A 142,544-nucleotide genomic window follows, 5' to 3' on the forward strand; every position below is an offset into this window, starting at 1 on the left:
TTTTCTATGAAATTGTGACAACGGGACTTAGGGATTTTTTCAAAAAAAAAACATTTTTCTGCCGGTTAAGTTGTCGAGGGCTGATTTCTTTTTCTGTGATAAAAAGCCATCTCTTTCCACCGAAAAACCTCTCAGGGGAGCATTTGCAACCGTTTGGCACCATTTCTGAGTGAATTGCCGAAAGTCAGATTTTCTATGAAATTGTGACAACGGGACAGGGATTTTTTCAAAAAAATCATTTTCTGCCGGTTAAGTTGTTGAGGGCTGATTCCTTTTCCTGTGATAAAAAGACTCCTGCTTCCACCGAAAAACCTTTCAGGGGAGCATTTGCAACCGTTTGGCACCATTCTTGAGTGAATTGCCGAAAGTCAGATTTTTGATGAAATTGTGACCCCGGGGCTTAGGGATTTTTTCCAAAAAATCATTTTCTGCGGGTTTAGTTGTTGAGGGCTGATTCCTTTTCCTGGGATAAAAAGACTTCTGCTTCCACCGAAAAACGATTCAGGAGAGCATTTGCAACCGTTTGGCACCATTTTTGAGTGAATTGCCGAAAGTCAGATTTTTGATGAAATTGTGACCCCGGGGCTTAGGGATTTTTTCAAAAAAACACATTTTTCTGCCGGTTCAGTTTTGGAGGGCTGATTCCTTTTCCTGTGATAAAAAGCCTTCTGTTTCGAACGCCAAAACTCTCAGGGGAGCATTTGCAACCGTTTGGAACCATTTCTGAGTGAATTGCCGAAAGTCAGATTTTCTATGAAATTGTGACCCCGGGATTTAGGGATTTTTTTAAAAAAAAACCTTTTTCTGCCGGTTAAGTTGTCGAGGGCTGATTTCTTTTTCTGTGATAAAAAGCCATCTCTTTCCACCGAAAAACCTCTCAGGGGAGCATTTGCAACCGTTTGGCACCATTTTTGAGTGAATTGCTGAAAGTCAGATTTTCTATGAAATTGTGACAACGGGACTTAGGGATTTTTTCAAAAAAATCATTTTCTGCCGGTTAAGTTGTTGAGGGTTGATTCCTTTTCCTGTGATAAAAAAACTCCTGCTTCCACCGAAAAACCTTTCAGGGGAGCATTTGCAACCGTTTGGCACCATTCTTGAGTCAATTGCCGAAAGTCAGATTTTTGATGAAATTGTGACCCCGGGGCTTAGGGATTTTTTCCAAAAAATCATTTTCTGCCGGTTTAGTTGTTGAGGGCTGATTCCTTTTCTTGGGATAAAAAGACTTCTGTTTCCACCGAAAAACCTCTCAGGGGAGCATTTGCAACCGTTTGGCAACATTTTTCAGTGAATTGCCGAAAGTCAGATTTTCGATGAAATTGTGACCCCGGGGTTTAGGGATTTTTTCAAAAAACCATTTTCTGCCGGTGAAGTTGTCGAGGGCTGATTTCTTTTCCTGTGATAAAAAGCCTTCTGTTTCGACCGGCAAACCTCTCAGGGGAGCATTTGCAACCGTTTAGCACCATTTTTTATTGAATTGCCGAAAGTCAGATTTTTGATGAAATTGTGACCCCGGGGCTTAGGGATTTTTTCAAAAAAATCATTTTCTGCCGGTTAAGTTGTTGAGGGCTGATTCCTTTTCCTGTAATAAAAAGACTTCTGCTTCCACCGAAAAACGATTCAGGAGAACATTTGCAACCGTTTGGCACCATTTTTGAGTGAATTGCCGAAAGTCTGATTTTTGATGAAATTGTGACCCCGGGGCTTAGGTATTTTTTCAAAAAAATATTTTTCTGCCGGTTCAGTTTTGGAGGGCTGATTCCTTTTCCTGTGATAAAAAGCCTTCTGTTTCGACCGCCAAAACTCTCAGGGGAGCATTTGCAACCGTTTGGCACCATTTCTGAGTGAATTGCCGAAAGTCAGATTTTCTATGAAATTGTGACAACGGGACATAGGGATTTTTTCAAAAAAAACATTTTTCTGCCGGTTAAGTTGTCGAGGGCTGATTTCTTTTTCTGTGATAAAAAGCCATCTCTTTCCACCGAAAAACCTCTCAGGGGAGCATTTGCAACCGTTTGGCACCATTTCTGAGTGAATTGCCGAAAGTCAGATTTTCTATGAAATTGTGACAACGGGACTTAGGGATTTTTTCAAAAAAATCATTTTCTGCCGGTTAAGTTGTTGAGGGCTGATTCCTTTTCCTGTGATAAAAAGACTCCTGCTTCCACCGAAAAACCTTTCAGGGGAGCATTTGCAACCGTTTGGCACCATTCTTGAGTGAATTGCCGAAAGTCAGATTTTTGATGAAATTGTGACCCCGGGGCTTAGGGATTTTTTCCAAAAAATCATTTTCTGCCGGTTTAGTTGTTGAGGGCTGATTCCTTTTCCTGGGATAAAAAGACTTCTGCTTCCACCGAAAAACGATTCAGGACAGCATTTGCAACCGTTTGGCACCATTTTTGAGTGAATTGCCGAAAGTCAGATTTTTGATGAAATTGTGACCCCGGGGCTTAGGGATTTTTTCAAAAAAAAAGACATTTTTCTGCCGGTTCAGTTTTGGAGGGCTGATTCCTTTTCCTGTGATAAAAAGCCTTCTGTTTCGAACGCCAAAACTCTCAGGGGAGCATTTGCAACCGTTTGGAACCATTTCTGAGTGAATTGCCGAAAGTCAGATTTTCTATGAAATTGTGACCCCGGGATTTAGGGATTTTTTTAAAAAAAAACCTTTTTCTGCCGGTTAAGTTGTCGAGGGCTGATTTCTTTTTCTGTGATAAAAAGCCATCTCTTTCCACCGAAAAACCTCTCAGGGGAGCATTTGCAACCGTTTGGCACCATTTTTGAGTGAATTGCCGAAAGTCAGATTTTCTATGAAATTGTGACAACGGGACTTAGGGATTTTTTCAAAAAAAACATTTTCTGCCGGTTAAGTTGTTGAGGGCTGATTCCTTTTCCTGTAATAAAAAAACTCCTGCTTCCACCGAAAAACCTTTCAGGGGAGCATTTGCAACCGTTTGGCACCATTCTTGAGTGAATTGCCGAAAGTCAGATTTTTGATGAAATTGTGACCCCGGGGCTTAGGGATTTTTTCCAAAAAATCATTTTCTGCCGGTTTAGTTGTTGAGGGCTGATTCCTTTTCCTGGGATAAAAAGACTTCTGCTTCCACCGAAAAACGATTCAGGAGAGCATTTGCAACCGTTTGGGGAGCATTTGGAGGGCTGATTCCTTTTCCTGTGATAAAAAGCCTTCTGTTTCGAACGCCAAAACTCTCAGGGGAGCATTTGCAACCGTTTGGCACCATTTCTGAGTGAATTGCCGAAAGTCAGATTTTCTATGAAATTGTGACCCCGGGATTTAGGGATTTTTTTTAAAAAAAACCTTTTTCTGCCGGTTAAGTTGTCGAGGGCTGATTTCTTTTTCTGTGATAAAAAGCCATCTCTTTCCACCGAAAAACCTCTCAGGGGAGCATTTGCAACCGTTTGGCACCATTTTTGATTGAATTGCCGAAAGTCAGATTTTCGATGAAATTGTGACCCCGGGGTTTAGGGATTTTTTCAAAAAAATCATTTTCTGCCGGTTAAATTGTCGAGGGCTGATTCCTTTTCCTGTGATAAAAAGCCTTCTGTTTCGACCGCCAAAACTCTCAGGGGAGCATTTTCAACCGTTTGTCACCATTTCTGAGTGAATTGCCGAAAGTCAGATTTTTGATGAAATTGTGACCCCGGGGCTTAGGGATTTTTTCAAAAGAATATTTTTCTGCCGGTTAAGTTGTCGAGGGCTGATTTCTTTTCCTATAATAAAAAGCCTTCTCTTTTGACCGCCAAAACTCTCAGGGGAGCATTTGCAACGGTTTGGCACCATTTCTGAGTGAATTGCCGAAAGTCAGATTTTCTATGAAATTGTGACCCCGGGCCTTAGGGATTTTTGCAAAAAAACATTTTTCTGCCGGTTAAGTTGTTGAGGGCTGATTTCCTTTCCTGTAATAAAAAGCCTTCACTTTCGACAGCCAAAACTCTCAGGGGAGCATTTGCAACCATTTGGCACCATATTTGAGTGAATTGCCGAAAGTCAGATTTTTGATGAAATTGTGACCCCGGGGCTTAGGGATTTTTTTCAAAAAATCATTTTCTGCCAGTAAAGTTGATGAGGGCTGATTCCTTTTCCTGTAATAAAAAAACTTCTGCTTCCACCGAAAAACCTTTCAGGGGAGCATTTGCAACCGTCTAGCACCATTTTTGATTAAATTGCCGAAAGTCAGATTTTTGATGAAATTGTGACCCCGGGGCTTAGGGATTTTTTCAAAAAAATCATTTTCTGCCGGTTAAGTTGTTGAGGGCTGATTCCTTTTCCTGTAATAAAAAGACTTCTGCTTCCACCGAAAAACGATTCAGGAGAACATTTGCAACCGTTTGGCACCATTTTTGAGTGAATTGCCGAAAGTCAGATTTTTGATGAAATTGTGACCCCGGGGCTTAGGTATTTTTTCAAAAAAATATTTTTCTGCCGGTTCAGTTTTGGAGGGCTGATTCCTTTTCCTGTGATAAAAAGCCTTCTGTTTCGACCGCCAAAACTCTCAGGGGAGCATTTGCAACCGTTTGGCACCATTTCTGAGTGAATTGCCGAAAGTCAGATTTTCTATGAAATTGTGACAACGGGACATAGGGATTTTTTCAAAAAAAAACATTTTTCTGCCGGTTAAGTTGTCGAGGGCTGATTTCTTTTTCTGTGATAAAAAGCCATCTCTTTCCACCGAAAAACCTCTCAGGGGAGCATTTGCAACCGTTTGGCACCATTTCTGAGTGAATTGCCGAAAGTCAGATTTTCTATGAAATTGTGACAACGGGACTTAGGGATTTTTTCAAAAAAATCATTTTCTGCCGGTTAAGTTGTTGAGGGCTGATTCCTTTTCCTGTGATAAAAAGACTCCTGCTTCCACCGAAAAACCTTTCAGGGGAGCATTTGCAACCGTTTGGCACCATTCTTGAGTGAATTGCCGAAAGTCAGATTTTTGATGAAATTGTGACCCCGGGGCTTAGGGATTTTTTCCAAAAAATCATTTTCTGCCGGTTTAGTTGTTGAGGGCTGATTCCTTTTCCTGGGATAAAAAGACTTTTGCTTCCACCGAAAAACGATTCAGGACAGCATTTGCAACCGTTTGGCACCATTTTTGAGTGAATTGCCGAAAGTCAAATTTTTGATGAAATTGTGACCCCGGGGCTTAGGGATTTTTTCAAAAAAACACATTTTTCAGCCGGTTCAGTTTTGGAGGGCTGATTCCTTTTCCTGTGATAAAAAGCCTTCTGTTTCGAACGCCAAAACTCTCAGGGGAGCATTTGCAACCGTTTGGAACCATTTCTGAGTGAATTGCCGAAAGTCAGATTTTCTATGAAATTGTGACCCCGGGATTTAGGGATTTTTTTTTAAAAAAAATCATTTTCTGCCGGTTTAGTTGTTGAGGGCTGATTCCTTTTCATGGGATAAAAAGACTTCTGTTTCCACCGAAAAACCTCTCAGGGGAGCATTTGCAACCGTTTGGCAACATTTTTGAGTGAATTGCCGAAAGTCAGATTTTCGATGAAATTGTGACCCCGGGGTTTAGGGATTTTTTCAAAAAACCATTTTCTGCCGGTGAAGTTGTCGAGGGCTGATTTCTTTTCCTGTGATAAAAAGCCTTCTGTTTCGACCGGCAAACCTCTCAGGGGAGCATTTGCAACCGTTTAGCACCATTTTTGATTGAATTGCCGAAAGTCAGATTTTTGATGAAATTGTGAACCCGGGGCTTAGGGATTTTTTCAAAAAAATCATTTTCTGCCGGTTAAGTTGTTGAGGGCTGATTCCTTTTCCTGTAATAAAAAGACTTCTGCTTCCACCGAAAAACGATTCAGGAGAACATTTGCAATGGTTTGGCACCATTTCTGAGTGAATTGCCGAAAGTCAGATTTTCTATGAAATTGTGACCCCGGGGCTTAGGTATTTTTTCAAAAAAATATTTTTCTGCCGGTTAAATTGTCGAGGGCTGATTCCTTTTCCTGTGATAAAAAGCCTTCTGTTTCGACCGCCAAAACTCTCAGGGGAGCATTTGCAACCGTTTGGCACCATTTCTGAGTGAATTGCCGAAAGTCAGATTTTCTATGAAATTGTGACAACGGGACTTAGGGATTTTTTCAAAAAAAACATTTTTCTGCCGGTTAAGTTGTCGAGGGCTGATTTCTTTTTCTGTTATAAAAAGCCATCTCTTTCCACCGAAAAACCTCTCAGGGGAGCATTTGCAACCGTTTGGCACCATTTCTGAGTGAATTGCCGAAAGTCAGATTTTCTATGAAATTGTGACAACGGGACTTAGGGATTTTTTCAAAAAAATCATTTTCTGCCGGTTAAGTTGTTGAGGGCTGATTCCTTTTCCTGTGATAAAAAGACTCCTGCTTCCACCGAAAAACCTTTCAGGGGAGCATTTGCAACCGTTTGGCACCATTCTTGAGTGAATTGCCGAAAGTCAGATTTTTGATGAAATTGTGACCCCGGGGCTTAGGGATTTTTTTCCAAAAAATCATTTTCTGCCGGTTTAGTTGTTGAGGGCTGATTCCTTTTCCTGGGATAAAAAGACTTCTGCTTCCACCGAAAAACGATTCAGGACAGCATTTGCAACCGTTTGGCACCATTTTTGAGTGAATTGCCGAAAGTCAGATTTTTGATGAAATTGTGACCCCGGGGCTTAGGGATTTTTTCAAAAAAACACATTTTTCTGCCGGTTCAGTTTTGGAGGGCTGATTCCTTTTCCTGTGATAAAAAGCCTTCTGTTTCGAACGCCAAAACTCTCAGTGGAGCATTTGCAACCGTTTGGAACCATTTCTGAGTGAATTGCCGAAAGTCAGATTTTCTATGAAATTGTGACCCCGGGATTTAGGGATTTTTTTTAAAAAAAACCTTTTTCTGCCGGTTAAGTTGTCGAGGGCTGATTTCTTTTTCTGTGATAAAAAGCCATCTCTTTCCACCGAAAAACCTCTCAGGGGAGCATTTGCAACCGTTTGGCACCATTTTTGAGTGAATTGCCGAAAGTCAGATTTTCTATGAAATTGTGACAACGGGACTTAGGGATTTTTTCAAAAAAAACATTTTCTGCCGGTTAAGTTGTTCAGGGCTGATTCCTTTTCCTGTAATAAAAAAACTCCTGCTTCCACCGAAAAACCTTTCAGGGGAGCATTTGCAACCGTTTGGCACCATTCTTGAGTGAATTGCCGAAAGTCAGATTTTTGATGAAATTGTGACCCCGGGGCTTAGGGATTTTTTCCAAAAAATCATTTTCTGCCGGTTTAGTTGTTGAGGGCTGATTCCTTTTCCTGGGATAAAAAGACTTCTGCTTCCACCGAAAAACGATTCAGGAGAGCATTTGCAACCGTTTGGCACCATTTTTGAGTGAATTGCCGAAAGTCAGATTTTTGATGAAATTGTGACCCCGGGGCTTAGGGATTTTTTCAAAAAAACACATTTTTCTGCCGGTTCAGTTTTGGAGGGCTGATTCCTTTTCCTGTGATAAAAAGCCTCCTGTTTCGAACGCCAAAACTCTCAGGGGAGCATTTGCAACCGTTTGGCACCATTTCTGAGTGAATTGCCGAAAGTCAGATTTTCTATGAAATTGTGACCCCGGGATTTAGGGATTTTTTTAAAAAAAAACCTTTTTCTGCCGGTTAAGTTGTCGAGGGCTGATTTCTTTTTCTGTGATAAAAAGCCATCTCTTTCCACCGAAAAACCTCTCAGGGGAGCATTTGCAACCGTTTGGCACCATTTTTGAGTGAATTGCCGAAAGTCAGATTTTCGATGAAATTGTGACCCCGGGGTTTAGGGATTTTTTCAAAAAAATCATTTTCTGCCGGTTAAATTGTCGAGGGCTGATTCCTTTTCCTGTGATAAAAAGCCATCTGTTTCGACCGCCAAAACTCTCAGGGGAGCATTTTCAACCGTTTGGCACCATTTCTGAGTGAATTGCCGAAAGTCAGATTTTTGATGAAATTGTGACCCCGGGGCTTAGGGATTTTTTCAAAAGAATATTTTTCTGCCGGTTAAGTTGTCGAGGGCTGATTTCTTTTCCTATAATAAAAAGCCTTCTCTTTTGACCGCCAAAAATCTCAGGGGAGCATTTGCAACGGTTTGGCACCATTTCTGAGTGAATTGCCGAAAGTCCGATATTCGATGAAATTGTGACCCCGGGCCTTAGGGATTTTTGCAAAAAAACATTTTTCTGCCGGTTAAGTTGTTGAGGGCTGATTTCCTTTCCTGTAATAAAAAGCCTTCACTTTCGACAGCCAAAACTCTCAGGGGAGCATTTGCAACCATTTGGCACCATATTTGAGTGAATTGCCGAAAGTCAGATTTTTGATGAAATTGTGACCCCGGGGCTTAGGGATTTTTTTCAAAAAAATCATTTTCTGCCAGTAAAGTTGATGAGGGCTGATTCCTTTTCCTGTAATAAAAAAACTTCTGCTTCCACCGAGAAACCTTTCAGGGGAGCATTTGCAACCGTCTAGCACCATTTTTGATTAAATTGCCGAAAGTCAGATTTTCTATGAAATTATGACCCCGGGGCTTAGGGATTGATTCAAAAAAATCATTTTCTGCCGGTTAAATTGTCGAGGGCTGATTCCTTTTCCTGTGATAAAAAGCCTTCTGTTTCGACCGCCAAAACTCTCAGGGGAGCATTTGCAACCGTTTGGCACCATTTCTGAGTGAATTGCCGAAAGTCCGATTTTCGATGAAATTGTGACCCCGGGGCTTAGGGATTTTTTCAAAAAAATCATTTTCTGCCGGTTAAGTTGTTGAGGGCTGAGTCCTTTCCTTGTAATAAAAAGACTTCTGCTTCCACCGAAAAACCTTTCAGGGGAGCATTTGCAACCGTTTGGCACCATTTTTGAGTGAATTGCCGAAAGTCAGATTTTTGATGAAATTGTGACCCCGGGGCTTAGGGATTTTTTCAAAAAAATCATTTTCTGCCGGTGAAGTTGTCGAGGGCTGATTTCTTTTCCTGTGACAAAAGCCGTCTGTTTCGACCCCCAAAACTCTCAGGGGAGCATTTGCAACAGTTTGGCACCATTTCTGAGTGAATTGCCGAAAGTCAGATTTTTGATGAAATTGTGACCCCGGGGCTTAGGGATTTTTTCAAAAAAATCATTTTCTGCCGGTTAAGTTGTTGAGGGCTGATTCCTTTTCCTGTGATAAAAAGACTTCTGCTTCCACCGAAAAACGATTCAGGAGAGCATATGCAACCGTTTGGCACCATTTTTGAGTGAATTGCCGAAAGTCCGATTTTCGATGAAATTGTGACCCCGGGGCTTAGGTATTTTTTCAAAAAATTATTTTTCTGCCGGTTCAGTTTTGGAGGGTTGATTCCTTTTCCTGTGATAAAAAGCCTTCTGTTTCGACCGCCAAAACTCTCAGGGGAGCATTTGCAACCGTTTGGCACCATTTTTGAGTGAATTGCCGAAAGTCAGAATTTCTATGAAATTGTGACCCCGGGGCTTAGGGATTTTTTCAAAAAAATCATTTTCTACCGGTTAAGTTGTTGAGGGCTGAGTCCTTTTCTTGTAATAAAAAGACTTCTGCTTCCACCGAAAAACCTTTCAGGGGAGCATTTGCAACCGTTTGGCACCATTTTTGAGTGAATTGCCGAAAGTCAGATTTTTGATGAAATTGTGACCCCGGGGCTTAGGGATTTTTTCAAAAAAATCATTTTCTGCCGGTGAAGTTGTCGAGGGCTGATTTCTTTTCCTGTGATAAAAAGCCGTCTGTTTCGACCGCCAAAACTCTCAGGGGAGCATTTGCAACTGCTTCGCACCATTTCTGAGTGAATTGCCGAAAGTCAGATTTGTGATGAAATTGTGACCCCGGGGCTTAGGGATTTTTTCAAAAAAAACATTTTCTGCCGGTGAAGTTGTCGAGGGCTGATTCCTTTTCCTGTGATAAAAAGACTTCTGTTTCCACCGAAAAACCTCTCAGGGGAGCATTTGCAACCGTTTGGCAACATTTTTGAGTGAATTGCCGAAAGTCAGATTTTCGATGAAATTGTGACCCCGGGGTTTAGGGATTTTTTTCAAAAAAATCATTTTCTGCCGGTTAAGTTGTTGAGGGCTGATTCCTTTTCCTGTGATAAAAAGACTTCTGCTTCCACCGAAAAACGATTCAGGAGAACATTTGCAACCGTTTGGTACCATTTTTGAGTGAATTGCCGAAAGTCAGATTTTTGATGAAATTGTGACCCCGGGGCTTAGGTATTTTTTCAAAAAAATATTTTTCTGCCGGTTCAGTTTTGGAGGGCTGATTCCTTTTCCTGTGATAAAAAGCCTTCTGTTTCGACCGCCAAAACTCTCAGGGGAGCATTTGCAACCGTTTGGCACCATTTCTGAGTGAATTGCCGAAAGTCAGATTTTCTATGAAATTGTGACAACGGGACTTAGGGATTTTTTCAAAAAAAACATTTTTCTGCCGGTTAAGTTGTCGAGGGCTGATTTCTTTTTCTGTGATAAAAAGCCATCTCTTTCCACCGAAAAACCTCTCAGGGGAGCATTTGCAACCGTTTGGCACCATTTCTGAGTGAATTGCCGAAAGTCAGATTTTCTATGAAATTGTGACAACGGGCCTTAGGGATTTTTGCAAAAAAACATTTTTCTGCCGGTTAAGTTGTTGAGGGCTGATTTCCTTTCCTGTAATAAAAAGACTTCACTTTCGACAGCCAAAACTCTCAGGGGAGCATTTGCAACCATTTGGCACCATATTTGAGTGAATTGCCGAAAGTCAGATTTTTGATGAAATTGTGACCCCGGGGCTTAGGGATTTTTTTTCAAAAAAATCATTTTCTGCCAGTAAAGTTGATGAGGGCTGATTCCTTTTCCTGTAATAAAAAAACTTCTGCTTCCACCGAAAAACCTTTCAGGGGAGCATTTGCAACCGTCTAGCACCATTTCTGAGTGAATTGCCGAAAGTCCGATTTTCGATGAAATTGTGAACCCGGGGCTTAGGGATTTTTTCAAAAAAATCATTTTCTGCCGGTTAAGTTGTTGAAGGCTGAGTCCTTTCCTTGTAATAAAAAGACTTCTGCTTCCACCGAAAAACCTTTCAGGGGAGCATTTGCAACCGTTTGGCACCATTTTTGAGTGAATTGCCGAAAGTCAGATTTTCTATGAAATTGTGACCCCGGGCCTTAGGGATTTTTTCAAAAAAACATTTTTCTGCCGGTTAAGTTGTTGAGGGCTGATTTCCTTTCCTGTAATAAAAAGCCTTCACTTTCGACCGCCAAAACTCTCAGGGGAGCATATGCAACCATTTGGCACCATATTTGAGTGAATTGCCGAAAGTCAGATTTTTGATGAAATTGTGACCCCGGGGCTTAGGGATTTTTTCAAAAAAATCATTTTCTGCCGGTGAAGTTGTCGAGGGCTGATTTCTTTTCCTGTGACAAAAAGCCGTCTGTTTCGACCGCCCAAACTCTCAGAGGAGCATTTGCAACTGTTTGGCACCATTTCTGAGTGAATTGCCGAAAGTCAGATTTTTGATGAAATTGTGATCCCGGGGCTTAGGGATTTTTTCAAAAAAATCATTTTCTGCCGGTTAAGTTGTTGAGGGCTGATTCCTTTTCCTGTGATAAAAAGACTTCTGCTTCCACCGAAAAACGATTCAGGAGAGCATTTGCAACCGTTTGGCACCATTTTTGAGTGAATTGCCGAAAGTCAGATTTTTGATGAAATTGTGACCCCGGGGCTTAGGTATTTTTTCAAAAAATTATTTTTCTGCCGGTTCAGTTTTGGAGGGTTGATTCCTTTTCCTGTGATAAAAAGCCTTCTGTTTCGACCGCCAAAACTCTCAGGGGAGCATTTGCAACCGTTTGGCACCATTTCTGAGTGAATTGCCGAAAGTCCGATTTTCGATGAAATTGTGAACCCGGGGCTTAGGGATTTTTTAAAAAAAATCATTTTCTGCCGGTTAAGTTGTTGAGGGCTGAGTCCTTTCCTTGTAATAAAAAGACTTCTGCTTCCACCGAAAAACCTTTCAGGGGAGCATTTTCAACCGTTTGGCACCATTTTTGAGTGAATTGCCGAAAGTCAGATTTTCTATGAAATTGTGACCCCGGGGCTTAGGGATTTTTTCAAAAAAATCATTTTCTACCGGTTAAGTTGTTGAGGGCTGAGTCCTTTTCTTGTAATAAAAAGACTTCTGCTTCCACCGAAAAACCTTTCAGGGGAGCATTTGCAACCGGTTGGCACCATTTTTGAGTGAATTGCCGAAAGTCAGAATTTCTATGAAATTGTGACCCCGGGGCTTAGGGATTTTTTCAAAAAAATCATTTTCTACCAGTTAAGTTGTTGAGGGCTGAGTCCTTTTCTTGTAATAAAAAGACTTCTGCTTCCACCGAAAAACCTTTCAGGGGAGCATTTGCAACCGTTTGGCACCATTTTTGAGTGAATTGCCGAAAGTCAGATTTTTGATGAAATTGTGACCCCGGGGCTTAGGGATTTTTTCAAAAAAATCATTTTCTGCCGGTGAAGTTGTCGAGGGCTGATTTCTTTTCCTGTGATAAAAAGCCGTCTGTTTCGACCGCCAAAACTCTCAGGGGAGCATTTGCAACTGCTTCGCACCATTTCTGAGTGAATTGCCGAAAGTCAGATTTGTGATGAAATTGTGACCCCGGGGCTTAGGGATTTTTTCAAAAAAAACATTTTCTGCCGGTGAAGTTGTCGAGGGCTGATTCCTTTTCCTGTGATAAAAAGACTTCTGTTTCCACCGAAAAACCTCTCAGGGGAGCATTTGCAACCGTTTGGCAACATTTTTGAGTGAATTGCCGAAAGTCAGATTTTCGATGAAATTGTGACCCCGGGGTTTAGGGATTTTTTCAAAAAAACCATTTTCTGCCGGTGAAGTTGTCGAGGGCTGATTTCTTTTCCTGTGATAAAAAGCCTTCTGTTTCGACCGGCAAACCTCTCAGGGGAGCATTTGCAACCGTTTAGCACCATTTTTGATTGAATTGCCGAAAGTCAGATTTTTGATGAAATTGTGACCCCGGGGCTTAGGGATTTTTTCAAAAAAATCATTTTCTGCCGGTTAAGTTGTTCAGGGCTGATTCCTTTTCCTGTGATAAAAAGACTTCTGCTTCCACCGAAAAATGATTCAGGAGAACATTTGCAACCGTTTGGTACCATTTTTGAGTGAATTGCCGAAAGTCAGATTTTTGATGAAATTGTGACCCCGGGGCTTAGGTATTTTTTCAAAAAAATATTTTTCTGCCGGTTCAGTTTTGGAGGGCTGATTCCTTTTCCTGTGATAAAAAGCCTTCTGTTTCGACCGCCAAAACTCTCAGGGGAGCATTTGCAACCGTTTGGCACCATTTCTGAGTGAATTGCCGAAAGTCAGATTTTCTATGACATTGTGACAACGGGACTTAGGGATTTTTTCAAAAAAAAACATTTTTCTGCCGGTTAAGTTGTCGAGGGCTGATTTCTTTTTCTGTGATAAAAAGCCATCTCTTTCCACCGAAAAACCTCTCAGGGGAGCATTTGCAACCGTTTGGCACCATTTCTGAGTGAATTGCCGAAAGTCAGATTTTCTATGAAATTGTGACAACGGGCCTTAGGGATTTTTGCAAAAAAACATTTTTCTGCCGGTTAAGTTGTTGAGGGCTGATTTCCTTTCCTGTAATAAAAAGCCTTCACTTTCGACAGCCAAAACTCTCAGGGGAGCATTTGCAACCATTTGGCACCATATTTGAGTGAATTGCCGAAAGTCAGATTTTTGATGAAATTGTGACCCCGGGGCTTAGGGATTTTTTTTCAAAAAAATCATTTTCTGCCAGTAAAGTTGATGAGGGCTGATTCCTTTTCCTGTAATAAAAAAACTACTGCTTCCACCGAAAAACCTTTCAGGGGAGCATTTGCAACCGTCTCGCACCATTTTTGATTAAATTGCCGAAAGTCAGATTTTCTATGAAATTGTGACCCCGGGGCTTAGGGATTGATTCAAAAAAATCATTTTCTGCCGGTGAAGTTGTCGAGGGCTGATTTCTTTTCCTGTGATAAAAAGCCTTCTGTTTCGACCACCAAAACTCTCAGGGGAGCATTTGCAACCGTTTGGCACCATTTCTGAGTGAATTGCCGAAAGTCCGATTTTCGATGAAATTGTGAACCCGGGGCTTAGGGATTTTTTCAAAAAAATCATTTTCTGCCGGTTAAGTTGTTGAAGGCTGAGTCCTTTCCTTGTAATAAAAAGACTTCTGCTTCCACCGAAAAACCTTTCAGGGGAGCATTTGCAACCGTTTGGCACCATTTTTGAGTGAATTGCCGAAAGTCAGATTTTCTATGAAATTGTGACCCCGGGCCTTAGGGATTTTTTCAAAAAAACATTTTTCTGCCGGTTAAGTTGTTGAGGGCTGATTTCCTTTCCTGTAATAAAAAGCCTTCACTTTCGACCGCCAAAACTCTCAGGGGAGCATATGCAACCATTTGGCACCATATTTGAGTGAATTGCCGAAAGTCACATTTTTGATGAAATTGTGACCCCGGGGCTTAGGGATTTTTTCAAAAAAATCATTTTCTGCCGGTGAAGTTGTCGAGGGCTGATTTCTTTTCCTGTGACAAAAAGCCGTCTGTTTCGACCGCCCAAACTCTCAGAGGAGCATTTGCAACTGTTTGGCACCATTTCTGAGTGAATTGCCGAAAGTCAGATTTTTGATGAAATTGTGATCCCGGGGCTTAGGGATTTTTTTCAAAAAAATCATTTTCTGCCGGTTAAGTTGTTGAGGGCTGATTCCTTTTCCTGTGATAAAAAGACTTCTGCTTCCACCGAAAAACGATTCAGGAGAGCATTTGCAACCGTTTGGCACCATTTTTGAGTGAATTGCCGAAAGTCAGATTTTTGATGAAATTGTGACCCCGGGGCTTAGGTATTTTTTCAAAAAATTATTTTTCTGCCGGTTCAGTTTTGGAGGGTTGATTCCTTTTCCTGTGATAAAAAGCCTTCTGTTTCGACCGCCAAAACTCTCAGGGGAGCATTTGAAACCGTTTGGCACCATTTCTGAGTGAATTGCCGAAAGTCCGATTTTCGATGAAATTGTGAACCCGGGGCTTAGGGATTTTTTCAAAAAAATCATTTTCTGCCGGTTAAGTTGTTGAGGGCTGAGTCCTTTCCTTGTAATAAAAAGACTTCTGCTTCCACCGAAAAACCTTTCAGGGGAGCATTTGCAACCGTTTGGCACCATTTTTGAGTGAATTGCCGAAAGTCAGATTTTCTATGAAATTGTGACCCCGGGGCTTAGGGATTTTTTCAAAAAAATCATTTTCTACCGGTTAAGTTGTTGAGGGCTGAGTCCTTTTCTTGTAATAAAAAGACTTCTGCTTCCACCGAAAAACCTTTCAGGGGAGCATTTGCAACCGTTTGGCACCATTTTTGAGTGAATTGCCGAAAGTCAGAATTTCTATGAAATTGTGACCCCGGGGCTTAGGGATTTTTTCAAAAAAATCATTTTCTACCGGTTAAGTTGTTGAGGGCTGAGTCCTTTTCTTGTAATAAAAAGACTTCTGCTTCCACCGAAAAACCTTTCAGGGGAGCATTTGCAACCGTTTGGCACCATTTTTGAGTGAATTGCCGAAAGTCAGATTTTTGATGAAATTGTGACCCCGGGGCTTAGGGATTTTTTCAAAAAAATCATTTTCTGCCGGTGAAGTTGTCGAGGGCTGATTTCTTTTCCTGTGATAAAAAGCCGTCTGTTTCGACCGCCAAAACTCTCAGGGGAGCATTTGCAACTGCTTCGCACCATTTCTGAGTGAATTGCCGAAAGTCAGATTTGTGATGAAATTGTGAACCCGGGGCTTAGGGATTTTTTCAAAAAAAACATTTTCTGCCGCTGAGGTTGTCGAGGGCTGAGTCCTTTTCCTGTGATAAAAAGACTTCTGTTTCCACCGAAAAACCTCTCAGGGGAGCATTTGCAACCGTTTGGCAACATTTTTGAGTGAATTGCCGAAAGTCAGATTTTCGATGAAATTGTGACCCCGGGGTTTAGGGATTTTTTCAAAAAAAACATTTTCTGCCGGTGAAGTTGTTGAGGGCTGATTCCTTTTCCTGTGATAAAAAGACTTCTGCTTCCACCGAAAAACGATTCAGGAGAACATTTGCAACCGTTTGGTACCATTTTTGAGTGAATTTCCGAAAGTCAGATTTTTGATGAAATTGTGACCCCGGGGCTTAGGTATTTTTTCAAAAAAATATTTTTCTGCCGGTTCAGTTTTGGAGGGCTGATTCCTTTTCCTGTGATAAAAAGCCTTCTGTTTCGACCGCCAAAACTCTCAGGGGAGCATTTGCAACCGTTTGGCACCATTTCTGAGTGAATTGCCGAAAGTCAGATTTTCTATGAAATTGTGACAACGGGACTTAGGGATTTTTTCAAAAAAAACATTTTTCTGCCGGTTAAGTTGTCGAGGGCTGATTTCTTTTTCTGTGATAAAAAGCCATCTCTTTCCACCGAAAAACCTCTCAGGGGAGCATTTGCAACCGTTTGGCACCATTTCTGAGTGAATTGCCGAAAGTCAGATTTTCTATGAAATTGTGACAACGGGCCTTAGGGATTTTTGCAAAAAAACATTTTTCTGCCGGTTAAGTTGTTGAGGGCTGATTTCCTTTCCTGTAATAAAAAGCCTTCACTTTCGACAGCCAAAACTCTCAGGGGAGCATTTGCAACCATTTGGCACCATATTTGAGTGAATTGCCGAAAGTCAGATTTTTGATGAAATTGTGACCCCGGGGCTTAGGGATTTTTTTTCAAAAAAATCATTTTCTGCCAGTAAAGTTGATGAGGGCTGATTCCTTTTCCTGTAATAAAAAAACTTCTGCTTCCACCGAAAAACCTTTCAGGGGAGCATTTGCAACCGTCTAGCACCATTTTTGATTAAATTGCCGAAAGTCAGATTTTCTATGAAATTGTGACCCCGGGGCTTAGGGATTGATTCAAAAAAATCATTTTCTGCCGGTGAAGTTGTCGAGGGCTGATTTCCTTTCCTGTAATAAAAAGCCTTCACTTTCGACCGCCAAAACTCTCAGGGGAGCATATGCAACCATTTGGCACCATATTTGAGTGAATTGCCGAAAGTCAGATTTTTGATGAAATTGTGACCCCGGGGCTTAGGGATTTTTTCAAAAAAATCATTTTCTGCCGGTGAAGTTGTCGAGGGCTGATTTCTTTTCCTGTGATAAAAAGCCGTCTGTTTCGACCGCCAAAACTCTCAGGGGAGCATTTGCAACTGCTTCGCACCATTTCTGAGTGAATTGCCGAAAGTCAGATTTGTGATGAAATTGTGAACCCGGGGCTTAGGGATTTTTTCAAAAAAAACATTTTCTGCCGCTGAGGTTGTCGAGGGCTGAGTCCTTTTCCTGTGATAAAAAGACTTCTGTTTCCACCGAAAAACCTCTCAGGGGAGCATTTGCAACCGTTTGGCAACATTTTTGAGTGAATTGCCGAAAGTCAGATTTTCGATGAAATTGTGACCCCGGGGTTTAGGGATTTTTTCAAAAAAAACATTTTCTGCCGGTGAAGTTGTTGAGGGCTGATTCCTTTTCCTGTGATAAAAAGACTTCTGCTTCCACCGAAAAACGATTCAGGAGAACATTTGCAACCGTTTGGTACCATTTTTGAGTGAATTTCCGAAAGTCAGATTTTTGATGAAATTGTGACCCCGGGGCTTAGGTATTTTTTCAAAAAAATATTTTTCTGCCGGTTCAGTTTTGGAGGGCTGATTCCTTTTCCTGTGATAAAAAGCCTTCTGTTTCGACCGCCAAAACTCTCAGGGGAGCATTTGCAACCGTTTGGCACCATTTCTGAGTGAATTGCCGAAAGTCAGATTTTCTATGAAATTGTGACAACGGGACTTAGGGATTTTTTCAAAAAAAACATTTTTCTGCCGGTTAAGTTGTCGAGGGCTGATTTCTTTTTCTGTGATAAAAAGCCATCTCTTTCCACCGAAAAACCTCTCAGGGGAGCATTTGCAACCGTTTGGCACCATTTCTGAGTGAATTGCCGAAAGTCAGATTTTCTATGAAATTGTGACAACGGGCCTTAGGGATTTTTGCAAAAAAACATTTTTCTGCCGGTTAAGTTGTTGAGGGCTGATTTCCTTTCCTGTAATAAAAAGCCTTCACTTTCGACAGCCAAAACTCTCAGGGGAGCATTTGCAACCATTTGGCACCATATTTGAGTGAATTGCCGAAAGTCAGATTTTTGATGAAATTGTGACCCCGGGGCTTAGGGATTTTTTTTCAAAAAAATCATTTTCTGCCAGTAAAGTTGATGAGGGCTGATTCCTTTTCCTGTAATAAAAAAACTTCTGCTTCCACCGAAAAACCTTTCAGGGGAGCATTTGCAACCGTCTAGCACCATTTTTGATTAAATTGCCGAAAGTCAGATTTTCTATGAAATTGTGACCCCGGGGCTTAGGGATTGATTCAAAAAAATCATTTTCTGCCGGTGAAGTTGTCGAGGGCTGATTTCCTTTCCTGTAATAAAAAGCCTTCACTTTCGACCGCCAAAACTCTCAGGGGAGCATATGCAACCATTTGGCACCATATTTGAGTGAATTGCCGAAAGTCAGATTTTTGATGAAATTGTGACCCCGGGGCTTAGGGATTTTTTCAAAAAAATCATTTTCTGCCGGTGAAGTTGTCGAGGGCTGATTTCTTTTCCTGTGACAAAAAGCCGTCTGTTTCGACCGCCCAAACTCTCAGAGGAGCATTTGCAACTGTTTGGCACCATTTCTGAGTGAATTGCCGAAAGTCAGATTTTTGATGAAATTGTGATCCCGGGGCTTAGGGATTTTTTCAAAAAAATCATTTTCTGCCGGTTAAGTTGTTGAGGGCTGATTCCTTTTCCTGTGATAAAAAGACTTCTGCTTCCACCGAAAAACGATTCAGGAGAGCATTTGCAACCGTTTGGCACCATTTTTGAGTGAATTGCTGAAAGTCAGATTTTTGATGAAATTGTGACCCCGGGGCTTAGGTATTTTTTCAAAAAATTATTTTTCTGCCGGTTCAGTTTTGGAGGGTTGATTCCTTTTCCTGTGATAAAAAGCCTTCTGTTTCGACCGCCAAAACTCTCAGAGGAGCATTTGCAACCGTTTGGCACCATTTCTGAGTGAATTGCCGAAAGTCCGATTTTCGATGAAATTGTGAACCCGGGGCTTAGGGATTTTTTCAAAAAAATCATTTTCTGCCGGTTAAGTTGTTGAGGGCTGAGTCCTTTCCTTGTAATAAAAAGACTTCTGCTTCCACCGAAAAACCTTTCAGGGGAGCATTTGCAACCGTTTGGCACCATTTTTGAGTGAATTGCCGAAAGTCAGATTTTCTATGAAATTGTGACCCCGGGGCTTAGGGATTTTTTCAAAAAAATCATTTTCTACCGGTTAAGTTGTTGAGGGCTGAGTCCTTTTCTTGTAATAAAAAGACTTCTGCTTCCACCGAAAAACCTTTCAGGGGAGCATTTGCAACCGTTTGGCACCATTTTTGAGTGAATTGCCGAAAGTCAGAATTTCTATGAAATTGTGACCCCGGGGCTTAGGGATTTTTTCAAAAAAATCATTTTCTACCGGTTAAGTTGTTGAGGGCTGAGTCCTTTTCTTGTAATAAAAAGACTTCTGCTTCCACCGAAAAACCTTTCAGGGGAGCATTTGCAACCGTTTGGCACCATTTTTGAGTGAATTGCCGAAAGTCAGATTTTTGATGAAATTGTGACCCCGGGGCTTAGGGATTTTTTCAAAAAAATCATTTTCTGCCGGTGAAGTTGTCGAGGGCTGATTTCTTTTCCTGTGATAAAAAGCCGTCTGTTTCGACCGCCAAAACTCTCAGGGGAGCATTTGCAACTGCTTCGCACCATTTCTGAGTGAATTGCCGAAAGTCAGATTTGTGATGAAATTGTGAACCCGGGGCTTAGGGATTTTTTCAAAAAAAACATTTTCTGCCGCTGAGGTTGTCGAGGGCTGAGTCCTTTTCCTGTGATAAAAAGACTTCTGTTTCCACCGAAAAACCTCTCAGGGGAGCATTTGCAACCGTTTGGCAACATTTTTGAGTGAATTGCCGAAAGTCAGATTTTCGATGAAATTGTGACCCCGGGGTTTAGGGATTTTTTCAAAAAAAACATTTTCTGCCGGTGAAGTTGTTGAGGGCTGATTCCTTTTCCTGTGATAAAAAGACTTCTGCTTCCACCGAAAAACGATTCAGGAGAACATTTGCAACCGTTTGGTACCATTTTTGAGTGAATTTCCGAAAGTCAGATTTTTGATGAAATTGTGACCCCGGGGCTTAGGTATTTTTTCAAAAAAATATTTTTCTGCCGGTTCAGTTTTGGAGGGCTGATTCCTTTTCCTGTGATAAAAAGCCTTCTGTTTCGACCGCCAAAACTCTCAGGGGAGCATTTGCAACCGTTTGGCACCATTTCTGAGTGAATTGCCGAAAGTCAGATTTTCTATGAAATTGTGACAACGGGACTTAGGGATTTTTTCAAAAAAAACATTTTTCTGCCGGTTAAGTTGTCGAGGGCTGATTTCTTTTTCTGTGATAAAAAGCCATCTCTTTCCACCGAAAAACCTCTCAGGGGAGCATTTGCAACCGTTTGGCACCATTTCTGAGTGAATTGCCGAAAGTCAGATTTTCTATGAAATTGTGACAACGGGCCTTAGGGATTTTTGCAAAAAAACATTTTTCTGCCGGTTAAGTTGTTGAGGGCTGATTTCCTTTCCTGTAATAAAAAGCCTTCACTTTCGACAGCCAAAACTCTCAGGGGAGCATTTGCAACCATTTGGCACCATATTTGAGTGAATTGCCGAAAGTCAGATTTTTGATGAAATTGTGACCCCGGGGCTTAGGGATTTTTTTTCAAAAAAATCATTTTCTGCCAGTAAAGTTGATGAGGGCTGATTCCTTTTCCTGTAATAAAAAAACTTCTGCTTCCACCGAAAAACCTTTCAGGGGAGCATTTGCAACCGTCTAGCACCATTTTTGATTAAATTGCCGAAAGTCAGATTTTCTATGAAATTGTGACCCCGGGGCTTAGGGATTGATTCAAAAAAATCATTTTCTGCCGGTGAAGTTGTCGAGGGCTGATTTCCTTTCCTGTAATAAAAAGCCTTCACTTTCGACCGCCAAAACTCTCAGGGGAGCATATGCAACCATTTGGCACCATATTTGAGTGAATTGCCGAAAGTCAGATTTTTGATGAAATTGTGACCCCGGGGCTTAGGGATTTTTTCAAAAAAATCATTTTCTGCCGGTGAAGTTGTCGAGGGCTGATTTCTTTTCCTGTGATAAAAAGCCTTCTGTTTCGACCACCAAAACTCTCAGGGGAGCATTTGCAACCGTTTGGCACCATTTCTGAGTGAATTGCCGAAAGTCCGATTTTCGATGAAATTGTGAACCCGGGGCTTAGGGATTTTTTCAAAAAAATCATTTTCTGCCGGTTAAGTTGTTGAAGGCTGAGTCCTTTCCTTGTAATAAAAAGACTTCTGCTTCCACCGAAAAACCTTTCAGGGGAGCATTTGCAACCGTTTGGCACCATTTTTGAGTGAATTGCCGAAAGTCAGATTTTCTATGAAATTGTGACCCCGGGCCTTAGGGATTTTTTCAAAAAAACATTTTTCTGCCGGTTAAGTTGTTGAGGGCTGATTTCCTTTCCTGTAATAAAAAGCCTTCACTTTCGACCGCCAAAACTCTCAGGGGAGCATATGCAACCATTTGGCACCATATTTGAGTGAATTGCCGAAAGTCAGATTTTTGATGAAATTGTGACCCCGGGGCTTAGGGATTTTTTCAAAAAAATCATTTTCTGCCGGTGAAGTTGTCGAGGGCTGATTTCTTTTCCTGTGACAAAAAGCCGTCTGTTTCGACCGCCCAAACTCTCAGAGGAGCATTTGCAACTGTTTGGCACCATTTCTGAGTGAATTGCCGAAAGTCAGATTTTTGATGAAATTGTGATCCCGGGGCTTAGGGATTTTTTCAAAAAAATCATTTTCTGCCGGTTAAGTTGTTGAGGGCTGATTCCTTTTCCTGTGATAAAAAGACTTCTGCTTCCACCGAAAAACGATTCAGGAGAGCATTTGCAACCGTTTGGCACCATTTTTGAGTGAATTGCTGAAAGTCAGATTTTTGATGAAATTGTGACCCCGGGGCTTAGGTATTTTTTCAAAAAATTATTTTTCTGCCGGTTCAGTTTTGGAGGGTTGATTCCTTTTCCTGTGATAAAAAGCCTTCTGTTTCGACCGCCAAAACTCTCAGAGGAGCATTTGCAACCGTTTGGCACCATTTCTGAGTGAATTGCCGAAAGTCCGATTTTCGATGAAATTGTGAACCCGGGGCTTAGGGATTTTTTCAAAAAAATCATTTTCTGCCGGTTAAGTTGTTGAGGGCTGAGTCCTTTCCTTGTAATAAAAAGACTTCTGCTTCCACCGAAAAACCTTTCAGGGGAGCATTTGCAACCGTTTGGCACCATTTTTGAGTGAATTGCCGAAAGTCAGATTTTCTATGAAATTGTGACCCCGGGGCTTAGGGATTTTTTCAAAAAAATCATTTTCTACCGGTTAAGTTGTTGAGGGCTGAGTCCTTTTCTTGTAATAAAAAGACTTCTGCTTCCACCGAAAAACCTTTCAGGGGAGCATTTGCAACCGTTTGGCACCATTTTTGAGTGAATTGCCGAAAGTCAGAATTTCTATGAAATTGTGACCCCGGGGCTTAGGGATTTTTTCAAAAAAATCATTTTCTACCGGTTAAGTTGTTGAGGGCTGAGTCCTTTTCTTGTAATAAAAAGACTTCTGCTTCCACCGAAAAACCTTTCAGGGGAGCATTTGCAACCGTTTGGCACCATTTTTGAGTGAATTGCCGAAAGTCAGATTTTTGATGAAATTGTGACCCCGGGGCTTAGGGATTTTTTCAAAAAAATCATTTTCTGCCGGTGAAGTTGTCGAGGGCTGATTTCTTTTCCTGTGATAAAAAGCCGTCTGTTTCGACCGCCAAAACTCTCAGGGGAGCATTTGCAACTGCTTCGCACCATTTCTGAGTGAATTGCCGAAAGTCAGATTTGTGATGAAATTGTGACCCCGGGGCTTAGGGATTTTTTCAAAAAAAACATTTTCTGCCGCTGAGGTTGTCGAGGGCTGATTCCTTTTCCTGTGATAAAAAGACTTCTGTTTCCACCGAAAAACCTCTCAGGGGAGCATTTGCAACCGTTTGGCAACATTTTTGAGTGAATTGCCGAAAGTCAGATTTTCGATGAAATTGTGACCCCGGGGTTTAGGGATTTTTTCAAAAAAACCATTTTCTGCCGGTGAAGTTGTCGAGGGCTGATTTCTTTTCCTGTGATAAAAAGCCTTCTGTTTCGACCGGCAAACCTCTCAGGGGAGCATTTGCAACCGTTTAGCACCATTTTTGATTGAATTGCCGAAAATCAGATTTTTGATGAAATTGTGACCCCGGGGCTTAGGGATTTTTTCAAAAAAATCATTTTCTGCCGGTTAAGTTGTTGAGGGCTGATTCCTTTTCCTGTGATAAAAAGACTTCTGCTTCCACCGAAAAACGATTCAGGAGAACATTTGCAACCGTTTGGTACCATTTTTGAGTGAATTTCCGAAAGTCAGATTTTTGATGAAATTGTGACCCCGGGGCTTAGGTATTTTTTCAAAAAAATATTTTTCTGCCGGTTCAGTTTTGGAGGGCTGATTCCTTTTCCTGTGATAAAAAGCCTTCCGTTTCGACCGCCAAAACTCTCAGGGGAGCATTTGCAACCGTTTGGCACCATTTCTGAGTGAATTGCCGAAAGTCAGATTTTCTATGAAATTGTGACAACGGGACTTAGGGATTTTTTCAAAAAAAACATTTTTCTGCCGGTTAAGTTGTCGAGGGCTGATTTCTTTTTCTGTGATAAAAAGCCATCTCTTTCCACCGAAAAACCTCTCAGGGGAGCATTTGCAACCGTTTGGCACCATTTCTGAGTGAATTGCCGAAAGTCAGATTTTCTATGAAATTGTGACAACGGGCCTTAGGGATTTTTGCAAAAAAACATTTTTCTGCCGGTTAAGTTGTTGAGGGCTGATTTCCTTTCCTGTAATAAAAAGCCTTCACTTTCGACAGCCAAAACTCTCAGGGGAGCATTTGCAACCATTTGGCACCATATTTGAGTGAATTGCCGAAAGTCAGATTTTTGATGAAATTGTGACCCCGGGGCTTAGGGATTTTTTTTCAAAAAAATCATTTTCTGCCAGTAAAGTTGATGAGGGCTGATTCCTTTTCCTGTAATAAAAAAACTTCTGCTTCCACCGAAAAACCTTTCAGGGGAGCATTTGCAACCGTTTGGCACCATTTTTGAGTGAATTGCCGAAAGTCAGATTTTCTATGAAATTGTGACCCCGGGCCTTAGGGATTTTTTCAAAAAAACATTTTTCTGCCGGTTAAGTTGTTGAGGGCTGATTTCCTTTCCTGTAATAAAAAGCCTTCACTTTCGACCGCCAAAACTCTCAGGGGAGCATATGCAACCATTTGGCACCATATTTGAGTGAATTGCCGAAAGTCAGATTTTTGATGAAATTGTGACCCCGGGGCTTAGGGATTTTTTCAAAAAAATCATTTTCTGCCGGTGAAGTTGTCGAGGGCTGATTTCTTTTCCTGTGACAAAAAGCCGTCTGTTTCGACCGCCCAAACTCTCAGAGGAGCATTTGCAACTGTTTGGCACCATTTCTGAGTGAATTGCCGAAAGTCAGATTTTTGATGAAATTGTGATCCCGGGGCTTAGGGATTTTTTCAAAAAAATCATTTTCTGCCGGTTAAGTTGTTGAGGGCTGATTCCTTTTCCTGTGATAAAAAGACTTCTGCTTCCACCGAAAAACGATTCAGGAGAGCATTTGCAACCGTTTGGCACCATTTTTGAGTGAATTGCTGAAAGTCAGATTTTTGATGAAATTGTGACCCCGGGGCTTAGGTATTTTTTCAAAAAATTATTTTTCTGCCGGTTCAGTTTTGGAGGGTTGATTCCTTTTCCTGTGATAAAAAGCCTTCTGTTTCGACCGCCAAAACTCTCAGAGGAGCATTTGCAACCGTTTGGCACCATTTCTGAGTGAATTGCCGAAAGTCCGATTTTCGATGAAATTGTGAACCCGGGGCTTAGGGATTTTTTCAAAAAAATCATTTTCTGCCGGTTAAGTTGTTGAGGGGTGAGTCCTTTCCTTGTAATAAAAAGACTTCTGCTTCCACCGAAAAACCTTTCAGGGGAGCATTTGCAACCGTTTGGCACCATTTTTGAGTGAATTGCCGAAAGTCAGATTTTCTATGAAATTGTGACCCCGGGGCTTAGGGATTTTTTCAAAAAAATCATTTTCTTTTTTTTTTTTATAATAATTTTTATTACATTTTTTCCAAATTACAGAGAAAACAAAAAGAAAGACAGAGCTAAAGAAAAAAAGAAAGAAAAAACAGAAAATCTCAACCATTTCGACAACTTATTTCAAATTTCCATTGGACTTCCCCACATCTCCCATATGAGTGCATTCTTGATAATAAAATTTGCCAGCAAATTATACCCTTATTTCATATGTTTCTTTACATTTTCAGTTGCAATTTAAGTTTAAATCTCTTATTCTCCAATTACTCTAAAAATGTAACATAATATCCTTTTTACCCGTTTAAACTTTGATTCTTTCATGAATATTGTCAGTTTCATAGATAATTAAATTTCATTGCTGGGGCTAACGTTCCCAATCATACGACGTCTTATGTTTCATACAACTTATAATACTTCTGCAAATAGTCTTTAAATTTTTTCCAGTCCTCCTCCATTGCCTCTTCTCCCAGGTCTCGGATCCTTGCAGTCATCTCGGCCAGTTCCATGTAGTTCATCAATTGCGTCTGCCAGTCCTCCAGTGTGGGCAAATCTTGGGTCTTCCAATGCTTAGCAATAAGGATTCTTGCTGCTGTTGTAGCATACATAAATAAAGTTCTATCCTTTTTTAACACCTTCTGGCCGACAATGCCCAGAAGGAAGGCCTCTGGTTTCTTGGGGAAGGTGTACTTAAACACCTTTTTTAACTCGTTATAAATCATTTCCCAAAAGGCCTTCAATCTTGGACAAGTCCACCAGAGGTGAAAGAATGTCCCTTCAGCCTCCTTACATTTCCAACATTTATTGTCAGACAAATGGTATATCTTAGCAAGTTTGACTGGGGTCATGTACCACCGGTATACCATTTTCATAATGTTTTCTTTCAAGGCATTACATGCCGTAAATTTCATACCGGTGGTCCATAACCTTTCCCAGTCTTCGGACATAATATTGTAACCAATGTCTTGAGCCCATTTTATCATGGCTGACTTAACTGTCTCATCCTGAGTGTTCCATTTAAGCAGCAAGTTGTACATTCTCGATAATACCTTGGTCTTTGGTTCTAGCAACTCTGTCTCAAGTTTCGATCTTTCCACCTGGAATCCTACCTTTTTATCTAGCTTAAAAACCTCATTAATTTGGGCATAGTGTAGCCAATTTTGCACCTTATCCTTTAGTTTTTCAAAGCTCTGCAACCTCCAATTACCTCCGATGTTTTCTATTATTTCCCAATATTTCGGCCAATGTGCCTCCATATTGGCTGTTTTCCGAGCTTTGGCCTCTATTGGTGAGATCCACCTCGGAGTTTTAGTTTCCAATAAGTCTTTGTATTTTTTCCAGACCATATATATTGCTTTCCTGACAATATGGTTTTTGAACATTCCATATGTTTTCCCCTTGTCATACCACAAATACGCATGCCAACCTAACGAATTGTTAAAGCCTTCCAGATCTAGGACATCAGTGTTTTCCAATAAGATCCAATCCTTCATCCAGCAGAAGGCCGCAGCTTCATAGTATAACCTTAAGTCCGGCAGGGCAAACCCCCCTCTCTCCTTTGCATCAGTTAGTATTTTAAACTTTATTCGGGGCTTTTTGCCCTGCCAGACGAACCTAGAAATATCCCTCTGCCACTTTCCAAAACATTCCACTCTGTCCACGACCTGCAAGGCTTGAAACAGAAACAACATTTTTGGCAAAACGTTCATTTTTATAACTGCAATTCGGCCTAACAAGGATAATTTCAGTCTTGACCAGATTTCCAAATCTTTTTTAACCTCTGACCAGCATTTTTCATAATTATCTTTGAATAGATTCAAATTCTTAGAAGACAGATTAACCCCCAGGTATTTCACTTTTTTAACAATGTTTAGTTCTGTTTCCCTCTGGAACCCCTCTGTTTCAATAGCCGTCAAATTTTTCCCTAACACCTTAGTTTTTTGTTTGTTCAACTTAAAACCCGCCACCCGACCAAATTTCTGAATCAATTCCAAAACTCTTTTTGTACTAGGTTCTGGCTCCTGTAATGTTAAAACCAAGTCATCTGCAAATGCTTTCAGTTTATATTGTTTCGCTCCGACCCGTATTCCTTGTACCTGCCGGTCCTCCCTTATCATATTCAGCAAAACCTCCAGAACCGAGATAAACAACAGAGGGGATAGGGGGCACCCCTGGCGTGTTCCTTTTTCAATATGAAGTTCTTCTGTCACCACATTGTTCACTATCAACTTAGCTTTTTGTTCCGAATAGATTGCCTCTATTCCATTCTCAAACCCCCTTCCCACTCCCATCCCTTCCAAGTTTTTCTTCATAAATTTCCAAGAAATGTTGTCAAAGGCCTTCTCCGCATCAATAAAAATTAACACTGCTTTGGTGTTAATGTTTGTTTGTAAAAGTTCCAGAATATCGATAATGTTCCTGGTGTTGTCAAACAAATGTCTGCCTGGGAGAAAGCCTGCTTGGTCCTTATGAATTACTTCATTTAATACTTTTTTAAATCTATTAGCTAGAACATCCGCAAATATTTTGTAATCCACATTTAGGAGTGAGATGGGTCGGTAGTTCTTAAGTTGAGTCTTTTCAGTTTCCACTTTAGGTATCAGTGTGATGAATGCTTCTTTCCACGTATCTGGTGCCCTCCCTCCCCCCATAATCTGGTTACAAACCTCCATTAATGGTTGTATCAAGTAGTCTTTTAAAGCCTTATAGTATTTGGAGGTGAGTCCATCAGGGCCTGGAGATTTGCCTAGCTGCGTATTCTGAATGGCATCCTCAATTTCCTGTTGTGTTATTTTACAGTTCAAGATTGATCTCTTTTCTTGTGATAATTCTGGAAGGCCGTTTTCTTTCAAAAATTGTTCTATCTCAGTCGCATCCTCGGATCCTTGTGTATACAATTTTTTAAAATATTTCTGGAAACACTTTCTAATTTCTCCCGGTTTCTGAATGTTCTTTCCTTCAACTTCTAGATTGGTAACATAATTTAATTTTTGTCTCTTTTTCAACTGCCAAGCTAGCAGTTTCCCACATTTATTCGCCGACTCAAAAGATCTTTGTTTCATTTGTTTAATCTTCCATTCCACTTCTTGATTAATCAGTTTCGCATATTGTGACTGGTGGAATTTAATTTCTCTTAAAGTCTCCTTTGATTTTGGGTTTAATCTTAATTTTTTCTCACCATCTCTTATCTTCTCCAATATCTTATCCTTTTTACCATTCCAGAACTTTTTCTTGATCGTATTCTGTTGTATCAGAAACCCTCTCATAACAGCTTTACTCGCGTCCCAGATTATTCTTTTTTCCACCGAGGTATTCAAGTTAATTTCAAAATAGTCCTTTAAAGCTTTTTGGGCCTTCTTTACAATCTCTTGATCTCTTAGCAGGTTGTCATTCATTTTCCATCTGAAGGAATCGGCAGTAGTTAGTCTCATTTCCATTTTCAAAGCGTTATGGTCGGAGCATGTCTTTGGGCAGATTTCTATTTTTATAGTCTTAGGTGCCAGCCCTCTAGTTGTCCAAATTTGGTCGATTCTTGTCCATGACAGATGGGCCTCAGAAAAGAAAGTTCCTTCTTTACCAAGGGGGTTTCTCGTCCTCCATAAATCAATTAAATCCATATTGTCAGTTAATTCAAAAAAGGTTTTTGGTAGTCTTCCATCTTTGGTCAAATTCTGGTTCTGTGACTTATCCATAAAAGTAGAGACAACCCCATTCATATCTCCCATCATAATGATGTTAGAGTAGTCCAGATAGTCCAGTAATGTCTCATGCAGCTTCTTGTAAAATTCTGATTTCCCCTCATTTGGTGCGTAGATTCCTAATATCAATATTTTCTCTCCTTGGGTCGATATTTCAATAGCCAGGATTCTTCCTTGTTCATCTTTGAACAAGAATTTTGGTGAAAGGTTCTCCTTGGCGTAGATCACCACGCCTCTCTTTTTAACTCTGTCTGATGAAATAAATTCTTGGCCTAATCTTTTATTTATTAACACCTTCTTGTGTAACCTGGTCACATGAGTTTCTTGCAAACAAATTATATCCAAATTTTCTTTCTTTAGAATATGGAAGATCCTTTTGCGTTTTTCTGGGGAATTCGCGCCATTAATGTTCCAACTATACAGCTGCAGAGACATCCTGTATCGATCTGTTGTTACTCTTTATTGGGTGTCTTCTTTTTTGTCCGGGTCCGAAGGTGGTGGCTCTTTCCCGAACTCTGGTGGTGGCCAAATAGCTGCTGCTCCTTTCTGCAGGTCTTCTCCGTTGTCGTGTAGGAACTTCTGACTATCCTCTTTCGTTTTGATTTTTATCTTCTTTCCTTTGTATTTGAATGAAAGGCCTTGTGGAAACTCCCACCTGTATGGTATTCCGTTACCTCTCAAAAGTCCAGCTAGGTCAGTATAGTTAGATCTGAGATCCAGTAATTGCTTAGGGATGTCCTTGTAGATTTGTGCTCTTCTGTCCTGTATCACAAGTGCTTTGTTAAAATGTAGGTCAAGTAGCTTGTCTCTCTCCTGTTTAGTCCTTAAGATGATCAAACAGTCTCTAGGCCTGTCTTTTCCAACGACTCTTCCCAATCTAAATGCGGTTGTTATTTTAAAGTCTGTGTCTTCATTAATACCCCAGAATTTAGAGAATTCTGCTGTTAGAAAACCTATCAAGTCCTCTTTCTCAATCTCTGGGATAGAGCGTAATCTCAGATTATTTTCCTTATTTCGCAGTTCCACCAAAGACAGGTAGGCCTGCTGGTCTGTAATATGTTTGTGGAGAGGTCTTACCTCTCCTTTCAGTTCCTCCACTCCTTTTGCTGCGGCCTCTGCTTTTTGGTTCGCAGCCTCCGCCAATTTTCGATTTTCAGATGTTGCGTCGTTTAGATTTCCAATGTCTTGTGAGTGCTTAGCCACCTGTTCTGAAAGTTTGGTAATTGAGGATGTGGCTAAATCAATTTTTGCAGTTTGGTCATCCACTTTTTTGTTCAAAATTGCAAATTGTTGTAACATTTCCTCTAACAAAGTGTTAGACCCTCCAGATGCCATATCCTCACCTGTTAATTGTTCAGCTTCTTCAGCTAGAGTTGTTGGCGAGGGTGCAGTCTGCAAAACGGCAGGGACTGAAGATCTGCGTCCCTGAGAAAATAGGGTTGTTTGTGTCAGTTTGCCTTTCCCTGCCTTCGACGCAGCTCTTGTTTTTACTCTGTCGCTCATTCCCCACCTGTCTTTGGATTCAAGGTCAGGCTGTCAAAATTTTCCTGGGAAAAGCAGGCCTTGGAGTAATCAACCAAACCACAGAGAGACAAAGCAAAATTGGTTCCCAGGAAATTGTAAATCCCAAACTCCACTAGAGGGAGTACTGTTGCAGTTCAGGAAGGAAGAGACAAAGTTTCAGTCGCCATTAAAGTTCCTGCAATTGAGTAAATTAACAATAGTCTTTGGAGAAGACCTTTTCCCTCAAGCAGAGCTCTCACAATGTTGCCACAAGTCTCTTAAAAGGTGCAAAGTGCAGTTGTTAAATTGTATCCAACAGTGATGCCTCTAAATATCCATTTCAAATTTGTAAGTGTATCTGCAAAACAGCCTTTTGTCCCTCTGCAAGTCCGGGGCTTGGGTTTTTAAAGTCTTTAAAATTTTTTAGTAAGTTTAGCAGAGGAGGAAGTCCCCATAGAAAAAGATAGAGCCAGTCCCAAAGAAATAAAAGTAACTTGCCTTTCAGTTTCCAGCTTCTCTAAGCGTATGGTTTCTCTTGTTTTAAAGCCCTTCTGTACTGCTTCCAGCCTGTCAGATCCTTTGCCTTTGATCACTAAGCACCATCGGGAGACGGACTTCCTTTTTCTCGTCTCCCGCTTTCAGCCAAATTCATAAATTTTGTAATCCAATCTCAGGTGAATCTTACTCACGAGTAGTTGGTCTGTAATCCAATGTAGAAGGAAGAAAGGTCGGCGCTCATCCGTAACAGCCGCGCGGCTTCACTCCCGCAGAAAGAGCGATGAATCCACAGCACCGCTTCCCCTCCGCGCTTCCGGAGCCCCTTACGGGGTCCCTTCTTCGTTTTGGGGGTTGCTCTAGGTGCCCGCCGGATCCCACGGCCACGAGCTCACTCTGCTCGTGGTTTTTCTTAGTGGGTCGTCGCTTTGCCGCAGCGAACGACCCTTTTCTGCGGAGCCCCTCTTCGCAGCGCGAAGAGGACCGCCATTACTTGTTTCGCGCCGCCTCCGGAAGTCCGCAATCCCTAATGTTCTTAAATGCAAAAAAATCATTTTCTGCCGGTGAAGTTGTAGAGGGCTGATTTCTTTTCCTATAATAAAAAGTCGTCTGTTTCGACCGCCAAAACTCTCAGGGGAGCATTTGCAACCGTTTGGCACCATTTTTGAGTGAATTGCCGGAAGTCAGATTTTTGATGAAATTGTGACCCCGGGGCTTAGGGATTTTTTCAAAAAAAGATTTTTCTGCCGGTTAAGTTGTCAAGGGCTGATTTCTTTTCCTGTAATAAAAAGCCTTCTCTTTTGACCGCCAAAACTCTCAGGGCAGCATTTGCAACCGTTTGGCACCATTTTTGAGTAATTGCAGAAAGTCAGATTTTCTATGAAATTGTGACCCCGGGGCTTAGGGATTTTTTCAAAAAAATCATTTTCTGCCGGTTAAGTTGTTGAGGGCTGATTTCTTTTCCTGTGATAAAAAGCCTTCTGTTTCGACCACCAAAACTCTCAGGGGAGCATTTGCAACCGTTTGGCACCATTTCTGAGTGAATTGCCGAAAGTCAGATTTTCTATGAAATTGTGACCCCGGGGCTTAGGGATTTTTTCAAAAAAATATTTTTCTGCCGGTTAAGTTGTTGAGGGCTGATTCCTTTTCCTGTGATAAAAAGCCTTCTGTTTCGACCGGCAAACCTCTCAGGGGAGCATTTGCAACCGTTTGGCACCATTCTTGAGTGAATTGCCGAAAGTCAGATTTTTGATGAAATTGTGACCCCGGGGCTTCGGGATTTTTTCAAAAAAATATTTTTCTGCCGGTAAAGTTGTTGAGGGCTGATTCCTTTTCCTGTGATAAAAAGACTTCTGTTTCCACCGAAAAACCTTTCAGGGGAGCATTTGCAACCGTTTGGCACCATTCTTGAGTGAATTGCCGAAAGTCAGATTTTTGATGAAATTGTGACCCCGGGGCTTCGGGATTTTTTCAAAAAAATATTTTTCTGCCGGTAAAGTTGTTGAGGGCTGATTCCTTTTCCTGTAATAAAAAGACTTCTGCTTCCAACGAAAAACCTTTCAGGGGAGCATTTGCAACCGTTTGGCACCATTTCTGACTGAATTGCCGAAAGTTAGATTTTTGATGAAATTGTGACCCCGGGGCTTAGGGATTTTTTCAAAAAAACATTTTTCTGCCGGTTAAGTTGTCGAGGGCTGATTTCTTTTCCTGTAATAAAAAGCCTTCTCTTTTGACCGCCAAAACTCTCAGGGCAGCATTTGCAACCATTTGGCACCATTTTTGAGTAATTGCCGAAAGTCAGATTTTCTATGAAATTGTGACCCCGGCGCTTAGGGATTTTTTCAAAAAAATCATTTTCTGCCGGTTAAGTTGTTGAGGGCTGATTTCTTTTCCTGTGATAAAAAGCCTTCTGTGTCGACCACCAAAACTCTCAGGGGAGCATTTGCAACCGTTTGTCAGCATTTCTGAGTGAATTGCCGAAAGTCAGATTTTCTATGAAATTGTGACCCCGGGGCTTAGTGATTTTTTCAAAAAAATCATTTTCTGCCGGTTAAGTTGTTGAGGGCTGATTCCTTTTCCTGTAATAAAAAGACTTCTGCTTCCACTGAAAAAACTTTCAGGGCAGCATTTGCAACCGTTTGGCACCATTTTTGAGTGAATTGCCGAAAGTCAGATTTTCTATGAAATTATGACCCCGGGGCTTAGGGATTTTTTCAAAAAAATATTTTTCTGCCGGTTAAGTTGTCGAGGGCTGATTTCTTTTCCTTTAATAAAAAGCCTTCTCTTTCGACCGCCAAAACTCTCAAGGGAGCATTTGCAACGGTTTGGCACGCTTTCTGAGTGAATTGCTGAAAGTCAGATTTTCTATGAAATTGTGACCCCAGGGCTTAGGGATTTTTTCAAAAAAATATTTTTCTGCCAGTTAAGTTGTTGAGGGCTGATTCCTTTTCCTTTAATAAAAAGACTTCTGCTTCCACTGAAAAAAACTTTCAGGGGAGCATTTGCAACCGTTTGGCACCATTTTTGAGTGAATTGCCGAAAGTCAGATTTTCTATGAAATTGTGACCCCGGGGCTTAGGGATTTTTTCAAAAAAATCATTTTGTACCGGTTAAGTTGTTGAGGGCTGAGTCCTTTTCTTGTAATAAAAAGACTTCTGCTTCCACCGAAAAACCTTTCAGGGGAGCATTTGCAACCGTTTGGCACCATTTTTGAGTGAATTGCCGAAAGTCAGATTTTCTATGAAATTGTGAACCCGGGGCTTAGGGATTTTTTCAAAAAAATCATTTTCTGCCGGTTAAGTTGTTGAGGGCTGATTCCTTTTCCTGTGATAAAAAGACTCCTGCTTCCACCGAAAAACCTTTCAGGGGAGCATTTGCAACCGTTTGGCACCATTTTTGAGTGAATTGCCGAAAGTCAGATTTTTGATGAAATTGTGACCCCAGGGCTTCGGGATTTTTCTAAAAAAAAAAATATTTTTCTGCCGGTTAAGTTGTTGAGGGCTGATTCCTTTTCCTGTGATAAAAAGACTTCTGTTTCCACCGAAAAACCTCTCAGGGGAGCATTTGCAACCGTTTGGCACCATTTTTGAGTGAATTGCCGAAAGTCAGATTTTTGATGAAATTGTGACCCCGGGGCTTCGGGATTTTTCTAAAAAAAAAAAATATTTTTCTGCCTATTAAATTGTTGAGGGCTGATTCCTTTTCCTGTAATAAAAAGACTTCTGTTTCCTCCGAAAAACCTTTCAGGGGAGCATTTTCAACCATTTGGCATCATTTTTGAGTGAATTGCCGAAAGTCAGATTTTTGATGAAATTGTGACCCCGGGGCTTCGGGATTTTTTCAAAAAAATATTTTTCTGCCGGTTAAGTTGTTGAGGGCTGATTCCTTTTCCTGCGATAAAAAGACTTCTGTTTCCACCGAAAAACCTTTCAGGGGAGCATTTGCAACCGTTTGGCACCATTTTTGAGTGAATTGCCGAAAGTCAGATTTTTGATGAAATTGTGACCCCGGGGCTTCGGGATTTTTTCAAAAAAATATTTTTCTGCCGGTTAAGTTGTTGAGGGCTGATTCCTTTTCCTGCGATAAAAAGACTTCTGTTTCCACCGAAAAACCTTTCAGGGGAGCATTTGCAACCGTTTGGCACCATTTTTGAGTGAATTGCCGAAAGTCAGATTTTTGATGAAATTGTGACCCCGGGGCTTCGGGATTTTTTCAAAAAAATATTTTTCTGCCGGTTAAGTTGTTGAGGGCTGATTCCTTTTCCTGCGATAAAAAGACTTCTGTTTCCACCGAAAAACCTTTCAGGGGAGCATTTGCAACCGTTTGGCACCATTCTTGAGTGAATTGCCGAAAGTCAGATTTTTGATGAAATTGTGACCCCGGGGCTTCGGGATTTTTTCAAAAAAATATTTTTCTGCCGGTAAAGTTGCTGAGGGCTGATTCCTTTTCCTGTGATAAAAAATCTTCTGTTTCCACCGAAAAACCTTTCAGGGGAGCATTTGCAACCGTTTGGCACCATTTTTGAGTGAATTGCCGAAAGTCAGATTTTCTATGAAATTATGACCCCGGGGCTTAGGGATTTTTTCAAAAAAATATTTTTCTGCCGGTTAAGTTGTCGAGGGCTGATTTCTTTTCCTTTAATAAAAAGCCTTCTCTTTCGACCGCCAAAACTCTCAAGGGAGCATTTGCAACGGTTTGGCACGCTTTCTGAGTGAATTGCCGAAAGTCAGATTTTCTATGAAATTGTGACCCCGGGGCTTAGGGATTTTTTCAAAAAAATCATTTTGTACCGGTTAAGTTGTTGAGGGCTGAGTCCTTTTCTTGTAATAAAAAGACTTCTGCTTCCACCGAAAAACCTTTCAGGGGAGCATTTGCAACCGTTTGGCACCATTTTTGAGTGAATTGCCGAAAGTCAGATTTTCTATGAAATTGTTAACCCGGGGCTTAGGGATTTTTTCAAAAAAATCATTTTCTGCCGGTTAAGTTGTTGAGGGCTGATTCCTTTTCCTGTGATAAAAAGACTTCTGTTTCCACCGAAAAACCTTTCAGGGGAGCATTTGCAACCGTCTGGCACCATTTTTGAGTGAATTGCCGAAAGTCAGATTTTTGATGAAATTGTGACCCCGGGGCTTAGGGTTTTTATCAAAAAAATATTTTTCTGCCGGTTTAGTTGTCAAGTGCTGATTTCTTTTCCTGTGATAAAAAGACTTCTGTTTCCACCGAAAAACCTTTCAGGGGAGCATTTGCAACCGTCTGGCACCATTTTTGAGTGAATTGCCGGAAGTCAGATTTTCTATGAAATAGTGACCCAGGGGCTTCGGGATTTTTTGAAAAAAAAATCATTTTCTGCCAGTTAAGTTGTTGAGGGCTGAGTCCTTTTCTAGTAATAAAAAGACTTCTGCTTCCACCGAAAAACCTTTCAGGGGAGCATTTGCAACCGTTTGGCACCATTTTTGAGTGAATTGCCGAAAGTCAGATTTTCTATGAAATTGTGACCCCGGGGCTTAGGGATTTTTTCAAAAAAATCATTTTCTGCCGGTTAAATTGTCGAGGGCTGATTCCTTTTCCTGTGATAAAAAGCCGTCTGTTTCGACCGCCAAAACTCTCAGGGGAGCATTTTCAACCGTTTGTCACCATTTCTGAGTGAATTGCCGAAAGTCAGATTTTTGATGAAATTGTGACCCCGGGGCTTAGGGATTTTTTCAAAAGAATATTTTTCTGCCGGTTAAGTTGTCGAGGGCTGATTTCTTTTCCTATAATAAAAAGCCTTCTCTTTTGACCGCCAAAACTCTCAGGGGAGCATTTGCAATCGTCTACCACCATTTTTGATTAAATTGCCGAAAGTCAGATTTTCTATGAAATTGTGACCCCGGGGCTTAGGGATTTTTTCAAAAGAATATTTTTCTGCCGGTTAAGTTGTCGAGGGCTGATTTCTTTTCCTATAATAAAAAGCCTTCTCTTTTGACCGCCAAAACTCTCAGGGGAGCATTTGCAATCGTCTACCACCATTTTTGATTAAATTGCCGAAAGTCAGATTTTCTATGAAATTGTGACCCCGGGGCTTAGGGATTGTTTCAAAAAAATCATTTTCTGCCGGTGAAGTTGTCGAGAGCTGATTTCTTTTCCTGTGATAAAAAGCCTTCTGTTTCGACCACCAAAACTCTCAGGGGAGCATTTGCAACCGTTTGGAACCATTTCTGAGTGAATTGCCGAAAGTCCGATTTTTGATGAAATTGTGAACCCGGGGCTTAGGGATTTTTTCAAAAAAATCTCCCGGTTAAGTTGTTGAGGGCTGAGTCCTTTTCTTGTAATAAAAACACTTCTGCTTCCACCGAAAAACCTTTCAGGGGAGCATTTGCAACCGTTTGGCACCATTTTTGAGTGAATTGCCGAAAGTCAGATTTTCTATGAAATTGTGACCCCGGGGCTTAGGGATTTTTTCAAAAAAATTATTTTCTGCCGGTTAAATTGTCGAGGGCTGATTCCTTTTCCTGTGATAAAAAGCCGTCTGTTTCGACTGCCAAAACTCTCAGGGGAGCATTTTCAACCGTTTGTCACCATTTCTGAGTGAATTGCCGAAAGTCAGATTTTTGATGAAATTGTGACCCCGGGGCTTAGGGATTTTTTCAAAAGAATATTTTTCTGCCGGTTAAGTTGTCGAGGGCTGATTTCTTTTCCTATAATAAAAAGCCTTCTCTTTTGACCGCCAAAACTCTCAGGGGAGCATTTGCAACGGTTTGGCACCATTTATGAGTGAATTGCCGAAAGTCGGATTTTCTATGAAATTGTGACCCCGGGGCTTAGGGATTTTTGCAAAAAAACATTTTTCTGTCGGTTAAGTTGTTGAGGGCTGATTCCTTTTCCTGTAATAAAAAGACTTCTGCTTCCACTGAAAAAACTTTCAGGGGAGCATTTGCAACCGTTTGGCACCATTTTTGAGTGAATTGCCGAAAGTCAGATTTTCTATGAAATTGTGACCCCGGGCCTTAGGGATTTTTGCAAAAAAACATTTTTCTGCCGGTTAAGTTGTTGAGGGCTGATTTACTTTCCTGTAATAAAAAGCCTTCACTTTCGACCTCCAAAACTCTCAGGGGAGCATTTGCAACCATTTGGCACCATATTTGAGTGAATTGCCGAAAGTCAGATTTTAGGGATTTTTTTCAAAAAAATCATTTTCTGCCGGTGAAGTTGTCGAGGGCTGATTTCTTTTCCTATAATAAAAAGTCGTCTGTTTCGACCTCCAAAACTCTCAGGGGAGCATTTGCAACCGTTTGGCACCATTTTTGAGTGAATTGCCGGAAGTCAGATTTTCTATGAAATAGTGACCCAGGGGCTTCGGGATTTTTTCAAAAAAATCATTTTCTGCCAGTTAAGTTGATGAGGGCTGATTCCTTTTCCTGCGATAAAAAGACTTCTGTTTCCACCGAAAAACCTTTCAGGGGAGCATTTGCAACCGTTTGGCACCATTTTTGAGGGAATTGCCGAAAGTCAGATTTTCTATGAAATTGTGACCCAGGGGCTTCGGGATTTTTTCAAAAAAATATTTTTCTGCCGGTTAAGTTGTTGAGGGCTGATTCCTTTTCCTGTGATAAAAAGACTTCTGTTTCCACCGAAAAACCTCTCAGGGGAGCATTTGCAACCGTTTGGCACCATTCTTGAGTGAATTGCCGAAAGTCAGATTTTTGATGAAATTGTGACCCCGGGGCTTAGGGATTTTTTCAAAAAAATCATTTTCTGCCGGTAAAGTTGTTGAGGGCTGATTCCTTTTCCTGTGATAAAAAGACTTCTGTTTCCACCGAAAAACCTTTCAGGGGAGCATTTGCAACCGTTTGGCACCATTCTTGAGTGAATTGCAGAAAGTCAGATTTTTGATGAAATTGTGACCCCGGGGCTTAGGGATTGTTTCAAAAAAATCATTTTCTGCCGGTGAAGTTGTCGAGAGCTGATTTCTTTTCCTGTGATAAAAAGCCTTCTGTTTCGACCACCAAAACTCTCAGGGGAGCATTTGCAACCGTTTGGAACCATTTCTGAGTGAATTGCCGAAAGTCCGATTTTTGATGAAATTGTGAACCCGGGGCTTAGGGATTTTTTCAAAAAAATCATTTTCTGCCGGTTAAGTTGTTGAGGGGTGAGTCCTTTTCTTGTAATAAAAACACTTCTGCTTCCACCGAAAAACCTTTCAGGGGAGCATTTGCAACGGTTTGGCACCATTTCTGAGTGAATTGCCGAAAGTCAGATTTTCTATGAAATTGTGACCCCTGGGCTTAGGGATTTTTTCAAAAAAATCATTTTCTGCCGGTTAAGTTGTTGAGGGCTGATTCCTTTTCCTGTAATAAAAAGACTTCTGCTTCCACTGAAAAAACTTTCAGGGGAGCATTTGCAACCGTTTGGCACCATTTTTGAGTGAATTGCCGAAAGTCAGATTTTCTAGGAAATTGTGACCCCGGGCCTTGGGGATTTTTTCAAAAAAACATTTTTCTGCCGGTTAAGTTGTTGAGGGCTGATTTCCTTTCCTGTAATAAAAAGCCTTCACTTTCGACCGCCAAAACTCTCAGGGGAGCATTTGCAACCATTTGGCACTATATTTGAGTGAATTGCCGAAAGTCAGATTTTTGATGAAATTGTGACCCCGGGGCTTAAGGATTTTTTCAAAAAAATCATTTTCTGCCGGTGAAGTTGTCGAGGGCTGATTTCTTTTCCTATAATAAAAAGTCTTCTGTTTCGACCGCCAAAAGTCTCAGGGGAGCATTTGCAACCGTTTGGCACCATTTCTGAGTGAATTGCCGAAAGTCAGATTTTCTATGAAATTGCGACCCGGGGGCTTAGGGATTTTTTCAAAAAAATCATCTTCTGCCGGTTAAGTTGTTGAGGGCTGATTCCTTTTCCTGTAATAAAAAGACTTCTGCTTCCACCGAAAAACCTTTCAGGGGAGCATTTTCAACCGTTTGTCACCATTTCTGAGTGAATTGCCGAAAGTCAGATTTTTGATGAAATTGTGACCACGGAGCTTAGGGATTTTTTTAAAAAAATCATTTTCTGCCGGTTAAGTTGTCGAGGGCTGATTTCTTTTCCTATAATAAAAAGTCTTCTGTTTCGACCGCCAAAACTCTCAGGGGAGCATATGCAACCGTTTGGCACCATTTCTGAGTGAATTGCCGAAAGTCAGATTTTCTATGAAATTGCGACCCCGGGGCTTAGGGATTTTTTCAAAAAAATCATCTTCTGCCGGTTAAGTTGTTGAGGGCTGATTCCTTTTCCTGTAATAAAAAGACTTCTGCTTCCACCGAAAAACCTTTCAGGGGAGCATTTGCAACCGTTTGGCACCATTTCTGAGTGAATTGCCGAAAGTCAGATTTTTGATGAAATTGTGACCCCGGGGCTTCGGGATTTTTTCAAAAAAATATTTTTCTGCCGGTTAAGTTGTTGAGGGCTGATTCCTTTGCCTGCGATAAAAAGACTTCTGTTTCCACCGAAAAACCTTTCAGGGGAGCATTTGCAACCGTTTGGCACCATTTTTGAGTGAATTGCCGAAAGTCAGATTTTCTATGAAATTGTGACCCAGGGGCTTCGGGATTTTTTCAAAAAAATATTTTTCTGCCGGTTAAGTTGTTGAGGGCTGATTCCTTTTCCTGTGATAAAAAGACTTCTGTTTCCACCGAAAAACCTCTCAGGGGATCATTTGCAACCGTTTGGCACCATTCTTGAGTGAATTGCTGAAAGTCAGATTTTTGATGAAATTGTGACCCCGGGGCTTCGGGATTTTTTCAAAAAAATATTTTTCTGCCGGTAAAGTTGTTGAGGACTGATTCCTTTTCCTGTGATAAAAAGACTTCTGTTTCCACCGAAAAACCTTTCAGGGGAGCATTTGCAACCGTTTGGCACCATTCTTGAGTGAATTGCCGAAAGTCAGATTTTTGATGAAATTGTGACCCCGGGGCTTCGGGATTTTTCTAAAAAAAAAATATTTTTCTGCCGGTTAACTTGTTGAGGGCTGATTCCTTTTCCTGTGATAAAAAGACTTCTTTTTCCACCGAAAAACCTTTCAGGGTCGCATTTGCAACCGTTTGGAACCAGTTTTTAGTGAATTGCCGAAAGTCAGATTTTCTATGAAATTGTGACCCCGGGGCTTAGGGATTTTTTCAAAAAAATCATTTTCTGCCGGTTAAGTTGTCGAGGGCTGATTCCTTTTCCTGTGATAAAAAGCCATCTGTTTCGACCGCCAAAACTCTCAGGGGAGCATTTTCAACCATTTGGCACCATTTCTGAGTGAATCTACGAAAGTCAGATTTTTCATGAAATTGTTACCCCGGGGCTTAGCGATTTTTTCAAAAGAATATTTTTCTGCCGGTTAAGTTGTCGAGGGCTGATTTCTTTTCCTATAATAAAAAGCCTTCTCTTTTGACCGCCAAAACTCTCAGGGGAGCATTTGCAACGGTTTGGCACCATTTCTGAGTGAATTGCCGAAAGTCAGATTTTCTATGAAATTGTGACCCCTGGGCTTAGGGATTTTTTCAAAAAAATCATTTTCTGCCGGTTAAGTTGTTGAGGGCTGATTCCTTTTCCTGTAATAAAAAGACTTCTGCTTCCACTGAAAAAACTTTCAGGGGAGCATTTGCAACCGTTTGGCACCATTTTTGAGTGAATTGCCGAAAGTCAGATTTTCTATGAAATTGTGACCCCGGGCCTTAGGGATTTTTTCAAAAAAACATTTTTCTGCCGGTTAAGTTGTTGAGGGCTGATTCCTTTTCCTGTAATAAAAAGCCTTCACTTTCGACCGCCAAAACTCTCAGGGGAGCATTTGCAACCATTTGGCACCATATTTGAGTGAATTGCCGAAAGTCAGATTTTTGATGAAATTGTGACCCCGGGGCTTAGGGATTTTTTTCAAAAAAATCATTTTCTGCCGGTGAAGTTGTAGAGGGCTGATTTCTTTTCCTATAATAAAAAGTCGTCTGTTTCGACCGCCAAAACTCTCAGGGGAGCATTTGCAACCGTTTGGCACCATTTTTGAGTGAATTGCCGGAAGTCAGATTTTTGATGAAATTGTGACCCCGGGGCTTAGGGATTTTTTCAAAAAAAGATTTTTCTGCCGGTTAAGTTGTCAAGGGCTGATTTCTTTTCCTGTAATAAAAAGCCTTCTCTTTTGACCGCCAAAACTCTCAGGGCAGCATTTGCAACCGTTTGGCACCATTTTTGAGTAATTGCAGAAAGTCAGATTTTCTATGAAATTGTGACCCCGGAGCTTAGGGATTTTTTCAAAAAAATCATTTTCTGCCGGTTAAGTTGTTGAGGGCTGATTTCTTTTCCTGTGATAAAAAGCCTTCTGTTTCGACCACCAAAACTCTCAGGGGAGCATTTGCAACCATTTGGCACCATTTCTGAGTGAATTGCCGAAAGTCAGATTTTCTATGAAATTGTGACCCCGGGGCTTCGGGATTTTTTCAAAAAAACATTTTTTCTGCCTGTTAAATTGTTGAGGGCTGATTCCTTTTCCTGTGATAAAAAGACTTCTGTTTCCTCCGAGAAACCTTTCAGGGGAGCATTTGCAACCGTTTGGCACCATTCTTGAGTGAATTGCCGAAAGTCAGATTTTTGATGAAATTGTTACCCCGGGGCTTAGCGATTTTTTCAAAAGAATATTTTTCTGCCGGTTAAGTTGTCGAGGGCTGATTTCTTTTCCTATAATAAAAAGCCTTCTCTTTTGACCGCCAAAACTCTCAGGGGAGCATTTGCAACGGTTTGGCACCATTTCTGAGTGAATTGCCGAAAGTCAGATTTTCTATGAAATTGTGACCCCTGGGCTTAGGGATTTTTTCAAAAAAATCATTTTCTGCCGGTTAAGTTGTTGAGGGCTGATTCCTTTTCCTGTAATAAAAAGACTTCTGCTTCCACTGAAAAAACTTTCAGGGGAGCATTTGCAACCGTTTGGCACCATTTTTGAGTGAATTGCCGAAAGTCAGATTTTCTATGAAATTGTGACCCCGGGCCTTAGGGATTTTTTCAAAAAAACATTTTTCTGCCGGTTAAGTTGTTGAGGGCTGATTCCTTTTCCTGTAATAAAAAGCCTTCACTTTCGACCGCCAAAACTCTCAGGGGAGCATTTGCAACCATTTGGCACCATATTTGAGTGAATTGCCGAAAGTCAGATTTTTGATGAAATTGTGACCCCGGGGCTTAGGGATTTTTTTCAAAAAAATCATTTTCTGCCGGTGAAGTTGTAGAGGGCTGATTTCTTTTCCTATAATAAAAAGTCGTCTGTTTCGACCGCCAAAACTCTCAGGGGAGCATTTGCAACCGTTTGGCACCATTTTTGAGTGAATTGCCGGAAGTCAGATTTTTGATGAAATTGTGACCCCGGGGCTTAGGGATTTTTTCAAAAAAAGATTTTTCTGCCGGTTAAGTTGTCAAGGGCTGATTTCTTTTCCTGTAATAAAAAGCCTTCTCTTTTGACCGCCAAAACTCTCAGGGCAGCATTTGCAACCGTTTGGCACCATTTTTGAGTAATTGCAGAAAGTCAGATTTTCTATGAAATTGTGACCCCGGAGCTTAGGGATTTTTTCAAAAAAATCATTTTCTGCCGGTTAAGTTGTTGAGGGCTGATTTCTTTTCCTGTGATAAAAAGCCTTCTGTTTCGACCACCAAAACTCTCAGGGGAGCATTTGCAACCATTTGGCACCATTTCTGAGTGAATTGCCGAAAGTCAGATTTTCTATGAAATTGTGACCCCGGGGCTTCGGGATTTTTTCAAAAAAACATTTTTTCTGCCTGTTAAATTGTTGAGGGCTGATTCCTTTTCCTGTGATAAAAAGACTTCTGTTTCCTCCGAGAAACCTTTCAGGGGAGCATTTGCAACCGTTTGGCACCATTCTTGAGTGAATTGCCGAAAGTCAGATTTTTGATGAAATTGTGACCCCGGGGCTTCGGGATTTTTTCAAAAAAATATTTTTCTGCCGGTAAAGTTGTTGAGGGCTGATTCCTTTTCCTGTGATAAAAAGACTTCTGTTTCCACCGAAAAACCTTTCAGGGGAGCATTTGCAACCGTTTGGCACCATTCTTGAGTGAATTGCCGAAAGTCAGATTTTTGATGAAATTGTGACCCCGGGGCTTCGGGATTTTTTCAAAAAAACATTTTTCTGCCGGTTAAGTTGTTGAGGGCTGATTTCCTTTCCTGTAATAAAAAGCCTTCACTTTCGACCGCCAAAACTCTCAGGGGAGCATTTGCAACCATTTGGCACCATATTTGACTGAATTGCCGAAAGTCAGATTTTCTATGAAATTGTGACCCCGGGGCTTAGGGATTTTTTCAAAAAAACATTTTTCTGCCGGTTAAGTTGTTGAGGGCTGATTCCTTTTCCTGTAATAAAAAGACTTCTGCTTCCACCGAAAAAACTTTCGGGAGAGCATTTGCAACCGTTTGGCACCATTTTTGAGTGAATTGCCGAAAGTCAGATTTTCTATGAAATTGTGACGCAGGGGCTTAGGGATTTTTTCAAAAAAAACATCTTCTGCCGGTTAAGTTGTTGAGGGCTGATTCCTTTTCCTGTAATAAAAAGACTTCTGCTTCCACCGAAAAACCTTTCAGGGGAGCATTTGCAACCGTTTGGCACCATTTCTGAGTGAATTGCCGAAAGTCAGATTTTCTTTGAAATTGTGACCCCGAGGCTTAGGGATTTCTTCAAAAGAATATTTTTCTGCCGGTTAAGTTATTGAGGGCTGATTCCTTTTCCTGTGATAAAAAGACTTCTGCTTCCACCGAAAAACCTTTCAGGAGAGCATTTGCAACCGTTTGGCACCATTTCTGAGTGAATTGCCGAAAGTCAGATTTTCTATGAAATTGTGACCGCGGGGCTTAGGGATTTTTTCAAAAAAATATTTTTTCTGCCGGTCAAGTTGTTGAGGGCTGATTCCTTTTCCTGTGATAAAAAGACTTCTGTTTCCACTGAAAAACCTTTCAGGGGAGCATTTGCAACCGTTTGGCACCATTTCTGAGTGAATTGCCGAAAGTCAGATTTTTAATGAAATTGTGACCCCGGGGCTTCGGGATTTTTTCAAAAAAATATTTTTCTGCCTGTTAAACTGTTGAGGGCTGATTCCTTTTCCTGTGATAAAAAGACTTCTGCTTCCACCGAAAAACCTTTCAGGAGAGCATTTGCAACCGTTTGGCACCATTTTTGAGTGAATTGCCGAAAGTCAGATTTTCTATGAAATTGTGACCCCGGGGCTTAGGGATTTTTTCAAAAAAATCATTTTCTGCCGGTTAAGTTGTCGAGGGCTGATTCCTTTTCCTGTGATAAAAAGACTTCTGTTTCCACCGCCAAAACTCTCAGGGGAGCATTTGCAACCGTTTGGCACCATTTCTGAGTGAATTGCCGAAAGTCTGATTTTTGATGAAATTGTGACCCCGGGGCTTAGGGATTTTTTCAAAAAAATCATTTTCTGCCGTTTAAGTTGTTGAGGGCTGATTTCTTTTCCTGTGATAAAAAGCCTTCTGTTTCGACCGCTAAAACTCTCAGGGGAGCATTTCCAACCATTTGGCACCATTTTTGAGTGAATTGCCGAAAGTCAGATTTTTGATGAAATTGTGACCCCGGGGCTTAGGGATTTTTTTAAAAAAATATTTTTCTACCGGTTAAGTTGTTGAGGGCTGATTCCTTTTCCTGTAATAAAAAGACTTCTGCTTCCACCGAAAAACCTTTCAGGGGAACATTTGCAACCGTTTGGCACCATTTTTGAGTGAATTGCCGAAAGTCAGATTTTCTATGAAATTGTGACCCCAGAGCTTAGGGATTTTTTCAAAAAAATATTTTTCTGCCGGTTAAGTTATTGAGGGCTGATTCCTTTTCCTGTGATAAAAAGACTTCTGCTTCCACCGAAAAACCTTTCAGGAGAGCATTTGCAACCGTTTGGCACGATTTCTGAGTGAATTGCCGAAAGTCAGATTTTTGATGAAATGTTGCCCCCGGGGCTTAGGGATTTTTTCAAAAAAATCATTTTCTGCTGGTTTAGTTGTCGAGGGCTGATTTCTTTTCCTGTGATAAAAAGCCTTCTCTTTCGACCGCCAAAACTCTCAGGGGAGCATTTGCAACCGTTTGGCACCATTTCTGAGTGAATTGCCGAAAGTCAGATTTTCTATGAAAGTGTGACCTCGGGGCTTAGGGATTTTTTCAAAAAAAGATTTTTCTGCCGGTTAAGTTGTCGAGGGCTGATTTCTTTTCCTGTAATAAAAAGCCTTCTCTTTTGACCACCAAAACTCTCAGGGGAGGATTTGCAACCATTTGGCACCATTTTTGAGTTAATTGCCAGAAGTCAGATTTTTGATGAAATGTTGCCCCCGGGGCTTAGGGATTTTTTTCAAAAAAATCATTTTCTGCCGGTGAAGGTGTAGAGGGCTGATTTCTTTTCCTGTGATAAAAAGCCTTCTGTTTCGACTGGCAACACTCCCAGGGGAGCAATTGCAACCATTTGGCACCATTTTTGAGTGAATTGCCGAAAGTCAGATTTTCTATGAAATTGTGACCCCGGGGCTTAGGGATTTTTTCAAAAAAATCATTTTCTGCCCGTTAAGTTGTTGAGGGCTGATTCCTTTTCCTGTAATAAAAAGACTTCTGCTTCCACCGAAAAACCTTTCAGGGGAGCATTTGCAACCGTTTGGCACCATTTTTGAGTGAATTGCCGAAAGTCAGATTTTCTATGAAATTGTGACCCCAGAGCTTAGGGATTTCTTCAAAAAAATCATTTTCTGCCGGTTAAGTTGTCGAGGGCTGATTCATTTTCCTGTTAAAAAAAGCTTTCTCTTTCGACCGCCAAAACTCTCAGGGGAGCATTTGCAACTTTTTGGCACCATTTTTGAGTGAATTGCCGAAAGTGAGATTTTCTATGAAATTGTGACCCCGGGGCTTAGGGATTTTTTCCAAAAATTTTTTTTCTGCCGATTAAGTTTTTGAGGGCTAATTTCTTTTCCTGTGATAAAAAGCCTTCTGTTTCGACCGCCAAAACTCTCAGGGGGGCATTTGCAACCGTTAGGCACCATTTTTGAGTGAATTGCCGAAAGTCAGATTTTCTATGAAATTGTGACCCCGGGGCTTAGGGATTTTTTCCAAAAAATCATTTTCTGCCGGTTAAGTTGTCGAGGGCTGATTTCTTTTCCTGTAATAAAAAGCCTTCTCTTTCGACCGCCAAAACTCTCAGGGGAGCATTTGCAACCATTTGGCACCATTTTTGAGTGAATTGCCGAAAGTCTGATTTTTGATGAAATTGTGACCCCGGGGCTTAGGGTTTTTTCAAAAAAATCATATTCTGCCGGTGAAGTTGTCGAGGGCTGATTTCTTTTCCTGTTATAAAAAGCCTTCTGTTTCGACCGCGAAAACTCTCAGGGGAGCATTTGCAACCGTTTGGCACCATTTCTGAGTGAATTGCCGAAAGTCAGATTTTTGATGAAATTGTGACCCCGGGGCTTAGGGATTTTTTCAAAAAAAACATTTTCTGCCGGTGAAGTTGTCGAGGGCTGATTCCTTTTCCTGTGATAAAAAGACTTCTGTTTCCACCGAAAAACCTCTCAGGGGAGCATTTGCAACCATTTGGCAAAATTTTTGAGTGAATTGCCGAAAGTCAGATTTTCGATGAAATTGTGACCCCGGGGTTTAGGGATTTTTTCAAAAAAACCATTTTCTGCCGGTGAAGTTGTCGAGGGCTGATTTCTTTTCCTGTGATAAAAAGCCTTCTGTTTCGACCGGCAAAACTCTCAGAGGAGCATTTGCAACCGTTTAGCACCATTTTTGATTGAATTGCCGAAAGTCAGATTTTTGATGAAATTGTGACCCCAGGGCTTAGGGTTTTTTTTTCCAAAAAATCATTTTCTGCCGGTTAAGTTGTTGAGGGCTGATTCCTTTTCCTGTGTTAAAAAGACTTCTGCTTCCACCGAAAAACGATTCAGGAGAGCATTTGCAACCGTTTGGCACCATTTTTGAGTGAATTGCCGAAAGTCAGATTTTTTATGAAATTGTGACCCCAGGGCTTAGGGTTTTTTTTTCCAAAAAATCATTTTCTGCCGGTTGAGTTGTTGAGGGCTGATTTCTTTTCCTGTAATAAAAAGCCTTCTATTTCGACCGCCAAAACTCTCAGGGGAGCATTTGCAACCATTTGGCACCATATTTGAATGAATTGCCGAAAGTCAGATTTTCTATGAAATTGTGACCCCGGGGCTTAGGATTTTTTCAAAAAAATCATTTTCTGCCGGTGAAGTTGTCGAGGGCTGATTTCTTTTCCTGTGATAAAAAGCCTTCTGTTTCGACCGAAAAACCTTTCATGGGAGCATTTGCAACCGTTTGGCACCATTTTTGAGTGAATTGCCGAAAGTCAGATTTTCTATGAAATTGTGACCCCGGGGCTTACGGATTTTTTCAAAAAAAACATTTTCTGCCGGTTAAGTTTTTGAGGGCTGATTGCTTTTCCTGTAATAAAAAGACTTGTTTCCAAGGAAAAACCTCTCAGGGGAGCATTTGCAACCGTTTGGCCCCATTTTTGAGTGAATTGCCGAAAGTCAGATTTTTGATGAAATTGTGACCCCGGGGCTTAGGGATTTTTTCAAAAAAAACATTTTTCTGCCGGTTAAGTTGTCGAGGGCTTAATCCTTTTCCTGTGATCAAAAGCCTTCTGTTTCGACCGCCAAAACTCTCAGGGGAGCATTTGCAACCATTTGGCAACATTTTTGAGTGAATTGTCGAAAGTCAGATTTTCTATGAAATTGTGACCCCGGGGCTTAGGGATTTTTTGAAAAAAATCATTTTCTGCCGGTGAAGTTGTCGAGGGCTGATTTCTTTTTCTGTAATAAAAAGCCATCTCTTTCGACCGCCAAAACTCTCAGGAGAGCATTGGAACCGTTTGGCACCATTTCTGAGTGAATTGCCGAAAGTCAGATTTTTGATGAAATTGTGACCCCGGGGCTTAGGGATTTTTTCAAAAAAATCATTTTCTGCCAGTGAAGTTGTCGACGGCTGATTTCTTTTCCTGTAGAAAAAAGACTTCTGCTTCCACCGAAAAACCTTTCCTGGGAGCATTTGCAACCGTTTGGCACCATTTTTGAGTGAATTGCCGAAAGTCAGATTTTCTATGAAATTGTGACCCCGGGGCTTAGGGATTTTTTCAAAAAAATCATTTTCTGCCTGTGAAGTTGTCGAGGGCTGATTTCTTTTCCTGTAATAAAAAGCCTTCTCTTTCGACCGCCAAAACTCTCAGGGGAGCATTTGCAACCATTTGGCACCATATTTGAGTGAATTGCCGAAAGTCAGATTTTCTATGAAATTGTGACCCCGGGGCTTAGGGATTTTTTCAAAAAAATCATTTTCTGCCCGTTAAGTTGTTGAGGGCTGATTCCTTTTCCTGTAATAAAAAGCCTTCTGTTTTGACCGCCAAAACTCTCAGGGGAGCATTTGCAACCGTTTGGCACCATTTTTGAGTGAATTGCCGAAAGTCAGATTTTCTATGAAATTGTGACCCCGGGGCTTAGGGATTTTTTCAAAAAAATATTTGTCTGCCGGTTAAGTTGTCGAGGGCTGATTTTTTCCCCTGTAATAAAAAGCCTTCTGCTTCGACCGCCAAAACTCTCAGGGGAGCATTTGCAACCGTTTGGCACCATTTTTGATTGAATTGCCCAAAGTCAGATTTTCTATGAAATTGTGACCCCGGGGCTTAGGGATTTTTTCAAAAAAATCATTTTCTGCCGGTTAAGTTGTTGAGGGCGGATTTCTTTTCCTGTAATAAAAAGCCTTCTGTTTCGACCGCCAAAACTCTCAGGGGAGCATTTGCAACCATTTGGCACCATATTTGAGTGAATTGCCGAAAGTCAGATTTTCTATGAAATTGTGACCCCGGGGCTTAGGGATTTTTTCCAAAAAATCATTTTCTGCCTGTGAAGTTGTCGAGGGCTGATTTCTTTTCCTGTGATAAAAAGCCTTCTCTTTCGACCGCCAAAACTCTCAGGGGAGCATTTGCAACCGTTTGGCATCATTTTTGATTGAATTGCCCAAAGTCAGATTTTCTATAAAATTGTGACCCCGGGGCTTAGGGATTTTTTCAAAAAAATCATTTTCTGCCGGTTAAGTTGTTGAGGGCGGATTTCTTTTCCTGTAATAAAAAGCCTTCTGTTTCGACCGCCAAAACTCTCAGGGGAGCATTTGCAACCATTTGGCACCATATTTGAGTGAATTGCCGAAAGTCAGATTTTCTATGAAATTGTGACCCCGGGGCTTAGGGATTTTTTCAAAAAAATCATTTTCTGCCTGTGAAGTTGTCGAGGGCTGATTTCTTTTCCTGTAATAAAAAGCCTTCTCTTTCGACCGCCAAAACTCTCAGGGGAGCATTTGCAACCATTTGGCACCATTTTTGAGTGAATTGCCGACAGTCAGATTTTCTATGAAATTGTGACCCCGGGGCTTAGGGATTTTTTTCAAAAAAATCATTTTCTGCCCGTTAAGTTGTTGAGGGCTGATTCTTTTTCCTGTAATAAAAAGACTTCTGCTTCCACCGAAAAACCTTTCAGGGGAGCATTTGCAGCCGTTTGGCACCATTTTTGAGTGAATTGCCGAAAGTCAGATTTTCTATGAAATTGTGACCCCGGGGCTTAGGGATTTTTTCAAAAAAATATTTGTCTGCCGGTTAAGTTGTCGAGGGCTGATTTTTTCCCCTGTAATAAAAAGCCTTCTGCTTCGACCGCCAAAACTCTCAGGGGAGCATTTGCAACCGTTTGGCACCATTTTTTATTGAATTGCCGAAAGTCAGATTTTCTATGAAATTGTGACCCCGGGGCTTAGGGATTTTTTCAAAAAAATATTTTTCTGCCGGTTAAGTTGTCGAGGGCTGATTTTTTTCCCTGTAATAAAAAGCCTTCTGCTTCGACCGCCAAAACTCTCAGGGGAGCATTTGCAACCGTTTGGCACCATTTTTGAGTGAATTGCCGAAAGTCAGATTTTCTATGAAATTGTGACCCCAGAGCTTGGGGATTTCTTCAAAAAAATCATGTTCTGCCGGTTAAGTTGTCGAGGGCTGATTCCTTTTCCTGTGATAAAAAGCCTTCACTTTCGACCGCCAAAACTCTCAGGGGAGCATTTGCAACCATTAGGCACCATTTTTGAGTGAACTACCGAAAGTCAGATTTTCTATAAAATTGTGACCCCGGGGCTTAGGGATTTTTTGAAAAAAATCATTTTCTGCCAGTGAAGTTGTTGACGGCTGATTTCTTTTCCTGTAGAAAAAAGACTTCTGCTTCCACCGAAAAACCTTTCCTGGGAGCATTTGCAACCGTTTGGCACCATTTTTGAGTGAATTGCCGAAAGTCAGATTTTCTATGAAATTGTGACCCCGGGGCTTAGGGATTTTTTCAAAAAAATCATTTTCTGCCTGTGAAGTTGTCGAGGGCTGATTTCTTTTCCTGTAATAAAAAGCCTTCTCTTTCGACCGCCAAAACTCTCAGGGGAGCATTTGCAACCATTTGGCACCATATTTGAGTGAATTGCCGAAAGTCAGATTTTCTATGAAATTGTGACCCCGGGGCCTAGGGATTTTTTCAAAAAAATCATTTTCTGCCCGTTAAGTTGTTGAGGGCTGATTCCTTTTCCTGTAATAAAAAGACTTCTGCTTCCACCGAAAAACCTTTCAGGGGAGCATTTGCAACCGTTTGGCACCATTTTTGAGTGAATTGCCGAAAGTCAGATTTTCTATGAAATTGTGACCCCGGGGCTTAGGGATTTCTTCAAAAAAATCATGTTCTGCCGGTTAAGTTGTCGAGGGCTGATTCCTTTTCCTGTGATAAAAAGCCTTCACTTTCGACCGCCAAAACTCTCAGGGGAGCATTTGCAACCATTAGGCACCATTTTTGAGTGAACTACCGAAAGTCAGATTTTCTATAAAATTGTGACCCCGGGGCTTAGGGATTTTTTCAAAAAAATCATTTTCTGCCGGTTAAGTTGTTGAGGGCGGATTTCTTTTCCTGTAATAAAAAGCCTTCTGTTTCGACCGCCAAAACTCTCAGGGGAGCATTTGCAACCATTTGGCACCATATTTGAGTGAATTGCCGAAAGTCAGATTTTCTATGAAATTGTGACCCCGGGGCTTAGGGATTTTTTCAAAAAAATCATTTTCTGCCTGTGAAGTTGTCGAGGGCTGATTTCTTTTCCTGTAATAAAAAGCCTTCTCTTTCGACCGCCAAAACTCTCAGGGGAGCATTTGCAACCATTTGGCACCATTTTTGAGTGAATTGCCGACAGTCAGATTTTTGATGAAATTGTGACCCCGGGGCTTAGGGATTTTTTTCAAAAAAATCATTTTCTGCCCGTTAAGTTGTTGAGGGCTGATTCCTTTTCCTGTAATAAAAAGACTTCTGCTTCCACCGAAAAACCTTTCAGGGGAGCATTTGCAACCGTTTGGCACCATTTTTGAGTGAATTGCCGAAAGTCAGATTTTCTATGAAATTGTGACCCCGGGGCTTAGGGAGTTTTTCAAAAAAATATTTGTCTGCCGGTTAAGTTGTCGAGGGCTGATTTTCCCCCCTGTAATAAAAAGCCTTCTGCTTCGACCGCCAAAACTCTCAGGGGAGCATTTGCAACCGTTTGGCACCATTTTTGATTGAATTGCCCAAAGTCAGATTTTCTATGAAATTGTGACCCCGGGGCTTAGGGATTTCTTCAAAAAAATCATTTTCTGCCCGTTAAGTTGTCGAGGGCTGATTCCTTTTCCTGTGATAAAAAGCCTTCACTTTCGACCGCCAAAACTCTCAGGGGAGCATTTGCAACCATTAGGCACCATTTTTGAGTGAACTGCCGAAAGTCAGATTTTCTATGAAATTGTGACCCCGGGGCTTAGGGATTTTTTTCAAAAAAAAAAAATTTTCTGCCGGTTAAGTTGTCGAAGGCTGAATCCTTTTCCTGTGATAAAAAGCCTTCTGTTTCGACCGCCAAAACTCTCAGGGGAGCATTTGCAACCATTTGGCACCATTTTTGAGTGAATTGTCGAAAGTCAGATTTTCTATGAAATTGTGACCCCGGGGCTTAGGGATTTTTTCAAAAAAATCAATTTATGCCGGTTAAGTTTTTGAGGGCTGATTTCTTTTCCTGTGATAAAAAGCCTTCTGTTTCGACCGCCAAAACTCTCAGGGGAGCATTTGCAACCGTTTGGCACCATTTTTGAGTCATTTGCCGAAAGTCAGATTTTTGATGAAATTGTGACCCCGGGGCTTAGGGATTTTTTCAAAAAAATATTTTTCTGCCGGTTAAGTTGTCGACGGCTGATTTTTTTCCCTGTAATAAAAAGCCTTCTCTTTCGACTGCCAAAACTCTCAGGGGAGCATTTCCAACCGTTTGGCACCATTTTTGAGTGAATTGCCGAAAGTCAGATTTTTGATGAAATTGTGACCCCGGGGCTTAGGGATTTTTTCAAAAAAATCATTTTCTGCCTGTGAAGTTGTCGAGGGCTGATTTCTTTTCCTGTAATAAAAAGCCTTCTCTTTCGACCGCCAAAACTCTCAGGGGAGCATTTGCAACCATTTGGCACCATTTTTGAGTGAATTGCCGACAGTCAGATTTTCTATGAAATTGTGACCCCGGGGCTTAGGGATTTTTTTCAAAAAAATCATTTTCTGCCCGTTAAGTTGTTGAGGGCTGATTCTTTTTCCTGTAATAAAAAGACTTCTGCTTCCACCGAAAAACCTTTCAGGGGAGCATTTGCAACCGTTTGGCACCATTTTTGAGTGAATTGCCGAAAGTCAGATGTTCTATGAAATTGTGACCCCGGGCCTTAGGGATTTTTTCAAAAAAATATTTGTCTGCCGGTTAAGTTGTCGAGGGCTGATTTTTTCCCCTGTAATAAAAAGCCTTCTGCTTCGACCGCCAAAACTCTCAGGGGAGCATTTGCAACCGTTTGGCACCATTTTTGATTGAATTGCCGAAAGTCAGATTTTCTATGAAATTGTGACCCCGGGGCTTAGGGATTTTTTCAAAAAAATATTTTTCTGCCGGTTAAGTTGTCGAGGGCTGATTTTTTTCCCTGTAATAAAAAGCCTTCTGCTTCGACCGCCAAAACTCTCAGGGGAGCATTTGCAACCGTTTGGCACCATTTTTGAGTGAATTGCCGAAAGTCAGATTTTCTATGAAATTGTGACCCCAGAGCTTGGGGATTTCTTCAAAAAAATCATGTTCTGCCGGTTAAGTTGTCGAGGGCTGATTCCTTTTCCTGTGATAAAAAGCCTTCACTTTCGACCGCCAAAACTCCCAGGGGAGCATTTGCAACCATTAGGCACCATTTTTGAGTGAACTACCGAAAGTCAGATTTTCTATAAAATTGTGACCCCGGGGCTTAGGGATTTTTTCAAAAAAATCATTTTCTGCCGGTTAAGTTGTTGAGGGCGGATTTCTTTTCCTGTAATAAAAAGCCTTCTGTTTCGACCGCCAAAACTCTCAGGGGAGCATTTGCAACCATTTGGCACCATATTTGAGTGAATTGCCGAAAGTCAGATTTTCTATGAAATTGTGACCCCGGGGCTTAGGGATTTTTTCAAAAAAATCATTTTCTGCCTGTGAAGTTGTCGAGGGCTGATTTCTTTTCCTGTAATAAAAAGCCTTCTCTTTCGACCGCCAAAACTCTCAGGGGAGCATTTGCAACCATTTGGCACCATTTTTGAGTGAATTGCCGACAGTCAGATTTTCTATGAAATTGTGACCCCGGGGCTTAGGGATTTTTTTCAAAAAAATCATTTTCTGCCCGTTAAGTTGTTGAGGGCTGATTCCTTTTCCTGTAATAAAAAGACTTCTGCTTCCACCGAAAAACCTTTCAGGGGAGCATTTGCAACCGTTTGGCACCATTTTTGAGTGAATTGCCGAAAGTCAGATTTTCTATGAAATTGTGACCCCGGGGCTTAGGGATTTTTTCAAAAAAATATTTGTCTGCCGGTTAAGTTGTCGAGGGCTGATTTTTTCCCCTGTAATAAAAAGCCTTCTGCTTCGACGGCCAAAACTCTCAGGGGAGCATTTGCAACCGTTTGGCACCATTTTTGAGTCATTTGCCGAAAGTCAGATTTTTGATGAAATTGTGACCCCGGGGCTTAGGGATTTTTTCAAAAAAATCATTTTCTGCCCGTTAAGTTTTCGAGGGCTGAATCCTTTTCCTGTGATAAAAAGCCTTCTGTTTCGACCGCCAAAACTCTCAGGGGAGCATTTGCAACCATTTGGCACCATTTTTGAGTGAATTGTCGAAAGTCAGATTTTCTATGAAATTGTGACCCCGGGGCTTAGGGATTTTTTCAAAAAAATCAATTTCTGCCGGTTAAGTTTTTGAGGGCTGATTTCTTTTCCTGTGATAAAAAGCCTTCTGTTTCGACCGCCAAAACTCTCAGGGGAGCATTTGCAACCGTTTGGCACCATTTTTGAGTCATTTGCCGAAAGTCAGATTTTTGATGAAATTGTGACCCCGGGGCTTAGGGATTTTTTCAAAAAAATCATTTTCTGCCCGTTAAGTTTTCGAGGGCTGATTTCTTTTCCTGTGATAAAAAGCCTTCTGTTTCGACCGCCAAAACTCTCAGGGGAGCATTTGCAACCGTTTGGCACCATTTCTGAGTGAATTGCCGAAAGTCAGATTTTCTATGAAATTGTGACCCCGGGGCTTAGGGATTTTTTCAAAAAAATATTTTTCTGCCGGTTAAGTTGTCGACGGCTGATTTTTTTCCCTGTAATAAAAAGCCTTCTCTTTCGACTGCCAAAACTCTCAGGGGAGCATTTCCAACCGTTTGGCACCATTTTTGAGTGAATTGCCGAAAGTCAGATTTTCGATGAAATTGTGACCCCGGGGCTTAGGGATTTTTTCAAAAAAATCATTTTCTGCCTGTGAAGTTGTCGAGGGCTGATTTCTTTTCCTGTAATAAAAAGCCTTCTCTTTCGACCGCCAAAACTCTCAGGGGAGCATTTGCAACCATTTGGCACCATTTTTGAGTGAATTGCCGACAGTCAGATTTTCTATGAAATTGTGACCCCGGGGCTTAGGGATTTTTTTCAAAAAAATCATTTTCTGCCCGTTAAGTTGTTGAGGGCTGATTCTTTTTCCTGTAATAAAAAGACTTCTGCTTCCACCGAAAAACCTTTCAGGGGAGCATTTGCAACCGTTTGGCACCATTTTTGAGTGAATTGCCGAAAGTCAGATTTTCTATGAAATTGTGACCCCGGGGCTTAGGGATTTTTTCAAAAAAATATTTGTCTGCCGGTTAAGTTGTCGAGGGCTGATTTTTTCCCCTGTAATAAAAAGCCTTCTGCTTCAACCGCCAAAACTCTCAGGGGAGCATTTGCAACCGTTTGGCACCATTTTTGATTGAATTGCCGAAAGTCAGATTTTCTATGAAATTGTGACCCCGGGGCTTAGGGATTTTTTCCAAAAAATATTTTTCTGCCGGTTAAGTTGTCGAGGGCTGATTTTTTCCCTGTAATAAAAAGCCTTCTGCTTCGACCGCCAAAACTCTCAGGGGAGCATTTGCAACCGTTTGGCACCATTTTTGAGTGAATTGCCGAAAGTCAGATTTTCTATGAAATTGTGACCCCAGAGCTTGGGGATTTCTTCAAAAAAATCATGTTCTGCCGGTTAAGTTGTCGAGGGCTGATTCCTTTTCCTGTGATAAAAAGCCTTCACTTTCGACCGCCAAAACTCTCAGGGGAGCATTTGCAACCATTAGGCACCATTTTTGAGTGAACTACCGAAAGTCAGATTTTCTATAAAATTGTGACCCCGGGGCTTAGGGATTTTTTCAAAAAAATCATTTTCTGCCGGTTAAGTTGTTGAGGGCGGATTTCTTTTCCTGTAATAAAAAGCCTTCTGTTTCGACCGCCAAAACTCTCAGGGGAGCATTTGCAACCATTTGGCACCATATTTGAGTGAATTGCCGAAAGTCAGATTTTCTATGAAATTGTGACCCCGGGGCTTAGGGATTTTTTCAAAAAAATCATTTTCTGCCTGTGAAGTTGTCGAGGGCTGATTTCTTTTCCTGTAATAAAAAGCCTTCTCTTTCGACCGCCAACACTCTCAGGGGAGCATTTGCAACCATTTGGCACCATTTTTGAGTGAATTGCCGACAGTCAGATTTTCTATGAAATTGTGACCCCGGGGCTTAGGGATTTTTTTCAAAAAAATCATTTTCTGCCCGTTAAGTTGTTGAGGGCTGATTCCTTTTCCTGTAATAAAAAGACTTCTGCTTCCACCGAAAAACCTTTCAGGGGAGCATTTGCAACCGTTTGGCACCATTTTTGAGTGAATTGCCGAAAGTCAGATTTTCTATGAAATTGTGACCCCGGGGCTTAGGGATTTTTTCAAAAAAATATTTGTCTGCCGGTTAAGTTGTCGAAGGCTGAATCCTTTTCCTGTGATAAAAAGCCTTCTGTTTCGACCGCCAAAACTCTCAGGGGAGCATTTGCAACCGTTTGGCACCATTTTTGAGTCATTTGCCGAAAGTCAGATTTTTGATGAAATTGTGACCCCGGGGCTTAGGGATTTTTTCAAAAAAATCATTTTCTGCCCGTTAAGTTTTCGAGGGCTGATTTCTTTTCCTGTGATAAAAAGCCTTCTGTTTCGACCGCCAAAACTCTCAGGGGAGCATTTGCAACCGTTTGGCACCATTTCTGAGTGAATTGCCGAAAGTCAGATTTTCTATGAAATTGTGACCCCGGGGCTTAGGGATTTTTTCAAAAAAATCAATTTCTGCCGGTTAAGTTGTCGACGGCTGATTTTTTTCCCTGTAATAAAAAGCCTTCTCTTTCGACTGCCAAAACTCTCAGGGGAGCATTTCCAACCGTTTGGCACCATTTTTGAGTGAATTGCCGAAAGTCAGATTTTCGATGAAATTGTGACCCCGGGGCTTAGGGATTTTTTCAAAAAAATCATTTTCTGCCTGTGAAGTTGTCGAGGGCTGATTTCTTTTCCTGTAATAAAAAGCCTTCTCTTTCGACCGCCAAAACTCTCAGGGGAGCATTTGCAACCATTTGGCACCATTTTTGAGTGAATTGCCGACAGTCAGATTTTCTATGAAATTGTGACCCCGGGGCTTAGGGATTTTTTTCAAAAAAATCATTTTCTGCCCGTTAAGTTGTTGAGGGCTGATTCTTTTTCCTGTAATAAAAAGACTTCTGCTTCCACCGAAAAACCTTTCAGGGGAGCATTTGCAACCGTTTGGCACCATTTTTGAGTGAATTGCCGAAAGTCAGATTTTCTATGAAATTGTGACCCCGGGGCTTAGGGATTTTTTCAAAAAAATATTTGTCTGCCGGTTAAGTTGTCGAGGGCTGATTTTTTCCCCTGTAATAAAAAGCCTTCTGCTTCAACCGCCAAAACTCTCAGGGGAGCATTTGCAACCGTTTGGCACCATTTTTGATTGAATTGCCGAAAGTCAGATTTTCTATGAAATTGTGACCCCGGGGCTTAGGGATTTTTTCCAAAAAATATTTTTCTGCCGGTTAAGTTGTCGAGGGCTGATTTTTTTCCCTGTAATAAAAAGCCTTCTGCTTCGACCGCCAAAACTCTCAGGGGAGCATTTGCAACCGTTTGGCACCATTTTTGAGTGAATTGCCGAAAGTCAGATTTTCTATGAAATTGTGACCCCAGAGCTTGGGGATTTCTTCAAAAAAATCATGTTCTGCCGGTTAAGTTGTCGAGGGCTGATTCCTTTTCCTGTGATAAAAAGCCTTCACTTTCGACCGCCAAAACTCTCAGGGGAGCATTTGCAACCATTAGGCACCATTTTTGAGTGAACTACCGAAAGTCAGATTTTCTATAAAATTGTGACCCCGGGGCTTAGGGATTTTTTCAAAAAAATCATTTTCTGCCGGTTAAGTTGTTGAGGGCGGATTTCTTTTCCTGTAATAAAAAGCCTTCTGTTTCGACCGCCAAAACTCTCAGGGGAGCATTTGCAACCATTTGGCACCATATTTGAGTGAATTGCCGAAAGTCAGATTTTCTATGAAATTGTGACCCCGGGGCTTAGGGATTTTTTCAAAAAAATCATTTTCTGCCTGTGAAGTTGTCGAGGGCTGATTTCTTTTCCTGTAATAAAAAGCCTTCTCTTTCTACCGCCAAAACTCTCAGGGGAGCATTTGCAACCATTTGGCACCATTTTTGAGTGAATTGCCGACAGTCAGATTTTCTATGAAATTGTGACCCCGGGGCTTAGGGATTTTTTTCAAAAAAATCATTTTCTGCCCGTTAAGTTGTTGAGGGCTGATTCCTTTTCCTGTAATAAAAAGACTTCTGCTTCCACCGAAAAACCTTTCAGGGGAGCATTTGCAACCGTTTGGCACCATTTTTGAGTGAATTGCCGAAAGTCAGAATTTCTATGAAATTGTGACCCCGGGGCTTAGGGATTTTTTCAAAAAAATATTTGTCTGCCGGTTAAGTTGTCGAGGGCTGATTTTTTCCCCTGTAATAAAAAGCCTTCTGCTTCGACGGCCAAAACTCTCAGGGGAGCATTTGCAACCGTTTGGCACCATTTTTGATTGAATTGCCCAAAGTCAGATTTTCTATGAAATTGTGACCCCGGGGCTTAGGGATTTCTTCAAAAAAATCATTTTCTGCCCGTTAAGTTGTCGAGGGCTGATTCCTTTTCCTGTGATAAAAAGCCTTCACTTTCGACCGCCAAAACTCTCAGGGGAGCATTTGCAACCATTAGGCACCATTTTTGAGTGAACTGCCGAAAGTCAGATTTTCTATGAAATTGTGACCCCGGGGCTTAGGGATTTTTTTCAAAAAAAACATTTTTCTGCCGGTTAAGTTGTCGAAGGCTGAATCCTTTTCCTGTGATAAAAAGCCTTCTGTTTCGACCGCCAAAACTCTCAGGGGAGCATTTGCAACCATTTGGCACCATTTTTGAGTGAATTGTCGAAAGTCAGATTTTCTATGAAATTGTGACCCCGGGGCTTAGGGATTTTTTCAAAAAAATCAATTTCTGCCGGTTAAGTTTTTGAGGGCTGATTTCTTTTCCTGTGATAAAAAGCCTTCTGTTTCGACCGCCAAAACTCTCAGGGGAGCATTTGCAACCGTTTGGCACCATTTTTGAGTCATTTGCCGAAAGTCAGATTTTTGATGAAATTGTGACCCCGGGGCTTAGGGATTTTTTCAAAAAAATCATTTTCTGCCCGTTAAGTTTTCGAGGGCTGATTTCTTTTCCTGTAATAAAAAGCCTTCTGTTTCGACCGCCAAAACTCTCAGGGGAGCATTTGCAACCGTTTGGCACCATTTCTGAGTGAATTGCCGAAAGTCAGATTTTCTATGAAATTGTGACCCCGGGGCTTAGGGATTTTTTCAAAAAAATATTTTTCTGCCGGTTAAGTTGTCGACGGCTGATTTTTTTCCCTGTAATAAAAAGCCTTCTCTTTCGACTGCCAAAACTCTCAGGGGAGCATTTGCAACCATTTGGCACCATATTTGAGTGAATTGCCGAAAGTCAGATTTTTGATGAAATTGTGACCCCGGGGCTTAGGGATTTTTTTCAAAAAAATCATTTTCTGCCGGTGAAGTTGTAGAGGGCTGATTTCTTTTCCTATAATAAAAAGTCGTCTGTTTCGACCGCCAAAACTCTCAGGGGAGCATTTGCAACCGTTTGGCACCATTTTTGAGTGAATTGCCGGAAGTCAGATTTTTGATGAAATTGTGACCCCGGGGCTTAGGGATTTTTTCAAAAAAAGATTTTTCTGCCGGTTAAGTTGTCAAGGGCTGATTTCTTTTCCTGTAATAAAAAGCCTTCTCTTTTGACCGCCAAAACTCTCAGGGCAGCATTTGCAACCATTTGGCACCATTTTTGAGTAATTGCCGAAAGTCAGATTTTCTATGAAATTGTGACCCCGGGGCTTAGGGATTTTTTTCAAAAAAATCATTTTCTGCCGGTTAAGTTGTTGAGGGCTGATTTCTTTTCCTGTGATAAAAAGCCTTCTGTTTCGACCACCAAAACTCTCAGGGGAGCATTTGCAACCGTTTGTCACCATTTCTGAGTGAATTGCCGAAAGTCAGATTTTTGATGAAATTGTGACCCCGGGGCTTCGGGATTTTTTCAAAAAAACATTTTTTCTGCCTGTTAAATTGTTGAGGGCTGATTCCTTTTCCTGTGATAAAAAGACTTCTGTTTCCTCCGAAAAACCTTTCAGGGGAGCATTTGCAACCGTTTGGCACCATTCTTGAGTGAATTGCCGAAAGTCAGATTTTTGATGAAATTGTGACCCCGGGGCTTCGGGATTTTTTCAAAAAAATATTTTTCTGCCGGTAAAGTTGTTGAGGGCTGATTCCTTTTCCTGTGATAAAAAGACTTCTGTTTCCACCGAAAAACCTTTCAGGGGAGCATTTGCAACCGTTTGGCACCATTCTTGAGTGAATTGCCGAAAGTCAGATTTTTGATGAAATTGTGACCCCGGGGCTTCGGGATTTTTTCAAAAAAATATTTTTCTGCCGGTAAAGTTGTTGAGGGCTGATTCCTTTTCCTGTAATAAAAAGACTTCTGCTTCCACCGAAAAACCTTTCAGGGGAACATTTGCAACCGGTTGGCACCATTTCTGACTGAATTGCCGAAAGTCAGATTTTTGATGAAATTGTGACCCCGGGGCTTCGGGATTTTTTCAAAAAAATATTTTTCTGCCGGTTAAGTTGTCGAGGGCTGATTTCTTTTCCTTTAATAAAAAGCCTTCTCTTTCAACCGCCAAAACTCTCAAGGGAGCATTTGCAACGGTTTGGCATCCTTTCTGAGTGAATTGCCGAAAGTCAGATTTTCTATGAAATTGTGACCCCGGGGCTTAGGGATTTTTTCAAAAAAATATTTTTCTGCCGGTTAAGTTGTTGAGGGCTGATTCCTTTTCCTGTAATAAAAAGACTTCTGCTTCCACTGAAAAAAACTTTCAGGGGAGCATTTGCAACCGTTTGGCACCATTTTTGAGTGAATTGCCGAAAGTCAGATTTTCTATGAAATTGTGACCCCGGGGCTTAGGGATTTTTTCAAAAAAATCCTTTTCTACCGGTTAAGTTGTTGAGGGCTGAGTCCTTTTCTTGTAATAAAAAGACTTCTGCTTCCACCGAAAAACCTTTCAGGGGAGCATTTGCAACCGTTTGGCACCATTTTTGAGTGAATTGCCGAAAGTCAGATTTTCTATGAAATTGTGACCCCGGGCCTTAGGGATTTTTTCAAAAAAACATTTTTCTGCCGGTTAAGTTGTTGAGGGCTGATTTCCTTTCCTGTAATAAAAAGCCTTCACTTTCGACCGCCAAAACTCTCAGGGGAGCATTTGCAACCATTTGGCACCATATTTGAGTGAATTGCCGAAAGTCAGATTTTTGATGAAATTGTGACCCCGGGGCTTAGGGATTTTTTCAAAAAAATCATTTTCTGCCTGTGAAGTTGTCGAGGGCTGATTTCTTTTCCTGTGATAAAAAGCCGTCTGTTTCGACAGCCAAAACTCTCAGGGGAGCATTTGCAACCGTTTTGCACCATTTCTGAGTGAATTGCCGAAAGTCAGATTTTCTATGAAATTGTGACCCCGGGGCTTAGGGATTTTTTCAAAAAAACATTTCTCTGCCGGTTAAGTTGTTGAGGGCTGATTCCTTTTCCTGTAATAAAAAGACTTCTGCTTCCACCGAAAAAACTTTCGGGAGAGCATTTGCAACCGTTTGGCACCATTTTTGAGTGAATTGCCGAAAGTCAGATTTTCTATGAAATTGTGACGCCGGGGCTTAGGGATTTTTTCAAAAAAATCATCTTCTGCCGGTTAAGTTGTTGAGGGCTGATTCCTTTTCCTGTAATAAAAAGACTTCTGCTTCCACCGAAAAACCTTTCAGGGGAGCATTTGCAACCGTTTGGCACCATTTCTGAGTGAATTGCCGAAAGTCAAATTTTCTTTGAAATTGTGACCCCGAGGCTTAGGGATTTCTTCAAAAGAATATTTTTCTGCCGGTTAAGTTATTGCGGGCTGATTCCTTTTCCTGTGATAAAAAGACTTCTGCTTCCACCGAAAAACCTTTCAGGAGAGCATTTGCAACCGTTTGGCACCATTTCTGAGTGAATTGCCGAAAGTCAGATTTTCTATGAAATTGTGACCGCGGGGCTTAGGGATTTTTTCAAAAAAATATTTTTTCTGCCGGTCAAGTTGTTGAGGGCTGATTCCTTTTCCTGTGATAAAAAGACTTCTGTTTCCACTGAAAAACCTTTCAGGAGAGCATTTGCAACCATTTGGCACCATTTCTGAGTGAATTGCCGAAAGTCAGATTTTTAATGAAATTGTGACCCCGGGGCTTCGGGATTTTTTCAAAAAAATATTTTTCTGCCTGTTAAACTGTTGAGGGCTGATTCCTTTTCCTGTGATAAAAAGACTTCTGCTTCCACCGAAAAACCTTTCAGGAGAGCATTTGCAACCGTTTGGAACCATTTCTGAGTGAATTGCCGAAAGTCAGATTTTCTATGAAATTGTGACCGCGGGGCTTAGGGATTTTTTCAAAAAAATATTTTTTCTGCCGGTCAAGTTGTTGAGGGCTGATTCCTTTTCCTGTGATAAAAAGACTTCTGTTTCCACTGAAAAACCTTTCAGGAGAGCATTTGCAACCGTTTGGCACCATTTTTGAGTGAATTGCCGAAAGTCAGATTTTCTATGAAATTGTGACCCCGGGGCTTAGGGATTTTTTCAAAAAAATCATTTTCTGCCGGTTAAGTTGTCGAGGGCTGATTCCTTTTCCTGTGATAAAAAGACTTCTGTTTCCACCGCCAAAACTCTCAGGGGAGCATTTGCAACCGTTTGGCACCATTTCTGAGTGAATTGCCGAAAGTCTGATTTTTGATGAAATTGTGACCCCGGGGCTTAGGGATTTTTTCAAAAAAATCATTTTCTGCCGTTGAAGTTGTTGAGGGCTGATTTCTTTTCCTGTGATAAAAAGCCTTCTGTTTCGACCGCTAAAACTCTCAGGGGAGCATTTCCAACCATTTGGCACCATTTCTGAGTGAATTGCCGAAAGTCAGATTTTTGATGAAATTGTGACCCCGGGGCTTCGGGATTTTTTCAAAAAAACATTTTTTCTGCCTGTTAAATTGTTGAGGGCTGATTCCTTTTCCTGTGATAAAAAGACTTCTGTTTCCTCCGAAAAACCTTTCAGGGGAGCATTTGCAACCGTTTGGCACCATTCTTGAGTGAATTGCCGAAAGTCAGATTTTTGATGAAATTGTGACCCCGGGGCTTCGGGATTTTTTCAAAAAAATATTTTTCTGCCGGTTAAGTTGTTGAGGGCTGAGTCCTTTTCTTGTAATAAAAAGACTTCTGCTTCCACCGAAAAACCTTTCAGGGGAGCATTTGCAACCGTTTGGCACCATTTTTGAGTGAATTGCCGAAAGTCAGATTTTCTATGAAATTGTGACCCCGGGCCTTAGGGATTTTTTCAAAAAAACATTTTTCTGCCGGTTAAGTTGTTGAGGGCTGATTTCCTTTCCTGTAATAAAAAGCCTTCACTTTCGACCGCCAAAACTCTCAGGGGAGCATTTGCAACCATTTGGCACCATATTTGAGTGAATTGCCGAAAGTCAGATTTTTGATGAAATTGTGACCCCGGGGCTTAGGGATTTTTTTCAAAAAAATCATTTTCTGCCTGTGAAGTTGTCGAGGGCTGATTTCTTTTCCTGTGATAAAAAGCCGTCTGTTTCGACAGCCAAAACTCTCAGGGGAGCATTTGCAACCGTTTTGCACCATTTCTGAGTGAATTGCCGAAAGTCAGATTTTCTATGAAATTGTGACCCCGGGGCTTAGGGATTTTTTCAAAAAAACATTTTTCTGCCTGTTAAGTTGTTGAGGGCTGATTCCTTTTCCTGTAATAAAAAGACTTCTGCTTCCACCGAAAAAACTTTCGGGAGAGCATTTGCAACCGTTTGGCACCATTTTTGAGTGAATTGCCGAAAGTCAGATTTTCTATGAAATTGTGACGCCGGGGCTTAGGGATTTTTTCAAAAAAATCATCTTTTGCCGGTTAAGTTGTTGAGGGCTGATTCCTTTTCCTGTAATAAAAAGACTTCTGCTTCCACCGAAAAACCTTTCAGGGGAGCATTTGCAACCGTTTGGCACCATTTCTGAGTGAATTGCCGAAAGTCAAATTTTCTTTGAAATTGTGACCCCGAGGCTTAGGGATTTCTTCAAAAGAATATTTTTCTGCCGGTTAAGTTATTGCGGGCTGATTCCTTTTCCTGTGATAAAAAGACTTCTGCTTCCACCGAAAAACCTTTCAGGGGAGCATTTGCAACCGTTTGGCACCATTTCTGAGTGAATTGCCGAAAGTCAGATTTTCTATGAAATTGTGACCGCGGGGCTTAGGGATTTTTTCAAAAAAATATTTTTTCTGCCGGTCAAGTTGTTGAGGGCTGATTCCTTTTCCTGTGATAAAAAGACTTCTGTTTCCACTGAAAAACCTTTCAGGAGAGCATTTGCAACCGTTTGGCACCATTTCTGAGTGAATTGCCGAAAGTCAGATTTTTAATGAAATTGTGACCCCGGGGCTTCGGGATTTTTTCAAAAAAATATTTTTCTGCCTGTTAAACTGTTGAGGGCTGATTCCTTTTCCTGTGATAAAAAGACTTCTGCTTCCACCGAAAAACCTTTCAGGAGAGCATTTGCAACCGTTTGGAACCATTTCTGAGTGAATTGCCGAAAGTCAGATTTTCTATGAAATTGTGACCGCGGGGCTTAGGGATTTTTTCAAAAAAATATTTTTTCTGCCGGTCAAGTTGTTGAGGGCTGATTCCTTTTCCTGTGATAAAAAGACTTCTGTTTCCACTGAAAAACCTTTCAGGAGAGCATTTGAAACCGTTTGGCACCATTTTTGAGTGAATTGCCGAAAGTCAGATTTTCTATGAAATTGTGACCCCGGGGCTTAGGGATTTTTTCAAAAAAATCATTTTCTGCCGGTTAAGTTGTCGAGGGCTGATTCCTTTTCCTGTGATAAAAAGACTGCTGTTTCCACCGCCAAAACTCTCAGGGGAGCATTTGCAACCGTTTGGCACCATTTCTGAGTGAATTGCCGAAAGTCAGATTTTTGATGAAATTGTGACCCCGGGGCTTAGGGATTTTTTTAAAAAAATATTTTTCTACCGGTTAAGTTGTTGAGGGCTGATTCCTTTTCCTGTAATAAAAAGACTTCTGCTTCCACCGAAAAACCTTTCAGGGGAACATTTGCAACCGTTTGGCACCATTTTTGAGTGAATTGCCGAAAGTCAGATTTTCTATGAAATTGTGACCCCAGAGCTTAGGGATTTTTTCAAAAAAATATTTTTCTGCCGGTTAAGTTATTGAGGGCTGATTCCTTTTCCTGTGATAAAAAGACTTCTGCTTCCACCGAAAAACCTTTCAGGAGAGCATTTGCAACCGTTTGGCACCATTTCTGAGTGAATTGCCGAAAGTCAGATTTTTGATGAAATGTTGCCCCCGGGGCTTAGGGATTTTTTCAAAAAAATCATTTTCTGCCGGTTTAGTTGTCGAGGGCTGATTTCTTTTCCTGTGATAAAAAGCCTTCTCTTTCGACCGCCAAAACTCTCAGGGGAGCATTTGCAACCGTTTGGCACCATTTCTGAGTGAATTGCCGAAAGTCAGATTTTCTATGAAAGTGTGACCCCGGGGCTTAGTGATTTTTTCAAAAAAAGATTTTTCTGCCGGTTAAGTTGTCGAGGGCTGATTTCTTTTCCTGTAATAAAAAGCCTTCTCTTTTGACCACCAAAACTCTCAGGGGAGGATTTGCAACCATTTGGCACCATTTTTGAGTTAATTGCCAGAAGTCAGATTTTTGATGAAATGTTGCCCCCGGGGCTTAGGGATTTTTTTCAAAAAAATCATTTTCTGCCGGTGAAGGTGTAGAGGGCTGATTTCTTTTCCTGTGATAAAAAGCCTTCTGTTTTTGACTGGCAACACTCCCAGGGGAGCAATTGCAACCATTTGGCACCATTTTTGAGTGAATTGCCGAAAGTCAGATTTTCTATGAAATTGTGACCCCGGGGCTTAGGGATTTTTTCAAAAAAATCATTTTCTGCCCTTTAAGTTGTTGAGGGCTGATTCCTTTTCCTGTAATAAAAAGACTTCTGCTTCCACCGAAAAACTTTTCAGGGGAGCATTTGCAACCGTTTGGCACCATTTTTGAGTGAATTGCCGAAAGCCAGATTTTCTGTGAAATTGTGACCCCGGGGCTTAGGGATTTTTTCAAAAAAATCATTTTCTGCCCGTTAAGTTGTTGAGGGCTGATTCCTTTTCCTGTAATAAAAAGACTTCTGCTTCCACCGAAAAACCTTTCAGGGGAGCATGTGCAACCGTTTGGCACCATTTTTGAGTGAATTGCCGAAAGTCAGATTTCCTATGAAATTGTGACCCCGGGGCTTAGGGATTTTTTCAAAAAAATATTTTTCTGCCGGTTAAGTTGTCGAGGGCTGATTTTTTCCCCTGTAATAAAAAGCCTTCTCTTTCGACCGCCAAAACTCTCAGGGGAGCATTTGCAACCTTTTGGCACCATTTTTGAGTGAATTGCCGAAAGTCAGATTTTCTATGAAATTGTGACCCCGGGGCTTAGGGATTTTTTCAAAAAAATCATTTTCTGCCGGTTAAGTTGTCGAGGGCTGATTCCTTTTCCTGTGATAAAAAGACTTCTGTTTCCACCGCCAAAACTCTCAGGGGAGCATTTGCAACCGTTTGGCACCATTTCTGAGTGAATTGCCGAAAGTCTGATTTTTGATGAAATTGTGACCCCGGGGCTTAGGGATTTTTTCAAAAAAATCATTTTCTGCCGTTTAAGTTGTTGAGGGCTGATTTCTTTTCCTGTGATAAAAAGCCTTCTGTTTCGACCGCTAAAACTCTCAGGGGAGCATTTCCAACCATTTGGCACCATTTCTGAGTGAATTGCCCAAAGTCAGATTTTTGATGAAATTGTGACCCCGGGGCTTCGGGATTTTTTCAAAAAAACATTTTTTCTGCCTGTTAAATTGTTGAGGGCTGATTCCTTTTCCTGTGATAAAAAGACTTCTGTTTCCTCCGAAAAACCTTTCAGGGGAGCATTTGCAACCGTTTGGCACCATTCTTGAGTGAATTGCCGAAAGTCAGATTTTTGATGAAATTGTGACCCCGGGGCTTCGGGATTTTTTCAAAAAAATATTTTTCTGCCGGTAAAGTTGTTGAGGGCTGATTCCTTTTCCTGTGATAAAAAGACTTCTGTTTCCACCGAAAAACCTTTCAGGGGAGCATTTGCAACCGTTTGGCACCATTCTTGAGTGAATTGCCGAAAGTCAGATTTTTGATGAAATTGTGACCCCGGGGCTTCGGGATTTTTTCAAAAAAATATTTTTCTGCCGGTAAAGTTGTTGAGGGCTGATTCCTTTTCCTGTAATAAAAAGACTTCTGCTTCCACCGAAAAACCTTTCAGGGGAGCATTTGCAACCGTTTGGCACCATTTCTGACTGAATTGCCGAAAGTCAGATTTTTGATGAAATTGTGACCCCGGGGCTTCGGGATTTTTTCAAAAAAATATTTTTCTGCCGGTTAAGTTGTCGAGGGCTGATTTCTTTTCCTTTAATAAAAAGCCTTCTCTTTCAACCGCCAAAACTCTCAAGGGAGCATTTGCAACGGTTTGGCACCCTTTCTGAGTGAATTGCCGAAAGTCAGATTTTCTATGAAATTGTGACCCCGGGGCTTAGGGATTTTTAAAAAAAAATATTTTTCTGCCGGTTAAGTTGTTGAGGGCTGATTCCTTTTCCTGTAATAAAAAGACTTCTGCTTCCACTGAAAAAAACTTTCAGGGGAGCATTTGCAACCGTTTGGCACCATTTTTGAGTGAATTGCCGAAAGTCAGATTTTCTATGAAATTGTGACCCCGGGGCTTAGGGATTTTTTCAAAAAAATCCTTTTCTACCGGTTAAGTTGTTGAGGGCTGATTTCCTTTCCTGTAATAAAAAGACTTCTGCTTCCACCGAAAAACCTTTCAGGGGAGCATTTGCAACCGTTTGGCACCATTTTTGAGTGAATTGCCGAAAGTCAGATTTTCTATGAAATTGTGACCCCGGGCCTTAGGGATTTTTTCAAAAAAACATTTTTCTGCCGGTTAAGTTGTTGAGGGCTGATTTCCTTTCCTGTAATAAAAAGCCTTCACTTTCGACCGCCAAAACTCTCAGGGGAGCATTTGCAACCATTTGGCACCATATTTGAGTGAATTGCCGAAAGTCAGATTTTTGATGAAATTGTGACCCCGGGGCTTAGGGATTTTTTCAAAAAAACATTTTTCTGCCTGTTAAGTTGTTGAGGGCTGATTCCTTTTCCTGTAATAAAAAGACTTCTGCTTCGACCGCCAAAACTCTCAGGGGAGCATTTGCAACCGTTTGGCACCATTTTTGAGTGAATTGCCGAAAGTCAGATTTTCTATGAAATTGTGACGCCGGGGCTTAGGGATTTTTTCAAAAAAATCATCTTCTGCCGGTTAAGTTGTTGAGGGCTGATTCCTTTTCCTGTAATAAAAAGACTTCTGCTTCCACCGAAAAACCTTTCAGGGGAGCATTTGCAACCGTTTGGCACCATTTCTGAGTGAATTGCCGAAAGTCAAATTTTCTTTGAAATTGTGACCCCGAGGCTTAGGGATTTCTTCAAAAGAATATTTTTCTGCCGGTTAAGTTATTGCGGGCTGATTCCTTTTCCTGTGATAAAAAGACTTCTGCTTCCACCGAAAAACCTTTCAGGGGAGCATTTGCAACCGTTTGGCACCATTTCTGAGTGAATTGCCGAAAGTCAGATTTTCTATGAAATTGTGATCGCGGGGCTTAGGGATTTTTTCAAAAAAATATTTTTTCTGCCGGTCAAGTTGTTGAGGGCTGATTCCTTTTCCTGTGATAAAAAGACTTCTGTTTCCACTGAAAAACCTTTCAGGAGAGCATTTGCAACCGTTTGGCACCATTTCTGAGTGAATTGCCGAAAGTCAGATTTTTAATGAAATTGTGACCCCGGGGCTTTGGGATTTTTTCAAAAAAATATTTTTCTGCCTGTTAAACTGTTGAGGGCTGATTCCTTTTCCTGTGATAAAAAGACTTCTGCTTCCACCGAAAAACCTTTCAGGAGAGCATTTGCAACCGTTTGGAACCATTTCTGAGTGAATTGCCGAGAGTCAGATTTTCTATGAAATTGTGACCGCGGGGCTTAGGGATTTTTTCAAAAAAATATTTTTTCTGCCGGTCAAGTTGTTGAGGGCTGATTCCTTTTCCTGTGATAAAAAGACTTCTGTTTCCACTGAAAAACCTTTCAGGAGAGCATTTGCAACCGTTTGGCACCATTTTTGAGTGAATTGCCGAAAGTCAGATTTTCTATGAAATTGTGACCCCGGGGCTTAGGGATTTTTTCAAAAAAATCATTTTCTGCCGGTTAAGTTGTCGAGGGCTGATTCCTTTTCCTGTGATAAAAAGACTTCTGTTTCCACCGCCAAAACTCTCAGGGGAGCATTTGCAACCGTTTGGCACCATTTCTGAGTGAATTGCCGAAAGTCAGATTTTTGATGAAATTGTGACCCCGGGGCTTAGGGATTTTTTTAAAAAAATATTTTTCTACCGGTTAAGTTGTTGAGGGCTGATTCCTTTTCCTGTAATAAAAAGACTTCTGCTTCCACCGAAAAACCTTTCAGGGGAACATTTGCAACCGTTTGGCACCATTTTTGAGTGAATTGCCGAAAGTCAGATTTTCTATGAAATTGTGACCCCAGAGCTTAGGGATTTTTTCAAAAAAATATTTTTCTGCCGGTTAAGTTATTGAGGGCTGATTCCTTTTCCTGTGATAAAAAGACTTCTGCTTCCACCGAAAAACCTTTCAGGAGAGCATTTGCAACCGTTTGGCACCATTTCTGAGTGAATTGCCGAAAGTCAGATTTTTGATGAAATGTTGCCCCCGGGGCTTAGGGATTTTTTCAAAAAAATCATTTTCTGCCGGTTTAGTTGTCGAGGGCTGATTTCTTTTCCTGTGATAAAAAGCCTTCTCTTTCGACCGCCAAAACTCTCAGGGGAGCATTTGCAACCGTTTGGCACCATTTCTGAGTGAATTGCCGAAAGTCAGATTTTCTATGAAAGTGTGACCCCGGGGCTTAGTGATTTTTTCAAAAAAAGATTTTTCTGCCGGTTAAGTTGTCGAGGGCTGATTTCTTTTCCTGTAATAAAAAGCCTTCTCTTTTGACCACCAAAACTCTCAGGGGAGGATTTGCAACCATTTGGCACCATTTTTGAGTTAATTGCCAGAAGTCAGATTTTTGATGAAATGTTGCCCCCGGGGCTTAGGGATTTTTTTCAAAAAAATCATTTTCTGCCGGTGAAGGTGTAGAGGGCTGATTTCTTTTCCTGTGATAAAAAGCCTTCTGTTTCGACTGGCAACACTCCCAGGGGAGCAATTGCAACCATTTGGCACCATTTTTGAGTGAATTGCCGAAAGTCAGATTTTCTGTGAAATTGTGACCCCGGGGCTTAGGGATTTCTTCAAAAAAATCATTTTCTGCCCGTTAAGTTGTCGAGGGCTGATTCCTTTTCCTGTGATAAAAAGCCTTCTGTTTCGACCGCCAAAACTCTCAGGGGAGCATTTGCAACCGTTTGGCAACATTTCTGAGTGAATTGCCGAAAGTCAGATTTTCTATGAAATTGTGACCCCGGGGCTTAGGGATTTTTTTCAAAAAAATCATTTTCTGCCCGTTAAGTTGTTGAGGGCTGATTCCTTTTCCTGTAATAAAAAGACTTCTGCTTCCACCGAAAAACCTTTCAGGGGAGCATTTGCAACCGTTTGGCACCATTTTTGAGTGAATTGCCGGAAGTCAGATTTTCTATGAAATTGTGACCCCGGGGCTTAGGGATTTTTTCAAAAAAATATTTGTCTGCCGGTTAAGTTGTCGAGGGCTGATTTTTTCCCCTGTAATAAAAAGCCTTCTGCTTCGACCGCCAAAACTCTCAGGGGAGCATTTGCAACCGTTTGGCACCATTTTTGATTGAATTGCCCAAAGTCAGATTTTCTATGAAATTGTGACCCCGGGGCATAGGGATTTCTTCAAAAAAATCATTTTCTGCCCGTTAAGTTGTCGAGGGCTGATTCCTTTTCCTGTGATAAAAAGCCTTCACTTTCGACCGCCAAAACTCTCAGGGGAGCATTTGCAACCATTAGGCACCATTTTTGAGTGAATTGCCGAAAGTCAGATTTTTGATGAAATTGTGACCCCGGGGCTTAGGGATTTTTTCAAAAAAATCATTTTCTGCCCGTTAAGTTTTCGAGGGCTGATTTCTTTTCCTGTGATAAAAAGCCTTCTGTTTCGACCGCCAAAACTCTCAGGGGAGCATTTGCAACCGTTTGGCACCATTTCTGAGTGAATTGCCGAAAGTCAGATTTTCTATGAAATTGTGACCCCGGGGCTTAGGGATTTTTTCAAAAAAATATTTTTCTGCCGGTTAAGTTGTCGAGGGCTGATTTTTTTCCCTGTAATAAAAAGCCTTCTCTTTCGACTGCCAAAACTCTCAGGGGAGCATTTCCAACCGTTTGGCACCATTTTTGAGTGAATTGCCGAAAGTCAGATTTTCGATGAAATTGTGACCCCGGGGCTTAGGGATTTTTTCAAAAAAATCATTTTCTGCCTCTGAAGTTGTCGAGGGCTGATTTCTTTTCCTGTAATAAAAAGCCTTCTCTTTCGACCGCCAAAACTCTCAGGGGAGCATTTGCAACCGTTTGGCACCATTTCTGAGTGAATTGCCGAAAGTCAGATTTTCTGTGAAATTGTGACCCCGGGGCTTAGGGATTTCTTCAAAAAAATCATTTTCTGCCTCTGAAGTTGTCGAGGGCTGATTCCTTTTCCTGTGATAAAAAGCCTTCACTTTCGACCGCCAAAACTCTCAGGGGAGCATTTGCAACCATTAGGCACCATTTTTGAGTGAATTGCCGAAAGTCAGATTTTCGATGAAATTGTGACCCCGGGGCTTAGGGATTTTTTTAAAAAAATCATTTTCTGCCTCTGAAGTTGTCGAGGGCTGATTTCTTTTCCTGTAATAAAAAGCCTTCTCTTTCGACCGCCAAAACTCTCAGGGGAGTATTTGCAACCGTTTGGCACCATTTCTGAGTGAATTGCCGAAAGTCAGATTTTCTGTGAAATTGTGACCCCGGGGCTTAGGGATTTTTTTCAAAAAAATCATTTTCTGCCCGTTAAGTTGTTGAGGGCTGATTCCTTTTCCTGTAATAAAAAGACTTCTGCTTCCACCGAAAAACCTTTCAGGGGAGCATTTGCAACCGTTTGGCACCATTTTTGAGTGAATTGCCGAAAGCCAGATTTTCTGTGAAATTGTGACCCCGGGGCTTAGGGATTTTTTCAAAAAAATCATTTTCTGCCCGTTAAGTTGTTGAGGGCTGATTCCTTTTCCTGTAATAAAAAGCCTTCTCTTTCGACTGCCAAAACTCTCAGGGGAGCATTTCCAACCGTTTGGCACCATTTTTGAGTGAATTGCCGAAAGTCAGATTTTCGATGAAATTGTGACCCCGGGGCTTAGGGATTTTTTCAAAAAAATCATTTTCTGCCTCTGAAGTTGTCGAGGGCTGATTTCTTTTCCTGTAATAAAAAGCCTTCTCTTTCGACCGCCAAAACTCTCAGGGGAGCATTTGCAACCGTTTGGCACCATTTCTGAGTGAATTGCCGAAAGTCAGATTTTCTGTGAAATTGTGACCCCGGGGCTTAGGGATTTCTTCAAAAAAATCATTTTCTGCCCGTTAAGTTGTCGAGGGCTGATTCCTTTTCCTGTGATAAAAAGCCTTCACTTTCGACCGCCAAAACTCTCAGGGGAGCATTTGCAACCATTAGGCACCATTCTTGAGTGAATTGCCGAAAATCAGATTTTCGATGAAATTGTGACCCCGGGGCTTAGGGATTTTTTCAAAAAAATCATTTTCTGCCTCTGAAGTTGTCGAGGGCTGATTTCTTTTCCTGTAATAAAAAGCCTTCTCTTTCGACCGCCAAAACTCTCAGGGGAGTATTTGCAACCGTTTGGCACCATTTCTGAGTGAATTGCCGAAAGTCAGATTTTCTGTGAAATTGTGACCCCGGGGCTTAGGGATTTTTTCAAAAAAATCATTTTCTGCCCGTTAAGTTGTTGAGGGCTGATTCCTTTTCCTGTAATAAAAAGACTTCTGCTTCCACCGAAAAACCTTTCAGGGGAGCATTTGCAACCGTTTGGCACCATTTTTGAGTGAATTGCCGAAAGCCAGATTTTCTGTGAAATTGTGACCCCGGGGCTTAGGGATTTTTTCAAAAAAATCATTTTCTGCCCGTTAAGTTGTTGAGGGCTGATTCCTTTTCCTGTAATAAAAAGACTTCTGCTTCCACCGAAAAACCTTTCAGGGGAGCATGTGCAACCGTTTGGCACCATTTTTGAGTGAATTGCCGAAAGTCAGATTTCCTATGAAATTGTGACCCCGGGGCTTAGGGATTTTTTCAAAAAAATATTTTTCTGCCGGTTAAGTTGTCGAGGGCTGATTTTTTCCCCTGTAATAAAAAGCCTTCTCTTTCGACCGCCAAAACTCTCAGGGGAGCATTTGCAACCGTTTGGCACCATTTTTGAGTGAATTGCCGAAAGTCAGATTTTCTATGAAATTGTGACCCCGGGGCTTAGGGATTTTTCAAAAAAATCAGTTTCTGCCGGTTAAGTTGTTGAGGGCTTATTTCTTTTCCTGTGATAAAAAGCCTTCTGTTTCGACCGCCAAAACTCTCAGGGGAGCATTTGCAACCATTTGGCACCATATTTGAGTGAATTGCCGAAAGTCAGATTTTCTATGAAATTGTGACCCCAGAGCTTAGGGATTTCTTCAAAAAAATCATGTTCTGCCGGTTAAGTTGTCGAGGGCTGATTCCTTTTCCTGTGATAAAAAGCCTTCACTTTCGACCGCCAAAACTCTCAGGGGAGCATTTGCAACCATTAGGCACCATTTTTGAGTGAACTACCGAAAGTCAGATTTTCTATAAAATTGTGACCCCGGGGCTTAGGGATTTTTTCAAAAAAATCATTTTCTGCCGGTTAAGTTGTTGAGGGCGGATTTCTTTTCCTGTAATAAAAAGCCTTCTGTTTCGACCGCCAAAACTCTCAGGGGAGCATTTGCAACCATTTGGCACCATATGTGAGTGAATTGCCGAAAGTCAGATTTTCTATGAAATTGTGACCCCGGGGCTTAGGGATTTTTCAAAAAAATCATTTTCTGCCTGTGAAGTTGTCGAGGGCTGATTTCTTTTCCTGTAATAAAAAGCCTTCTCTTTCGACCGCCAAAACTCTCAGGGGAGCATTTGCAACCGTTTGGCACCATTTCTGAGTGAATTGCCGAAAGTCAGATTTTCTGTGAAATTGTGACCCCGGGGCTTAGGGATTTCTTCAAAAAAATCATTTTCTGCCCGTTAAGTTGTCGAGGGCTGATTCCTTTTCCTGTGATAAAAAGCCTTCTGTTTCGACCGCCAAAACTCTCAGGGGAGCATTTGCAACCGTTTGGCAACATTTCTGAGTGAATTGCCGAAAGTCAGATTTTCTATGAAATTGTGACCCCGGGGCTTAGGGATTTTTTTCAAAAAAATCATTTTCTGCCCGTTAAGTTGTTGAGGGCTGATTCCTTTTCCTGTAATAAAAAGACTTCTGCTTCCACCGAAAAACCTTTCAGGGGAGCATTTGCAACCGTTTGGCACCATTTTTGAGTGAATTGCCGAAAGTCAGATTTGCTATGAAATTGTGATCCCGGGGCTTAGGGATTTTTTCAAAAAAATATTTTTCTGCCCGTTAAGTTGTTGAGGGCTGATTCCTTTTCCTGTAATAAAAAGACTTCTGCTTCCACCGAAAAACCTTTCAGGGGAGCATTTGCAACCGTTTGGCACCATTTTTGAGTGAATTGCCGGAAGTCAGATTTTCTATGAAATTGTGACCCCGGGGCTTAGGGATTTTTTCAAAAAAATATTTGTCTGCCGGTTAAGTTGTCGAGGGCTGATTTTTCCCCCTGTAATAAAAAGCCTTCTGCTTCGACCGCCAAAACTCTCAGGGGAGCATTTGCAACCGTTTGGCACCATTTTTGATTGAATTGCCCAAAGTCAGATTTTCTATGAAATTGTGACCCCGGGGCATAGGGATTTCTTCAAAAAAATCATTTTCTGCCCGTTAAGTTGTCGAGGGCTGATTCCTTTTCCTGTGATAAAAAGCCTTCACTTTCGACCGCCAAAACTCTCAGGGGAGCATTTGCAACCATTAGGCACCATTTTTGAGTGAATTGCCGAAAGTCAGATTTTTGATGAAATTGTGACCCCGGGGCTTAGGGATTTTTTCAAAAAAATCATTTTCTGCCCGTTAAGTTTTCGAGGGCTGATTTCTTTTCCTGTGATAAAAAGCCTTCTGTTTCGACCGCCAAAACTCTCAGGGGAGCATTTGCAACCGTTTGGCACCATTTCTGAGTGAATTGCCGAAAGTCAGATTTTCTATGAAATTGTGACCCCGGGGCTTAGGGATTTTTTCAAAAAAAAAATTTTCTGCCGGTTAAGTTGTCGAGGGCTGATTTTTTTCCCTGTAATAAAAAGCCTTCTCTTTCGACTGCCAAAACTCTCAGGGGAGCATTTCCAACCGTTTGGCACCATTTTTGAGTGAATTGCCGAAAGTCAGATTTTCGATGAAATTGTGACCCCGGGGCTTAGGGATTTTTTCAAAAAAATCATTTTCTGCCTCTGAATTTGTCGAGGGCTGATTTCTTTTCCTGTAATAAAAAGCCTTCTCTTTCGACCGCCAAAACTCTCAGGGGAGCATTTGCAACCGTTTGGCACCATTTCTGAGTGAATTGCCGAAAGTCAGATTTTCTGTGAAATTGTGACCCCGGGGCTTAGGGATTTCTTCAAAAAAATCATTTTCTGCCCGTTAAGTTATCGAGGGCTGATTCCTTTTCCTGTGATAAAAAGCCTTCTGTTTCGACCGCCAAAACTCTCAGGGGAGCATTTGCAACCGTTTGGCAACATTTCTGAGTGAATTGCCGAAAGTCAGATTTTCTATGAAATTGTGACCCCGGGGCTTAGGGATTTTTTTCAAAAAAATCATTTTCTGCCCGTTAAGTTGTTGAGGGCTGATTCCTTTTCCTGTAATAAAAAGACTTCTACTTCCACCGAAAAACCTTTCAGGGGAGCATTTGCAACCGTTTGGCACCATTTTTGAGTGAATTGCCGAAAGTCAGATTTGCTATGAAATTGTGACCCCGGGGCTTAGGGATTTCTTCAAAAAAATCATTTTCTGCCCGTTAAGTTGTCGAGGGCTGATTCCTTTTCCTGTGATAAAAAGCCTTCTGTTTCGACCGCCAAAACTCTCAGGGGAGCATTTGCAACCGTTTGGCAACATTTCTGAGTGAATTGCCGAAAGTCAGATTTTCTATGAAATTGTGACCCCGGGGCTTAGGGATTTTTTTCAAAAAAATCATTTTCTGCCCGTTAAGTTGTTGCGGGCTGATTCCTTTTCCTGTAATAAAAAGACTTCTGCTTCCACCGAAAAACCTTTCAGGGGAGCATTTGCAACCGTTTGGCACCATTTTTGAGTGAATTGCCGAAAGTCAGATTTTCTATGAAATTGTGACCCCGGGGCTTAGGGATTTTTTCAAAAAAATATTTTTCTGCCGGTTAAGTTGTCGAGGGCTGATTTTTTCCCCTGTAATAAAAAGCCTTCTGCTTCGACCGCCAAAACTCTCAGGGGAGCATTTGCAACCGTTTGGCACCATTTTTGATTGAATTGCCGAAAGTCAGATTTTCTATGAAATTGTGACCCCGGGGCTTAGGGATTTCTTCAAAAAAATCATTTTCTGCCCGTTAAGTTGTCGACGGCTGATTCCTTTTCCTGTGATAAAAAGCCTTCAATTTCGACCGCCAAAACTCTCAGGGGAGCATTTGCAACCATTAGGCACCATTTTTGAGTGAACTGCCGAAAGTCAGATTTTCTATAAAATTGTGACCCCGGGGCTTAGGGATTTTTTCAAAAAAATCATTTTCTGCCGGTTAAGTTGTTGAGGGCGGATTTCTTTTCCTGTGATAAAAAGCCTTCTGTTTCGACCGCCAAAACTCTCAGGGTAGCATTTGCAACCGTTTGGCAACATTTCTGAGTGAATTGCAGAAAGTCAGATTTTCTATGAAATTGTGACCCCGGGGCTTAGGGATTTTTTTCAAAAAAATCATTTTCTGCCCGTTAAGTTGTTGAGGGCTGATTCCTTTTCCTGTAATAAAAAGACTTCTGTTTCGACCGCCAAAACTCTCAGGGGAGCATTTGCCACCGTTTGGCACCATTTTTGAGTGAATTGCCAAAAGTCAGATTTTCTATGAAATTGTGACCCCGGGGCTTAGGGATTTCTTCAAAAAAATATTTTTCTGCCGGTTAAGTTGTCGAGGGCTGATTTTTTTCCCTGTAATAAAAAGCCTTCTGCTTCGACCGCCAAAACTCTCAGGGGAGCATTTGCAACCGTTTGGCACCATTTTTGAGTGAATTGCCGAAAGTCAGATTTTCTATGAAATTGTGACCCCGGGGCTTAGGGATTTCTTCAAAAAAATCATTTTCTGCCCGTTAAGTTGTCGAGGGCTGATTCCTTTTCCTGTACTAAAAAGCCTTCTGTTTCGACCGCCAAAACTCTCAGGGGAGCATTTGCAACCGTTTGGCACCATTTTTGAGTCAATTGCCGAAAGTCAGATTTTTGATGAAATTGTGACCCCGGGGCTTAGGGATTTTTTCAAAAAAATTATTTTCTGCCCGTTAAGTTTTCGAGGGCTGATTTCTTTTCCTGTGATAAAAAGCCTTCTGTTTCGACCGCCAAAACTCTCAGGGTAGCATTTGCAACCGTTTGGCAACATTTCTGAGTGAATTGCAGAAAGTCAGATTTTCTATGAAATTGTGACCCCGGGGCTTAGGGATTTTTTTCAAAAAAATCATTTTCTGCCCGTTAAGTTGTTGAGGGCTGATTCCTTTTCCTGTAATAAAAAGACTTCTGCTTCCACCGAAAAACCTTTCAGGGGAGCATTTGCAACCGTTTGGCACCATTTTTGAGTGAATTGCCAAAAGTCAGATTTTCTATGAAATTGTGACCCCGGGGCTTAGGGATTTCTTCAAAAAAATATTTTTCTGCCGGTTAAGTTGTCGAGGGCTGATTTTTTTCCCTGTAAGAAAAAGCCTTCTGCTTCGACCGCCAAAACTCTCAGGGGAGCATTTGCAACCGTTTGGCACCATTTTTGAGTGAATTGCCGAAAGTCAGATTTTCTATGAAATTGTGACCCCGGGGCTTAGGGATTTCTTCAAAAAAATCATTTTCTGCCCGTTAAGTTGTCGAGGGCTGATTCCTTTTCCTGTAATAAAAAGCCTTCTTTTTCGACCGCCAAAACTCTCAGGGGAGCATTTGCAACCGTTTGGCACCATTTTTGAGTGAATTGCCGAAAGTCAGATTTTCTATGAAATTTTGACCCCGGGGCTTAGGGATTTCTTCAAAAAAATATTTTTCTGCCGGTTAAGTTGTCGAGGGCTGATTTTTTCCCCTGTAATAAAAAGCCTTCTGCTTCGACCGCCAAAACTCTCAGGGGAGCATTTGCAACCGTTTGGCACCATTTTTGATTGAATTGCCGAAAGTCAGATTTTCTATGAAATTGTGACCCCGGGGCTTAGGGATTTCTTCAAAAAAATCATTTTCTGCCCGTTAAGTTGTCGAGGGCTGATTCCTTTTCCTGTGATAAAAAGCCTTCACTTTCGACCGCCAAAACTCTCAGGGGAGCATTTGCAACCATTAGGCACCATTTTTGAGTGAACTGCCGAAAGTCAGATTTTCTATGAAATTGTGACCCCGGGGCTTAGGGATTTTTTTCAAAAAAAACATTTTTCTGCCGGTTAAGTTGTCGAGGGCTGAATCCTTTTCCTGTGAGAAAAAGCCTTCTGTTTCGACCGCCAAAACTCTCAGGGGAGCATTTGCAACCATTTGGCACCATTTTTGAGTGAATTGTCGAAAGTCAGATTTTCTATGAAATTGTGACCCCGGGGCTTAGGGATTTTTTTCAAAAAAATCATTTTCTGCCCGTTAAGTTTTTGAGGGCTGATTTCTTTTCCTGTGATAAAAAGCCTTCTGTTTCGACCGACAAAACTCTCAGGGGAGCATTTGCAACCATTTGGCACCATTTTTGAGTCAATTGCCGAAAGTCAGATTTTTGATGAAATTGTGACCCCGGGGCTTAGGGATTTTTTCAAAAAAATCATTTTCTGCCCGTTAAGTTGTTGAGGGCTGATTCCTTTTCCTGTAATAAAAAGACTTCTGCTTCCACCGAAAAACCTTTCAGGGGAGCATTTGCAACCGTTTGGCACCATTTTTGAGTCAATTGCCGAAAGTCAGATTTTCTATGAAATTGTGACCCCGGGGCTTAGGGATTTTTTCAAAAAAATATTTTTCTGCCGGTTAAGTTGTCGAGGGCTGATTTTTTCCCCTGTAATAAAAAGCCTTCTGCTTCGACCGCCAAAACTCTCAGGGGAGCATTTGCAACCGTTTGGCACCATTTTTGAGTGAATTGCCAAAAGTCAGATTTTCTATGAAATTGTGACCCCGGGGCTTAGGGATTTCTTCAAAAAAATCATTTTCTGCCGGTTAAGTTGTCGAGGGCTGATTCCTTTTCCTGTGATAAAAAGCCTTTACTTTCGACCGCCAAAACTCTCAGGGGAGCATTTGCAACCATTAGGCACCATTTTTGAGTCAACTGCCGAAAGTCAGATTTTCTATAAAATTGTGACCCCGGGGCTTAGGAATTTTTTCAAAAAAATCATTTTCTGCCGGTTAAGTTGTTGAGGGCGGATTTCTTTTCCTGTAATAAAAAGCCTTCTGTTTCGACAGCCAAAACTCTCAGGGGAGCATTTGCAACCATTGGGCACCATATTTGAGTGAATTGCCGAAAGTCAGATTTTCTATGAAATTGTGACCCCGGGGCTTAGGGATTTTTTCAAAAAAAATCATTTTCTGCCTGTGAAGTTGTTGAGGGCTGATTTCTTTTCCTGTAATAAAAAGCCTTCTCTTTCGACCGCCAAAACTCTCAGGGGAGCATTTGCAACCGTTTGGCACCATTTTTAGTGAATTGCCGAAAGTCAGATTTTTGATGAAATTGTGACCCCGGGGCTTAGGGATTTTTTCAAAAAAATCATTTTCTGCCGGTTAAGTTTTCGAGGGCTGATTTCTTTTCCTGTGATAAAAAGCCTTCTGTTTCGACCGCCAAAACTCTCCGGGGAACATTTGCAACCGTTTGGCACCATTTCTGAGTGAATTGCCGAAAGTCAGATTTTCTATGAAATTGTGACCCCGGGGCTTAGGGATTTTTTTCAAAAAAATCATTTTCTGCCCGTGAAGTTGTTGAGGGCTGATTCCTTTTCCTGTAATAAAAAGACTTCTGCTTCCACCGAAAAACCTTTCAGGGGAGCATTTGCAACCGTTTGGCACCATTTTTGAGTCAATTGCCGAAAGTCAGATTTTTGATGAAATTGTGACCCCGGGGCTTAGGGATTTTTTCAAAAAAATCATTTTCTGCCGGTTAAGTTTTCGAGGGCTGATTTTTTTCCCTGTAATAAAAAGCCTTCTGCTTCGACCGCCAAAACTCTCAGGGGAGCATTTGCAACCGTTTGGCACCATTTTTTAGTGAATTGCCCAAAGGCAGATTTTCTATGAAATTGTGACCCCGGGGCTTATGGATTTCTTCAAAAAAATCATTTTCTGCCCGTTAAGTTGTCGAGGGCTGATTCCTTTTCCTGTGATAAAAAGCCTTCTGTTTCGACCACCAAAACTCTCAGGGGAGCATTTGCAACCGTTTGGCACCATTTTTGAGTCAATTGCCGAAAGTCAGATTTTTGATGAAATTGTGACCCCGGGGCTTAGGGATTTTTTCAAAAAAATCATTTTCTGCCCGTTAAGTTTTCGAGGGCTGATTTCTTTTCCTGTGATAAAAAGCCTTCTGTTTCGACCGCCAAAACTCTCAGGGGAGCATTTGCAACCGTTTGGCACCATTTCTGAGTGAATTGCCGAAAGTCAGATTTTCTATGAAATTGTGACCCCGGGGCTTAGGGATTTTTGCAAAAAAATATTTTTCTGCCGGTTAAGTTGTCGAGGGCTGATTTTTTCCCCTGTAATAAAAAGCCTTCTCTTTCGACCGCCAAAACTCTCAGGGGAGCATTTGCAACCGTTTGGCACAATTTTTGAGTGAATTGCTGAAAGTCAGATTTTCGATGAAATTGTGACCCCGGGGCTTAGGGATTTTTTCAAAAAAATTATTTTCTGCCGGTTAAGTTGTTGAGGGCTGATTTCTTTTCCTGTAATAAAAAGCCTTCTGTTTCGACCGCCAAAACTCTCAGGGGAGCATTTGCAACCATTTGGCACCATATTTGAGTGAATTGCCGAAAGTCAGATTTTCTATGAAATTGTGACCCCGGGGCTTAGGGATTTTTTCAAAAAAAATCATTTTCTGCCCGTTAAGTTGTTGAGGGCTGATTCCTTTTCCTGTAATAAAAAGACTTCTGCTTCCACCGAAAAACCTTTCAGGGGAGCATTTGCCACCGTTTGGCACCATTTTTGAGTGAATTGCCGAAAGTCAGATTTTCTATGAAATTGTGACCCCGGGGCTTAGGGATTTTTTCAAAAAAATATTTTTCTGCCGGTTAAGTTGTCGAGGGCTGATTTTTTTCCCTGTAATAAAAAGCCTTCTGCTTCGACCGCCAAAACTCTCAGGGGAGCATTTGCAACCGTTTGGCACCATTTTTGAGTGAATTGCCAAAAGTCAGATTTTCTATGAAATTGTGACCCCAGAGTTTAGGGATTTCTTCAAAAAAATCATGTTCTGCCGGTTAAGTTGTCGAGGGCTGATTCCTTTTCCTGTGATAAAAAGCCTTCACTTTCGACCGCCAAAACTCTCAGGGGAGCATTTGCAACCATTAGGCACCATTTTTGAGTAAACTGCCGAAAGTCAGATTTTCTATAAAATTGTGACCCCGGGGCTTAGGGATTTTTTTAAAAAAACATTTTTCTGCCGGTTAAGTTGTCGAGGGCTGATTTCTTTTCCTGCGATAAAAAGACTTCTGCTTCCACCGAAAAACCTTTCAGGAGAGCATTTGCAACCGTTTGGCACCATTTTTGAGTGAATTGCCAAAAGTCAGATTTTCGATGAAATTGTGAGCACGGGGCTTAGGGATTTTTTCAAAAAAATATTTTTCTGCCGGGTAAGTTGTCGAGGGCTGATTTCTTTTCCTGTGATAAAAAGCCTTCTGTTTCGACCGCCAAAACTCTCAGGGGAGCATTTTCAACCGTTTGGCACCATTTCTGAGTGAATTGCCGAAAGTCAGATTTTCTATGAAATTGTGACCCCGGGGCTTAGGGATTTTTTCAAAAAAACATTTTTCTGCCGGTTAAGTTGTCGAGGGCTGATTTTTTTCCCCTGTAATAAAAAGCCTTCTGCTTCGACCGCCAAAACTCTCAGGGGAGCACTTGCAACCGTTTGGCACCATTTTTGAGTGAATTGCCGAAAGTCAGATTTTCTATGAAATTGTGACCCCGGGGCTTAGGGATTTCTTCAAAAAAATATTTTTCTGCCGGTTAAGTTGTCGAGGGCTGATTTTTTTCCCTGTAATAAAAAGCCTTCTGCTTCGACCGCCAAAACTCTCAGGGGAGCATTTGCAACCGTTTGGCACCGTTTTTGAGTGAATTGCCGAAAGTCAGATTTTCTATGAAATTGTGACCCCGGGGCTTAGGGATTTCTTCAAAAAAATCATTTTCTGCCCGTTAAGTTGTCGAGGGCTGATTCCTTTTCCTGTGATAAAAAGCCTTCACTTTCGACCGCCAAAACTCTCAGGGGAGCATTTGCAACCATTAGGCACCATTTTTGAGTGAACTGCCGAAAGTCAGATTTTCTATGAAATTGTGACCCCGGGGCTTAGGGATTTTTTCAAAAAAATCATTTTCTACCGGTTAAGTTTTCGAGGGCTGATTTCTTTTCCTGTGATAAAAAGCCTTCTGTTTCGACCGCCAAAACTCTCAGGGGAGCATTTGCAACCGTTTGGCACCATTTCTGAGTGAATTGCCGAAAGTCAGATTTTCTATGAAATTGTGACCCCGGGGCTTAGGTATTTTTTTAAAAAAAATATTTTTCTGCCGGTTAAGTTGTCGAGGGCTGATTTTTTTCCCTGTAATAAAAAGCCTTCTGCTTCGGCCGCCAAAACTCTCAGGGGAGCATTTGCAACCATTTGGCACCATTTTTGAGTGAATTGTCGAAAGTCAGATTTTCTATGAAATTGTGACCCCGGGGCTTAGGGATTTTTTGAAAAAAATCATTTTCTGCCGGTGAAGTTGTTGAGGGCTGATTTCTTTTTCTGTAATAAAAAGCCATCTCTTTCGACCGCCACAACTCTCAGGGGAGCATTTGGAACCGTTTGGCACCATTTCTGAGTGAATTGCCGAAAGTCAGATTTTTTATGAAATTGTGACCCCGGGGCTTAGGGATTTTTTCAAAAAAATCATTTTCTGCCAGTGAAGTTGTCGACGGCTGATTTCTTTTTCTGTAGAAAAAAGACTTCTGCTTCCACCAAAAAATCTTTCATGGGAGCATTTGCAACCGTTTGGCACCATTTTTGAGTGAATTGCCGAAAGTCAGATTTTCTATGAAATTGTGACCCCGGGGCTTAGGGATTTTTTCCAAAAAATATTTTTCTGCCGGTTAAGTTGTTGAGGGCTGATTCCTTTTCCTGTGATAAAAAGACTTCTGCTTCCACCGAAAAATCTTTCAGGAGAGCATTTGCAACCGTTTGGCACCATTTTTGAGTGAATTGCCGAAAGTCAGATTTTCTCTGAAATTGTGACCCCGGGGCTTAGGGATTTTTAAAAAAAAATATTTTTCTGCCGGTTAAGTTGTTGAGGGCTGATTCCTTTTCCTGTAATAAAAAGACTTCTGCTTCCACTGAAAAAAACTTTCAGGGGAGCATTTGCAACCGTTTGGCACCATTTTTGAGTGAATTGCCGAAAGTCAGATTTTCGATGAAATTGTGACCCCGGGGCTTAGGGATTTCTTCAAAAAAATATTTTTCTGCCGGTTAAGTTGTCAAGGGCTGATTTCTTTTCCTGTGATAAAAACCCTTCTGTTTCGACCGCCAAAACTCTCAGGGGAGCATTTGCAACCATTTGGCACCATTTCTGAGTGAATTGCCGAAAGTCAGATTTTCGATGAAATTGTGACCCCAGGGCTTTCGGATTTTTTCAAAAAAATATTTTTCTGCCGGTTAAGTTGTCGAGGGCTGATTCCTTTTCCTGTGATAAAAAGACTTCTGTTTCCACCAAAAACCTTTCAGGAGAGTATTTGCAACCGTCGGGCACCATTTTTGAGTGAATTGCCGAAAGTCAGATTTTCTATGAAATTGTGACAACGGGACTTAGGGATTTTTTCAAAAAAAACATTTTTCTGCCGGTTAAGTTGTAAAGGGCTGATTCCTTTTCCTTTAATAAAAAGCCTTCTGTTTCGACCGCCAAAACTCTCAGGGGAGCATTTGCAACCGTTTGGCACCATCTCTGAGTGAATTGGCGAAATTCAGATTTTCGATGAAATTGTGACCCCGGGGCTTAGGGATTTTTTCAAAAAAAATCATTTTCTACCGGTTAAGTTTTCGAGGGCTGATTTTTTTCCCCTGTAATAAAAAGCCTTCTGCTTCGACCGCCAAAACTCTCAGGGGAGCATTTGCAACCGTTTGGCACCATTTTTGAGTGAATTGCCGAAAGTCAGATTTTCTATGAAATCGTGACCCCGGGGCTTAGGGATTTTTTTCAAAAAAATTAATTTCTGCCGGTTAAGTTTTTGAGGGCTGATTGCTTTTCCTGTAATAAAAAGACCTGTTTCCAAGGAAAAACCTCTCAGGGGAGCATTTGCAACCGTTTAGCACCATTTTTGAGTGAATTGTCGAAAGTCAGATTTTCTATGAAATTGTGACCCCGGGGCTTAGGGATTTTTTTCAAAAAAATCATTTTCTGCCGGTGAAGTTGTCGAGGGCTGATTTCTTTTTCTGTAATAAAAAGCCATCTCTTTCGACCGCCAAAACTCTCAGGGGAGCATTTGCAACCGTTTGGCACCATTTCTGAGTGAATTGCCGAAAGTCAGATTTTTTATGAAATTGTGACCCCGGGGCTTAGGGATTTTTTCAAAAAAATCATTTTCTGCCAGTGAAGTTGTCGACGGCTGATTTCTTTTTCTGTAGAAAAAAGTCTTCTGCTTCCACCAAAAAATCTTTCATGGGAGCATTTGCAACCGTTTGGCACCATTTTTGAGTGAATTGCCGAAAGTCAGATTTTCTATGAAATTGTGACCCCGGGGCTTAGGGATTTTTTCAAAAAAATTAATTTCTGCCGGTTAAGTTTTTGAGGGCTGATTGCTTTTCCTGTAATAAAAAGACCTGTTTCCAAGGAAAAACCTCTCAGGGGAGCATTTGCAACCGTTTAGCACCATTTTTGAGTGAATTGTCGAAAGTCAGATTTTCTATGAAATTGTGACCCCGGGGCTTAGGGATTTTTTTCAAAAAAATCATTTTCTGCCGGTGAAGTTGTCGAGGGCTGATTTCTTTTTCTGTAATAAAAAGCCATCTCTTTCGACCGCCAAAACTCTCAGGGGAGCATTTGCAACCGTTTGGCACCTTTTCTGAGTGAATTGCCGAAAGTCAGATTTTTGATGAAATTGTGACCCCGGGGCTTAGGGATTTTTTCAAAAAAATATTTTTCTGCCGGTTAAGTTTTGGAGGGCTGATTCCTTTTCCTGTGATAAAAAGCCTTCTGTTTCGACCGCCAAAACTCTCAGGGGAGCATTTGCAACCATTTGGAACCATTTTTGAGTGAATTGCCGAAAGTCAGATTTTTGATGAAATTGTGACCACGGGGCTTAGGGATTTTTTTAAAAAAACATTTTTCTGCCGGTTAAGTTGTCGAGGGCTGATTTCTTTTCCTGTGATAAAAAGACTTCTGCTTCCACCGAAAAACCTTTCAGGAGAGCATTTGCAACCGTTTGGCACCATTTTTGAGTGAATTGCCGAAAGTCAGATTTTCGATGAAATTGTGAGCACGGGGCTTAGGGATTTTTTCAAAAAAATATTTTTCTGCCGGGTAAGTTGTCGAGGGCTGATTTCTTTTCCTGTGATAAAAAGCCTTCTGTTTCGACCGCCAAAACTCTCAGGGGAGCATTTTCAACCGTTTGGCACCATTTCTGAGTGAATTGCCGAAAGTCAGATTTTCTATTAAATTGTGACCCCGGGGCTTAGGGATTTTTTCAAAAAAACATTTTTCTGCCGGTTAAGTTGTCGAGGGCTGATTTTTTTCCCCTGTAATAAAAAGCCTTCTGCTTCGACCGCCAAAACTCTCAGGGGAGCATTTGCAACCGTTTGGCACCATTTTTGAGTGAATTGCCGAAAGTCAGATTTTCGATGAAATTGTGACCCCGGGGCTTAGAGATTTCTTCAAAAAAATATTTTTCTGCCGGTTAAGTTGTCAAGGGCTGATTCCTTTTCCTGTGATAAAAAGACTTCTGTTTCCACCAAAAACCTTTCAGGAGAGTATTTGCAACCGTCGGGCACCATTTTTGAGTGAATTGCCGTAAGTCAGATTTTCTATGAAATTGTGACCCCGGGGCTTAAGGATTTTTTCTAAAAAATATTTTTCTGCCGGTTAAGTTGTCGAGGGCTGATTCCTTTTCCTGTAATAAAAAGCCTTCTGTTTCGACCGCCAAAACTCTCAGGGGAGCATTTGCAACCGTTTGGCACCATCTCTGAGTGAATTGCCGAAAGTCAGATTTTCTATGAAATTGTGACCCCGGGGCTTAGGGATTTTTTCAAAAAAATCATTTTCTGCCGGTTAAGTTGTTGAGGGCTGATTCCTTTTCCTGTAATAAAAAGACTTCTGCTTCCACCAAAAAATCTTTCAGGGGAGCATTTGCAACCGTTTGGCACCATTTTTGAGTGAATTGCCAAAAGTCAGATTTTCTATGAAATTGTGACCCCGGAGCTTAGTGATTTTTTCAAAAAAATATTTTTCTGCTGGTTAAGTTGTCGAGGGCTGATTCCTTTTCCTGTGATAAAAAGCCTTCTGTTTTGACCGCCAAAACTCTCAGGGGAGCATTTGCAACCGTTTGGCACCATTTCTGAGTGAATTGCCAAAAGTCAGATTTTTGATGACATTGTGACCCCGGGGCTTAGGGATTTTTTCAAAAAAATCATTTTCTGCCGGTTAAGTTGTTGAGGGCTGATTCCTTTTCCTATAATAAAAAATAAAAAAAAGTCAGATTTTCTATGAAATTGTGACTCCGGGGCTTAAGGATTTTTTCAAAAAAATATTTTTCTGCCGGTTAAGTTGTTGAGGGCTGATTCCTTTTCCTGTGATAAAAAGACTTCTGTTTCCAAGGAAAAACCTCTCAGGGGAGCATTTGCAACCGTTTGGCACCATTTTTGAGTGAATTCCCGAAAGTCTGATTTTCTATGAAATTGTGACTTAGGGATTTTTTCAAAAAAACCATTTTCTGCCGGTTAAGTTGTTGAGGGCTGATTCCTTTTCCTGTAATAAAAAGCCATCTCTTTCGACTGCCAAAACTCTCAGGGGAGCATTTGCAACCATTTGGCACCATTTTTGAGTGAATTCCCGAAAGTCAGATTTTGTATAAAATTGTGACCGGGGGTTAGGGATTTTTTTAAAAAAATCATTTTCTGCCGGTGAAGTTGTCGAGGGCTGATTTCTTTTCCTGTGATAAAAAGCCTTCTGTTTCGACCACCAAAACTCTCAGGGGAGCATTTGCAACCATTTGGCACCATTTCTGAGTGAATTGCCGAAAGTCAGATTTTCTATGAAATTGTGACCCCGGGGCTTAGGGATTTTTTCAAAAAAACATTTTTCTGCCGGTTAAGTTGTCGAGGGCTGATTTTTTTCCCCTGTAATAAAAAGCCTTCTGCTTCGACCGCCAAAACTCTCAGGGGAGCATTTGCAACCGTTTGGCACCATTTTTGAGTGAATTGCCGATAGTCAGATTTTCTATGAAATTGTGACCCCGGGGCTTAGGGATTTCTTCAAAAAAATCATTTTCTGCCGGTTAAGTTGTCGAGGGCTGATTTCTTTTTCTGTGATAAAAAGCCTTCACTTTCGACCGCCAAAACTCTCAGGGGAGCATTTGCAACCATTAGGCACCATTTTTGAGTGAATTGCCGAAAGTCAGATTTTCTATGAAATTGTGACCCCGGGGCTTAGGGATTTTTTCAAAAAAATCATTTTCTGCCGGTTAAGTTGTCGAGGGCTGATTTCTTTTCCTGTGATAAAAATCCTTCTGTTTCGGCCGCCAAAACTCTCAGGGGAGCATTTGCAACCGTTTGGCACCATTTCTGAGTGAATTGCCGAAAGTCAGATTTTTCATGAAATTGTGACCATTGGGCTTAGGGATTTTTTCAAAAAAATATTTTTCTGCCGGGTAAGTTGTCGAGGGCTGATTTCTTTTCCTGTGATAAAAAGCCTTCTGTTTCGACCGCCAAAACTCTCAGGGGAGCATTTTCAACCGTTTGGCACCATTTCTGAGTGAATTGCCGAAAGTCAGATTTCCTATGAAATTGTGACCCCGGGGCTTAGGGATTTTTTCAAAAAAACATTTTTCTGCCGGTTAAGTTGTCGAGGGCTGATTTTTTTCCCCTGTAATAAAAAGCCTTCTGCTTCGACCGCCAAAACTCTCAGGGGAGCATTTGCAACCGTTTGGCACCATTTTTGAGTGAATTGCCGAAAGTCAGATTTTCTATGAAATCGTGACCCCGGGGCTTAGGGATTTTTTCAAAAAAATCATTTTCTGCCAGTGAAGTTGTCGATGGCTGATTTCTTTTTCTGTAGAAAAAAGTCTTCTGCTTCCACCAAAAAATCTTTCATGGGAGCATTTGCAACCGTTTGGCACCATTTTTGAGTGAATTGTCGAAAGTCAGATTTTCTATGAAATTGTGACCCCGGGGCTTAGGGATTTTTTTCAAAAAAATCATTTTCTGCCGGTGAAGTTGTCGAGGGCTGATTTCTTTTTCTGTAATAAAAAGCCATCTCTTTCGACCGCCAAAACTCTCAGGGGAGCATTTGCAACCGTTTGGCACCTTTTCTGAGTGAATTGCCGAAAGTCAGATTTTTGATGAAATTGTGACCCCGGGGCTTAGGGATTTTTTCAAAAAAAATTTTTCTGCCGGTTAAGTTTTGGAGGGCTGATTCCTTTTCCTGTGATAAAAGGCCTTCTGTTTCGACCGCCAAAACTCTCAGGGGAGCATTTGCAACCATTTGGAACCATTTTTGAGTGAATTGCCGAAAGTCAGATTTTTGATGAAATTGTGACCACGGGGCTTAGGGATTTTTTTAAAAAAACATTTTTCTGCCGGTTAAGTTGTCGAGGGCTGATTTCTTTTCCTGTGATAAAAAGACTTCTGCTTCCACCGAAAAACCTTTCAGGAGAGCATTTGCAACCGTTTGGCACCATTTTTGAGTGAATTGCCGAAAGTCAGATTTTCGATGAAATTGTGAGCGGCTTAGGGATTTTTTCAAAAAAATATTTTTCTGCCGGGTAAGTTGTCGAGGGCTGATTTCTTTTCCTGTGATAAAAAGCCTTCTGTTTCGACCGCCAAAACTCTCAGGGGAGCATTTTCAACCGTTTGGCACCATTTCTGAGTGAATTGCCGAAAGTCAGATTTTCTATTAAATTGTGACCCCGGGGCTTAGGGATTTTTTCAAAAAAACATTTTTCTGCCGGTTAAGTTGTCGAGGGCTGATTTTTTTCCCCTGTAATAAAAAGCCTTCTGCTTCGACCGCCAAAACTCTCAGGGGAGCATTTGCAACCGTTTGGCACCATTTTTGAGTGAATTGCCGAAAGTCAGATTTTCGATGAAATTGTGACCCCGGGGCTTAGAGATTTCTTCAAAAAAATATTTTTCTGCCGGTTAAGTTGTCAAGGGCTGATTCCTTTTCCTGTGATAAAAAGACTTCTGTTTCCACCAAAAACCTTTCAGGAGAGTATTTGCAACCGTCGGGCACCATTTTTGAGTGAATTGCCGTAAGTCAGATTTTCTATGAAATTGTGACCCCGGAGCTTAGTGATTTTTTCAAAAAAATATTTTTCTGCTGGTTAAGTTGTCGAGGGCTGATTCCTTTTCCTGTGATAAAAAGCCTTGTGTTTTGACCGCCAAAACTCTCAGGGGACCATTTGCAACCGTTTGGCACCATTTCTGAGTGAATTGCCAAAAGTCAGATTTTTGATGACATTGTGACCCCGGGGCTTAGGGATTTTTTCAAAAAAATCATTTTCTGCCGGTTAAGTTGTTAAGGGCTGATTCCTTTTCCTATAATAAAAAATAAAAAAAAGTCAGATTTTCTATGAAATTGTGACTCCGGGGCTTAAGGATTTTTTCAAAAAAATATTTTTCTGCCGGTTAAGTTGTTGAGGGCTGATTCCTTTTCCTGTGATAAAAAGACTTCTGTTTCCAAGGAAAAACCTCTCAGGGGAGCATTTGCAACCGTTTGGCACCATTTTTGAGTGAATTCCCGAAAGTCTGATTTTCTATGAAATTGTGACTTAGGGATTTTTTCAAAAAAACCATTTTCTGCCGGTTAAGTTGTTGAGGGCTGATTCCTTTTCCTGTAATAAAAAGCCATCTCTTTCGACTGCCAAAACTCTCAGGGGAGCATTTGCAACCATTTGGCACCATTTTTGAGTGAATTCCCGAAAGTCAGATTTTGTATAAAATTGTGACCGGGGGTTAGGGATTTTTTTAAAAAAATCATTTTCTGCCGGTGAAGTTGTCGAGGGCTGATTTCTTTTCCTGTGATAAAAAGCCTTCTGTTTCGACCACCAAAACTCTCAGGGGAGCATTTGCAACCATTTGGCACCATTTCTGAGTGAATTGCCGAAAGTCAGATTGTGGATGAAATTGTAACCCTGGGGCTTAGGGATTTTTTCAAAAAAAGATTTTTCTGCCGGTTAAGTTGTCGAGGGCTGATTTCTTTTCCTGTGATAAAAAGACTTCTGCTTCCACCGAAAAACCTTTCAGGAGAGCATTTGCAACCGTTTGGCACCATTTTTGAGTGAATTGCCGAAAGTCAGATTTTCGATGAAATTGTGACCACGGGGCTTAGGGATTTTTTCAAAAAAATATTTTTCTGCCGGGTAAGTTGTCGAGGGCTGATTCCTTTTCCTGTTATAAAAAGCCTTCTGTTTCGACCGCCAAAACTCTCAGGGGAGCATTTGCAACCGTTTGGCACCATTTTTGAGTGAATTGCCGAAAGTCAGATTTTCTATGAAATTGTGACCCCGGGGCTTAGGGATTTTTTCAAAAAAACATTTTTCTGCCGGTTAAGTTGTCGAGGGCTGATTTTTTCCCCCTGTAATAAAAAGCCTTCTGCTTCGACCGCCAAAACTCTCAGGGGAGCATTTGCAACCGTTTGGCACCATTTTTGAGTGAATTGCCGAAAGTCAGATTTTCTATGAAATTGTGACCCCGGGGCTTAGGGATTTCTTCAAAAAAATCATTTTCTGCCGGTTAAGTTGTCGAGGGCTGATTTCTTTTTCTGTGATAAAAAGCCTTCACTTTCGACCGCCAAAACTCTCAGGGGAGCATTTGCAACCATTAGGCACCATTTTTGAGTGAATTGCCGAAAGTCAGATTTTCTATGAAATTGTGACCCCGGGGCTTAGGGATTTTTTCAAAAAAATCATTTTCTGCCGGTTAAGTTGTCGAGGGCTGATTTCTTTTCCTGTGATAAAAATCCTTCTGTTTCGACCGCCAAAACTCTCAGGGGAGCATTTGCAACCGTTTGGCACCATTTCTGAGTGAATTGCCGAAAGTCAGATTTTTCATGAAATTGTGACCACGGGGCTTAGGGATTTTTTCAAAAAAATATTTTTCTGCCGGGTAAGTTGTCGAGGGCTGATTTCTTTTCCTGTGATAAAAAGCCTTCTGTTTCGACCGCCAAAACTCTCAGGGGAGCATTTTCAACCGTTTGGCACCATTTCTGAGTGAATTGCCGAAAGTCAGATTTTCTATGAAATTGTGACCCCGGGGCTTAGGGATTTTTTCAAAAAAACATTTTTCTGCCGGTTAAGTTGTCGAGGGCTGATTTTTTTCCCCTGTAATAAAAAGCCTTCTGCTTCGACCGCCAAAACTCTCAGGGGAGCATTTGCAACCGTTTGGCACCATTTTTGAGTGAATTGCCGAAAGTCAGATTTTCGATGAAATTGTGACCCCGGGGCTTAGGGATTTCTTCAAAAAAATATTTTTCTGCCGGTTAAGTTGTCAAGGGCTGATTCCTTTTCCTGTGATAAAAAGCCTTCTGTTTTGACCGCCAAAACTCTCAGGGGAGCATTTGCAACCGTTTGGCACCATTTCTGAGTGAATTGCCAAAAATCAGATTTTTGATGACATTGTGACCCCGGGGCTTAGGGATTTTTTCAAAAAAATCATTTTCTGCCGGTTAAGTTGTTGAGGGCTGATTCCTTTTCCTATAATAAAAAATAAAAAAAAGTCAGATTTTCTATGAAATTGTGACTCCGGGGCTTAAGGATTTTTTCAAAAAAATATTTTTCTGCCGGTTAAGTTGTTGAGGGCTGATTCCTTTTCCTGTGATAAAAAGACTTCTGTTTCCAAGGAAAAACCTCTCAGGGGAGCATTTGCAACCGTTTGGCACCATTTTTGAGTGAATTCCCGAAAGTCTGATTTTCTATGAAATTGTGACTTAGGGATTTTTTCAAAAAAACCATTTTCTGCCGGTTAAGTTGTTGAGGGCTGATTCCTTTTCCTGTAATAAAAAGCCATCTCTTTCGACTGCCAAAACTCTCAGGGGAGCATTTGCAACCATTTGGCACCATTTTTGAGTGAATTCCCGAAAGTCAGATTTTGTATAAAATTGTGACCGGGGGTTAGGGATTTTTTTAAAAAAATCATTTTCTGCCGGTGAAGTTGTCGAGGGCTGATTTCTTTTCCTGTGATAAAAAGCCTTCTGTTTCGACCACCAAAACTCTCAGGGGAGCATTTGCAACCATTTGGCACCATTTCTGAGTGAATTGCCGAAAGTCAGATTGTGGATGAAATTGTAACCCCGGGGCTTAGGGATTTTTTCAAAAAAAGATTTTTCTGCCGGTTAAGTTGTCGAGGGCTGATTTCTTTTCCTGTGATAAAAAGACTTCTGCTTCCACCGAAAAACCTTTCAGGAGAGCATTTGCAACCGTTTGGCACCATTTTTGAGTGAATTGCCGAAAGTCAGATTTTCGATGAAATTGTGACCACGGGGCTTAGGGATTTTTTCAAAAAAACATTTTTCTGCCGGTTAAGTTGTCGAGGGCTGATTTTTTCCCCCTGTAATAAAAAGCCTTCTGCTTCGACCGCCAAAACTCTCAGGGGAGCATTTGCAACCGTTTGGCACCATTTTTGAGTGAATTGCCGAAAGTCAGATTTTCTATGAAATTGTGACCCCGGGGCTTAGGGATTTCTTCAAAAAAATCATTTTCTGCCGGTTAAGTTGTCGAGGGCTGATTTCTTTTTCTGTGATAAAAAGCCTTCACTTTCGACCGCCAAAACTCTCAGGGGAGCATTTGCAACCATTAGGCACCATTTTTGAGTGAATTGCCGAAAGTCAGATTTTCTATGAAATTGTGACCCCGGGGCTTAGGGGTTTTTTCAAAAAAATCATTTTCTGCCGGTTAAGTTGTCGAGGGCTGATTTCTTTTCCTGTGATAAAAAGCCTTCTGTTTCGACCGCCAAAACTCTCAGGGGAGCATTTTCAACCGTTTGGCACCATTTCTGAGTGAATTGCCGAAAGTCAGATTTTCTATGAAATTGTGACCCCGGGGCTTAGGGATTTTTTCAAAAAAACATTTTTCTGCCGGTTAAGTTGTCGAGGGCTGATTTTTTTCCCCTGTAATAAAAAGCCTTCTGCTTCGACCGCCAAAACTCTCAGGGGAGCATTTGCAACCGTTTGGCACCATTTTTGAGTGAATTGCCGAAAGTCAGATTTTCGATGAAATTGTGACCCCGGGGCTTAGGGATTTCTTCAAAAAAATATTTTTCTGCCGGTTAAGTTGTCAAGGGCTGATTCCTTTTCCTGTGATAAAAAGACTTCTGTTTCCACCAAAAACCTTTCAGGAGAGTATTTGCAACCGTCGGGCACCATTTTTGAGTGAATTGCCGTAAGTCAGATTTTCTATGAAATTGTGACCCCGGGGCTTAAGGATTTTTTCTAAAAAATATTTTTCTGCCGGTTAAGTTGTCGAGGGCTGATTCCTTTTCCTGTAATAAAAAGCCTTCACTTTCGACCGCCAAAACTCTCAGGGGAGCATTTGCAACCGTTTGGCACCATCTCTGAGTGAATTGGCGAAAGTCAGGTTTTCGATGAAATTGTGACCCCGGGGCTTAGGGATTTTTTCAAAAAAATATTTTTCTGTCGGTGAAGTTGTCGAGGGCTGATTTCTTTTCCTGTGATAAAAAGCCTTCTGTTTCGACCGCCAAAACTCTCCGGGGCGCATTTGCAACCGTTTGGCACCATTTCTGAGTGAATTGCCGAAAGTCAGATTTTCTATGAAATTGTGACCCCGGGGCTTAGGGATTTTTTCAAAAAAATCATTTTCTGCCGGTTAAGTTGTTGAGGGCTGATTCCTTTTCCTGTAATAAAAAGACTTCTGCTTCCACCAAAAAATCTTTCAGGGGAGCATTTGCAACCGTTTGGCACCATTTTTGAGTGAATTGCCAAAAGTCAGATTTTCTATGAAATTGTGACCCCGGAGCTTAGTGATTTTTTCAAAAAAATATTTTTCTGCTGGTTAAGTTGTCGAGGGCTGATTCCTTTTCCTGTGATAAAAAGACTTCTGTTTCCACCAAAAACCTTTCAGGAAAGCATTTGCAACCATCTGGCACCATTTTTGAGTGAATTGCCGAAAGTCAGATTTTCTATGAAATTGTGACCCCGGGACTTAGGGATTTTTTCAAAAAAACATTTTTCTTCCGGTTAAGTTTTCGAGGGCTGATTCATTTTACTGTGATAAAAAGCCTTCTGTTTTGACCGCCAAAACTCTCAGGGGAGCATTTGCAACCGTTTGGCACCATTTCTGAGTGAATTGCCAAAAGTCAGATTTTTGATGACATTGTGACCCCGGGGCTTAGGGATTTTTTCAAAAAAATCATTTTCTGCCGGTTAAGTTGTTGAGGGCTGATTCCTTTTCCTATAATAAAAAATAAAAAAAGTCAGATTTTCTATGAAATTGTGACTCCGGGGCTTAAGGATTTTTTCAAAAAAATATTTTTCTGCCGGTTAAGTTGTTGAGGGCTGATTCCTTTTCCTGTGATAAAAAGACTTCTGTTTCCAAGGAAAAACCTCTCAGGGGAGCATTTGCAACCGTTTGGCACCATTTTTGAGTGAATTCCCGAAAGTCTGATTTTCTATGAAATTGTGACTTAGGGATTTTTTCAAAAAAACCATTTTCTGCCGGTTAAGTTGTTGAGGGCTGATTCCTTTTCCTGTAATAAAAAGCCATCTCTTTCGACTGCCAAAACTCTCAGGGGAGCATTTGCAACCATTTGGCACCATTTTTGAGTGAATTCCCGAAAGTCAGATTTTGTATAAAATTGTGACCGGGGGTTAGGGATTTTTTTAAAAAAATCATTTTCTGCCGGTGAAGTTGTCGAGGGCTGATTTCTTTTCCTGTGATAAAAAGACTTCTGCTTCCACCGAAAAACCTTTCAGGAGAGCATTTTCAACCGTTTGGCACCATTTTTGAGTGAATTGCCGAAAGTCAGATTTTCGATGAAATTGTGACCACGGGGCTTAGGGATTTTTTCAAAAAAATATTTTTCTGCCGGGTAAGTTGTCGAGGGCTGATTCCTTTTCCTGTTATAAAAAGCCTTCTGTTTCGACCGCCAAAACTCTCAGGGGAGCATTTGCAACCGTTTGGCACCATTTTTGAGTGAATTGCCGAAAGTCAGATTTTCTATGAAATTGTGACCCCGGGGCTTAGGGATTTTTTCAAAAAAACATTTTTCTGCCTGTTAAGTTGTCGAGGGCTGATTTTTCCCCCCTGTAATAAAAAGCCTTCTGCTTCGACCGCCAAAACTCTCAGGGGAGCATTTGCAACCGTTTGGCACCATTTCTGAGTGAATTGCCGAAAGTCAGATTTTCTATGAAATTGTGACCCCGGGGCTTAAGGATTTCTTCAAAAAAATCATTTTCTGCCGGTTAAGTTGTCGAGGGCTGATTTCTTTTTCTGTGATAAAAAGCCTTCACTTTCGACCGCCAAAACTCTCAGGGGAGCATTTGCAACCATTAGGCACCATTTTTGAGTGAATTGCCGAAAGTCAGATTTTTGATGAAATTGTGACCCCGGGGCTTAGGGATTTTTTCAAAAAAATCATTTTCTGCCGGTTAAGTTGTCGAGGGCTGATTTCTTTTCCTGTGATAAAAATCCTTCTGTTTCGACCGCCAAAACTCTCAGGGGAGCATTTGCAACCGTTTGGCACCATTTCTGAGTGAATTGCCGAAAGTCAGATTTTTCATGAAATTGTGACCACGGGGCTTAGGGATTTTTTCAAAAAAATCAATTTCTGCCGGTTAAGTTTTTGAGGGCTGGTTTCTTTTCCTGTAATAAAAAGCCTTCTCTTTCGACCGCCAAAACTCTCAGGGGAGCATTTGCAACCGTTTGGCACCATTTTTGAGTGAATTGCCGAAAGTAAGATTTTTGATGAAATTTTGACCCCGGGGCTTAGGGATTTTTTCAAAAAAATCATTTTCTGCCAGTGAAGTTGTCGATGGCTGATTTCTTTTCCTGTAGAAAAAAGACTTCTGCTTCCACCGAAAAACCTTTCATGGGAGCATTTGCAACCGTTTGGCACCATTTTTGAGTGAATTGCCGAAAGTCAGATTTTCTATGAAATTGTGACCCCGGGGCTTAGGGATTTTTTCAAAAAAATCATTTTCTGCCGGTTAAGTTGTCGAGGGCTGATTTCTTTTCCTGTGATAAAAAGCCTTCTGTTTCGACCGCCAAAACTCTCAGGGGAGCATTTGCAACCGTTTGGCACCATTTCTGAGTGAATTGCCGAAAGTCAGATTTTTCATGAAATTGTGACCACGGGGCTTAGGGATTTTTTCAAAAAAATATTTTTCTGCCGGGTAAGTTGTCGAGGGCTGATTTCTTTTCCTGTGATAAAAAGCCTTCACTTTCGACCGCCAAAACTCTCAGGGGAGCATTTGCAACCATTAGGCACCATTTTTGAGTGAATTGCCGAAAGTCAGATTTTTGATGAAATTTTGACCCCGGGGCTTAGGGATTTTTTCAAAAAAATCATTTTCTGCCAGTGAAGTTGTCGATGGCTGATTTCTTTTCCTGTAGAAAAAAGACTTCTGCTTCCACCGAAAAACCTTTCATGGGAGCATTTGCAACCGTTTGGCACCATTTTTGAGTGAATTGCCGAAAGTCAGATTTTCTATGAAATTGTGACCCGGGGCTTAGGGATTTTTTCAAAAAAATCAATTTCTGCCGGTTAAGTTTTTGAGGGCTGATTGCTTTTCCTGTAATAAAAAGACATGTTTCCAAGGAAAAACCTCTCAGGGGAGCATTTGCAACCGTTTGGCACCATTTTTGAGTGAATTGCCGAAAGTCAGATTTTTGATGAAATTGTGACCCCGGGGCTTAGGGATTTTTTCAAAAAAACATTTTTCTGCCGGTTAAGTTGTCGAGGGCTGATTTCTTTTTCTGTTATAAAAAGCCTTCTGTTTCGACCGCCAAAACTCGCAGGGGAGCATTTGCAACCATTTGGCACCATTTTTGAGTGAATTGTCGAAAGTCAGATTTTCTATGAAATTGTGACCCCGGGGCTTAGGGATTTTTTCAAAAAAATCATTTTCTGCCGGTGAAGTTGTCGAGGGCTGATTTCTTTTTCTGTAATAAAAAGCCATCTCTTTCGACCGCCAAAACTCTCAGGGGAGCATTTGCAACCGTTTGGCACCATTTCTGAGTGAATTGCCGAAAGTCAGATTTTCTATGAAATTGTGAGTCCGGGGCTTAGGGATTTTTTCCAAAAAATATTTTTCTGCCGGTTAAGTTGTTGAGGGCTGATTCCTTTTCCTGTGATAAAAAGACTACTGCTTCCACCGAAAAACCTTTCAGGAGAGCATTTGCAACCGTTTGGCACCATTTCTGAGTGAATTGACGAAAGTGTGATTTTCTCTGAAATTGTGACCCCGGGGCTTAGGGATTTTTTCAAAAAAACATTTTTCTGCCGATTAAGTTGTCGAGGGCTGATTTCTTTTTCTGTGATAAAAAGACTTCTGTTTCCAAGGAAAAACTTCTCAGGGGAGCATTTGCAACTGTTTGGCACCATTTTTGAGTGAATTGCCGAAAGTCAGATTTTCTATGAAATTGTGACCCCGGGGCTTAGGGATTTTTTCCAAAAAATATTTTTCTGCCGGTTAAGTTGTTGAGGGCTGATTCCTTTTCCTGTGATAAAAAGACTTCTGCTTCCACCGAAAAACCTTTCAGGAGAGCATTTGCAACCGTTTGGCACCATTTTTGAGTGAATTGCCGAAAGTCAGATTTTCTATGAAATTCTGAGTCCGGGGCTTAGGGATTTTTTCAAAAAAACATTTTTCTGCCGGTTAAGTTGTCGAGGGCTGAATCCTTTTCCTGTGATAAAAAGCCTTCTGTTTCGACCGCCAAAACTCGCAGGGGAGCATTTGCAACCATTTGGCACCATTTTTGAGTGAATTGTCGAAAGTCAGATTTTCTATGAAATTGTGACCCCGGGGCTTAGGGATTTTTTCAAAAAAATCATTTTCTTCCGGTGAAGTTGTCGAGGGCTGATTTCTTTTTCTGTAATAAAAAGCCATCTCTTTCGACCGCCAAAACTCTCAGGGGAGCATTTGCAACGGTTTGGCACCATTTCTGAGTGAATTGCCGAAAGTCAGATTTTCTATGAAATTGTGAGTCCGGGGCTTAGGGATTTTTTCCAAAAAATATTTTTCTGCCGGTTTAGTTGTTGAGGGCTGATTCCTTTTCCTGTGATAAAAAGACTTCTGCTTCCACCGAAAAACCTTTCAGGAGAGCATTTGCAACCGTTTGGCACCATTTCTGAGTGAATTGACGAAAGTGTGATTTTCTCTGAAATTGTGACCCCGGGGCTTAGGGATTTTTTCAAAAAAACATTTTTCTGCCGATTAAGTTGTCGAGGGCTGATTTCTTTTTCTGTGATAAAAAGACTTCTGTTTCCAAGGAAAAACTTCTCAGGGGAGCATTTGCAACTGTTTGGCACCATTTTTGAGTGAATTGCCGAAAGTCAGATTTTCTATGAAATTGTGACCCCGGGGCTTAGGGATTTTTTCCAAAAAATATTTTTCTGCCGGTTAAGTTGTTGAGGGCTGATTCCTTTTCCTGTGATAAAAAGACTTCTGCTTCCACCGAAAAACCTTTCAGGAGAGCATTTGCAACCGTTTGGCACCATTTTTGAGTGAATTGCCGAAAGTCAGATTTTCTATGAAATTCTGAGTCCGGGGCTTAGGGATTTTTTCCAAAAAATATTTTTCTGCCGGTTAAGTTGTTGAGGGCTGATTCCTTTTCCTGTGATAAAAAGAATTCTGCTTCCACCGAAAAACCTTTCTGGAGAGCATTTGCAACCGTTTGGCACCATTTTTGAGTGAATTGCCGAAAGTCATATTTTCGATGAAATTGTGACCACGGGGCTTAGGGATTTTTTCAAAAAAACATTTTTCTGCCGGTTAAGTTGTCGAGGGCTGATTTCTTTTTCTGTAATAAAAAGCCTTCTGTTTCGAACGCCAAAACTCTCAGGGGAGCATTTGCAACCATTTGGCACCATTTTTGAGTGAATTGCCGAAAGTCTGATTTTCTATGAAATTGTGACCCCCGGGGCTTAGGGATTTTTTCCAAAAAATATTTTTCTGCCGGTTAAGTTGTTGAGGGCTGATTCCTTTTCCTGTGATAAAAAGACTTCTGCTTCCACCGAAAAACCTTTCAAGAGAGCATTTGCAACCATTTGGCACCATTTTTGAGTGAATTGCCGAAAGGCAGATTTTTCATGAAATTGTGACCACGGGGCTTAGGGATTTTTTCAAAAAAATATTTTTCTGCCGGGTAAGTTGTCGAGGGCTGATTTCTTTTCCTGTGATAAAAAGCCTTCACTTTCGACCGCCAAAACTCTCAGGGGAGCATTTGCAACCATTAGGCACCATTTTTGAGTGAATTGTCGAAAGTCAGATTTTCTATGAAATTGTGACCACGGGGCTTAGGGATTTTTTCAAAAAAATCAATTTCTGCCGGTTAAGTTTTTGAGGGCTGGTTTCTTTTCCTATAATAAAAAGCCTTCTGTTTCGACCGCCAAAACTCTCAGGGGAGCATTTGCAACCGTTTGGCACCATTTTTGAGTGAATTGCCGAAAGTAAGATTTTTGATGAAATTTTGACCCCGGGGCTTAGGGATTTTTTCAAAAAAATCATTTTCTGCCAGTGAAGTTGTCGATGGCTGATTTCTTTTCCTGTAGAAAAAAGACTTCTGCTTCCACCGAAAAACCTTTCATGGGAGCATTTGCAACCGTTTGGCACCATTTTTGAGTGAATTGCCGAAAGTCAGATTTTCTATGAAATTGTGACCCGGGGCTTAGGGATTTTTTCAAAAAAATCAATTTCTGCCGGTTAAGTTTTTGAGGGCTGATTGCTTTTCCTGTAATAAAAAGACATGTTTCCAAGGAAAAACCTCTCAGGGGAGCATTTGCAACCGTTTGGCACCATTTTTGAGTGAATTGCCGAAAGTCAGATTTTTGATGAAATTGTGACCCCGGGGCTTAGGGATTTTTTCAAAAAAACATTTTTCTGCCGGTGAAGTTGTCGAGGACCGATTTCTTTTTCTGTTATAAAAAGCCTTCTGTTTCGACCGCCAAAACTCGCAGGGGAGCATTTGCAACCATTTGGCACCATTTTTGAGTGAATTGTCGAAAGTCAGATTTTCTATGAAATTGTGACCCCGGGGCTTAGGGATTTTTTCAAAAAAATCATTTTCTGCCGGTGAAGTTGTCGAGGGCTGATTTCTTTTTCTGTAATAAAAAGCCATCTCTTTCGACCGCCAAAACTCTCAGGGGAGCATTTGCAACCGTTTGGCACCATTTCTGAGTGAATTGCCGAAAGTCAGATTTTCTATGAAATTGTGAGTCCGGGGCTTAGGGATTTTTTCCAAAAAATATTTTTCTGCCGGTTAAGTTGTTGAGGGCTGATTCCTTTTCCTGTGATAAAAAGACTACTGCTTCCACCGAAAAACCTTTCAGGAGAGCATTTGCAACCGTTTGGCACCATTTCTGAGTGAATTGACGAAAGTGTGATTTTCTCTGAAATTGTGACCCCGGGGCTTAGGGATTTTTTCAAAAAAACATTTTTCTGCCGATTAAGTTGTCGAGGGCTGATTTCTTTTTCTGTGATAAAAAGACTTCTGTTTCCAAGGAAAAACTTCTCAGGGGAGCATTTGCAACTGTTTGGCACCATTTTTGAGTGAATTGCCGAAAGTCAGATTTTCTATGAAATTGTGACCCCGGGGCTTAGGGATTTTTTCCAAAAAATATTTTTCTGCCGGTTAAGTTGTTGAGGGCTGATTCCTTTTCCTGTGATAAAAAGACTTCTGCTTCCACCGAAAAACCTTTCAGGAGAGCATTTGCAACCGTTTGGCACCATTTTTGAGTGAATTGCCGAAAGTCAGATTTTCTATGAAATTTTGAGTCCGGGGCTTAGGGATTTTTTCAAAAAAACATTTTTCTGCCGGTTAAGTTGTCGAGGGCTGAATCCTTTTCCTGTGATAAAAAGCCTTCTGTTTCGACCGCCAAAACTCGCAGGGGAGCATTTGCAACCATTTGGCACCATTTTTGAGTGAATTGTCGAAAGTCAGATTTTCTATGAAATTGTGACCCCGGGGCTTAGGGATTTTTTCAAAAAAATCATTTTCTGCCGGTGAAGTTGTCGAGGGCTGATTTCTTTTTCTGTAATAAAAAGCCATCTCTTTCGACCGCCAAAACTCTCAGGGGAGCATTTGCAACCGTTTGGCACCATTTCTGAGTGAATTGCCGAAAGTCAGATTTTCTATGAAATTGTGAGTCCGGGGCTTAGGGATTTTTTCCAAAAAATATTTTTCTGCCGGTTTAGTTGTTGAGGGCTGATTCCTTTTCCTGTGATAAAAAGACTTCTGCTTCCACCGAAAAACCTTTCAGGAGAGCATTTGCAACCGTTTGGCACCATTTCTGAGTGAATTGACGAAAGTGTGATTTTCTCTGAAATTGTGACCCCGGGGCTTAGGGATTTTTTCAAAAAAACATTTTTCTGCCGATTAAGTTGTCGAGGGCTGATTTCTTTTTCTGTGATAAAAAGACTTCTGTTTCCAAGGAAAAACTTCTCAGGGGAGCATTTGCAACTGTTTGGCACCATTTTTGAGTGAATTGCCGAAAGTCAGATTTTCTATGAAATTGTGACCCCGGGGCTTAGGGATTTTTTCCAAAAAATATTTTTCTGCCGGTTAAGTTGTTGAGGGCTGATTCCTTTTCCTGTGATAAAAAGACTTCTGCTTCCACCGAAAAACCTTTCAGGAGAGCATTTGCAACCGTTTGGCACCATTTTTGAGTGAATTGCCGAAAGTCAGATTTTCTATGAAATTCTGAGTCCGGGGATTAGGGATTTTTTCCAAAAATCATTTTCTGCCGGTGAAGTTGTCGAGGGCTGATTTCTTTTTCTGTAATAAAAAGCCATCTCTTTCGACCGCCAAAACTCTCAGGGGAGCATTTGCAACCGTTTGGCACCATTTCTGAGTGAATTGCCGAAAGTCAGATTTTCTATGAAATTCTGAGTCCGGGGCTTAGGGATTTTTTCCAAAAATCATTTTCTGCCGGTGAAGTTGTCGAGGGCTGATTTCTTTTTCTGTAATAAAAAGCCATCTCTTTCGACCGCCAAAACTCTCAGGGGAGCATTTGCAACCGTTTGGCACCATTTCTGAGTGAATTGCCGAAAGTCAGATTTTCTATGAAATTGTGAGTCCGGGGCTTAGGGATTTTTTCCAAAAAATATTTTTCTGCCGGTTAAGTTGTTGAGGGCTGATTCCTTTTCCTGTGATAAAAAGACTACTGCTTCCACCGAAAAACCTTTCAGGAGAGCATTTGCAACCGTTTGGCACCATTTCTGAGTGAATTGACGAAAGTGTGATTTTCTCTGAAATTGTGACCCCGGGGCTTAGGGATTTTTTCAAAAAAACATTTTTCTGCCGATTAAGTTGTCGAGGGCTGATTTCTTTTTCTGTGATAAAAAGACTTCTGTTTCCAAGGAAAAACTTCTCAGGGGAGCATTTGCAACTGTTTGGCACCATTTTTGAGTGAATTGCCGAAAGTCAGATTTTCTATGAAATTGTGACCCCGGGGCTTAGGGATTTTTTCCAAAAAATATTTTTCTGCCGGTTAAGTTGTTGAGGGCTGATTCCTTTTCCTGTGATAAAAAGACTTCTGCTTCCACCGAAAAACCTTTCAGGAGAGCATTTGCAACCGTTTGGCACCATTTTTGAGTGAATTGCCGAAAGTCAGATTTTCTATGAAATTTTGAGTCCGGGGCTTAGGGATTTTTTCAAAAAAACATTTTTCTGCCGGTTAAGTTGTCGAGGGCTGAATCCTTTTCCTGTGATAAAAAGCCTTCTGTTTCGACCGCCAAAACTCGCAGGGGAGCATTTGCAACCATTTGGCACCATTTTTGAGTGAATTGTCGAAAGTCAGATTTTCTATGAAATTGTGACCCCGGGGCTTTGGGATTTTTTCAAAAAAATCATTTTCTGCCGGTGAAGTTGTCGAGGGCTGATTTCTTTTTCTGTAATAAAAAGCCATCTCTTTCGACCGCCAAAACTCTCAGGGGAGCATTTGCAACCGTTTGGCACCATTTCTGAGTGAATTGCCGAAAGTCAGATTTTCTATGAAATTGTGAGTCCGGGGCTTAGGGATTTTTTCCAAAAAATATTTTTCTGCCGGTTTAGTTGTTGAGGGCTGATTCCTTTTCCTGTGATAAAAAGACTTCTGCTTCCACCGAAAAACCTTTCAGGAGAGCATTTGCAACCGTTTGGCACCATTTCTGAGTGAATTGACGAAAGTGTGATTTTCTCTGAAATTGTGACCCCGGGGCTTAGGGATTTTTTCAAAAAAACATTTTTCTGCCGATTAAGTTGTCGAGGGCTGATTTCTTTTTCTGTGATAAAAAGACTTCTGTTTCCAAGGAAAAACTTCTCAGGGGAGCATTTGCAACTGTTTGGCACCATTTTTGAGTGAATTGCCGAAAGTCAGATTTTCTATGAAATTGTGACCCCGGGGCTTAGGGATTTTTTCCAAAAAATATTTTTCTGCCGGTTAAGTTGTTGAGGGCTGATTCCTTTTCCTGTGATAAAAAGACTTCTGCTTCCACCGAAAAACCTTTCAGGAGAGCATTTGCAACCGTTTGGCACCATTTTTGAGTGAATTGCCGAAAGTCAGATTTTCTATGAAATTCTGAGTCCGGGGCTTAGGGATTTTTTCCAAAAAATATTTTTCTGCCGGTTAAGTTGTTGAGGGCTGATTCCTTTTCCTGTGATAAAAAGAATTCTGCTTCCACCGAAAAACCTTTCTGGAGAGCATTTGCAACCGTTTGGCACCATTTTTGAGTGAATTGCCGAAAGTCATATTTTCGATGAAATTGTGACCACGGGGCTTAGGGATTTTTTCAAAAAAAACATTTTTCTGCCGGTTAAGTTGTCGAGGGCTGATTTCTTTTTCTGTAATAAAAAGCCTTCTCTTTCGAACGCCAAAACTCTCAGGGGAGCATTTGCAACCATTTGGCACCATTTTTGAGTGAATTGCCGAAAGTCTGATTTTCTATGAAATTGTGACCCCCGGGGTTTAGGGATTTTTTCCAAAAAACATTTTTCTGCCGGTTAAGTTGTCGAGGGCTGATTTCTTTTCCTGCGATAAAAAGACTTCTGCTTCCACCGAAAAACCTTTCAAGAGAGCATTTGCAACCATTTGGCACCATTTTTGAGTGAATTGCCGAAAGTCAGATTTTTTATGAAATTGTTACCCCGGGGCTTAGGGATTTTTGCAAAAAAAATCATTTTCTGCCGGTGAAGTTGTCGAGGGCTGATTTCTTTTTCTGTAATAAAAAGCCTTCTCTTTCGACCGCCAAAACTCTCAGGGGAGCATTTTCAACCGTTTGGCACCATTTCTGAGTGAATTGCCGAAAGTCAGATTTTCTATGAAATTTAGACCCCGGGGCTTAGGGATTGTTTCAAAAAAAAACATTTTCTGCCGGTTAAGTTTTCAAGGGCTGATTCCTTTTCCTGTTATAAAAAGCCTTCTGTTTCGAACGCCAAAACTCTCAGGGGAGCATTTGCAACCGTTTGGCACCATTTTTGAGTGAATTGCCGAAAGTCTGATTTTCTATCAAATTGTGACCCCGGGGCTTAGGGATTTTTTCAAAAAAACATTTTTCTGCCGGTTAAGTTGTCGAGGGGTGATTTCTTTTTCTGTAATAAAAAGCCTTCTGTTTCGACCGCCAAAACTCTCAGGGGAGCATTTGCAACCGTTTGGCACCATTTCTGAGTGAATCTCCGAAAGTCAGATTTTCTATGAAATTGTGAGTCCGGGGCTTAGGGATTTTTTCCAAAAAATATTTTTCTGCCGGTTAAGTTGTTGAGGGCTGATTCCTTTTCCTGTGATAAAAAGACTTCTGTTTCCAAGGAAAAACCTTTCAGGAGAGCATTTGCAACCGTTTGGCACCATTTCTGAGTGAATTGCCGAAAGTCAGATTTACTATGAAATTGTGACCCCGGGGCTTAGGGATTTTTTCAAAAAAATCATTTTCTGCCGGTGAAGTTGTCGAGGCCTGATTTCTTTTCCTGTGATAAAATGCCTTCTGTTTCGACCGCCAAAACTCTCAGGGGAGCATTTGCAACCGTTTGGCACCATTTCTGAGTGAATCTCCGAAAGTCAGATTTTCTATGAAATTCTGAGTCCGGGGCTTAGGGATTTTTTCCAAAAAATATTTTTCTGCCGGTTAAGTTGTTGAGGGCTGATTCCTTTTCCTGTGATAAAAAGACTTCTGCTTCCACCGAAAAACCTTTCAGGAGAGCATTTGCAACTGTTTGGCACCATTTTTGAGTGAATTGCCGAAAGTCAGATTTTCGATGAAATTGTGACCACGGGGCTTAGGGATTTTTTCAAAAAAACATTTTTCTGCCGGTTAAGTTGTCGAGGGCTGATTTCTTTTTCTGTAATAAAAAGGCTTCTGTTTCGACCGCCAAAACTCTCAGGGGAGCATTTGCAACCGTTTGGCACCATTTCTGAGTGAATTGCCGAAAGTCAGATTTTAGATGAAATTGTGACCCCGGGGCTTAGGGATTTTTTCAAAAAAACATTTTTCTGCCGCTTAAGTTGTCGAGGGCTGATTTCTTTTTCTGTAATAAAAAGCCTTCTGTTTCGACCGCCAAAACTCTGAGGGGAGCATTTGCAACCGTTTGGCACCATTTCTGAGTGAATTGCCGAAAGTCAGATTTTCTATGAAATTGTGACCCCGGGGCTTAGGGATTTTTTCAAAAAAATCATTTTCTGCCTGTGAAGTTGTCGAGGCCTGATTTCTTTTCCTGTGATAAAAAGACTTCTGTTTCCACCAAAAACCTTTCAGGAGAGTATTTGCAACCGTTTGGCACCATTTCTGAGTGAATTGACGAAAGTGTGATTTTCTCTGAAATTGTGACCCCGGGGCTTAGGGATTTTTTCAAAAAAACATTTTTCTGCCGATTAAGTTGTCGAGGGCTGATTTCTTTTTCTGTGATAAAAAGACTTCTGTTTCCAAGGAAAAACTTCTCAGGGGAGCATTTGCAACTGTTTGGCACCATTTTTGAGTGAATTGCCGAAAGTCAGATTTTCTATGAAATTGTGACCCCGGGGCTTAGGGATTTTTTCCAAAAAATATTTTTCTGCCGGTTAAGTTGTTGAGGGCTGATTCCTTTTCCTGTGATAAAAAGACTTCTGCTTCCACCGAAAAACCTTTCAGGAGAGCATTTGCAACCGTTTGGCACCATTTTTGAGTGAATTGCCGAAAGTCAGATTTTCTATGAAATTCTGAGTCCGGGGCTTAGGGATTTTTTCCAAAAAATATTTTTCTGCCGGTTAAGTTGTTGAGGGCTGATTCCTTTTCCTGTGATAAAAAGAATTCTGCTTCCACCGAAAAACCTTTCTGGAGAGCATTTGCAACCGTTTGGCACCATTTTTGAGTGAATTGCCGAAAGTCATATTTTCGATGAAATTGTGACCACGGGGCTTAGGGATTTTTTCAAAAAAAACATTTTTCTGCCGGTTAAGTTGTCGAGGGCTGATTTCTTTTTCTGTAATAAAAAGCCTTCTCTTTCGAACGCCAAAACTCTCAGGGGAGCATTTGCAACCATTTGGCACCATTTTTGAGTGAATTGCCGAAAGTCTGATTTTCTATGAAATTGTGACCCCCGGGGTTTAGGGATTTTTTCCAAAAAACATTTTTCTGCCGGTTAAGTTGTCGAGGGCTGATTTCTTTTCCTGCGATAAAAAGACTTCTGCTTCCACCGAAAAACCTTTCAAGAGAGCATTTGCAACCATTTGGCACCATTTTTGAGTGAATTGCCGAAAGTCAGATTTTTTATGAAATTGTTACCCCGGGGCTTAGGGATTTTTGCAAAAAAAATCATTTTCTGCCGGTGAAGTTGTCGAGGGCTGATTTCTTTTTCTGTAATAAAAAGCCTTCTCTTTCGACCGCCAAAACTCTCAGGGGAGCATTTTCAACCGTTTGGCACCATTTCTGAGTGAATTGCCGAAAGTCAGATTTTCTATGAAATTTAGACCCCGGGGCTTAGGGATTGTTTCAAAAAAAAACATTTTCTGCCGGTTAAGTTTTCAAGGGCTGATTCCTTTTCCTGTTATAAAAAGCCTTCTGTTTCGAACGCCAAAACTCTCAGGGGAGCATTTGCAACCGTTTGGCACCATTTTTGAGTGAATTGCCGAAAGTCTGATTTTCTATCAAATTGTGACCCCGGGGCTTAGGGATTTTTTCAAAAAAACATTTTTCTGCCGGTTAAGTTGTCGAGGGGTGATTTCTTTTTCTGTAATAAAAAGCCTTCTGTTTCGACCGCCAAAACTCTCAGGGGAGCATTTGCAACCGTTTGGCACCATTTCTGAGTGAATCTCCGAAAGTCAGATTTTCTATGAAATTGTGAGTCCGGGGCTTAGGGATTTTTTCCAAAAAATATTTTTCTGCCGGTTAAGTTGTTGAGGGCTGATTCCTTTTCCTGTGATAAAAAGACTTCTGTTTCCAAGGAAAAACCTTTCAGGAGAGCATTTGCAACCGTTTGGCACCATTTCTGAGTGAATTGCCGAAAGTCAGATTTACTATGAAATTGTGACCCCGGGGCTTAGGGATTTTTTCAAAAAAATCATTTTCTGCCGGTGAAGTTGTCGAGGCCTGATTTCTTTTCCTGTGATAAAATGCCTTCTGTTTCGACCGCCAAAACTCTCAGGGGAGCATTTGCAACCGTTTGGCACCATTTCTGAGTGAATCTCCGAAAGTCAGATTTTCTATGAAATTCTGAGTCCGGGGCTTAGGGATTTTTTCCAAAAAATATTTTTCTGCCGGTTAAGTTGTTGAGGGCTGATTCCTTTTCCTGTGATAAAAAGACTTCTGCTTCCACCGAAAAACCTTTCAGGAGAGCATTTGCAACTGTTTGGCACCATTTTTGAGTGAATTGCCGAAAGTCAGATTTTCGATGAAATTGTGACCACGGGGCTTAGGGATTTTTTCAAAAAAACATTTTTCTGCCGGTTAAGTTGTCGAGGGCTGATTTCTTTTTCTGTAATAAAAAGGCTTCTGTTTCGACCGCCAAAACTCTCAGGGGAGCATTTGCAACCGTTTGGCACCATTTCTGAGTGAATTGCCGAAAGTCAGATTTTAGATGAAATTGTGACCCCGGGGCTTAGGGATTTTTTCAAAAAAACATTTTTCTGCCGCTTAAGTTGTCGAGGGCTGATTTCTTTTTCTGTAATAAAAAGCCTTCTGTTTCGACCGCCAAAACTCTGAGGGGAGCATTTGCAACCGTTTGGCACCATTTCTGAGTGAATTGCCGAAAGTCAGATTTTCTATGAAATTGTGACCCCGGGGCTTAGGGATTTTTTCAAAAAAATCATTTTCTGCCTGTGAAGTTGTCGAGGCCTGATTTCTTTTCCTGTGATAAAATGCCTTCTGTTTCGACCGCCAAAACTCTCAGGGGAGCATTTGCAACCGTTTGGCACCATTTCTGAGTGAATTGCCGAAAGTCAGATTTTCTATGAAATTGTGAGTCTGGGGCTTAGGGATTTTTTCCAAAAAATATTTTTCTGCCGGTTTAGTTGTTGAGGGCTGATTCCTTTTCCTGTGATAAAAAGACTTCTGCTTCCACCGAAAAACCTTTCAGGAGAGCATTTGCAACCGTTTGGCACCATTTCTGAGTGAATTGACGAAAGTGTGATTTTCTCTGAAATTGTGACCCCGGGGCTTAGGGATTTTTTCAAAAAAACATTTTTCTGCCGGTTAAGTTGTCGAGGGCTGATTTCTTTTTCTGTAATAAAAAGGCTTCTGTTTCGACCGCCAAAACTCTCAGGGGAGCATTTGCAACCGTTTGGCACCATTTCTGAGTGAATTGCCGAAAGTCAGATTTTAGATGAAATTGTGACCCCGGGGCTTAGGGATTTTTTCAAAAAAACATTTTTCTGCCGCTTAAGTTGTCGAGGGCTGATTTCTTTTTCTGTAATAAAAAGCCTTCTGTTTCGACCGCCAAAACTCTGAGGGGAGCATTTGCAACCGTTTGGCACCATTTCTGAGTGAATTGCCGAAAGTCAGATTTTCTATGAAATTGTGACCCCGGGGCTTAGGGATTTTTTCAAAAAAATCATTTTCTGCCGGTTAAGTTGTCGAGGGGTGATTTCTTTTTCTGTAATAAAAAGCCTTCTGTTTCGACCGCCAAAACTCTCAGGGGAGCATTTGCAACCGTTTGGCACCATTTCTGAGTGAATCTCCGAAAGTCAGATTTTCTATGAAATTGTGAGTCCGGGGCTTAGGGATTTTTTCCAAAAAATATTTTTCTGCCGGTTAAGTTGTTGAGGGCTGATTCCTTTTCCTGTGATAAAAAGACTTCTGTTTCCAAGGAAAAACCTTTCAGGAGAGCATTTGCAACCGTTTGGCACCATTTCTGAGTGAATTGCCGAAAGTCAGATTTTCTATGAAATTGTGACCCCGGGGCTTAGGGATTTTTTCAAAAAAATCATTTTCTGCCGGTGAAGTTGTCGAGGCCTGATTTCTTTTCCTGTGATAAAATGCCTTCTGTTTCGACCGCCAAAACTCTCAGGGGAGCATTTGCAACCGTTTGGCACCATTTCTGAGTGAATCTCCGAAAGTCAGATTTTCTATGAAATTCTGAGTCCGGGGCTTAGGGATTTTTTCCAAAAAATATTTTTCTGCCGGTTAAGTTGTTGAGGGCTGATTCCTTTTCCTGTGATAAAAAGACTTCTGCTTCCACCGAAAAACCTTTCAGGAGAGCATTTGCAACTGTTTGGCACCATTTTTGAGTGAATTGCCGAAAGTCAGATTTTCGATGAAATTGTGACCACGGGGCTTAGGGATTTTTTCAAAAAAACATTTTTCTGCCGGTTAAGTTGTCGAGGGCTGATTTCTTTTTCTGTAATAAAAAGGCTTCTGTTTCGACCGCCAAAACTCTCAGGGGAGCATTTGCAACCGTTTGGCACCATTTCTGAGTGAATTGCCGAAAGTCAGATTTTAGATGAAATTGTGACCCCGGGGCTTAGGGATTTTTTCAAAAAAACATTTTTCTGCCGCTTAAGTTGTCGAGGGCTGATTTCTTTTTCTGTAATAAAAAGCCTTCTGTTTCGACCGCCAAAACTCTGAGGGGAGCATTTGCAACCGTTTGGCACCATTTCTGAGTGAATTGCCGAAAGTCAGATTTTCTATGAAATTGTGACCCCGGGGCTTAGGGATTTTTTCAAAAAAATCATTTTCTGCCTGTGAAGTTGTCGAGGCCTGATTTCTTTTCCTGTGATAAAATGCCTTCTGTTTCGACCGCCAAAACTCTCAGGGGAGCATTTGCAACCGTTTGGCACCATTTCTGAGTGAATTGCCGAAAGTCAGATTTTCTATGAAATTGTGAGTCCGGGGCTTAGGGATTTTTTCCAAAAAATATTTTTCTGCCGGTTTAGTTGTTGAGGGCTGATTCCTTTTCCTGTGATAAAAAGACTTCTGCTTCCACCGAAAAACCTTTCAGGAGAGCATTTGCAACCGTTTGGCACCATTTCTGAGTGAATTGACGAAAGTGTGATTTTCTCTGAAATTGTGACCCCGGGGCTTAGGGATTTTTTCAAAAAAACATTTTTCTGCCGATTAAGTTGTCGAGGGCTGATTTCTTTTTCTGTGATAAAAAGACTTCTGTTTCCAAGGAAAAACTTCTCAGGGGAGCATTTGCAACTGTTTGGCACCATTTTTGAGTGAATTGCCGAAAGTCAGATTTTCTATGAAATTGTGACCCCGGGGCTTAGGGATTTTTTCCAAAAAATATTTTTCTGCCGGTTAAGTTGTTGAGGGCTGATTCCTTTTCCTGTGATAAAAAGACTTCTGCTTCCACCGAAAAACCTTTCAGGAGAGCATTTGCAACCGTTTGGCACCATTTTTGAGTGAATTGCCGAAAGTCAGATTTTCTATGAAATTCTGAGTCCGGGGCTTAGGGATTTTTTCCAAAAAATATTTTTCTGCCGGTTAAGTTGTTGAGGGCTGATTCCTTTTCCTGTGATAAAAAGAATTCTGCTTCCACCGAAAAACCTTTCTGGAGAGCATTTGCAACCGTTTGGCACCATTTTTGAGTGAATTGCCGAAAGTCATATTTTCGATGAAATTGTGACCACGGGGCTTAGGGATTTTTTCAAAAAAACATTTTTCTGCCGGTTAAGTTGTCGAGGGCTGATTTCTTTTTCTGTAATAAAAAGCCTTCTCTTTCGAACGCCAAAACTCTCAGGGGAGCATTTGCAACCATTTGGCACCATTTTTGAGTGAATTGCCGAAAGTCTGATTTTCTATGAAATTGTGACCCCCGGGGCTTAGGGATTTTTTCCAAAAAATATTTTTCTGCCGGTTAAGTTGTTGAGGGCTGATTCCTTTTCCTGTGATAAAAAGACTTCTGCTTCCACCGAAAAACCTTTCAAGAGAGCATTTGCAACCATTTGGCACCATTTTTGAGTGAATTGCCGAAAGTCAGATTTTTTATGAAATTGTTACCCCGGGGCTTAGGGATTTTTGCAAAAAAAATCATTTTCTGCTGGTGAAGTTGTCGAGGGCTGATTTCTTTTTCTGTAATAAAAAGCCTTCTCTTTCGACCACCAAAACTCTCAGGGGAGCATTTTCAACCGTTTGGCACCATTTCTGAGTGAATTGCCGAAAGTCAGATTTTCTATGAAATTTAGACCCCGGGGCTTAGGGATTGTTTCAAAAAAAAAACATTTTCTGCCGGTTAAGTTTTCAAGGGCTGATTCCTTTTCCTGTTATAAAAAGCCTTCTGTTTCGAACGCCAAAACTCTCAGGGGAGCATTTGCAACCGTTTGGCACCATTTTTGAGTGAATTGCCGAAAGTCTGATTTTCTATCAAATTGTGACCCCGGGGTTTGGGATTTTTTCAAAAAAACATTTTTCTGCCGGTTAAGTTGTCGAGGGGTGATTTCTTTTTCTGTAATAAAAAGCCTTCTGTTTCGACCGCCAAAACTCTCAGGGGAGCATTTGCAACCGTTTGGCACCATTTCTGAGTGAATCTCCGAAAGTCAGATTTTCTATGAAATTGTGAGTCCGGGGTTTAGGGATTTTTTCCAAAAAATATTTTTCTGCCGGTTAAGTTGTTGAGGGCTGATTCCTTTTCCTGTGATAAAAAGACTTCTGTTTCCAAGGAAAAACCTTTCAGGAGAGCATTTGCAACCGTTTGGCACCATTTCTGAGTGAATTGCCGAAAGTCAGATTTTCTATGAAATTGTGACCCCGGGGCTTAGGGATTTTTTCAAAAAAATCATTTTCTGCCGGTGAAGTTGTCGAGGCCTGATTTCTTTTCCTGTGATAAAATGCCTTCTGTTTCGACCGCCAAAACTCTCAGGGGAGCATTTGCAACCGTTTGGCACCATTTCTGAGTGAATCTCCGAAAATCAGATTTTCTATGAAATTGTGAGTCCGGGGCTTAGGGATTTTTTCCAAAAAATATTTTTCTGCCGGTTAAGTTGTTGAGGGCTGATTCCTTTTCCTGTGATAAAAAGACTTCTGCTTCCACCGAAAAACCTTTCAGGAGAGCATTTGCAACTGTTTGGCACCATTTTTGAGTGAATTGCCGAAAGTCAGATTTTCGATGAAATTGTGACCACGGGGCTTAGGGATTTTTTCAAAAAAACATTTTTCTGCCGGTTAAGTTGTCGAGGGCTGATTTCTTTTTCTGTAATAAAAAGCCTTCTGTTTCGACCGCCAAAACTCTCAGGGGAGCATTTGCAACCGTTTGGCACCATTTCTGAGTGAATTGCCGAAAGTCAGATTTTAGATGAAATTGTGACCCCGGGGCTTAGGGATTTTTTCAAAAAAACATTTTTCTGCCGGTTAAGTTGTCGAGGGCTGATTTCTTTTTCTGTAATAAAAAGCCTTCTGTTTCGACCGCCAAAACTCTGAGGGGAGCATTTGCAACCGTTTGGCACCATTTCTGAGTGAATTGCCGAAAGTCAGATTTTCTATGAAATTGTGACCCCGGGGCTTAGGGATTTTTTCAAAAAAATCATTTTCTGCCGGTGAAGTTGTCGAGGCCTGATTTCTTTTCCTGTGATAAAATGCCTTCTGTTTCGACCGCCAAAACTCTCAGGGGAGCATTTGCAACCGTTTGGCACCATTTCTGAGTGAATTGCCGAAAGTCAGATTTTCTATGAAATTGTGAGTCCGGGGCTTAGGAATTTTTCCAAAAAATATTTTTCTGCCGGTTTAGTTGTTGAGGGCTGATTCCTTTTCCAGTGATAAAAAGACTTCTGCTTCCACCGAAAAACCTTTCAGGAGAGCATTTGCAACCGTTTGGCACCATTTCTGAGTGAATTGACGAAAGTGTGATTTTCTCTGAAATTGTGACCCCGGGGCTTAGGGATTTTATCAAAAAAACATTTTTCTGCCGATTAAGTTGTCGAGGGCTGATTTCTTTTTCTGTGATAAAAAGACTTCTGTTTCCAAGGAAAAACTTCTCAGGGGAGCATTTGCAACTGTTTGGCACCATTTTTGAGTGAATTGCCGAAAGTCAGATTTTCTATGAAATTGTGACCCCGGGGCTTAGGGATTTTTTCCAAAAAATATTTTTCTGCCGGTTAAGTTGTTGAGGGCTGATTCCTTTTCCTGTGATAAAAAGACTTCTGCTTCCACCGAAAAACCTTTCAGGAGAGCATTTGCAACCGTTTGGCACCATTTTTGAGTGAATTGCCGAAAGTCAGATTTTTGATGAAATTTTGACCCCGGGGCTTAGGGATTTTTTCAAAAAAATCATTTTCTGCCAGTGAAGTTGTCGATGGCTGATTTCTTTTCCTGTAGAAAAAAGACTTCTGCTTCCACCGAAAAACCTTTCATGGGAGCATTTGCAACCGTTTGGCACCATTTTTGAGTGAATTGCCGAAAGTCAGATTTTCTATGAAATTGTGACCCGGGGCTTAGGGATTTTTTCAAAAAAATCAATTTCTGCCGGTTAAGTTTTTGAGGGCTGATTGCTTTTCCTGTAATAAAAAGACATGTTTCCAAGGAAAAACCTCTCAGGGGAGCATTTGCAACCGTTTGGCACCATTTTTGAGTGAATTGCCGAAAGTCAGATTTTTGATGAAATTGTGACCCCGGGGCTTAGGGATTTTTTCAAAAAAACATTTTTCTGCCGGTTAAGTTGTCGAGGGCTGATTTCTTTTTCTGTTATAAAATGCCTTCTGTTTCGACCGCCAAAACTCGCAGGGGAGCATTTGCAACCATTTGGCACCATTTTTGAGTGAATTGTCGAAAGTCAGATTTTCTATGAAATTGTGACCCCGGGGCTTAGGGATTTTTTCAAAAAAATCATTTTCTGCCGGTGAAGTTGTCGAGGGCTGATTTCTTTTTCTGTAATAAAAAGCCATCTCTTTCGACCGCCAAAACTCTCAGGGGAGCATTTGCAACCGTTTGGCACCATTTCTGAGTGAATTGCCGAAAGTCAGATTTTCTATGAAATTGTGAGTCCGGGGCTTAGGGATTTTTTCCAAAAAATATTTTTCTGCCGGTTAAGTTGTTGAGGGCTGATTCCTTTTCCTGTGATAAAAAGACTACTGCTTCCACCGAAAAACCTTTCAGGAGAGCATTTGCAACCGTTTGGCACCATTTCTGAGTGAATTGACGAAAGTGTGATTTTCTCTGAAATTGTGACCCCGGGGCTTAGGGATTTTTTCAAAAAAACATTTTTCTGCCGATTAAGTTGTCGAGGGCTGATTTCTTTTTCTGTGATAAAAAGACTTCTGTTTCCAAGGAAAAACTTCTCAGGGGAGCATTTGCAACTGTTTGGCACCATTTTTGAGTGAATTGCCGAAAGTCAGATTTTCTATGAAATTGTGACCCCGGGGCTTAGGGATTTTTTCCAAAAAATATTTTTCTGCCGGTTAAGTTGTTGAGGGCTGATTCCTTTTCCTGTGATAAAAAGACTTCTGCTTCCACCGAAAAACCTTTCAGGAGAGCATTTGCAACCGTTTGGCACCATTTTTGAGTGAATTGCCGAAAGTCAGATTTTCTATGAAATTCTGAGTCCGGGGCTTAGGGATTTTTTCAAAAAAACATTTTTCTGCCGGTTAAGTTGTCGAGGGCTGAATCCTTTTCCTGTGATAAAAAGCCTTCTGTTTCGACCGCCAAAACTCGCAGGGGAGCATTTGCAACCATTTGGCACCATTTTTGAGTGAATTGTCGAAAGTCAGATTTTCTATGAAATTGTGAGTCCGGGGCTTAGGGATTTTTTCCAAAAAATATTTTTCTGCCGGTTTAGTTGTTGAGGGCTGATTCCTTTTCCTGTGATAAAAAGACTTCTGCTTCCACCGAAAAACCTTTCAGGAGAGCATTTGCAACCGTTTGGCACCATTTCTGAGTGAATTGACGAAAGTGTGATTTTCTCTGAAATTGTGACCCCGGGGCTTAGGGATTTTTTCAAAAAAACATTTTTCTGCCGATTAAGTTGTCGAGGGCTGATTTCTTTTTCTGTGATAAAAAGACTTCTGTTTCCAAGGAAAAACTTCTCAGGGGAGCATTTGCAACTGTTTGGCACCATTTTTGAGTGAATTGCCGAAAGTCAGATTTTCTATGAAATTGTGACCCCGGGGCTTAGGGATTTTTTCCAAAAAATATTTTTCTGCCGGTTAAGTTGTTGAGGGCTGATTCCTTTTCCTGTGATAAAAAGACTTCTGCTTCCACCGAAAAACCTTTCAGGAGAGCATTTGCAACCGTTTGGCAACATTTTTGAGTGAATTGCCGAAAGTCAGATTTTCTATGAAATTGTGACCCCGGGGCTTAGGGATTTTTTCCAAAAAATATTTTTCTGCCGGTTAAGTTGTTGAGGGCTGATTCCTTTTCCTGTGATAAAAAGACTTCTGCTTCCACCGAAAAACGTTTCAGGAGAGCATTTGCAACCGTTTGGCACCATTTTTGAGTGAATTGCCGAAAGTCAGATTTTCTATGAAATTCTGAGTCCGGGGCTTAGGGATTTTTTCCAAAAAATATTTTTCTGCCGGTTAAGTTGTTGAGGGCTGATTCCTTTTCCTGTGATAAAAAGAATTCTGCTTCCACCGAAAAACCTTTCTGGAGAGCATTTGCAACCGTTTGGCACCATTTTTGAGTGAATTGCCGAAAGTCATATTATCGATGAAATTGTGACCACGGGGCTTAGGGATTTTTTCAAAAAAACATTTTTCTGCCGGTTAAGTTGTCGAGGGCTGATTTCTTTTTCTGTAATAAAAAGCCTTCTCTTTCGAACGCCAAAACTCTCAGGGGAGCATTTGCAACCATTTGGCACCATTTTTGAGTGAATTGCCGAAAGTCTGATTTTCTATGAAATTGTGACCCCCGGGGCTTAGGGATTTTTTCCAAAAAATATTTTTCTGCCGGTTAAGTTGTTGAGGGCTGATTCCTTTTCCTGTGATAAAAAGACTTCTGCTTCCACCGAAAAACCTTTCAAGAGAGCATTTGCAACCATTTGGCACTATTTTTGAGTGAATTGACGAAAGTGTGATTTTCTCTGAAATTGTGACCCCGGGGCTTAGGGATTTTTTCAAAAAAACATTTTTCTGCCGATTAAGTTGTCGAGGGCTGATTTCTTTTTCTGTGATAAAAAGACTTCTGTTTCCAAGGAAAAACTTCTCAGGGGAGCATTTGCAACTGTTTGGCACCATTTTTGAGTGAATTGCCGAAAGTCAGATTTTCTATGAAATTGTGACCCCGGGGCTTAGGGATTTTTTCCAAAAAATATTTTTCTGCCGGTTAAGTTGTTGAGGGCTGATTCCTTTTCCTGTGATAAAAAGACTTCTGCTTCCACCGAAAAACCTTTCAGGAGAGCATTTGCAACCGTTTGGCACCATTTTTGAGTGAATTGCCGAAAGTCAGATTTTCTATGAAATTCTGAGTCCGGGGCTTAGGGATTTTTTCAAAAAAACATTTTTCTGCCGGTTAAGTTGTCGAGGGCTGAATCCTTTTCCTGTGATAAAAAGCCTTCTGTTTCGACCGCCAAAACTCGCAGGGGAGCATTTGCAACCATTTGGCACCATTTTTGAGTGAATTGTCGAAAGTCAGATTTTCTATGAAATTGTGAGTCCGGGGCTTAGGGATTTTTTCCAAAAAATATTTTTCTGCCGGTTTAGTTGTTGAGGGCTGATTCCTTTTCCTGTGATAAAAAGACTTCTGCTTCCACCGAAAAACCTTTCAGGAGAGCATTTGCAACCGTTTGGCACCATTTCTGAGTGAATTGACGAAAGTGTGATTTTCTCTGAAATTGTGACCCCGGGGCTTAGGGATTTTTTCAAAAAAACATTTTTCTGCCGATTAAGTTGTCGAGGGCTGATTTCTTTTTCTGTGATAAAAAGACTTCTGTTTCCAAGGAAAAACTTCTCAGGGGAGCATTTGCAACTGTTTGGCACCATTTTTGAGTGAATTGCCGAAAGTCAGATTTTCTATGAAATTGTGACCCCGGGGCTTAGGGATTTTTTCCAAAAAATATTTTTCTGCCGGTTAAGTTGTTGAGGGCTGATTCCTTTTCCTGTGATAAAAAGACTTCTGCTTCCACCGAAAAACCTTTCAGGAGAGCATTTGCAACCGTTTGGCACCATTTTTGAGTGAATTGCCGAAAGTCAGATTTTCTATGAAATTGTGACCCCGGGGCTTAGGGATTTTTTCCAAAAAATATTTTTCTGCCGGTTAAGTTGTTGAGGGCTGATTCCTTTTCCTGTGATAAAAAGACTTCTGCTTCCACCGAAAAACGTTTCAGGAGAGCATTTGCAACCGTTTGGCACCATTTTTGAGTGAATTGCCGAAAGTCAGATTTTCTATGAAATTCTGAGTCCGGGGCTTAGGGATTTTTTCCAAAAAATATTTTTCTGCCGGTTAAGTTGTTGAGGGCTGATTCCTTTTCCTGTGATAAAAAGAATTCTGCTTCCACCGAAAAACCTTTCTGGAGAGCATTTGCAACCGTTTGGCACCATTTTTGAGTGAATTGCCGAAAGTCATATTTTCGATGAAATTGTGACCACGGGGCTTAGGGATTTTTTCAAAAAAACATTTTTCTGCCGGTTAAGTTGTCGAGGGCTGATTTCTTTTTCTGTAATAAAAAGCCTTCTCTTTCGAACGCCAAAACTCTCAGGGGAGCATTTGCAACCATTTGGCACCATTTTTGAGTGAATTGCCGAAAGTCTGATTTTCTATGAAATTGTGACCACGGGGCTTAGGGATTTTTTCAAAAAAATCAATTTCTGCCGGTTAAGTTTTTGAGGGCTGGTTTCTTTTCCTGTAATAAAAAGCCTTCTCTTTCGACCGCCAAAACTCTCAGGGGAGCAATTGCAACCGTTTGGCACCATTTTTGAGTGAATTGCCGAAAGTCAGATTTTTGATGAAATTTTGACCCCGGGGCTTAGGGATTTTTTCAAAAAAATCATTTTCTGCCAGTGAAGTTGTCGATGGCTGATTTCTTTTCCTGTAGAAAAAAGACTTCTGCTTCCACCGAAAAACCTTTCATGGGAGCATTTGCAACCGTTTGGCACCATTTTTGAGTGAATTGCCGAAAGTCAGATTTTCTATGAAATTGTGACCCGGGGCTTAGGGATTTTTTCAAAAAAATCAATTTCTGCCGGTTAAGTTTTTGAGGGCTGATTGCTTTTCCTGTAATAAAAAGACATGTTTCCAAGGAAAAACCTCTCAGGGGAGCATTTGCAACCGTTTGGCACCATTTTTGAGTGAATTGCCGAAAGTCAGATTTTTGATGAAATTGTGACCCCGGGGCTTAGGGATTTTTTCAAAAAAACATTTTTCTGCCGGTTAAGTTGTCGAGGGCTGATTTCTTTTTCTGTTATAAAAAGCCTTCTGTTTCGACCGCCAAAACTCGCAGGGGAGCATTTGCAACCATTTGGCACCATTTTTGAGTGAATTGTCGAAAGTCAGATTTTCTATAAAATTGTGACCCCGGGGCTTAGGGGTTTTTTCAAAAAAATCATTTTCTGCCGGTGAAGTTGTCGAGGGCTGATTTCTTTTTCTGTAATAAAAAGCCATCTCTTTCGACCGCCAAAACTCTCAGGGGAGCATTTGCAACCGTTTGGCACCATTTCTGAGTGAATTGCCGAAAGTCAGATTTTCTATGAAATTGTGAGTCCGGGGCTTAGGGATTTTTTCCAAAAAATATTTTTCTGCCGGTTAAGTTGTTGAGGGCTGATTCCTTTTCCTGTGATAAAAAGACTACTGCTTCCACCGAAAAACCTTTCAGGAGAGCATTTGCAACCGTTTGGCACCATTTCTGAGTGAATTGACGAAAGTGTGATTTTCTCTGAAATTGTGACCCCGGGGCTTAGGGATTTTTTCAAAAAAACATTTTTCTGCCGATTAAGTTGTCGAGGGCTGATTTCTTTTTCTGTGATAAAAAGACTTCTGTTTCCAAGGAAAAACTTCTCAGGGGAGCATTTGCAACTGTTTGGCACCATTTTTGAGTGAATTGCCGAAAGTCAGATTTTCTATGAAATTGTGACCCCGGGGCTTAGGGATTTTTTCCAAAAAATATTTTTCTGCCGGTTAAGTTGTTGAGGGCTGATTCCTTTTCCTGTGATAAAAAGACTTCTGTTTCCAAGGAAAAACCTTTCAGGAGAGCATTTGCAACCGTTTGGCACCATTTCTGAGTGAATTGCCGAAAGTCAGATTTTCTATGAAATTCTGAGTCCGGGGCTTAGGGATTTTTTCAAAAAAACATTTTTCTGCCGGTTAAGTTGTCGAGGGCTGAATCCTTTTCCTGTGATAAAAAGCCTTCTGTTTCGACCGCCAAAACTCGCAGGGGAGCATTTGCAACCATTTGGCACCATTTTTGAGTGAATTGTCGAAAGTCAGATTTTCTATAAAATTGTGACCCCGGGGCTTAGGGATTTTTTCAAAAAAATCATTTTCTGCCGGTGAAGTTGTCGAGGGCTGATTTCTTTTTCTGTAATAAAAAGCCATCTCTTTCGACCGCCAAAACTCTCAGGGGAGCATTTGCAACCGTTTGGCACCATTTCTGAGTGAATTGCCGAAAGTCAGATTTTCTATGAAATTGTGAGTCCGGGGCTTAGGGATTTTTTCCAAAAAATATTTTTCTGCCGGTTAAGTTGTTGAGGGCTGATTCCTTTTCCTGTGATAAAAAGACTACTGCTTCCACCGAAAAACCTTTCAGGAGAGCATTTGCAACCGTTTGGCACCATTTCTGAGTGAATTGACGAAAGTGTGATTTTCTCTGAAATTGTGACCCCGGGGCTTAGGGATTTTTTCAAAAAAACATTTTTCTGCCGATTAAGTTGTCGAGGGCTGATTTCTTTTTCTGTGATAAAAAGACTTCTGTTTCCAAGGAAAAACTTCTCAGGGGAGCATTTGCAACTGTTTGGCACCATTTTTGAGTGAATTGCCGAAAGTCAGATTTTCTATGAAATTGTGACCCCGGGGCTTAGGGATTTTTTCCAAAAAATATTTTTCTGCCGGTTAAGTTGTTGAGGGCTGATTCCTTTTCCTGTGATAAAAATACTTCTGTTTCCAAGGAAAAACCTTTCAGGAGAGCATTTGCAACCGTTTGGCACCATTTCTGAGTGAATTGCCGAAAGTCAGATTTTCTATGAAATTCTGAGTCCGGGGCTTAGGGATTTTTTCAAAAAAACATTTTTCTGCCGGTTAAGTTGTCGAGGGCTGAATCCTTTTCCTGTGATAAAAAGCCTTCTGTTTCGACCGCCAAAACTCGCAGGGGAGCATTTGCAACCATTTGGCACCATTTTTGAGTGAATTGTCGAAAGTCAGATTTTCTATGAAATTGTGACCCCGGGGCTTAGGGATTTTTTCAAAAAAATCATTTTCTGCCGGTGAAGTTGTCGAGGGCTGATTTCTTTTTCTGTAATAAAAAGCCATCTCTTTCGACCGCCAAAACTCTCAGGGGAGCATTTGCAACCGTTTGGCACCATTTCTGAGTGAATTGCCGAAAGTCAGATTTTCTATGAAATTGTGAGTCCGGGGCTTAGGGATTTTTTCCAAAAAATATTTTTCTGCCGGTTTAGTTGTTGAGGGCTGATTCCTTTTCCTGTGATAAAAAGACTTCTGCTTCCACCGAAAAACCTTTCAGGGGAGCATTTGCAACCGTTTGGCACCATTTCTGAGTGAATTGACGAAAGTGTGATTTTCTCTGAAATTGTGACCCCGGGGCTTAGGGATTTTTTCAAAAAAACATTTTTCTGCCGATTAAGTTGTCGAGGGCTGATTTCTTTTTCTGTGATAAAAAGACTTCTGTTTCCAAGGAAAAACTTCTCAGGGGAGCATTTGCAACTGTTTGGCACCATTTTTGAGTGAATTGCCGAAAGTCAGATTTTCTATGAAATTGTGACCCCGGGGCTTAGGGATTTTTTCCAAAAAATATTTTTCTGCCGGTTAAGTTGTTGAGGGCTGATTCCTTTTCCTGTGATAAAAAGACTTCTGCTTCCACCGAAAAACCTTTCAAGAGAGCATTTGCAACCATTTGGCACCATTTTTGAGTGAATTGCCGAAAGTCAGATTTTTTATGAAATTGTTACCCCGGGGCTTAGGGATTTTTGCAAAAAAAATCATTTTCTGCCGGTGAAGTTGTCGAGGGCTGATTTCTTTTTCTGTAATAAAAAGCCTTCTCTTTCGACCGCCAAAACTCTCAGGGGAGCATTTTCAACCGTTTGGCACCATTTCTGAGTGAATTGCCGAAAGTCAGATTTTCTATGAAATTTAGACCCCGGGGCTTAGGGATTGTTTCAAAAAAAAACATTTTCTGCCGGTTAAGTTTTCAAGAGCTGATTCCTTTTCCTGTTATAAAAAGCCTTCTGTTTCGAACGCCAAAACTCTCAGGGGAGCATTTGCAACCGTTTGGCACCATTTTTGAGTGAATTGCCGAAAGTCTGATTTTCTATCAAATTGTGACCCCGGGGCTTAGGGATTTTTTCAAAAAAATTTTTTCTGCCGGTTAAGTTGTCGAGGGGTGATTTCTTTTTCTGTAATAAAAAGCCTTCTGTTTCGACCGCCAAAACTCTCAGGGGAGCATTTGCAACCGTTTGGCACCATTTCTGAGTGAATCTCCGAAAGTCAGATTTTCTATGAAATTGTGAGTCCGGGGCTTAGGGATTTTTTCCAAAAAATATTTTTCTGCCGGTTAAGTTGTTGAGGGCTGATTCCTTTTCCTGTGATAAAAAGACTTCTGTTTCCAAGGAAAAACCTTTCAGGAGAGCATTTGCAACCGTTTGGCACCATTTCTGAGTGAATTGCCGAAAGTCAAATTTTCTATGAAATTGTGACCCCGGGGCTTAGGGATTTTTTCAAAAAAATCATTTTCTGCCGGTGAAGTTGTCGAGGCCTGATTTCTTTTCCTGTGATAAAATGCCTTCTGTTTCGACCGCCAAAACTCTCAGGGGAGCATTTGCAACCGTTTGGCACCATTTCTGAGTGAATCTCCGAAAGTCAGATTTTCTATGAAATTGTGAGTCCGGGGCTTAGGGATTTTTTCCAAAAAATATTTTTCTGCCGGTTAAGTTGTTGAGGGCTGATTCCTTTTCCTGTGATAAAAAGACTTCTGCTTCCACCGAAAAACCTTTCAGGAGAGCATTTGCAACTGTTTGGCACCATTTTTGAGTGAATTGCCGAAAGTCAGATTTTCGATGAAATTGTGACCACGGGGCTTAGGGATTTTTTCAAAAAAACATTTTTCTGCCGGTTAAGTTGTCGAGGGCTGATTTCTTTTTCTGTAATAAAAAGGCTTCTGTTTCGACCGCCAAAACTCTCAGGGGAGCATTTGCAACCGTTTGGCACCATTTCTGAGTGAATTGCCGAAAGTCAGATTTTAGATGAAATTGTGACCCCGGGGCTTAGGGATTTTTTCAAAAAAACATTTTTCTGCCGCTTAAGTTGTCGAGGGCTGATTTCTTTTTCTGTAATAAAAAGCCTTCTGTTTCGACCGCCAAAACTCTGAGGGGAGCATTTGCAACCGTTTGGCACCATTTCTGAGTGAATTGCCGAAAGTCAGATTTTCTATGAAATTGTGACCCCGGGGCTTAGGGATTTTTTCAAAAAAATCATTTTCTGCCGGTGAAGTTGTCGAGGGCTGATTTCTTTTCCTGTAATAAAAAGCCTTCTCTTTTGACCGCCAAAACTCTCAGGGGAGCATTTGCAACCGTTTGGCACCATTTCTGAGTGAATTGCCGAAAGTCAGATTTTCTATGAAATTGTGAGTCCGGGGCTTAGGGATTTTTTCCAAAAAATATTTTTCTGCCGGTTTAGTTGTTGAGGGCTGATTCCTTTTCCTGTGATAAAAAGACTTCTGCTTCCACCGAAAAACCTTTCAGGAGAGCATTTGCAACCGTTTGGCACCATTTCTGAGTGAATTGACGAAAGTGTGATTTTCTCTGAAATTGTGACCCCGGGGCTTAGGGATTTTTTCAAAAAAACATTTTTCTGCCGATTAAGTTGTCGAGGACTGATTTCTTTTTCTGTGATAAAAAGACTTCTGTTTCCAAGGAAAAACTTCTCAGGGGAGCATTTGCAACTGTTTGGCACCATTTTTGAGTGAATTGCCGAAAGTCAGATTTTCTATGAAATTGTGACCCCGGGGCTTAGGGATTTTTTCCAAAAAATATTTTTCTGCCGGTTAAGTTGTTGAGGGCTGATTCCTTTTCCTGTGATAAAAAGACTTCTGCTTCCACCGAAAAACCTTTCAGGAGAGCATTTGCAACCGTTTGGCACCATTTTTGAGTGAATTGCCGAAAGTCAGATTTTCTATGAAATTCTGAGTCCGGGGCTTAGGGATTTTTTCCAAAAAATATTTTTCTGCCGGTTAAGTTGTTGAGGGCTGATTCCTTTTCCTGTGATAAAAAGAATTCTGCTTCCACCGAAAAACCTTTCTGGAGAGCATTTGCAACCGTTTGGCACCATTTTTGAGTGAATTGCCGAAAGTCATATTTTCGATGAAATTGTGACCACGGGGCTTAGGGATTTTTTCAAAAAAACATTTTTCTGCCGGTTAAGTTGTCGAGGGCTGATTTCTTTTTCTGTAATAAAAAGCCTTCTCTTTCGAACGCCAAAACTCTCAGGGGAGCATTTGCAACCATTTGGCACCATTTTTGAGTGAATTGCCGAAAGTCTGATTTTCTATGAAATTGTGACCCCCGGGGCTTAGGGATTTTTTCCAAAAAATATTTTTCTGCCGGTTAAGTTGTTGAGGGCTGATTCCTTTTCCTGTGATAAAAAGACTTCTGCTTCCACCGAAAAACCTTTCAAGAGAGCATTTGCAACCATTTGGCACCATTTTTGAGTGAATTGCCGAAAGTTAGATTTTTTATGAAATTGTTATCCCGGGGCTTAGGGATTTTTGCAAAAAAAATCATTTTCTGCCGGTGAAGTTGTCGAGGGCTGATTTCTTTTTCTGTAATAAAAAGCCTTCTCTTTCGACCGCCAAAACTCTCAGGGGAGCATTTTCAACCGTTTGGCACCATTTCTGAGTGAATTGCCGAAAGTCAGATTTTCTATGAAATTTAGACCCCGGGGCTTAGGGATTGTTTCAAAAAAAAAACATTTTCTGCCGGTTAAGTTTTCAAGGGCTGATTCCTTTTCCTGTTATAAAAAGCCTTCTGTTTCGAACGCCAAAACTCTCAGGGGAGCATTTGCAACCGTTTGGCACCATTTCTGAGTGAATCTCCGAAAGTCAGATTTTCTATGAAATTGTGAGTCCGGGGCTTAGGGATTTTTTCCAAAAAATATTTTTCTGCCGGTTAAGTTGTTGAGGGCTGATTCCTTTTCCTGTGATAAAAAGACTTCTGTTTCCAAGGAAAAACCTTTCAGGAGAGCATTTGCAACCGTTTGGCACCATTTCTGAGTGAATTGCCGAAAGTCAGATTTTCTATGAAATTGTGACCACGGGGCTTAGGGATTTTTTCAAAAAAACATTTTTCTGCCGGTTAAGTTGTCGAGGGCTGATTTCTTTTTCTGTAATAAAAAGGCTTCTGTTTCGACCGCCAAAACTCTCAGGGGAGCATTTGCAACCGTTTGGCACCATTTCTGAGTGAATTGCCGAAAGTCAGATTTTAGGTGAAATTGTGACCCCGGGGCTTAGGGATTTTTTCAAAAAAACATTTTTCTGCCGGTTAAGTTGTCGAGGGCTGATTTCTTTTTCTGTAATAAAAAGCCTTCTGTTTCGACCGCCAAAACTCTGAGGGGAGCATTTGCAACCGTTTGGCACCATTTCTGAGTGAATTGCCGAAAGTCAGATTTTCTATGAAATTGTGACCCCGGGGCTTAGGGATTTTTTCAAAAAAATCATTTTCTGCCGGTGAAGTTGTCGAGGGCTGATTTCTTTTCCTGTAATAAAAAGCCTTCTCTTTTGACCGCCAAAACTCTCAGGGGAGCATTTGCAACCGTTTGGCACCATTTCTGAGTGAATTGCCGAAAGTCAGATTTTCTATGAAATTGTGAGTCCGGGGCTTAGGGATTTTTTCCAAAAAATATTTTTCTGCCGGTTTAGTTGTTGAGGGCTGATTCCTTTTCCTGTGATAAAAAGACTTCTGCTTCCACCGAAAAACCTTTTAGGAGAGCATTTGCAACCGTTTGGCACCATTTCTGAGTGAATTGACGAAAGTGTGATTTTCTCTGAAATTGTGACCCCGGGGCTTAGGGATTTTTTCAAAAAAACATTTTTCTGCCGATTAAGTTGTCGAGGACTGATTTCTTTTTCTGTGATAAAAAGACTTCTGTTTCCAAGGAAAAACTTCTCAGGGGAGCATTTGCAACTGTTTGGCACCATTTTTGAGTGAATTGCCGAAAGTCAGATTTTCTATGAAATTGTGACCCCGGGGCTTAGGGATTTTTTCCAAAAAATATTTTTCTGCCGGTTAAGTTGTTGAGGGCTGATTCCTTTTCCTGTGATAAAAAGACTTCTGCTTCCACCGAAAAACCTTTCAGGAGAGCATTTGCAACCGTTTGGCACCATTTTTGAGTGAATTGCCGAAAGTCAGATTTTCTATGAAATTCTGAGTCCGGGGCTTAGGGATTTTTTCCAAAAAATATTTTTCTGCCGGTTAAGTTGTTGAGGGCTGATTCCTTTTCCTGTGATAAAAAGAATTCTGCTTCCACCGAAAAACCTTTCTGGAGAGCATTTGCAACCGTTTGGCACCATTTTTGAGTGAATTGCCGAAAGTCATATTTTCGATGAAATTGTGACCACGGGGCTTAGGGATTTTTTCCAAAAAATATTTTTCTGCCGGTTAAGTTGTTGAGGGCTGATTCCTTTTCCTGTGATAAAAAGACTTCTGCTTCCACCGAAAAACCTTTCAAGAGAGCATTTGCAACCATTTGGCACCATTTTTGAGTGAATTGCCGAAAGTTAGATTTTTTATGAAATTGTTATCCCGGGGCTTAGGGATTTTTGCAAAAAAAATCATTTTCTGCCGGTGAAGTTGTCGAGGGCTGATTTCTTTTTCTGTAATAAAAAGCCTTCTCTTTCGACCGCCAAAACTCTCAGGGGAGCATTTTCAACCGTTTGGCACCATTTCTGAGTGAATTGCCGAAAGTCAGATTTTCTATGAAATTTAGACCCCGGGGCTTAGGGATTGTTTCAAAAAAAAAACATTTTCTGCCGGTTAAGTTTTCAAGGGCTGATTCCTTTTCCTGTTATAAAAAGCCTTCTGTTTCGAACGCCAAAACTCTCAGGGGAGCATTTGCAACCGTTTGGCACCATTTCTGAGTGAATCTCCGAAAGTCAGATTTTCTATGAAATTGTGAGTCCGGGGCTTAGGGATTTTTTCCAAAAAATATTTTTCTGCCGGTTAAGTTGTTGAGGGCTGATTCCTTTTCCTGTGATAAAAAGACTTCTGTTTCCAAGGAAAAACCTTTCAGGAGAGCATTTGCAACCGTTTGGCACCATTTCTGAGTGAATTGCCGAAAGTCAGATTTTCTATGAAATTGTGACCCCGGGGCTTAGGGATTTTTTCAAAAAAATCATTTTCTGCCGGTGAAGTTGTCGAGGCCTGATTTCTTTTCCTGTGATAAAATGCCTTCTGTTTCGACCGCCAAAACTCTCAGGGGAGCATTTGCAACCGTTTGGCACCATTTCTGAGTGAATCTCCGAAAGTCAGATTTTCTATGAAATTGTGAGTCCGGGGCTTAGGGATTTTTTCCAAAAAATATTTTTCTGCCGGTTAAGTTGTTGAGGGCTGATTCCTTTTCCTGTGATAAAAAGACTTCTGCTTCCACCGAAAAACCTTTCAGGAGAGCATTTGCAACTGTTTGGCACCATTTTTGAGTGAATTGCCGAAAGTCAGATTTTCGATGAAATTGTGACCCCGGGGCTTAGGGATTTTTTCAAAAAAATCATTTTCTGCCGGTGAAGTTGTCGAGGGCTGATTTCTTTTCCTGTAGTAAAAAGACTTCTGCTTCCACCGAAAAACCTTTCATGGGAGCATTTGCAACCGTTTGGCACCATATTTGAGTGAATTGCCGAAAGTCAGATTTTCTATGAAATTGTGACCCCGAGGCTTACGGTTTTTTTCAAAAAAATCAATTTCTGCCGGTTAAGTTGTTGAGGGCTGATTGCTTTTCCTGTAATAAAAAGACTTCTGTTTGCAAGGAAAAACCTCTTAGGGGAGCATTTGCAACCGTTTGGCCCCATTTTTTTTTTTTTTTTATAATAATTTTTATTACATTTTTTACAGAAATAACAAAGAGATCAAAAAGTAAGAAGAAAAAAAAAAAGACCAGAAAAAAAGGAAAAAGAAAAACACGACCATTTCGATAACTCATTTCAAATTTCCATTGGACTTCCCCCATCCCTCGCAGAATGCATTTCTTAACAATAAATTTATCAGCAAATTATATCCTTATTTCGTATGTTTCTTTCTATTTTCAATTACAGTTTAAATTTAAATCTCTTGATCAATATATACTCTGAGCAATATACCATAATATCGTTTTTACCCATTTAAACCTTGATTCTTTCATAAATCTTGTCAAATTTCATAAATAATTAAGTTTTGTTACTGGGGCTAGATTCCCAATCACACGACATCTTATGTTTCATATAACTTATAATACTTTTGCAAATAGTCTTTAAATTTTTTCCAATCCTCCTCCATTGCTTCTTCTCCCAAGTCTCGAATCCTTGCAGTCATCTCGGCTAATTCCATGTAGTTCATCAGTTGCGTGTGCCAGTCCTCCAGTGTGGGCAAATCTTGGGTCTTCCAATGCTTAGCGATAAGAATTCTTGCTGCTGTTGTAGCGTACATAAAGAAAGTTCTATCCTTTTTAGACACCTTCTGGCCGACAATGCCCAGAAGGAAGGCCTCTGGTTTCTTGGGAAAAGTGTACTTAAACACCTTTTTTAACTCATTATAGATCATTTCCCAGAAGGCCTTCAGTCTTGGGCAGGTCCACCAGAGGTGAAAGAATGTTCCCTCAGCTTCCTTGCATTTCCAACATTTGTTATCGGACAAATGGTAAATCTTAGCTAGCTTAACCGGGGTCATGTACCACCTGTATACCATTTTCATAATGTTTTCTTTCAAAGCATTACATGCAGTAAACTTCATACCGGTGGTCCATAACCTTTCCCAGTCATCAGACATAATATTATAACCAATGTCCTGAGCCCATTTTATCATTGCTGGTTTAACTGTCTCATCTTGAGTGTTCCATTTAAGCAGCAAGTTATACATTCTCGATAATAACTTGGTCTTTGGTTCAAGCAACTCTGTCTCAAGTTTCGATTTTTCCACCTGGAAACCTGTTTTTTTGTCTAGCTTAAAAACCTCATTAATTTGGGCATAATGCAGCCAATTTTGCACCTTATCCTTTAGTTTTTCAAAGCTCTGCAATCTCCAGTTACCTTCAATATTTTCTATTATTTCCCAATATTTCGGCCAATAAGCCTCCATATTGGTTGTTTTCCGAGCTTTGGCCTCTATTGGTGAGATCCACCTCGGAGTTTTGCTTTCCAATAAGTCTTTGTATTTTTTCCAGACCATATATATTGCTTTTCTGACAATATGGTTTTTAAACATTCCATATGATTTACCCTTGTCATACCACAAGTACGCATGCCAACCTAACGAATTGTTGAAGCCTTCCAGATCTAGGACATCAGTGTTTTCTAATAGAATCCAATCTTTCATCCAGCAGAAGGCTGCCGCTTCATAGTATAGCCTTAGGTCCGGCAGGGCAAACCCCCCTCTCTCTTTTGCATCAGTTAATATCTTAAACTTTATTCGGGGCTTTTTGCCCTGCCAGACAAACCTAGAAATGTCCTTCTGCCACTTTCCAAAGCATTCCACTCTGTCCACAATCTGCAAGGCTTGAAACAAAAACAACATCTTTGGCAAAACGTTCATCTTTATAGCTGCAATTCGGCCTAACAAGGATAATTTCAGTCTTGACCAAATTTCTAAATCTTTTTTAACTTCTAACCAACATTTCTCATAATTATCTTTAAATAGATTCAAATTCTTGGAAGACAGATTGACCCCCAGGTATTTCACTTTCTTAACAATATTTAGTTCTGTCTCTTTCTGAAACCCTTCTGTTTCCATGGCCGTCAAGTTTTTCCCTAAGACTTTAGTTTTTTGCTTGTTCAACTTAAAACCCGCCACCCGACCAAATTTCTGGATCAGTTCTAAAACTCTTTTTGTACTGGGTTCTGGCTCCTGTAGTGTTAAAACCAGGTCATCTGCAAATGCTTTCAGTTTATATTGTTTCGCTCCGACCCGTATTCCTTGTACCTGCCGATCCTCCCTTATCATGTTCAGCAAAACCTCCAGGACTGAAATAAACAATAAGGGGGATAGGGGGCACCCCTGTCGTGTTCCTTTTTCAATATGAAGTTCTTCTGTCACCACATTGTTCACTATCAACTTAGCTTTTTGTTCTGAATAGATTGCTTCTATTCCATTCTCAAACCCCCTTCCCACTCCCATCCCTTCCAAATTTTTCTTCATAAATTTCCAGGAAATGTTATCAAAGGCCTTCTCCGCATCAATAAAGATCAATACTGCTTTGGTGTTAATATTTGTTTGTAAAAGTTCCAAGATATCAATAATGTTCCTGGTATTGTCAAACAAATGTCTGCCTGGGAGAAAGCCGGCCTGGTCTTTATGGATTATCTCATTTAATACTTTTTTTAATCTGTTGGCCAGAATATCCGCAAATATTTTATAATCCACATTTAGGAGTGAGATGGGACGGTAGTTCTTGAGTTGAGTCTTTTCAGTTTCCACTTTAGGTATCAATGTGATGAATGCTTCTTTCCACGTATCTGGTGCCTTCCCTCCCCCCATAATCTGGTTACAAACCTCCTCTAGTGGTTGTATCAAATAGTCTTTTAACGTCCTATAATACTTGGAGGTGAGTCCATCAGGTCCTGGAGATTTGCCCAGCTGCATATTCTGAATGGCATCCTCGATTTCTTGTTGTGTTATTTTACAATTCAAGGTTGATCTCTTCTCTTGAGATATTTCTGGAAGACCATTTTCTTTCAAAAATTGTTCTATCTCGGTTACATCCTCGGGTCCTTGTGTATACAGCTTTTTAAAATATTTCTGGAAACACTTTCTAATTTCTCCCGGTTTCTGAATGTTCTTTCCTTCAACTTCTAGATTGGTAACATAGTTTAATTTTTGTCTCTTTTTCAACTGCCAAGCTAGCAGTTTCCCACATTTATTCGCCGATTCAAATGATCTTTGTTTCATTTGTTTAATTCTCCATTCCACTTCTTGGTTAATCAGTTGCGCATATTGTGACTGGTGGAATTTAATTTCTCTTAAAGTCTCTTTGGATTTTAGGTTTAATCTTAATTTTTTCTCGCCGTCTCTTATCTTCTCCAATATCTTGTCCTTTTTACCATTCCAGAGTTTTTTCTTAATCGTATTCTGTTGTATCAGAAACCCTCTCATAACAGCTTTGCTCGCGTCCCAGATTGTTCTTTTTTCCACCGAGGTGTTCAAGTTGATTTCAAAATAGTCCTTTAAAGCTTTTTGGGCCTTCTTTACAATCTCTTGATCTCTTAGCAGGTTGTCATTCATTTTCCATCTGAAGGAGTCGGCAGTAGTAAATCTCATTTCCATTTTCAGAGCGTTATGGTCGGAGCAAGTCTTTGGGCAGATTTCTATTTTTGTGGTCTTAGGTGCCAGCCCTCTAGTTGTCCAAATTTGGTCGATCCTTGTCCATGACAGGTGGGCCTCAGAAAAGAAAGTTCCTTCTTTACCTAGGGGGTTTCTCGTCCTCCATGAGTCAATTAAATCCATATTGTCAGTTAGTTCAAAGAAAGTTTTTGGTAGTCTTCCATCTTTAGTCAAATTCTGGTTCTGTGACTTATCCATAAAAGTAGAGACAACCCCATTCATGTCTCCCATCATAATGATGTTAGAATAGTCCAGATAGTCCAATAATGTCTCATGCAGCTTCTTATAAAATTCTGATTTCCCCTCGTTTGGTGCATAAATTCCTAATATCAAAATTTTCTCTCCTTGGGTCGAAATCTCAATAGCCAGGATTCTTCCTTGTTCATCTTTAAACAAAAGTTTCGGTGAAAGAGTCTCTTTGGCGTAAATCACCACGCCTCTCTTCTTGACTCTGTCTGATGAGATGAATTCTTGGCCTAATCTTTTATTTATTAACACCTTCCTGTGTACCCTTGTCACATGGGTTTCTTGCAAACAAATTATATCCAAATTCTCTTTCTTTAGGATATGGAAGATCCGTTTGCGTTTTTCTGGGGAATTCGCGCCATTAATGTTCCAACTATACAGCTGCAGAGACATCTTGTATCAATCTGTTGTTACTCTTGTGGGGTGTCCTCTTTTTTGTCCGAGTCCGAAGGTGGTAACTCTTTCCCTAACTCTGGTGGTGGCCAAATAGCTGCTCCTTTCTGTAGGTCTTCTCCGTGATCGTGTAGGAACTTCTGGCAATCCTCTTTCGTTTTGATTTTTATCTTCTTTCCTTTGTATTTAAATAAGACACCTTGTGGGAACTCCCACCTGTAAAGTATTCCGTTACCTCTCAAAAGTCCAGTTAGGTCAGTGTAGTTGGCTCTTAGATCCAGTAATTGTTTAGGGATATCTTTGTAAATTTGTGCTCTTCTATCCTGGATCACAAGTGCTTTATTGAAGTGTAAATCAAGTAGCTTGTCTCTCTCCTGTTTAGTCCTTAAAATAATCAAACAGTCTCTAGGCCTGTCCTTCCCAACGACTCTTCCCAATCTAAATGCAGTCGTTATTTTGAAATCTGTGTCTTGGTTTATACCCCAGAATTTGGAAAATTCTGCCGTTAAAAAGCCGGTCAAATCCTCTTTCTCAATCTCTGGGATAGAGCGTAATCTCAGGTTATTTTCCCTGTTTCGCAGTTCCACCAAAGACAGGTAGGCCTGCTGGTCTGTAATATGTTTGTGGAGCGGTCTTACCTCTCCTTTCAGTTCCTCCACTCCTTTGGCTGCAGCCTCTGCTTTTCCAATCGCAGCCTCCGCCAATTTTCGATTTTCAGATGTTGCGTCGTTTAAGTTTCCAATATCTTGTGAATGCTTGGCCACCTGTTCCGAAAGTTTGGTAATTGAAGATGTGGCTAAGTCAATTTTTGCAGTTTGATCATCCACTTTTTTGTTCAAAATTGCGAATTGTTGTAACATTTCCTCTAAAAGAGTGTTAGATCCTCCAGATGCCATATCCTCACCTATTGGTTGTTCAGCTTCTTCAGCTGGTGTTGTTGGCGAGGGTGCAGTCTGTAAAACAGCAGGGACTGAAGATCTACGTCCCTGAGAAAACAGGGTTGTTTGTGTCAGTTTGCCTTTCCCTGCCTTCGACGCAGCTCTTGTTTTTACCCTGTCGCTCATTCCACACCTGTCTTTGGATTCAAGGTCAGACTGTCAAAAGTTTCATGAGAAAGGCAGGCGCAAGCGTAAACAATCTAACCACAGAAAGACAAAGCAAAGTTGGTTCTCAGGAAATTGTAAGTCCCAAGTTCCACTAGAGGGAGTAATGTTGCAATTCAGGGAAGAAGAAACAAAATTTCAGACGCCATTAAAGTTCCTTAAGTTAAGTAAATTAACGATGATCCTTGGAAAAGACCTTTTCCCTCTAGCAGAGCTCTCACAGTGTTGCCATAAGTTTCTTAAAAGGTGCAAAGTACAGTTGTTTAATTGTATCCAACAGTAATGCCTCTAAGTGTCCATTTCAAATTTATAAGTGTATCCGCAAAGTAGCCTTTTGTCCCACTGCAAGTCCGGGACTGGGGGTTTTAAAGTCTTTAGAATTTAGAAAAGTCCAGCAGAGGAGAAAGTCCCCAAATAAGGTACAGAAAATAGCAAGGAAATAAAAGTAACTTGCCTGCTTCAGTTTCCGACTTTTCCGAACGTATGATGTCTCACTTTAAAATCTCTCCGCACTGCTTCCAGCTTGTCAAATCTTTGCTTTTGATCACTAGCATCCTCGGGAGACGGACTTCCTTTTTCTCGCCTCCCGCTTTCAGCCAAATTCATAAATTTGTAATCCAATTTTGAGTAAATCTTACTCACGAGTAGTTGGTTTGTAATCCAATGTAAAAGGAAGAAAGGTCGGCGCTCATCCGCAACAGCCGCGCGGCTTCACTCCCGCAGAAAGAGCGATGAATCCACAGCACCGCTTCCCCTCCGCGCTTCCGGAGCCCCTTACGGGGTCCCTTCTTCGTTTTGGGGGTCGCTCTAGGTGCCCGCCGGATCCCACGGCCACGAGCTCACTCTGCTCGTGGTTTTTCTTAGTGGGTCGTCGCTTTGCCGCAGCGAACGACCCTTTTCTGCGGAGCCCCTCTTCGCAGCGCAAAGAGGACCGCCATTGCTTGCTTCGCGCCGCCTCCGGAAGTCCCGTTTGGCCCCATTTTTGAGTGAATTGCCGAAAGTCAGATTTTCTATGAAATTGTGAGTCCGGGGCTTAGGGATTTTTTCAAAAAAAACATTTTTCTGCCGGTTAAGTTGTCGAGGGCTGAATCCTTTTCCTGTGATAAAAAGCCTTCTGTTTCGACCGCCAAAACTCTCAGGGGAGCATTTGCAACCATTTGGCAACATTTTTGAGTGAATTGTGAAAGTCAGATTTTCTATGAAATTGTGACCCCGGGGCTTAGGGATTTTTTGAAAAAAATCAATTTCTACCGGTGAAGTTGTCGAGGGCTGATTTCTTTTTCTGTAATAAAAAGCCATCTCTTTCGACCGCCAAAACTCTCAGGGGAGCATTTGCAACCGTTTGGCACCATTTCTGAGTGAATTGCCGAAAGTCAGATTTTCTATGAAATTGTGACCCCGGGGCTTAGGGATTTTTTCAAAAAAATCAATTTCTGCCGGTTAGGTTTTTGAGGGCTGATTGCTTTTCCTGTAATCAAAAGACCTGTTTCCAAGGAAAAACCTCTCAGGGGAGCATTTGCAACCGTTTGGCACCATTTTTGAGTGAATTGCCGAAAGTCAGATTTTCTATGAAATTGTGACCCCGGGGCTTAGGGATTTTTTCAAAAAAATCATTTTCTGCCGGTGAAGTTTTTGAGGGCTGATTTCTTTTCCTGTGATAAAAAGCCTTCTGTTTCGACCGCCAAAACTCTCAGGGGAGCATTTGCAACCATTTGGCACCATTTTTGAGTGAATTGCCGAAAGTCAGATTTTCTATGAAATTGTGACCACGGGGCTTAGGGATTTTTTCAAAAAAATCATTTTCTGCCTGTGAAGTTGTCGAGGGCTGATTTCTTTTCCTGTGATAAAAAGCCTTCTGTTTCGACCGCCAAAACTCTCAGGGGAGCATTTGCAACCGTTTGGCACCATTTCTGAGTGAATTGACGAAAGTCAGATTTTCTATGAAATTGTGACCCCGGGGCTTAGGGATTTTTTCAAAAAAACATTTTTCTGCCGGTTAAGTTGTAAAGGGCTGATTTCTTTTCCTGTAATAAAAAGCCTTCTGTTTCGACCGCCAAAATTCTCAGGGGAGCATTTGCAACTGTTTGGCATCATTTCTGAGTGAATTGCCGAAAGTCAGGTTTTTGATGATATTGTGACCCCGGGGCTTAGGGATTTTTTCAAAAAAACATTTTTCTGCCGGTTAAGATGTCGAGGGCTGATTTCTTTTTCTGTAATAAAAAGCCATCTCTTTCGACCGCCAAAACTCTCAGGGGAGCATTTGCAACCGTTTGGCAGCATTTCTGAGTGAATTGCCGAAAATCAGATTTTCTATGAAATTGTGACCCTGGGGCTTAGGGATTTTTTCAAAAAAACATTTTTCTGCCAGTTAAGGTGTTGAGGGCTGATTCCTTTTCCTGTGATAAAAAGACTTCTGTTTCCAAGGAAAAACCTCTCAGGGGAGCATTTGCAACCGTTTGGCACCATTTTTGAGTGAATTGCCGAAAGTCAGATTTTCTATGAAATTGTGACCCCGGGGCTTAGGGATTTTTTCCAAAAAATATTTTTCTGCCAGTTAAGTTGTTGAGGGCTGATTCCTTTTCCTGTGATAAAAAGACGTCTGCTTCCACCAAAAAAACCTTTCAGGAGAGCATTTGCAACCGTTTGGCATTATTTTTGAGTGAATTGCCGAAAGTCAGATTTTTGATGAAATTGTGACCCCGGCGGGGCTTAGGGATTTTTTCAAAAAAACATTTTTCTGCCGGTTAAGTTGTTGAGGGCTGATTCCTTTTCCTGTGATAAATAGACTTCTGCTTCCACTTAAAAACCTTTCAGGAGAGCATTTGCAACCGTTTGGCACCATTTTTGAGTGAATTGCTGAAAGTCAGATTTTTGATGAAATTGTGACCCCAGAGCTTAGGGATTTTTTCAAAAAAATATTTTTCTGCCGGTTAAGTTTTGGAGGGCTGATTCCTTTTCCTGTGATAAAAAGCCTTCTGTATCGACCGCCAAAACTCTCAGGGGAGCATTTGCAACCGTTTGGCACCATTTCTGAGTGAATTGCCAAAAGTCAGATTTTCGATGAAATTGTGACCCCGGGGCTTAGGGATTTTTTCAAAAAAACATTTTTCTGCCGGTTAAGTTGTCGAGGGCTGATTTCTTTTTCTGTAATAAAAAGCCATCTCTTTCGACCGCCAAAACTCTCAGGGGAGAATTTGCAACCGTTTGGCACCATTTTTGAGTGAATTGCCAAAAGTCAGATTTTCTATGAAATTGTGACCCCGGGGCTTAGGGATTTTTTCAAAAAAATCAATTTCTGCCGGTTAAGTTTTTGGGGGCTGATTGCTTTTCCTGTAATCAAAAGACCTGTTTCCAAGGAAAAACCTCTCAGGGGAGCATTTGCAACCGTTTGGCACCATTTTTGAGTGAATTGCTGAAAGTCAGATTTTCTATGAAATTGTGACCCCGGGGCTTAGGGATTTTTTCAAAAAAATCATTTTCTGCCGGTGAAGTTTTTGAGGGCTGATTTCTTTTCCTGCGATTAAAAGCCTTCTGTTTCGACCGCCAAAACTCTCAGGGGAGCATTTGCAACCATTTGGCACCATTTTTGAGTGAATTGCCGAAAGTCAGATTTTCTATGAAATTGTGACCCCGGGGCTTAGGGATTTTTTCAAAAAAATCATTTTCGGCCTGTGAAGTTGTCGAGGGCTGATTTCTTTTCCTGTGATAAAAGCCTTCTGTTTCGTCCGCCAAAACTCTCAGGGGAGCATTTGCAACCGTTTGGCACCATTTCTGAGTGAATTGACGAAAGTCTGATTTTCTATGAAATTGTGACCCCGGGGCTTAGGGATTTTTGCAAAAAAATATTTTTCTGCCGGTTAAGTTTTGGAGGGCTCATTCCTTTTCCTGTGATAAAAAGCCTTCTGTTTCGACCGCCAAAACTCTCAGGGGAGCATTTGCAACTGTTTGGCATCATTTCTGAGTGAATTGCCGAAAGTCAGGTTTTTGATGATATTGTGACCCCTGGGCTTAGGGATTTTTTCAAAAAAACATTTTTCTGCCGGTTAAGGTGTTGAGGGCTGATTCCTTTTCCTTTAATAAAAAGACTTCTGTTTCCAAGGAAAAAACCTCTCAGGGGAGCATTTGCAACCGTTTGGCACCATTTTTGAGTGAATTGCCGAAAGTCAGATTTTCTATGAAATGGTGACCCCGGGGCTTAGGGATTTTTTCCAAAAAATATTTTTCTGCCGGTTAAGTTGTTGAGGGCTGATTCCTTTTCCTGTGATAAAAAGACTTCTGCTTCCACTGAAAAACCTTTCAGGAGAGCATTTGCAACCGTTTGACACCATTTTTGAGTGAATTGCCGAAAGTCAGTTTTTTGATGAAATTGCGACCCCGGAGCTTAGGGATTTTTTCAAAAAAACATTTTTCTGCCGGTTAAGTTTTGGAGGGCTGATTTTTTTTCCTGTGATAAAAAGCCTTCTGTTTCGACCGCCAAAACTCTAAGGGGAGCATTTGCAACCGTTTGGCACCATTTCTGAGTGAATTGCCAAAAGTCAGATTTTCTATGAAATTGTGACCCCGGAGTTTAGGGATTTTTTCAAAAAAATCATTTTCTGCCGGTGAAGTTGTCGAGGGCTGATTTCTTTTCCTGTGATAAAAAGCCTTCTGTTTCGACCGCCAAAAGTCTCAGGGGAGCATTTTCAACCGTTTGGCACCATTTCTGAGTGAATTGCCGAAAGTCAGATTTTCTATGAAATTGTGACCCCGGGGATTAGGGATTTTTTCAAAAAAACATTTTTCTGCCGGTTAAGTTGTCGAGGGCTGATTTCTTTTTCTGTAATAAAAAGCCATCTCTTTCGACCGCCAAAACTCTCAGGGGAGCATTTGCAACCATTAGGCACCATTTTTGAGTGAATTGCCGAAAGTCAGATTTTCTATGAAATTGTGACCCCGGGGCTTTGGGATTTTTTCAAAAAAATCATTTTCTGCCAGTGAAGTTGTCGAGGGCTGATTTCTTTTCCTGTGGTAAAAAGCCTTCTGTTTCGACCGCCAAAACTCTCAGGGGAGCATTTGCAACCGTTTGGCACCATTTCTGAGTGAATTGCCGAAAGTCAGATTTTTGATGAAATTGTGACCCCGGGGCTTAGGGATTTTTTCAAAAAAATATTTTTCTGCCGGTTAAGGTGTTGAGGGCTGATTCCTTTTCCTGCGATAAAAAGACTTCTGCTTCCACCGAAAAACCTTTCAGGAGAGCATTTGCAACCGTTTGGCACCATTTTTGAGTGAATTGCCGAAAGTCAGATTTTCTATGAAATTGTGACCCCGGGGCTTAGGGATTTTTTCAAAAAAACATTTTTCTGCCGGTTAAGTTGTCGAGGGCTGATTTCTTTTCCTGTAATAAAAAGCCTTCTCTTTTGACCGCCAAAACTCTCAGGGGAGCATTTGCAACCATTTAGCACCATTTCTGAGTGAATTGCCGAAAGTCAGATTTTTCATGAAATTGTGACCACGGGGCTTAGGGATTTTTTCAAAAAAATATTTTTCTGCCGGTTAAGTTGTTGAGGGCTGATTTCTTTTCCTATGATAAAAAGCCTTCTGTTTCGACCGCCAAAACTCTCAGGAGAGCATTTGCAACCGTTTGGCACCATTTTTGAGTGAATTGCCGAAAGTCAGATTTTCGATGAAATAGTGACCCCGGGGCTTAGGGATTTTTTCAAAAAAATCATTTTCTGCCGGTGAAGTTGTCGAGGGCTGATTTCTTTTCCTGTGATAAAAAGCCTTCTGTTTCGACCGCCAAAACTCTCAGGGGAGCATTTGCAAGTGTTTGGCATCATTTCTGAGTGAATTGCCGAAAGTCAGGTTTTTGATGATATTCTGGCCCCGGGGCTTAGGGATTTTTTCAAAAAAACATTTTTCTGCTGGTTAAGTTGTCGAGGGCTGATTTCTTTTTCTGTAATAAAAAGCCATCTCTTTCGACCGCCAAAACTCTCAGGGGAGCATTTGCAACCATTAGGCACCATTTTTGAGTGAATTGCCGAAAGTCAGATTTTCTATGAAATTGTGACCCCGGAGTTTAGGGATTTTTTCAAAAAAATCATTTTCTGCCGGTGAAGTTGTCGAGGGCTGATTTCTTTTCCTGTGATAAAAAGCCTTCTGTTTCGACCGCCAAAAGTCTCAGGGGAGCATTTTCAACCGTTTGGCACCATTTCTGAGTGAATTGCCGAAAGTCAGATTTTCTATGAAATTGTGACCCCGGGGCTTACGGATTTTTTCAAAAAAAATCATTTTCTGCCAGTGAAGTTGTCGAGGGCTGATTTCTTTTCCTGTTGTAAAAAGACTTCTGTTTCCAAGGAAAAACCTCTCAGGGGAAAATTTGCAACCGTTTGGCACCATTTTTGAGTGAATTGCCGAAAGTCAGATTTTCTATGAAATTGTGACCCCGGGGCTTAGGGATTTTTTCAAAAAAACATTTTTCTGCCGGTTAAGTTGTCGAGGGCTGATTCCTTTTCCTGTGATAAAAAGCCTTCTGTTTCGACCGCCAAAACTCTCAGGGGAGCATTTGCAACTGTTTGGCACCATTTCTGAGTGAATTGCCGAAAGTCAGGTTTTTGATGATATTGTGACCCCGGGGCTTAGGGATTTTTTCAAAAAAATATTTTTCTGCCGGTTAAGGTGTTGAGGGCTGATTCCTTTTCCTGTGATAAAAAGACTTCTCTTTCCAAGGAAAAACTTCTCAGGGGAGCATTTGCAACTGTTTGGCACAATTTTTGAGTGAATTGCCGAAAGTCTGATTTTCTATGAAATTGTTACCCCGGGGCTTAGGGATTTTTTCCAAAAAATATTTTTCTGCCGGTTAAGTTGTTGAGGGCTGATTCCTTTTCCTGCGATAAAAAGACTTCTGCTTCCACCGAAAAACCTTTCAGGAGAGCATTTGCAACCGTTTGGCACCATTTTTGATTGAATTGCCGAAAGTCAGATTTTCGATGGAATTCTGACCCCGGGGCTTAGGGATTTTTTCAAAAAAATCATTTTCTGCCGGTGAAGTTGTCGACGGCTGATTTCTTTTCCTGTGATAAAAAGCCTTCTGTTTCGACCGCCAAAACTCTCAGGGGAGCATTTGCAACCGTTTGGCACCATTTCTGAGTGAATCTCTGAAAGTCAGATTTTCTATGAAATTGTGAGTCCTGGGCTTAGGGATTTTTTCCCAAAAATATTTTTCTGCCGGTTAAGTTGTTGAGGGCTGATTCCTTTTCCTGTGATAAAAAGCCATCTCTTTCGACCGCCAAAACTCTCAGGGGAGCATTTGCAACCGTTTGGCACCATTTCTGAGTGAATTGCCGAAAGTCAGATTTTTGATGAAATTGTGACCACGGGGCTTAGGGATTTTTTCAAAAAAACATTTTTCTGCCGGTTAAGTTGTCGAGGGCTGATTTCTTTTTCTGTAATAAAAAGCCATCTCTTTCGACCGCCAAAACTCTCAGGGGAGCATTTGCAACTGTTTGGCACCATTTTTGAGTGAATTGCCGAAAGTCTGATTTTCTATGAAATTGTTACCCCGGGGCTTAGGGATTTTTTCCAAAAAATATTTTTCTGCTGGTTAAGTTGTTGAGGGCTGATTCCTTTTCCTGCGATAAAAAGACTTCTGCTTCCACCGAAAAACCTTTCAGGAGAGCATTTGCAACCGTTTGGCACCATTTTTGATTGAATTGCCGAAAGTCAGATTTTCTATGAAATTGTGACCCTGGGGCTTAGGGATTTTTTCAAAAAAACATTTTTCTGCCGGTTAAGTTGTCGAGGGCTGATTTCTTTTCCTGTGATAAAAAGCCTTCTGTTTCGACCGCAAAAACTCTCAGGGGAGCATTTTCAACCGTTTGGCACCATTTCTGAGTGAATTGCCGAAAGTCAGATTTTCTATGAAATTGTGACCACGGGGCTTAGGCATTTTTTCAAAAAAAAAAACATTTTCTGCCGGTTAAGTGGTTGAGGGCTGATTTCTTTTCCTGTGATAAAAAGCCTTCTGTTTCGACCGCCAAAACTCTCAGGGGAGCATTTTAAACTGTTTGGCACCATTTCTGAGTGAATTGCCGAAAGTCAGATTTTCTATGAAATTGTGACCCCGGGGCTTAGGGATTTTTGCAAAAAAAAAATTTTTCTGCCGGTTAAGTTTTGGAGGGCTGATTCCTTTTCCTGTGATAAAAAGCCTTCTGTTTCGACCGCCAAAACTCTCAGGGGAGCATTTGCAACTGTTTGGCATCATTTCTGAGTGAATTGCCGAAAGTCAGGT

The sequence above is a fragment of the Podarcis vaucheri genome (assembly GCF_965113315.1).
Source record: "Podarcis vaucheri genome assembly, chromosome: 6".
In the NCBI taxonomy this organism is placed as follows: domain Eukaryota; kingdom Metazoa; phylum Chordata; class Lepidosauria; order Squamata; family Lacertidae; genus Podarcis; species Podarcis vaucheri.